Source organism: Pseudonaja textilis, chromosome 1 (genome assembly GCF_049901715.1).
Source record: "Pseudonaja textilis isolate UNSWEBS1 chromosome 1, rPseTex1.2, whole genome shotgun sequence".
In the NCBI taxonomy this organism is placed as follows: Eukaryota; Metazoa; Chordata; class Lepidosauria; order Squamata; family Elapidae; genus Pseudonaja; species Pseudonaja textilis.
The window spans coordinates 242,909,039-243,047,715 of record NC_141990.1 but is presented as its reverse complement, the minus strand read 5'-3'; the positions used below and the strand labels follow the sequence as shown (position 1 = coordinate 243,047,715).

At 37.1% G+C, this 138,677-nt stretch overlaps 2 protein-coding genes across 19 annotated transcripts; one reads left to right on the top strand and one right to left on the bottom strand.

The window, feature by feature from the left end:
• Window positions 1–17,923: 17,923 nt before the first annotated feature.
• On the top strand, window positions 17,924–44,074 carry DKK3 (dickkopf Wnt signaling pathway inhibitor 3). 3 transcript variants are annotated; one of them, XM_087921133.1, is made up of 8 exons: window positions 17,924–18,212; window positions 21,904–22,132; window positions 29,374–29,511; window positions 30,577–30,657; window positions 33,917–34,009; window positions 34,492–34,636; window positions 40,643–40,799; window positions 43,715–44,074. In XM_087921133.1, the coding sequence occupies exons 2-8, from the start codon at window positions 21,929–21,931 to the stop codon at window positions 43,935–43,937; spliced, it is 1,041 nt and encodes a 346-aa protein (XP_087777259.1). In that variant the 5' UTR covers window positions 17,924–18,212; window positions 21,904–21,928; the 3' UTR covers window positions 43,938–44,074. The 3 variants fall into 3 exon arrangements, with proteins under 3 accessions (XP_087777259.1, XP_087777258.1, XP_087777257.1); XM_087921132.1 differs by having other exon boundaries at window positions 18,081–18,690; XM_087921131.1 differs by lacking the exon at window positions 17,924–18,212 and adding an exon at window positions 18,573–19,110.
• A 1,528-nt stretch (window positions 44,075–45,602) lies between these two features.
• Window positions 45,603–101,159, bottom strand: USP47 (ubiquitin specific peptidase 47). Of its 16 annotated transcripts, none has more exons than XM_026705633.2 (30): window positions 100,556–100,864; window positions 91,572–91,631; window positions 86,545–86,748; window positions 85,445–85,558; window positions 84,629–84,764; window positions 82,476–82,572; window positions 81,319–81,464; window positions 80,412–80,491; window positions 78,165–78,314; window positions 67,961–68,056; window positions 67,713–67,865; window positions 67,005–67,172; window positions 65,144–65,275; window positions 64,137–64,213; window positions 62,805–62,860; window positions 61,920–62,032; window positions 61,188–61,292; window positions 60,376–60,583; window positions 60,068–60,183; window positions 59,857–59,976; window positions 59,440–59,598; window positions 58,818–59,313; window positions 57,123–57,298; window positions 55,809–55,889; window positions 52,718–52,833; window positions 52,096–52,214; window positions 50,264–50,394; window positions 49,728–49,775; window positions 48,916–49,046; window positions 45,603–47,077 (listed from the first exon to the last, which is right to left on the bottom strand). In XM_026705633.2, the coding sequence occupies exons 1-30, from the start codon at window positions 100,592–100,594 to the stop codon at window positions 46,903–46,905; spliced, it is 4,002 nt and encodes a 1,333-aa protein (XP_026561418.1). In that variant the 5' UTR covers window positions 100,595–100,864; the 3' UTR covers window positions 45,603–46,902. The 16 variants fall into 16 exon arrangements, with proteins under 16 accessions (XP_026561418.1, XP_087777251.1, XP_087777253.1 ...); XM_087921125.1 differs by having other exon boundaries at window positions 67,005–67,169; window positions 100,556–100,854; XM_087921127.1 differs by lacking the exon at window positions 91,572–91,631 and having other exon boundaries at window positions 100,556–101,148.
• Between the last annotated feature and the right edge of the window lie 37,518 nt (window positions 101,160–138,677).

Sequence of the window (138,677 nt, the reverse complement as noted above, 5' to 3'; positions counted from 1 at the left end):
TCTTCAGAAGAAATAAAGGCTGCCTCTTTCACCTTTTATCAGCAAAGGCTAATTGAAAACAAAGAAAATGTTGCATCTATTTTGTAGATGAAGATGCCTAAGAGGAATTGTACTTAGGAGTAAGGGTCATTCAACCCGTTGTGTTTACATCTGAATAAATACACGTAGGATTACATTTTTCTAACTAAATTAATTTCCCCTATTTATGTGTAAAACAATGTTATAAATCTCATCAATGCTACAGCAGAGGAATGCAAGATAAAACTATTCAATATTTATTTTAACACTGTTTCATATTATGCAAAATGCAAATTGTGTTGATACCTGTTGTGAATGGTAATGTAAATAATATAGCTTTACTGTATATGTGTGAAATACTGTAAATCCTGCATGATACCTGATCAGAATAAAAAAAATTAACTCAATGAACAGAATATTCTTAAAAACCTTTAAACAATACGTAATAGAAAGTTCACATCATATGCTAAGCAAGGACAAAATAATCCAGTGGTCCATATTTTTGAAAAAAACGGGTGCAAATTCTGTAAAACTGAATGTAGAATTTCATATTTGCTTTTACACGTCTTTGAAGAAGAGAAACTTTAAGTTTTCATTCTACTATTGGGCACCACCCACTGGATTTTTGCAGAATTGTTAGGTTAGAATTTTATCTTATAAACTTGAAATGTATTGGCAAAAAATCTTTTTGAGATTATCAGTATGCTGCTGGTCTTTGGTGTCAAAATATCAGTTATAAACAAACAGAACACTGAACAAGGTTGGAATACTTAATCAATCATTAGGCTGAATTCTATTGCTAAATTTGAATATCCCATGGCCTTTACTGGTATAGGATTTGTGAAGAATTCCAGAAACCATGCTTTGCAGACTTCACCAACTTTGTTTCCTTTGAATTTATGTGATGGTTCGTTCATTTTGTGTTTTTGCAGCCTTAATGAAAATGTTTTCCTTTTTGGGAGCCCCTTCTGAGTTGAAAATTGTAAGTAATCCCTTGCCATTTTAAAGTGTGTTACAAATGAAAAAGTATAGTGTAGATCAAGGGTCTTCAAACGTGACAGCTTTAAGACTTGTGGACTTCAACTCCCAGAATTCCTGAGCTAAAATGACTGGAGGAGGAATTCTGGGAGTTGAGATCCACAAGTCTTAAAGCTGTCACATTTGAAGACCCCTGGTGTAGACCCTAAAGCTAGGGTTGTCAGTGAAAAAAAGCTTAAAAGTAAAAAATCTAATGGAAGTGCTAGCCAATTAATAAAAATAAAAAGGGACACCACTGTCTCCCTCAGCCTCAGTTTTCAAAAAATGATAGATTTGTCTTTTGCTCAGAACAATTATCCACTCCTGTGCTAAGCCATAATTTTTCATGATCACTGATTAAACAAACATAATGGCCTGAGCCACATGATATGCTAAGCCAGGGCTATCAAATTCACGTTGTCACAGCATTGTCATGTGACATATCTGGACTTTTTCACCCTTTGCTCGCTGAGTGTGGGCATGGCCCGCACACGATGCATCCGGCCAGCGGTCTGGGAGTTTCACAGCCCTGTGCTAAGTGATACCCTATGATATATAAACCCTCATGTACTGCAGTCGCAATTTCACTCAGGCAAAGGATGTTATGTGAGCCTAATTGTGTGGTTTGTATAATTAACCATTTGTACTAGTTGTGTTAGAGCAGGGGTCTTCAAACTTGACAGCTTTAAGACTTGTGGACTTCAACTCCCAGAATTCCTCCTCCAGTCATGTTAGCTCAGGACATCTAGGAGTTGAAGTCCACAAGTCTTAAACTTGCCAAGTTTGAAGATCCTTGTGTTGGAGGATAGCACATTGAACTTGGAGACTGAACAACCATTTATCTAGCATGTTATAGTGTTTCCTCCTTAAGCTGGAGGTTGGACTAGAAGACCTCCAAGATCCCTTCCAACTCTGTTATTCTGTTAAGTTAACCTGAAAACCTGTGTTAATTCCACTCTTGCTTGAAAGAGTATTATTTCATCTTGCTTGAGTCATGTTGCTTGATCTCTAAATATGTTTCGGCTAGGTGGTTCATTTTTGAGGTGTAGATTTACTGAAAGATAAACATTTATCTGGATTGCTTTTACACCTGGGACTGCTACAGCTACTACATGATCAATGGAAAGAAATTGTATCCCGATGATCTTATTACAGCTATCGGCAGCATTTGTGTTATGATCCTTTGATCATGTGCTGTTGGTCACAACTTCAGGCGGAACAGCTGTTTGCACAACTGCTATGGAAAGATACTCTTTACTAACAGGCAGGATGGCCTTCTCAACATAGATCAGTGGTGGTGTGTTACCCCTTACAGATGACTCTTATTTGAGCCCAGGGATTCTCCTTTGTTCCTGTTTGGTGAATAACAACAAAGGAAAATGAGATGCCGGATCACATAAATAAAAACAACTCCTCCATTGCCTGAAACCTTCCCCATCATTAGATTTATGAGGCATCTGCCGCTTTGCTTAAAGTTAAGGAGTCATAATATTAATTCACTTGGTTAAGAATTTGCAAAATGTTCTATGCACAGAATGTTCCAGGCAGGGATCAGGCAGCATTGAGCAGGTTTAACCCAAGAGCAGTAGATGTGTTTGGTCGCTATATAGGGCCATTTATTTATTTTCAAATCAAATGTATATATTCCCCCCCTCCAACACCTCACCAGAGACAATTCTGGATGACAAACAACAGCAAATTAAAAATAACAGATAGAAGCAAAAATATAAAATCCAGGCTTTTAGAAATATTACAAATGAAAGAAATACAAACCACAGGTGAGGGAAGATAAAAATGGCCACCTCCTCAGTGAGGAGGAGGAGCAAGTCTCTGATTATTTGGGAGCCCCATGACTGGGAACATAGCTGGATCTTAAAGGGTTTTTGGAATGTCAAAGGGAATGAAGCTGATCTAATTTGGGGGGCAGGGGTATCAACGTGGGCCACAGGGTGGATACATCACTGGTCCTACCCCCTGTGCTGGCCCTGCCCCCACCCAGTTTAGTGAAGGGGGAAAGTCCTGATACATCACATGACAATGCCGTGACAACATGAGTTTGACACCCCTGACCTTAGGTGAGTATCACAGCACAGAAGGCATGTTTTCCAGAACCTACCAAATTAAGGTCCTTAAGAGATGGTACTTGCAACATGCTAACTCTGCTAGATTTGATGGGGTGGGCTGGTGTAACTAGGGAGAGGCCAGATAACCTCAGATAATCCAGTTCTATGCCATATTTTATACATGGATCTGGAGCATATCTATGTCAACAGGGATATTATAGGATAGGAAGAGTAGGAGAAACAAATGGTTGGTGGCATATGGTAACAGGAAGGCAGAATGGATGCATGAAAGAAATGGGGAAACAGAAGGAGGAAGAGAGGGGAATCTTGCTATTCTTGTTCCATTTTCCTCTGAAGGGTTCTTCAGATATACTTCCATCAAAACCAAGATCACCCTCAGAGATTCACCTTGAGTAGACCTGACTGAATCGTCCCATTGAATTTCTGAGATTCAGCGTGTTTGGTTTATATACAAACAAAGCCCATTTTTCATTCTGTGCATGTTCCTGCTTGATATCATAATGATTTTGCATGAAACAATATCCATTTATCATATACTTTCCTATCAGGAAAGACATGAAGCTACAACATTCTTGCTTTGTTATCAGAAAGAAGAAAATACCTTCCTATATTTTATGTTGTTGTTTTTTGGGGTGGTAGGTGATTCATGCACTCAATTGGAGGAAGCATGACTCTCCAAAGTGGAGAATTTAAAAAACAAAACACCCAAAGCAGAGTGGATAATCTAAAGTAGTGCAACTGTCCCTTATGCTTTGGAGGTAAAGTGAAGCGTCGTTTGTCCTGCTGAACTTGGATTCAGACAGATGGAAACTTTGCTTGTGCATCAGCACAATTTTTAGATATGTACTGACTTTACAGTAAACTGCCGCTGATGGTATCATTCAAAGATGTGTAAAGCGCCAGCCCTCACAGTTATTTCTGGTCTGGCAACAGTGTTTGTGGACATTGGAAGAAGAGACAGAGGAAGGCAGAGGCTGCATATCACAGATGCCACAGATTGACGATGAAATGTTTTGGCAGGACAAAGATTAAAAACTTGGCACCTGTCCGCTGCATATGAACCTCTCAGTTTCATACCCGCAGCTTAACATTCTAGAAGGCAATTAAACCGTTACTGATAAATTTCTCCCTCTTTCATATAACCTCAGATACAGAAGTCCATTAATGATACCTCTTTATGTAAAACTTGGTTTTTAGTCTTAGAAAATTTTAAAAAATGCCCCCCAAAGGGAAAAATCTGAAAAAAGTTCAGGAGAAACATTTCATTGTTTACAACTTTGCTTTACAGAGGAAAATTCAAGAGCAAAATCAAGAAAAACTGTAAAAAATATAATCTACTAAAAATTCATGAAATCAAATAGTATTTATAAATATATTTAAAACAGACAATTCGGTTTCTATATTTTTCACATGAATGTGAAAGACTCTGTATTAACTGATAACATTTGTACGGTAAAAATTAAATGAACACAATAAAGGAGAGAAATTGTTTTTTTTAAATCTAAAGAATCTTTCTGAGATTTATAATTAAAGATTTATGATAACTGGAATTATTAGGCAAAGCGAAGCTAAGTTCCAAGAAGTTTGCATTCTTTCTTAAAAGTCTCTCTATCTGTGGATAGAGAGACCTTTATACAAATGCTTAAAAATTGAGTAGATTTCTCTGTAGAAACAGGACATTAAATTTCTTCATAAGCATTTAATTGTAATTGCATAAATCACATAAGATGTTTAAGGTTTGCAAATTATTGAGCTATACCATAACCCAACAAGTTATAACCTGACATAAAATTATGTGTTATTTCATGCAGTAAGATGATTTAAGCCCATGATCCTGACTCTAACAAAAGAATACTTACATTGTTATGCTAGCAAGACCCATTTAGAGTGTCAAAATGTAGGAGCATATGTATGTCTTGTGCTGCAAACAGTAGTGATGTAATATGGCATGTGAACAGAACTCCATATGTTCAAATGCATAGCCTTTTCCTATATGAGCTTGTGACATTTTTCTCTGGACAGATATCTGAAAAGTTGCTTTCCAATTAAACTGTATAATCATTATAATGTATAATCATTACTGCTGCAATGAGACATATATTTATGCAGGTCTATGGCTGAAGTAAAAAAAATGATTTGATTTGCAATTCTGTGGATACAAACCCATTAGCTACTCCATTTTGACATTTTGCAAATGGCACAAAGAGTAGTAAGGAAAAGAGATTAGATGGATATAGGGGAAAATAACTAATTAGTTTACATCTCTCTGTATTTTTGTATCCTTGCAAATTATCCTTGTTTCTACTTATACATTGTTTCCTGTTCTTTAAATGTCTCGCTATAGTGAGTTGGGACTGCTGTAAATTCAGTTGGCTGTTTTTTGTAATTGCTAATCCCAAATGATATGATATAAGATTAGTTGCCATTAAAGCATTTTGATTATTCTGGCAATTTGAGGGATTGAGTTGAAGGATCTAGAAATAAGAAAGGGCAATAGATATTGCTAGAACTTCTCAGCTTGAAGACTAGCAAGCAACTAAAATTAGATAATTTCTTATGAGCAAATGCTTCGACAGTGTGACTTTTTATAACAATTTCTCACCTCATCCAACTTCAGTCTATTCACCATTCTGTCATACATTTGTTCTGTGATTCAGTTTTCATTCAGTCTCTCAATATGACCGAACCACCTTAGTGTGCTCAATCAATTATGCATTCAGTTCAATTCATTCATTTAATGTGAGTCATGTCTCTTGTTGTTTTCCTTCATATCAACTGAAGTTTTCAGTGCATTTGTTTGTTTTCTCCTGACATACCCAACTCTCATTTACAAATAATAAAGACAGAGGCACATTTATATATACAGCTCCTTTTAGTTTCATATAATTCAATCGCGTATGGGTAAAGTTGTGATTAAATGGCATCAAAGCCTTGCACATAGAATCCCCAAGATGGCACTGTAGTTTTTAATACTTTCTTGTGATTTTTTTCTCTTTTATGAATTGCTTTTATGAATTGAATACCAAGAAAAAAAATAACCATGCCAAAAGTTATAAAGAAAAGAGAAAGAAAAAAAAAATAAAGAAACCCAAAACAGATAACAGCCAGTTTACTCTAATGGTTAAAGGCACCATGCTAGAAACTGGGAGATTGTGAATTCTAATTTGCCATGAACATCTCAATGAATTATAGTCATATTTCATTATTATCACAGCAGCTCATTTACATTGATAATGATTCATTCATATATATCATACATACATTCATGCATTCTTCTACGAACCCCCATATTTTCTTATGCTGAAGAGTAAGTTTTGAACTGTGAGTAGGATATTGAGAATCTGCTTTCTTTGTTCATTATTATTTCAATAATGCATCCCTGAGGAAAAAAAGAAAAGCATGCATGTCTCATGAGAATATTAATTTCAGTATTTATTTGTCAATCGCTTACAAGATACAGGTATAAGAATAAATATAGTTTTGAATACATGAGATAGATACTTATAAGAAAAATAAAAAACAATAGGACAGGGACGGTAGGCACGATTGGTGCGCTTATGCATGCCCCCTATGCGCTTATGCACACCCCCTAATTTGCAGGACGCGTGTGTGTACTAATCTGCCACATGACTGTGGTAACAAGAAAGGTACAAGGTTTCCACTTGGAAACCACTTCTGACCTTTCTACTTGAAAAAAATAAAAATGAAAATTTGATTTTGGGTTTTGATGATTAAATAGGTTGTTGGTATATTTAATGGGTAGTACTTCACACAAATGAAAAGTTGAGATTATAATTTTGTTATGTAATTTACTTACTTATAAATTACTACTTTTTTCCTTCTTCTCCTCCTCTCTTATTTCTTTTTCCTTTTCCCCTTACCATCTTCCCCATTGTTTTTATTTTCATTTGTATTTTATATTAAGAATTTTAAAATAACAATAGCAATAGCACTTAGACTTATATACCACTTTACAGTGCTTTACAGCCCTTTCTATTCAAACTTACAGCATTGAAAAAATGGACTTATGACCATTTTTCACACTTATAACCATTGCAGCATCCCCATAGTCAGGTGATCAAAATTCAGATACTTGGCAACTGGTTCATACTTATGATGGTCCTGGAGTCCTGTGATCGCTTTTGTGCAAAGTCAATGGGGAAGCCAGATTCACTTAACAGTTGTGTTACTCACTTAACAAATTCAGTGATTCACTTAACAACTATGACAAGAAAGGTCATAAAATGGGGCAAAATTCACTTTACAAATATCTCACTTACCCACAGAAATGTTGGGCTCAAGTGTGATCATAAGTCAAGGACTAACTGGTATATAGTAACACTTTTTAAGAAGTACCCATATATCATTTATATACTCACCATCAACCTCCCAAATAGGTCAGACTGGAAACACGACAAGATGAATTAATTCTATTTTATTGTAAGGATACATTTAACAGAATCTTACACATCTGACAGTACAAACTTCCAATCTTTTCTTATTGCCATCTGATAAGTCAGGACTGATTCTTTTTAGGTTTCTTTCTCTGCCTGTTGTTTTTATTTTATCTGATCCTTCCTGCCCCTTGACTACCAGTGTTCCAAGGTCATTCTCACATTCCTTCACACTTACAGGTAAGCCAATCCACATATAATCAGACTCTTGGATTTTAAATCAAAATGCCATAAAAATGTGCCATCAAATAAGTCTATTATTAAAAATTAAAACATTAAATGGTTGGCTTCTGCCTACATTATCTGTCAATGAGAGTTGGGTATATCAGGGAAAAAGAGGAATAAAGGCAGTGGGAATGGATACTCCAGTCTGCATGGAGGAAAGCAACATGATTTTTGGTCTACATTAAATGGATAGTGAACGAATAAGAGTTGAATACAAAAGTGATTGACTAGTGATTAAAACAGTACATTGAGGTCTGGCCATATAGATGGAGAGAATGAATGAAGAATGAATTATAGAACAAATGTATGGCAAAACAATGAGAAGACTGAAAAATAATTCTGAAAAAAAAAACATATTGGAAAAATTCACACTCTCAAAGTATTGTTCATAAGAAATTATTTAATTTCAGTTGCTTCCCAATCTTAAGAACTGTCAAGCTCTAGCAACACAACACATGCATTTTTCATGGCGCAAAGTGCAGCCAAGCTTTAGCAGAGCGGAGAGGAGGGCTATGAACCCAGCAGAAACCTCTTCAAAATAATTGCTATCTATATCCTAAGAATAATGTACCATTGCAACTTCAGAGCGACAGTGGTTCCTATTGATCCTATTGATCTTCCTTTGATCCTATTGTTAATAGTGTATTAATTTGAAAGAATTAATACACTATTAACAATAGGATCAAGACTTGGTAATCATGTGGTCCAGACTTGGTAACCATATTCTCCAGAACCACAAGTTATGTATGCATATAAAATAGGTCAATATTGTAATGTAAAATATGTATTCATCCAACTGTTCTATTCATTTATTTATTTCTTCAAAGTATTAACTACATTTTATGAATAATTTATCCAGGATGGTTTATCCATGATTTTGAAATCATTACTCTTGTATTGTTATTTTAACAATTAAGCCAACTTTTGTAATTTATGGTACATTGGATCTTATAAACTGCAATTGGCTACTCCACTTGATCTTTGATACATTAATTTTCAGCTCCATATCCACACTTTATCATGCAATCTGACTTTCAGTTACAAATTTGTTTTTAAAATAGATTTCATGTCTTCAACAAAAAAAATACTCTGTACACATTTTGTCCTAAATGCATTAAACCACCAAGGGGATTTCATACTTCCTTGTAATACACCCCGATCACTTAACCATTTGCGAAGTATTGCATTTGTTCTCATATATGCTTTATTTATTTTATTTATCAAAATTATATAGCTACCCATCTCATTAATGTGATTCTGGGCAGTGTGCAATAAAAGCAGAATAAAACACAGTTTAAATCTATAAAATTATCATGATGGCTTTACTTCCATCATAAACTTCTTCTTGCACTTATCAATTAATTCTTCAAAAGCATGTATAACATTTTATAGTTCAATCCTATTCATTTTGATGGATCAAAAGGCATCTAATAAACTTTCTCACATTTATTATTGCTAAGTTCTCCTGAAGATCTAAGTTCTTCACAATCTCTGACTGGCATGAAGCCACATAATACTTTCCATCCTTTGCTCATTGTTACTTCGCATACTCAGAATTCTTCTAAATTCCCATGTTGTTTTTACAGTCACTATTTTCTGCATTGTAGAGGATCAATAATCTTATTCTTCCAATTGTCAAACTGAAATATAATCTTAACAAGCTGCCCAGGTCTTCCATAAACATTTCTAATTTAATGCTTGTCTAGTTATATCAGTTATTCTTACAGTCTTATTTTTCCCCCTCCAGTGAAATGCAATTATTGAATGGTTTTAATTCAGGTCACACAGAACTATAGAACGAGAGGTGTCCTCAGGCTACCCTACTACGAGGATCAAGTGGGAGATACATTTCCAATTATACATGAGATATCTACGTTCTTTTTGCACTTCATGAAAACTCTGAAGGATAAAAGTATGACCAGGAAGTTTTTAATATGGAATAACCAATGACAGAAAAACTATGTCATTCTCTTAATGTAATCCAGAAGGACAGTTCCTATTAGGGTATTCCGCCATTCTCGGTTATGATACTATCTATTAATAACATTTCTACCTCTCTATTTTTAACTTCAAAGATAAGAAATGAAGTGCCTGCCATCCCTCTGCTTTCACTGGCCTTACAGTGAGAAAGACATTAACAATGACAGTGTCATCAGTGAAATTTTTGGCTAATCCAGAGATCTGCATCAAGCATGATACTGCCTGATCATTAATTCCTGTTTACTTTGACTGTGGCAGTTTTTGGAAATGAAGTCAGAAGTTGTGCTGCGACTCTGTGGTCATTCTTCATTTATCTGGTGCCTCGGTCATTTTAATATATTTATCTGATGATTTATAAATACCCACTTGATATTCTGAGTCAGCAATGAGCTCTTTAAATGAGTACAAAGATTCAAACCCACAATAAAGGATTACAACATCCATGTAGAACAGAAAACCTAGATCCACACCCTCACATATTGGTCACAGTTCAACAGAAATGCAGAATCAGACGATAAGCATGCTGGTGCCTACCGTCCCTATCCTATTGTTTCTTTTTTATTCGTATCCATTTCATGTATTCGTAACCATGCTTATACCTGTTCTCTTAATACTTGCTTAATAAATAAAATAAATAAATAAAATGTTTTGGTTATTTCAGGTATTGACTGAAACAAAATTGGGCAGAACTCTGGGAGATTTGCAGGGCAAATAGGGAAAACTAGTATGTGCCGTTTCCCCACATCTCCAGGGACACGGTGGGCCAGAGACTTAATGATGCTGCATGTGCTGAGAAATTGCCAGCACTCTTGTGGTTTGAGTCCAGCTCCATGGGAACAGAGTGAGCTCCCATCTCTTGTCCTTAGCTCCAACCCACCTAGCAGTTTGAAAGCATTGTTTGCAAGTAGATAGATAAGTACCCCCATTTTGTTGGTAGGAAACTGCTGGCTCCATTCTGCATGGGGAGTTGGAACTGGTACTGGATCTACCTGGATGTGATCAGCGGAAGAGCATGGAAGGAAATCCCAGATGAGCTCCCTCTGAGATGGAGCTGCAGCCCAACCAGTGTGAAGCTAGTTTGCCCTCTTGTGGTGCACTGGTGCAACAAAGAGATTGGACTTCTACTGCATGCATAACATTGTAGCTTCCCTAGCCTTGAATGCCATATGCTAAATAAATAAATCCCTGCCTGTATGCCAACCCCATTTCCCAACACATTCTGTTCCTTCCCTTTTCTGCTCCATTCTGACATCTAAGCCCCAATACACATTTTCCCATAATTTGTTCCTCCTTGATCTACCTGCATCTTCTTCCCTCCCTTCCCTCAGTTGCCCAAGTCCAACTGCAGCATAACCCATCCTTTCCGAACCTTCCAAATGTCCTCTCCTTCTGCCAATTAACCAGCCCACATACCTCCCCCTTTATCAGTGGTTCCCAGCATGGCATGTCCCATCACCTCACCAGCCTCCTGAATGTCTCCTGCTTTCTCGTGTTCATCTTTCCACTGACACTATACTACACAGCAGCACAGCTGGCCTTCCCAATTTTCCCAGTGTTTTTTCCCCTGTTGTATCCACTCAGTTGCCACACTAATGCCTATGTGCACAATTGCCAAAGAATACCTTTAGTCCTGATTGTTCTTTATTCTTATCTTCTCCTAAAATGTTTCTGTCCAAAACCATACTGTAGTCCAGGTCTAAATAAAACAGCCCTGCCTTGTTTCCTATATAGACCAAAGCACTGAAACCATGCAACTTTCAGTTAGAGCATAGATTATTCTAACCTAGCTGTTTGTGCATGGGAATGTATTTTCATTCATTCATGCAATCAATTCATTCCCTTTATACAGATCCCAAAGCAACGATTCTAGGCAGTAATAGGATTAAAATAAAAAACCGAATACAATATAAAATACAATACTGTACTGTACTAAGTTTGAAGCTTGTTATCTTTTTTAAAAAAAACCTAAAAGACTTTAAAGTTTTTATGTTTGAATGTAAACATACTATTCATGCTCTTGAAAGCATTTTAGCTTTTGATACACCGGCAGAGGTACTTTATGCCAAAAATATTTTAAGGAGTACTTCTAGCACATATGTTACAACAATCAGCTTTTAGTTTACATGATATTTCAGCACATACCTGCTACTTACAGTAGAAAGAAAGAATCTACTTATTTCTGAACCATGCCACTTGCTATGGCTCAGAATAGGCTGCAATGCTATATGCAAGAAATAAGGATTTTGGGAAAACTGCATTTTCAGTGGGATTAGCATAAGAACCTGTGAGCATCAAAATATCACAGTGGGACTGTGGTCCTAGAGCTTACGATAAATCAAGAGAAAGGATAAAATACAGAGTTACATGGGTAGAAAATAGTACAGTATTTTCAGTATAATTTATAGATTTTTGTAGAAGTTCAGGTAAAAGTAGAACAAAAATGGGTCAACCAAACCTGTAAATACAATTCAACCAGTTCAATGAAAGCTAGTTAAAAAAAACCCACATTAATATAAGCTAATTACTAAATAGATTAAAAAAAGAGAAAAATGAAAGAGAAAATGAGTGTAATGTATAAAGTATAATAATATATAAAAACTCCATATTGCTAGAATGCAAAATTTTTAATAAGTTTTTTCTTTATTCGTGTCAGAAGTACCTTCCAAATATGAACAGTAATTGGAACATTGAATAATGAATGAATTGTTCATGAATACTGAACAAATAGATAAAAACAAAACACCACTTTTTGGTCTAGTAAGTTAATGCAAGATAATACAGACCAACTTTTAAGCAATGAATGAAATCTAGAGTATTATTCAATCTTTCTTTTCTATCAAATTTCCTTAAGAAGGTTCCTTTAGAATGTTTAGAATCAGTTTAATTTTTCTGAGTGCACACAGTAATTTTCTGCAATTCAGCCACAATATATCTAAGGTTCCTGACAGATAAAATCCATATCTGGAGATATAATTTAATCAATATTAAAAACTTCCTACTAAGAACATAGCTAGTCCTTGCTTAGCAACCACTTGTTCAGCAATTGTTCAGTTATGATAGCTAACCGGTCCTTACCATTGCAGTTGTCAGTGCCCCCCATGATCACAGTTCAGGTATTCAGCAACCAGCATGCAATTATAAGCCACATCATCTTGCAGTCATGGGATTGCGACCGTCACAGCTGGCTTCTGATGAGCAAAGTCATTGGGGAAGCCAGCAAGAAGTTGCAAGTCGGGATCATGTTTGCACTTAAAAATTCACAATGATTTGTTTAATGACTGAAGCCATTACTGATATAAATTGAGCAGGGTCACATGATTTTTCACTTTATAACTGCATTGCAGTTATAAAGCAACAGAGTACCAGTCCAAATTATGGTCAGTAAGTGAGGACTACCTGTAATTCACCAAAGATAGAGCCGAAATGGCGCAGTGGACAGAATGCAGTACTGCAGCTCTAACTCACTGCTCACTCCAGGAATTTGTTCTTGAGTGGCTCAAGGTTGACTCAACCTTCCATCCTTCCGAGGTCAATAAAATGAGAAGCCATATTGTTGGGGGCAATATGTTGTAAACCACTTAGAGATGGCTGAAAAGCACTGTGAAGCAGTATATAAGTCTAAATAGCAATAGCACTTAAGACTTATATACCACTTTATAGTTCTTTACAGCCCTCTCTAAGCAATTTACAGAGTCAGCATATTTGGGTCCTCATTTTACCCACCTCGGAAGGATGGAAGGCTGAGTCAACCTTGAGCCTGGTGAGATTTGAACTGCCAAATTGCAAGCAGCCAGCAGCCAGCAGAAGTATCCTGCAATACTGCACTCTAACCACTGTGCCAGCTTGGCTGCTATTGCTATAAATGCTATCGCTATAGCAATAAAGCCCAACTAATAAGGAATTAAGGAAATAGGGATGCATGCTTACATTGTGCTCATCCATCTGGTCCCCATCGCTATCCAGATTGAGAAACAATGATGGCACATTCCCTGCAGCATCGATTGGCATTCCCATTCAGTTTCCTCCTTTTCACCTGTGTCACTTATGCAACTGTGCATATCTGCATATATGCCCCACCTTACCTTATCATAAAAAATAAGTAGTACACTTCCAATACATTTCTAGCCTAGGTAAAGAATATATTTCCTTGAAGGAAGCAGCCAGCTTTAAGTTGAATTTTGAACACTCCCCACTTCCTGGTATCTGGGTTTCCCTTCTTGCCAGTTGCAAAGATTAAATGTGAAGTGTTCTTTCTTGAAAATATTTGTATATTAGATGTAGGTATGCTACAATAGAGATATGTCTTTGAAAATCATATTCTTTATTCTTACTTCTACATAAGCACTCTTAGCTGTCCAAGCACAGTCTGATCCAATATCAATATTATTATTATTGATATCCAATATCAAGGTGTTCTAGGTCCATGCTGGTATCAAAATTTGTACATGTGTCACCAGAGAATACATTTATTTCAATTTTTCTCTAATGCCAGTGATAAAATAAAACTGATTCTGATTTTTATGATGTACACTGCTCATACTGAGGCATCTCTTTATCTTATTCCATCTCTCCTTAGCACTGGACATTACAAGTGCTTATTAATTATCATTGCAGTACGTTGACATGTATTTCTAGACATTTCCAATTCTAATGGCTCCCTCTGGACATGCATGAGTTTTGTAACTTCACTGTGAATAAAAATATATATAACAGGAAGAAAAAGTAGAAAACATTCTGTGTGAAATCTGAACCAACTATCAATTTAACAAGCCTTTGTGATTAGCAGAGATTATAGAGCTAGTTTGACCATTGTTGCCAAGTCTTGAGGCCACAAGAAAATAATTATTTCTTTTTTCCAAGAGAACATTCAAATTAGTCATCCTTGGAGCAGCAAGCTAATGTGTTTTCTCCTTTAAAAACAGAAATTCAGTGTTTTGTCTATGATAGTTGGGTGTCCTTCTTCCACGGGCAGAACAGATGAGAGTGTGAAGCAGAGGTGGTATTCAGTAGGTTCTGACCAGTTCTGGAGAACCGGTAGCGGAAATTTTGAGAACCAGCAAACACCACCACCACCACCACAATTCTGAGAACCAGCAAACACCACCTCTCACTGGCCCTGCCCCCATCTCTTCTCTGCTTCCTGAGTCCCAGCTGATTGGCTGGGTCTTCTTCTGTTGCCCTGCACAGGAGAACGGAGCTGGAAAGCAGATTAGTGGGGTGGGGAGGGAATGGGATTTTGAGTAACATTCCCCTGCCATGCCCACCAAGCCACACCCACAAACAGGTAGTAAAAATTTTTGAATCCCACCACTGGTGGGAAGGTGGTTCTAGGTCCACGCAGGTATCAAAATTTGTACATGTGTCACCAGAGAATACATTTATTTCAATTTTTCTCTAATGCCAGTGATAAAATAAAACTGATTCTGATTTTTATGATGTACACTGCTGATACTGAGGCATCTCTTTATCTTATTCCATCTCTCCTTAGCACTGGACATTACAAGTGCTTATTAATGATTTGTCCCACAGAATGAGAAGAGGAGGTTTAGTGATTAAGGCGCCAGGTAAGAAATTGGGGGGCTGGGAATTTTAGTCCTGCCATAGGCATGAAAACAAGCCAGGTGATCTTGGACCAGTCATTCTCTCTTTCAGCCCAACCCACCTCACAGGGTTCTTGCTGTAGGGAAAATAGGAGGAGGAAGGAGTATTGGCATACTTGCCACCTTGAGTTGTTTGTAAATATAATAAAGGTGGGATATAAATAAACACAAATAATTAAAGATGAGAGAATAATCTGTAGATCAAAGTGCACTTGTACTATGCAAAATAACTTGTGCTCATCAAAATATATAACAGACATTCCTAACAGTAAAAATCAGTGTGAGTATTACAATTGGAATTTTCTCTATAAAAATTTGGATGCATAAAATGATTGCTTCTTTATTTTGAATGATTTCAAACTCAGCTATCATCAAATTTATTCCATATCTAAAAAAATCATCATGAAGAGTCACAATTTCCGATGTTCATACTCTAGCTGCCAGTTTTCCATGGTTTGGCAGCCAGATAATTGTTCTAAAAGAAGTTTAACATTTCTTTGCAGTACATAAGCAGCTCACAATTCTGAATTTAGACCAACCAGAGAGGAAAAAAGTGAACAAAAATCTTCTTCAGAAATTTCAGCTGATTTTGCAACTGGCTAGTGATGTAAAGCATGGGAATTAATTCTTTGGGGTCACTTGGAAGATACAGATACAGAAAGATTGGTGCAAAACTTTCATAGTCTTATACATTAATGCTCAGCATAAAGAAAATGAACACGATGAGTGTGAGCTCTTTAACTCAACAATCATATTTAATAGATAAAAAACAAAGACTTTGTGGGAAAACTCCCATGATTAGATTGTAATAGTGAAAAATGCATTTTTTTCAAAATACACAGAATCAATTCTTTAATTTCAGTTCCTGTTTCCAGTTTAATAAAGTCCTAAGTATTTGAAAGCAGAACAGAGCCCCATGTCTGTTATTCACTTGATGTGTTATACAAGAAGAGAGGTGCAAACTTTCCCTAACACAAAATCCATTAAGTAAGGTATGAGTTTGTATGTGTGTGTGTGTGTGTGTGTGTGTGCGTGCATGTGTGTGTGTGCCTACCTGTTATGGGCTGTGCAACACTATTGTAAATTGCTATTAGTCCCTATTCACCTCAACCTGATATCCTTTAAATGAGTTGGAGCAAAACTGTCATGCCCCTGGTGGAAACTGACTCTGAGGAAGAGGAGGAACAGCCAACAGGGAGTGGGAGTGTGGCTCCAGAGGTGGTGGAGGAGGCTGGGGAAGGGCAGAGGCTGGCTGAGCAGTCAGAAGGGGATCCAGTCCCATCCCCTATCCATCCTAGGTCACACAGGGAGGAGAGGATCAGGGAAAAGCGAGGTCTACTCAAGAGGAGATTACCATGATCCTCCTCATGGCTTGCAGGTGGGAGCTATGTATATAAGTATGCAACTGCACAGTTAGAATTTGCAGGAGTCAATTTAGTGTTCAACTTGAAAGAGGTTATCTTTGTTGGCATTCTTCCCATGGACTTTTTTCGGTTATTTTCCTGGAGTTTATCTTGGCTTGCTTCGGAACTCTCATCAATGCTGTTTGTTTTGGTTTTCTGTTTGCCTCATTACTTACTTTTGTGATTTTAAACTGTGCCAAATAAAACAGTGAAGTTAAGTTGAAGGCCTTACCGGACTTTAATATATGTTTTGGGTTTTGGGTTATATTGAGAGACTACGGGTCATCACAAAAGTTCTCTGCACCCTTTCTTTGCATATTTTAGCCTCCAGTGCCCTAATCCTCTTTGTTGCTCTTCTCTGCACTCTTTCTTTAATCTCAACATCTTTTTTACATCGTAGCAATAAAAACTGGATGCAGTATTCCAAGTATACTCTCATAAAGCAGTATTGCTCAAGTCTTAGGCCTCCAATGGTGGAATTCCTCTATACAGGCAGTCCTCAACATACAACAGTTCATTTAGTGACCATTTGAACTTACAGTGGCACTGAAAAAAGTGACTTATGACCATTTTTCACACTTAGGACCTTGGCAGCATCCTTATGGTCACGTGATTTACATTCAGATGCTTGACAATTGACTCACATTTATGATGGTTGCAATGTCCCAGGGTCAAGCAAAGTCAACGGGGAACCAAATTCACTTAACAACTGTGTTACTAGTTTTAACAACTGCAGTGATTGAAAAGTGACAAGAAATATCATAAAATGAGCCAAAACTCACTTAACACGTTCCTCACTTAACAACATAAATGTTGGGTTCAATTCTGATCATAAGTTGAGGACTACCTGTATTTGCTCAATTAGGCGAGTACTTAACAAGAAGTTTCCTGCCCTAACCCTCCTTTAGGAGTATTATTATTTTAAAAAAGTTAAAAATAACCAATGTCCTTAAATTATGTTTACACCGTCAGTCACATTAGCCTGTCACAAAGGGGAAAAAAAAGCTAATAAGTACATTCTGCCATAAGCTTCAGCAATGCCTCGCTCTGCAAAAGACACTCTTTAAGGGTAGAACCGATCAAATGTTTCTTTAAAAGTCCACATTCCTTTGAGAAAACAGGACGACGCCTGTTCCAGAGTCGGATCGCATTCCAGCTCCTCTTGGAGAAAGACTCTCAAAAGTAAATCCAAAAGTAAAACCAGTGTTTGTTTTCGGACGAAAAAACGAGTCCTCCCCCGCCCCTCCCCGTCTTCTAAAGCAACCCCAATTTTATACCACGGCAAGGGCACGTAGTTTTATCGCAGCGGAGGTGGAACAACCTCGCAAGTCCGTGCAGCCGGCCTACAACTCATCGCTTGAGTCGCGTCGCGGATATTTTGGGTTGCAGCCCCACAAAGACCAACCTTCCGCTCCCGGGCAGTTAATTAAAGTGAGGAAGCGGGGTGGGGGAGAAGAGGTTGCGGAGGGGAGATTGGGGGAAAGAGAGAAGTTTCGGAGGGAGGGGCTGTTTAATTAGCTCTTTCCTTCACCAGCGCCCCCTCCTAATCCCACCCACCCATTTCGTCCACTTTGCCCCCGGGCAGCCGGTAGCGCGAACGCACGCGGGAGCTGCTGGTGCTGCTTTTTTCCCCCCAGGTTTGACGTGAGCTTCCCCGCAGGCTCTTTCCTCGTCCCTCCCCACCCCCACCGTCCCCTCCCGAGGGCGGGTGACCCAGCCAGTCGGGGAAGAGAGGAGGAGGTGCGGAGGTGCCAACGCATCCCTCGCTCAGGCGCACCAGGGAGACCGACTGCAGACCGGCGAGGCAGGCCCAGGAGGAGCTTAGCGCGCCTTTTCCAGATCCAGGAACTGATCGGAGGGCAAAAACAAAAAAAAAACCCCAAAACGGTTTTCTTCTAGGCTTTCTCTGGTGGGTAGGAAGATGGAAAGATGCTATTTAATTTACTCGTTTGTTATGCGTCTAAGCTATCGACCCGCGCGCTCGACGAACGTGTCCCCCGCCCCCTCAGAGTCTGCAGCGATGCCTGAGAGGAGTTAGAAGAGCGGTGTGGAGAGCTTTTGGTCTCGACTCTCCTCAGGGCTGGGATTGGGGGAAGCTTCCTCGAGGCTCAGATGGAGCGTATCTGGATTATAGTCTGCTCCTGCCTCCTTCTCGCCTTCCTCGGGTACCGGCCGGCTCGGTTCTTCGCGCGGCTTCATGCTGCTCTCGGATAGCTCCGCGCTTTGGAAGAGCCGGGAGCCTTCCGGCCGAGGGCGCGCGCCGCAAGATGCCTCTTTGCAAGATATCTCTGGAGGTTCTCAAGTCATCCGGGTCGCTGGTGTCTCAAAGGTGCTTTTTTTTACCCCCAAGAGGCGGCTGGATTCGGGTACCCCCTGCCCCCTTTGGGGAAGATGATTCGCTTCTCATGCGAGAAACTTATTCAGTTCTGACTGGATGGTGGGGGTGGAAAGATTTCGACCAAATCCCTGTAAAGGAGTACAGATAGTCCCCGACTTTCCACCGCAATTGAGGCCAGAATATATGTTGCTAAGGGAGAAATTTGTTGAAGTGAGTTTTGCCCCATTTTACTAGTTTGGTGCAGTGGTTAGAGTGCTGTACTGCAGGCTGCTTCTGCTGATCGCTGGCTGACTGCAATTTGGCAGTTCAAAACTCACCAGGCTCAAGGTTGACTCAGCCTTCCATCCTTCTGAGGTGGATAAAATGAGGACCCGGATTTTTGGGGGGGGCTTATGCTGACTTAGAGAGGGCTGTAAAGCACTATAAAGTGATATATAAGTCTAAGTGCCATTGCTATTTTCTTGTCACATTTGTTAAGTGACTCAGTCACTGCAGTTGTTAAACTAGTAACCCGGTTGTTAAGTGAATTTGGTTTCCCCATTGACTTTGCTTGTCAGAAGGTCACAAAAGGGGATCACATGACCCCAGGACACTGCAACTGTCATAAATACGAACCAATTGTCAAGCATTTGTACGTAGATCAAGTGACCATGGGGGATGCTGCAAAGGTTGTTAAATATGAAAAATGGTCATAATGCACTTTTTTTCCAGTGCCGTTGTAATTTTGTACAGTCGCTAAATGAACTGTTGTAAGTCAAGGACTATCTGTACAAGTCCTTCCATTTCTCCCCCTCACCCAACCCCATCCAATCAGAACTGAAGAAGCTTTTTAGATGAGAAGAGAAATGTCCTCCTCAAAGGAAAAAACAAAGTCCAGTTGCCTTTTGAAAAAAGCACCTTTGAGACCTTTTTGTAAGAGTGGCTGGACCATTATTTTTCTGCCTGCTTGCAAGGTGTGTTGTAATGGTTAAAAAGGCCATTGTTATAGCCTCAGTGCAACTGGGGCAGAGAGCTGTTCCCTGAACTTTGAGCCTTTTCGCCTTACGCTTTCTAAGGCTGCTCTTTTTAAAAATGATTTTATTGATGTAGTAATGAAGCGCTGACCCTAGAATTTTAGTCCCATCTTAGGCATGAAAGCCAGGTGAAGATTCTGGTCAGGCCCTGAATTGCTTGTTGGTACTTGAATCCATTCATTATCATATATTTTGGATATTCCAAAACTTTAGTACTGAGATGGAAACCAGGACAAATCAAATCCTTCACTTGTGGGTCAGAATACGTTAGACTCAACTATGAATTAAATTTGCCATATATATGGAGAATGGTTGTATGGGGGAATTGTCCACAGGAAGACAATGGTTCTTGAGCTAGAAATGTGACTAACATGGATTCAAAGACAGATACATTTAGAAAATTTTGTAATTGCCCTGATTGGAAAGGTCACATTATTTTCTTTGTAGCCAATTCTACATATTGTTACTTTCATGGAAATAGAAAATGGAGAATATCCATGTATAAGAAAATCTACGGTGCATATAAGATAGGACAGTATCTCTGCCCTTTCTGTCTTCATTTAAAACTAAGATGCTAAACAAAATGTAAGTAGGCAGTAAAACTGTAGAGGAACATTTCTAAGCATTTATAATTAAAAAAGAACATTTGGTACATCTTAAATACTTAAATACAGTTCAGTTGTCCTTTATATTTGTGGATCAGACTCTGGAGCCTTATGCCATAGTAGCTACTCATTTCCTCAAAGAGTGAATTTGTTCTTATGTAGCCAAAAGGGCACCATTCACTCAAAGTTGGTTAGATTTTATCTCAAAAAGGTACTTCATATTGTAGAGATGATGTACTTCTCCTGTAGTTCACATCATTTCCACCCCCAAATCCCTCTGGCAATTCTACTGGCACGTGTGCAAATATATGCTGAAGCCTCTTCTAGTTAATGGAACTCAGAAGCTTGGAGAAATCAAACAAGATGCTTTGTTGTTAGAAGAAGGGTTGCATACAGATGGTCCTCATTAATTTTTCTTACTGGCCTGTCCACCTTGGTTCCTTTTGGACAGACTCTAGTACACTAGCAATTACAGTGGAGCCTGGCAACTCAGTTGTTAAGCAAAGCAGTTGCCAAATGAAAAACTTCAAATGTGTTTATGATCTTATTATTTAGCTTTCCTTTGTTTGCAGACCTGCAAGGCAAGGACTGCTCATAAAGTTTCATTTTCATCACTTCTGAAATTCTGGAGAATCATTAAACGAGCCAGTCACTAAACAAGGAGTACCTGCAGGTGTTGCTTCATGCAACAACTTTAAAACTCTACTACGGTATCCATACAAAGGGATGGTATAATAATATGGCTTGGTTTGCAGAAATCATCAAAAGGATTGGGGGAAGCAAGAACCTATAGAGCAACTATCCTCCAAAATAACTTAATGTTGAATGGCAAGCCCAGTGGTAGATATTATATCTATCCAGGTGTGAGAAAAGAGGGATGGGAAAGTGAAAAGAAATTTGAATGCTTTGTCGCAGCTGGGATTCTGAAAAGAAAATTTCAGTCCTCCAGCATTTTTGAAGGTTACTGTTAATGTAATGAGTAGAAGATCCAGCTTTTGGAAGAAAATAGTATTCTTAGAACTTGAATGAGTCATCTTCTTGGCTTTCAGTTTCGATCATCTAATATCAGTAATGAGGATTTGGAAGTTCGTTTAAGACATTTTCTCCCTGGGGAAAAAAAAAAAGATTGACATTGGTTTTTTTTTGTTTCTGGTATTTGCCTGTAGGAGAATCATTACAGCAGTTCTGAGGATGTTTCTGCTTGGCTTGCTCTTCTTGCCGGCTCTTCTGGGCATGGTCTTTTCAGCCCCTGCTTCAGACAGTAAGAAAAAGGAGCAACCGCAGGAGATACTGCTAAGCTTTCCAAAGGATGAAACTAGCCTGAATGAAATGCTCCAGGAAGTCGAGGAGTTGATGGAGGATACTCAGTACAAGCTGACCAATGCAGTCAAAGAGGTAAGACTTTTGTCTGGAGAGTTGGAATAAGAATTTAATGTTTAAAGCTGATAGAGAAATCTCACTACAGTATGCTTTATAAGCTCAGGGTTTTAGATTAACAACAACAAGATTAAAATATAACATACCTATGCTGCTGAAATGACTACCATTTTAATTGAATATTTGAAGAAAAGGTATGTATCTGTCTGCGAAATGAGAATAATGACGTGTAATAAAATGGTGGAGAATCTACCTGCTCAACCTAATAGGTTAATTTGGGTGACTTGTCCTAGGCAATTGGCAACAGAGAGTGTGAAACATTAAGGGTGTGAATATTTTATTTAAGTATCACCAGTATCAGCAACTATTTTTATGTTTGTCAAAAGACTTAAGTGTCAAAGGCAAAGAGGGTAGGAAAAATGAGGCAGAATAAAAAGAGTATCTGTAACTGTAAAATGCATGCCGAAGAATTGATTTATCCATCATATCTATGTAGAAATTTACTTGCAAATCCCTTACAAAGAAGACATTAATTTTTGTTCCTCATTCATACAGTAGGCCTGCAATCTTGTCTTATCTATGCTTTTATTTTATATGAAAGGAAAAAAATCACTTTCAGCTTATTTTTCATTTTTCTTCCCCTGGAATCATGCACATATTTTCAGACTGGTAACATTAAGGTGGAGTATAGGTTGATCTTATTTCTCATCCTGATTAACTGTTTTCATGATGTGAAAAACTGATGTTGAGTTTTCAAGCATTTTTACGTATTGAATAATGGACACATCTAATTTGGCACATGTTCCTGTTGCTGATCTTCTAATGTTAAATCAGTAACTGCGTGGAAGGAAAACCATCTGCTTCATTAAATAGTACTGGCAGGTTTGTTGCTTTACAGACTAATTATGTATACATATACATGGAATTTTGGAAATGTCTATGAGTTTCCCCCCCTTTTACCATATAAGAAATATTTATTGTCAAATATTTTGTATCTTATATATCTCCCACCAATATTCTGAATATTTCACAAATATTCTGAATGTGCCGTTTTGGAAAGAAATGATTTGTTGGTTTGTTTGTTTTTTGCCAACCTACAATTGACTATGGATGGACAGGACTGGAAGCCATACATCCTGGTTTACAAAGCACAGTGGTTTGTTCATATAATCTGCATCTAAATAAACTAAACTGACATAGCACAATGTGCACATCAAGCTAGTAAGTTTCCAACCCCATTTGATTTGATTTGGAGCTGTGTACATTTCATATTAGTCAAGTTTGGAAAAATAGGCTGCATACCAAACCCTCTTAGAAGAAGTAAATCCTGTTAAATAGACACTTTATACAACAGTGTATTTTCTAGTTGTTGCTTAATTGTCTATGTCTTTTTAAATGCTTGATTTTTCTTTTTTTACTTCTGAATCCTAGACCTCTTATTCATCAACACTGGGGTGGGCGGGGGGGCTTAGCTCATGGTGTCCTTAAGCTGCTCCTCCTCTCGGGTGCTCATGCCAGCTTCTCTTAGCCAGCTAAGAAAATTCTATCTGGAGTGAGATACTTGGGCAACAGCTTGCAAGGTATTCAGTCCAAACAGCAAGGTACCACATCCTCCTACTCTTCTATACCTTGGAATTAATTATTGGAGCTTTGCTACTAAGAAAATAACAGCTGAGGCATAAACTGAAGCAACAGCTTGAAACAGGCCCAGGGCTGGCTTCAGTGTGGCTTAGATATTACTGTTTTATTAAATTCATAGCAACCTACATTACCCACAAGATTCAATTAAACTTTTTATTTTTAGTAATTTTTGTATTAATTCAACAACTTGCCGACCAATTATTCTTATGCAACAATATTTTATGCAATTGTCCCAAATAATCAAGTCATTTCCTTGATGGCATAATACACGAATCTCAAAAAAATGTTACAACTACAGCAAAATAATTTCTCATGATAGAAGTCATTCCTTGATTTTCTGGATTTTCTTATTTATTTGAAACTTCTTTATACCACATTTCATTTAAAAACAAACCAACCCCCCCCCTTGATGTGGTTTTGAACAAACTCCAAACAATTCAAATACATTAAAAATAACTGCAAGCATATATTAAATTATTATATTAAACCTATAAAAAAAAGACAAAGAGAAAATAATAAAACCACTAGATCAAGTAAAAACTTCAATAAGGCAGTAAGGCTCTAATGAAGCAATCAAAACGTTAAAAAGTTATGATATGTATGTAGTTATTTACCAAGCACATCTAAATTATATTAAAGATACCAAAATATCTTTACAATCTCCAAGGCATGTCACAACTTTAGAGCACCTCTAATGTTTGGAAGTTGAAAGCTGAAAAATTTGACATGCCCTACTTGATGCTGGGAAAGAGATGAAGAGCTGGACCAGTAACAAGATGATTGAACTCAATTACAGGGACAATGAGTGCACCATTGAGAACTTGGAAGAACAGATTTGGGGTAGATCTTTGTGGAGAGGATCTCTCTATATGGCCTCTAGATGTCAAAAGTCATATACAATGACATATAAATTAAGGAAGTTAAAATTCAAACAGCAGTAAAACATTATTCAAAAGACCAAAAAACCTAAATGTTCCTTTGCTTGACACTGAAAAGACCATAAAGATAGTTCTAGGCTTAACCTGCTTGGGAATGGTATTCCTTAAAAGCAGTAGGGGTTTATAGGTTAAAACCAACACCTTGCCTTGGGATTGAAACCAGCCTGGGAAGCAGTGAAGATCACATAGAAATTGCCAGGAGCGTTTTTACTGGTTCCAGACAATATTGTAGCCTAAACAGAATAGCCATGGATATCATGTTATCAGTATTCCAATATCTAATTGGCTGCCATAAAGAAGACTGGTTTCAACCTATTCTGTAATGCAGTGGTATCAAACTCTATTTCATTGAGGGTCACATCAGAGTTGTGTTTGACCTTGGGGGGCTCGGTTGGGTGTGGCCAGGGTGACATCATGTGTCAGGGGATGCCTGTGGTGACCTGAGCACTTTGCCAGTGAAAACAGGCTTTTGAGCTCTGTTTTCGGCTGGGACAACCTCCTGCAACCCTCTGCCAGTGAAAACTGAGCTGGTAGAGGCACTGCAGGGCGGGTCCTTTACTATTTCCAGGCGGCCCCGTGGGCCAGATCTAATCACCCTGCAGGCTGGATCCAGCCCCGGGGCCAAGAGTTTGACACCCCAGCTCTAAAGCATCTGAAGGCAGAACAAGAAGCAATGGATGGATACTAATCAAGGGGAGCCACCAACCTAGAACTAAGGAGAAATTTCTTGAACGTCAGAACAATTAATCAGTGGAACAATGTGCCTCCGGAACACGGGTGGGATTAAACTGCTGTTACTACTGTTTCACTACGTGTGCGTGTACAGCATTTGCAAAAAAAAAAAAAAAAAAAATCAGCTGCGTTGCCCGGACAGCTGACAACGGGTGCGCAGCATTTGAAAAACCTCTTCTTTCTTGCTTTTTCAACCTCAACTATGCCACGCAAAGCAGCTGAGGTTGAAAAAGCAGGAAATAAAGGACAGCCAAGAACCTGGGCGAACTGGTTCAGGGACTGCTGCTCTTCAGAGCTACTGGTACTATAGAACGGGGCCGAACCAGTAGCATCCCACCCCTGCTCCTGAAGCTTTGGAACACTGGAGGTTTTTAAGAAGAGATTGGACAACCATTTGTCTGTAATGGTTTTGGGTTTCCTGCTTGAGCAAGGGGTTGGACTAGAAGACCTCCAAGGTCCCTTCCGATTCTGTTATTCTGTTATTTGTTTCTCTAGAAATCAGCTAGAGGTGATGTTGCTTAAATATCTGCCTTGGACATGTCAGCCCCTACTAACTTGTGTACAATTTATGATACTTGGGTAGGAAACTCATTCTTTTCTGTTCGGTTTTTGAATGTCATGATGTATGCTTCCGTCCTCTTCCCTGCTGCTTCCCTGGCTTGTTTGTTCATTCTTCATTGTGAATGATCTATCTGCCAATCAGCTTGACTGTTTATATCTGGGCTTCTAAAAAGAAGTATTTGTTCTGATGATCCTGAATCTCAAAGCAGATTTGTATCTGTTATCCATTTTCTTTTTCCCTGCCCTCGCCTTGGCCACACCCTGGGGAAAAATACTTTCATGATTTTGAAAAGCATCGTGTTTTAGGGAATGGAGACAAGACAAAACAAGATCCTGCTGTGTAAAATCAACTTTTTTTGAAGAAAAATTTGTTCATGGATTTATTATTCTCTCTCTCCTCAAATACTCATTTATTCTGACCAAAAAGGCTGCTAAGTCTGTCTTCAGTACTCCTAATATTCTTGGTGTAGCCCAGCTTTTGTTTACATAGTTGAAAGTGATTCAGCTGTTTCAAATCTGCTTTCCTGACAGGCTGAAAAAAATGTTCCTGTGTTTTCCTTTGTTCTGAGATCTAGTACTGTACTTTGTACTTTCACAGCTGAGTCTTCTGCTTAATTTTCTGTTTTCCAAGTATATGTTGTGCTTGACCTGCAGTTTGCCTCTGGGTCTAGAATCAAGGCTTGGGTTTGGTGGGCCGTGAGTGCTCTTGACTAAGAGCAGAGTTTCCTCGCATCTGTAAATGGAAACAGTAGCTTCATCTGGGATGAAGCAAAGACAGCTTCCTATCAGAAGACCTGTCTAGGCACGATGGTGCCAGCACTTTGTTTTAGAGATTAAGCATAGCCTGTTTATAAACATTCTTGTGTTTCTCTGGGACACAGCCAGTCTTGGTGTGATTCTGCTTCTGATTTCTGTCACCAGCACATTGTGCAACTCAGACAAATGTCACTGGAAACAATGTACTCCCTTTCCATTTGACGTGCTGAGAATTTTTAATTGCTGTAGAAAGCTAGAATTGCATTGATCTTCTCCCACCTTCCATTCTGCCTTAAGATAAGCAGCAACAGGGTAGACTTATAATAAAGAGTGTCTCTGTATTGATACAGGCATTCATTCTCACTAAAATATACATTGAAACATAATGGTTTGATTTAAAGTTCTGGAAATTATACTTCTAATTATTATGCTACTCCTGTTCACATGAACTGGGCTTATAGTTTTGTGTCAGTGCATAATCTCATGTTTTGATTCTTAGAGACCAGTGATGGTTAACCTTTTCGTTGTCACATGCCAAAAGCGTGCATTTTTGTGTGTGTGTGCATGTGTGTGTGCTTTTACCCATAATGCAATACATGTGCGCACTTCCACCCCCCTGCACATGCAGGCATGACCCCCTGTGCTCCCCCATCCCCTGCACATGAGCACGTGTCTCCCACATGCACCCTGCCCTCCCGCACATGTGTGGCAGATACCCAACAATCAGCTGGTTGGCGGGAGGCGCGCACGCATGCGCAGTGGAACTGTGCTGGGGTGATGGCTCGCATGCCAGCAGAAATGGCTCTGTGTGCCACTTCCGGCATGCGTGCCATAGGTTCGCCATCACGGTTATAGACCAAGCAATGTTCAAGTATTGAAGCTGAATTAATGGTGCAAGCAAGTCAAACTTTTTATTTTGCTCACAGTTTTCAGCCTTGTGCCTAATATTTTTGTTTGACTCTATTGTAAAATGAAAGAGAAAACTGACTGCCTAACAGCCTTAAAATGACTTGCCCGTTGCTTGTCATAAGAATGTGCTGTGGGATAAGCTCAACATTGAAAATTAACACTGCAATTAGGGAAAGATGGGACAGTTCTCTTACTAATAGTTTGACTGGTATTTGGCAGAATGATCTATGCTGCCAATAAGACCAACTTGCCTAGAGTGTGCCATTTGTATTCAGATTGATCCCTAATGTTATGACAATCTTGTTTCCCCTTCCTAAGAATTCTATTCCTCTGTGATTGGTTAAATGGTAAACCTTTAGCTGTGAGTACAATGAGAATTAAAAATTGTGATAATTTATTTATTTGCAAAATTTTAAAATGATTCCTGATAGATAGGTTAGTTCACAGTGAAAAAACAATTTCCCCCCAATCTCTTGAAAAGAGATATGAGCAAATAGGATATGCCAGTTCTCTTTATTGGAGATGGTCATGGACATACCTAGAAGCCAAGCCATGAAGGGCTTTATAGATGAGTGTTTGGTAATATATTAAAGATGGATAGTAAACTCCTTGGTTGACCAATCTGGCTGTGTTCCTGCCTCAGATAACTCAAAATAAGCAGCTTTTGAAGAATCATCAGATTTTCCCCAATGAAGAGCAGTTATTCCTTGATTGGCTTTACTGTTTATTTGCTAAAGACAAACATGATATGTACATTTGCTCTTTTGAGTTAGGACAGGTGCCAAGATTTAAGAGAAGGTGTGGACTATTTTGTCCAAGAGATCAAATAGCAAAATCATTGCTAGCTGTTCCTTTTCAAATATTGAATAAGATAACAACAATGACAAGAAAATAGGTGTGTTTGTAATCATTTGTCAAAGAAACATATTCTAGACTGTTCCCGTTTCTTAATTTTTTTTCTTTACTATCTTTCACAAATAAAGATTTTATTTAACTCCATGTCGAATGTTTTGCCTCCTGTGATGAGAAGTATAAATTGCAGTATTTTTAATTTTACCATGGTCATTATTGAAGTAATAATATAAATATGTTTTTCATATTTTGAAGTTTACACCAAATATCTACATGAAATAATGTTTTTGTTTATAATCCAGATACATCTTAATTTCTGGAATAAAGGCTGGAGAGCAACTTTTGATTGTATCTATTCATATTCATAAGGATAACATAGCTGCGTAATTTTACTAAATTGGTAATGTAGCCTCAGGAAATTGAAGTTTAATCAGGTAATTACCATGGGTGCAGCATAGACACTCAAGAGTAGTGGAGGAAGAATTGCAGTATCCAGAGAAAATAATTAGGAATAGAATCTTAAGAGAAAATTGTTTCTGGTTTGAAATTTGTTATTGCTGCCAACTTGTTCTTCCTTTCCAAAAATATCACCTTTCACCTTCAAAAGGATTTTCCATATCCTCTGCATAACAAACCTCTCTGTATTGGAAAATAAATATTCTGCAGTTTCAGACAAGGCAGACAGTACCACAAATAGTAAAGTTTTGAATGAACTTTGTGCATGTGTATATTGCTCTATAAATTTAACAACTTTGCATGGATAATGAAGTCAGTCACTTGTTCTATGCAAAGCTGAGTCTATCTGGAAATACATATTTACTGATGTAGATGTTTACATAGTATTTGTAACTGTAATCATAATCTTTCTAGATGGAAGCAGAGGAAGAAGGCTCTAAAAAGATAATGGGAATTGAATTTCAGAAGCTTCCTGCCAATTACCATAATGAATCCTACACAGATACAAAAGTTGGAAATAAAACTATACACAGACATCAAGAAATTGATAAGGTGAAATGTTTTCATTTTATGCATTTTTATATGTGCATATTTCCTTCAGTCTTCACTGATTTTCTTCAACTTAGTGTTCACCAGATGCATTAGTAGTATAATTTTCATAATTCACCCAATTGTAGCTTTTTAGAGATACATTTGGTTTAAGAAGTTGCAGTTTGGAGTCTTATTTTATCATATACTCTGAAGCACTTTTTGGCCTTCAAATCTAAACTATTGCATAACTGTAATAAAATTTTGTGGCTTGGCCCTCCAGTTTCTGTTGAGATCTCTAAAAACTATTTTAAAGCAATCGTGGGCAACATTTTTTCAACTGACTGCATGCTTCCTACTTGCTGTCATAGTTCCTAAGGCTGTAGGAGAAAGGTTTAATAATGATGCTGGTGGGGATATTGTGGGCATTTTGACAAATTCTAAGAGCAAAAGTTAAATGTTTTCTGTCAGAGGCTTAATGTACTGATTCCGGCTTTATTTTTTCTAAAAACAGCATAAAGTTGCACAGCTAAATCTTGGCCATTTTTCTCTCAGAATGTAGATTAGAGATTTTGCATAGATTCTGCAGGCTGTTCTAAAAAAGCCTCTTCAGTTGAATCAGGCCACCACCTATAAGGGTTGACCAGCATCAAGCAGCACATCTGGAGGGCATTATTAACTGATTTTCAACAATATTAAACAAGTAAAACAGTCTTGGATTGTCACAGATCCTTCTCTACTGTAAAATCATAGAATGGTTTCATTAGTTCTTTCTTTCTTTTCTTTTGCAAATAGTGCTTATGTTTTGTAACTTCATTAACATGTAGTTCCTTCAGATTTTTTTATATATAATATTGTGTTTAGGGAACCTGGATGAGGTTCTGCAAGATACTAAGATTAAATCTCATTCACCTGTCCCAAACCCAAATCCCACCAATTTCATATTATAATTCAAAATTGTTTGTTTCATAATTATAAAGTGATAGTTCCGTTCACAGATTTAAACAAAAAACAAAATAAAACCCAGCACTAGAACATTATTAAATGACAAAACCATTGCTTTACTGTGTGCCTGTTTTGCTCTCTTAGGTAACGGATAACAAAACTGGATCTACTAGCTATTCTGAGACTATTATTACATCAATACAAGAAGACAGAAAGAGAAATCATGTAAGTAATTCTTGTTTTGAAAAATAACATATCAATAAATGAATAAAAGTTGTCAAAACCTATATGGCGTGATTAAAACATAGGATTGTTCGACAGTTCATTATAATATGCATTATTCATATTTATGGTCTACTCTGGTGACTGTAATTTGTCATTGGTTGTCATGCATACATGCCAGGCATACTGTCATGTGTTTTAAAGTAATTATCACTAAATTCTCTAAATTATTGGGAAGTTTGGTGTTGCAGACTGAAGATACTTGGAGAGAAGATTGCAATGTAATTAATATTGATTTTAGCTTGCTTGTGGCTTTGATTTGGAAATTTCCTATTGTGTGGATAAGAAATCTTAATGCAAACATGAGTATTGCTTAAAGCAATGTGGAGTTATATTAATCTAATAACTTAATACAACACACAAATGTGATCAGAAATTAGATTTGTACCCCTTGCTTCAGATTACAAAATAACCAGTAAGCTTTTCTCTATGTTCCCTGATAAGCAGAGAAAATGTTGTAGAATAACCAAAAATGCAGCCCAGCAGTTGAACAAAAAAAAGATAAAGTCATAAAATATAGAAATATTCTTCATGTTCTATATTTCAGGGAATGTAACATTGCAAGGATCTAAAAAGTCAACTTCTTATTCTTAACCAGAAGCTAAAAAATTCAGGACAATTCTTTTTTTTAAAAAAAGCCTTCATTTTCATAGCTTTCCTTTTCTGAAAGGGATAGCACACAATTGGATGACAACCACTAACATAGTTGTGTCTCACTTATGGAACTGCTTTGAATTGAGCATAGTTTATAGGAGACCAGGTTTTTATTGGTTTCTAGATTGTGACTATCATGTTTGTTTTGTCCATCCATCCATCCTTCCAGGATCAAGCCACAGTAATTGCACTTGTAATTTGATCATTACTAGCAAGTATACTGCCACAGCAAGTGGCAACTTCTACCTGAGCTCAGATGATCTTAGGAACTAAGTAGAAATCAGCCCTGGTTAGCAGTTGAAGGGTGCCAAGAATTTTAGTGGGTTAGCCAATCTGGGAAATTCTAGAAATCTTTTAGAAGAAGGCTGTGGTTAATCTTTTCTGTGGATGCCACCTCGAGGAGGTAAGCTTGATATTTAGGATATTTACATTTGTTTCTATTAGTGAACACACTTGATTTTTATCCATGTATGTAGTTCTTAATACGTTTTGCAACAGTTTTGCGCCATGACCATTTTGTGCTCATTACATAATTCATAGATTTATTTCTCCATGGAGACTTGCTGAAACCCTACCTTTCTTTAAAAGATCTTGCAGCTAAAATACTTTTGATTCTTACATGAAACACAGCATATTTCCAAATATTCAAGACGGTGCAGAAAAAAAATCAATCAGAGAAGCGTTCAGATGGGTCAAGCAGAATGAGTGGAAAATTTAACAGCTAGCAGCAGGAGACTTTTGGTCAAGAAGGAGCTGTTGCAAAGAATTAAAACTGACGTGATTGCTTTTCTCCTGTCTGAAGAGAGATTGCTATTGAGACTGACAGCATGAATGTTGGCTGTAGAATTAAGTGCATCAGGAATATAAATCAGACTTTATGGGAGGAGGGAACTTGGAAGTAACTATTACTTTGTGGCTGGATGGCTAGGAAAGCCCCAGATATTCAAACATGCCTAAGTAAGGCTAATACAGGAGTAGAAGTTAAAAGGAGAGCCAAAAGTCTGCACAAGGGAGCCACTGTTCAGTAGGGTAAAGTCTTGTTCTATCCAGAACTGTTGGGGAGGTCAGTTCCGATACCACCACTTTGTCACAGGGATTGTCAAATGGAGACTTATTTGCACAGCCTGACTGAGTATGTTCATAGTAAGGATGCAGGAGGTGGGTGGAGGGCGTCCACCCTTTCATTTAATAAAATCCAAGAACACCTTAGGTCTGGCAAATCTATTATTTCCTTGGTTTGTCCTGAGGGTTCAGTCATTAGTTCAGTATGTGCAACAATAAATAGCTTTGAATTAATAACATCCACTTGTCTGAAAATGGTATTGGGTCTCCTGCTTGAGCAGGGGGTTGGACTAGAAGACCTCCAAGGTCCCTTCCAGCTCTATTCTATTCTAGAAATTGTTTCACTTGCTTGGCATAATTGGGAAGTTTAATCATTAAATGTGACATTGTATTCTTCAGTGCTAGAGAAAACTGGTTTGCCTTCAGTACAATAAGTTACTGTGAAATGTATTTGCTAAGTGCAGGTAATTCTTAACATATGACCACAGTGGAACCTGGAATTTTGGTCTAAATTGTTGCAATAATAAGTTAAGGCACCTTCTGATTGGACTTCATTCTAGGACCAGTTTTAAGATGGTCATAAAGCAAGACTTCACAGGTGTTACATAAATCATATCGTTGTTAAATCAATTTTCTGAATCGGCATGTTTTGCATTGCAAATCGTAGTTATGTAACGACACTCTAAATGTGAGTCAGTTGCTTGGTGCCCAAAATGCGTTAGCAGTCGTAACTTTAACGATGGGTTGTAAGTAGCTTTTTTAAAGGTCTATCTGTAACTTTGACCAGTTGTTGGGCTACCTGTATTTTGTACTTCAATGCATATCTGCATTGAAAAAGGTATCACAACCTGTTAGACCCCTTGGTATTGTTGGAATGTTTGATTTTATATGATTAAATAAATTAGTCCAGTACAGGGTTAGGCAATCAGTCAGGGGGAGCCATATACACAGACCAGTTTTTCTTGTTTTGATGTTAGTTGTGTGCTTCCTGTGTATTTGGTCTGTAGTCTGGGGCATATAATTTGAAAAAAAAACTCATAAAAATGATAATCTAAAGCACTTTTGCAACATTAGGACTAGTTGGACTGATGGAACTCTGTATGTAAACACTATATATACCACTCATGCCGGCAGAGGGGAGGCATGCTGGAGGTGGTTGACTGAACAGATCTCCCCCTTCCATTCCAGTTCTCCCCAAACCTTTGGCTGTAAGGTTTGATTTTAACATTTTATGTTTTAACTAAATTATAATTGTAAGCTGCCCAGAGTTGCCCTATTGTAAGATGGGCAGCCAATACATTTTCTAAATAAAATAAAATAAATTCATTTTGGGAAATTACGATTGTTTTATTACTGTTTTTATATAATATACAATATTGTGACATTGCTATCCTAGGTGCTTTGGGAGCAAAAATGGATCTTTGGTTGCCTGCAGTTTTATTGAATAACCACACTTTTACTGAAGACTTGTTATTCTTCTTCTCAGGAGTGCATTATAGACGAAGACTGTGAAATTGGAAAATACTGTGCATTCTCTGATTTGGCGTACAACTGTCACATTTGCAAACCTCAACACGGAGTGAGCATTTCATTTTTATCCACTTTCTTTTTCTATCTATAAGTTGATAAGTTAGGGTTAAATTGTTAAAAGATTGAATATTGAGCTATGTTTGTTGCATTATGCTTATACATAATGTCTCATCTCAAGGCTCCATGACTTGATGATTTTGTTCACAAAACAGTTTCTAGAGTTGGAAAAGCGTGGATGAAATGGCTTCTGAATACATGCACTTTATTACCCATTTCTGTAAAATGTAAAATATGTTTTTTTAAAAAAAACAGCTTCTAGATCAGCGGTTCTCAAATATTTTGGCTGCAATATTTTATTTTATATTATTAAAAAATGATTGGGGACCCCAAAGATTTATGTGGATTATGCTTAATGATACTTTTTCTATTAGAAATTAAAGCTGTAGATCTAAGTCTGTGATCAGATCATAATGCTTGCAATAAATTGTTCCTGTGGATGTGTTCTTATTTTTTTATTTTTTTATTTTTAAGCACTGTTCTCGGGATGTGGAGTGTTGCGGACAACAGCTCTGTGTATGGGGTGAGTGCATGCAAGCTGTCTCAAAAGGAGAAAATGGAACAATTTGTGAAAATCAACATGACTGCAATCCAGGTTTGTGCTGTGCATTTACAAAAGGTCAGTCACTTTTATATTTTTAAAAAATTGTTCCTCTTGTTTCTTCTGGATAATTAACAGAACAAGTTACAATATCTGCATATATGAGTTTGTATTTCTGTTAAGATATTAAATGTTGTTAATATTTAAATACTCTGTATAACAGAGAAATAGTCTAATGTAATATTCTTCACAAGTAAGCATCTTGTTTCAAATGAGCATGTTTTTATATCTTCTAACATTTCATTTCAATGAAGAATAGATTCCTTACAGAGAAACTGAGTGAATAAACAAAGAGAACTAGTGCATTTGCTTGGGGAGTGCAGCAGGGGAATTTAAGGGGGATTCCATAACAATCAAGACTTTGTGCTTAACCTGAGAAAAGGACAAGAACAAACAGCATACAGCTAGTAGAAAGATTCTTAAGAAGTGAAGATGAATGGACTGAAATTCCATTTTGACCCACATTGCTTATAGCATATTTTGCTGCCTGAAGAAAAACCTCCTGAAATATATTTGCATCAAATCGTGGTTGTTGCTTTCCTTGAAAATTGGATTGATGAGTGATTATATTTCACTGATAAAAATTTGAAGTGGATTTATCCGTTCAAAGAAAAGTTACACGGCAGAAATATATATTATGGAAGCATTTCTTCATTTTAAGAAAGCAGATAATCAAGTGCAATAAAGTGCAAGTGCAATAAATGAAAGTAACAGGCATAAGCAAGAGACATATGATATATTCTTCATTATTTGATGTCAGGAATGGTTTTCAGGCCCTCATAGATGAAATAGGCTCAATGTTCAGAGGAAGAAAAAGACAATAGAAAGAGAGGATCATAAATCTCCAAAGGATAGCTATGTCCTAAAAGAAGATAAAGACAAGAGTTGTGATAGCTGGTGATTTACTATTGTAAGAAATTGTATGGCAACTGGGACCATTGGCTTGTGAAATTGGTGTCTGCCAGATCAAGAATAAAGGCATAGATAGAATATTTTTGAGATCTTATCAAGTCTGGTAACAGTTATTTTTCCCTGCTGACAAATGTGAGGACAAGCGGTACTGCAAAGAAAAAGGTACAACTACATTAGTCTAGAGTTCTTGGAAGGAAATTAGGATATTGACAGCTGCTTACCATCCTTCCAGTCCATTGAAGATGTCCAGAAAGAAACCCCAGTAAGCAGATTGTGTCAACAGCTAGTCTTTGCTTATTGATCACAATCGGGCCTGGAATTTTGGTTGAAAGTTGTTGCAGTCCTTAAGTAAGATATCCACACACCACTTCATTTAACAATCCCAGCTCCCTTGGTTGTGGTTGTTAAGCAACCACACGAATCATTAAGGAGATGGAGTGAAAGAGCTGCCTGCCAAAAGAGGTCAGGTCTTTCTCTCCTGCACAGAAGGGAACCCCTTGCGTTGACAAGCTGAATGGGGATTGGATCTTTGGGATCCAGGTTTAGTTGGCCTAGAGCTGGTGTCCTCTCTCCATGCTCTGTGTGCAAAGAAGGACCCTTTTAGCCAGGCTATTTGACAGCCTTCCAGAGTGATTTCGTCCTGTGCAGGGTGGAATCTCTCTGCTAAGCAGCTCTTTCACTCTCAAAGAGGGCTGGCTGAAAAAGATCTGCCTGAAATCCAAGCAAAAAAAAAAAAAAATCAAACTTGAGTTTTCAGGGTAGACCTTCTTCAGCCAACTCCAGGAACCAGTCAGATAGCTGTGGCTTACAACTTTGCCTACCAGAAGAAACTGACAAGGAAGATTGCAAATGGCAATCACATGATTACAGGACTCCTGGCAATCTATTGTACCTATGAAAGGTTGCCAAGCACTCAGATTGCAATCATATGATAATGGTGTGTGTGTGTGTGTATGTATGAGTGCTGCAACAATTGTAACTTTGGGCATGGATCATAAGTCTATTCAGTGCTGGTGATAATTTTTAATGGTCACTGAATAGATGGTCATTTAGCAAAGAGCTGTATTGCACATTTGAATATCCATCCTTGCTAAGAAGTCTAAATGAATTAATTTGGCAATGATATAAATCTGTCTAACCAAGGTGAACACATGTTGCAGATATTTCAAAGGGGAAGGAAGGAAGGAAGGAAGGAAGGAAGGAAGGAAGGAAGGAAGAAGAAACTGATTATAGTCAAACATAATCTTGGCCCTAAAAAACAACAACAAGCAGATGGAAATTCCTAAGAAGGAAGAAAGCTTAGTGAAACTTTGAAAACAGGAAGAGGGTAGATCACAGAGCAAGTCACATAGGCCGGCATAGTGAAGCTGGTGTCAGTAAATGAAAACTCAGAGATTAGCAAAATATTGTAAAAATTTAAAAAAGGCTTTGTGAGAAGACAATACTCATTGATTCCACTTATACCTCACATCATTCACATACAACTTAGCTTTAAAACCATGGGAAAGAGAATTGAACTCTGCCTAGCATGAGAACTCAGGTTGTGTTCAAGGTTGAATCCCTCTGTGGGTCTGAAGAAATTTCAAACAATAAGCTGGTTGGCAATCAGCTGAGCCAATGAAAAGCAAAGGCTTTTATATTATGAGCCCTTGTGGCCTTGTCAGCAGCAGTTGAGTATGCCAAATGGGGAACAGCTGAGGCCACAGTAGACTCAGCTTACACAAGGCTCCAGTTGGGACCAATCAGAGTCACCCTTGCTGAGGGTGAGATGTCCAACAGCCTTCCAGTCCTGCTTAGCAAATGGGACCATCCACTGAAAAGTGATAAAGAAAAGGATATTGAAGGGAAATAAAGAGCTCTAAGAAGTCCCTTGCTGTAGACCCCAAAGATTGGAAGAACCCTAGAATGTGTAGCCTTAATAATAGTAAACAGTAGCCATCTATTGTACATGAAAAGGAAAAAGGCTAGAGAGAAGAAAAGAAATAAATACATAGATACTAGCATGGAGAAAGCCAACTTCTCTAAAAATCAAGTGCTTACTCCAGTGGTGGCAACTGTGTAAGTACCACCCTTCAGGAAGGAAAGAGAACTCTCTTAGTCTAAAAGTTCAGGGGCAAGAACATCCTGAAGTAGCAGGCTAGTTATCTCCATCCAAATATCCAGTGGAATTAGGCAAGCTACCTGCAAGAGGTTATTCTGGTTAAGTTTCTCATCCTTCATGAATAGCAGTAAAGTTTAGCTTCTCAGTAAGAAATGTAGCCTGGGAAAACAGCCAAGAGTGAAATGGCCCAGATAGAGATGGTGCAAGTTTGGAATATTTCCCAGAAAGTTCATTCAAAGTGGAAACGGAAAGTTAAAAGCCTTCTTCGTGTCTTTATAACAACAGAGGAGAAAGAAAGTTTAACTTAGAATTGGTCTTGTGTATTGTCTGAATTTTTGTACCATCCTGAATCTCTGATAGGCTCATCTATTGTCAGAATAAAAGAAAAAGGATTGATAGATTAGCTGCTCAGCAAGAAAGGCAAAATATTAACAAGTTAAAGGAGAGATAGATCTAGTCAATTCTTATTTTGGTTCAGTTTTCTTCAATAAAAATTTTGTGTTCCACCAAACAATATGAAGGGCAGGAGGAAAGCAGAAAGATTAATAGAAATATGGTTAGGGAGTGCTTCTTCTGAATGAAGTCCATTCTTAGAAACCACATGAATTGCATCCTTGGTTACTGAAGGACTGACTAAGTGAAAATTCATATATTATCTTTGAGAAGGCCTGAAGAACTGATGAAAGGCCAGATAACCAAAGCAGAATAGGTATGTCTATCATCAAAAAAGGGAAAAAGAATGATAAAACAAACTGCATATTGGTTAATCTGACATTGATGTCTGGGAAGAAGCTAGAGGAGGTATAGAAATGGATCTATAAGCACCTTGTCAACCAGGTGGTAATAACCAGAAGTCGTCATCATGGATTTGTCAATAACATATCCTGCCAGATTAATCTTGTCACAATTTTGATATTTATTTCTCAAATAACTATCAGAAAACTGTAGGCATTTCTGGTGTTCAGCAAAGCATTTCATAGAGTCAGCTGTGGTATGCAAATTAGCAAGCTATTTAAACATGTAGTGGATGATTAAAAGGACAGTTAAGCGGATAGATGCTAACCTGAAAATTGTATAGGTAGTCCTCAACTTATGGCCATAATGGAGCCTGTTCTTTTTGCTTGCAAATTGTGATGACCATTATGACTGGATGGGAAGTAGGCCTTGTCCTATAGAAGAGGGGTCCCCAATCCCTGGTCAGTGGACTGGTACTGGTCTGCAGCATGCCAGAAACAGGGCCATGCAAATAAATGATACCCCATCTGCGGGATGCAAGCAGCATGTGAAACCACGTTCTGGTCAGTGGAAAAACCTCTCTCCATGGAACTGGTCCCTGGTGTCCAAAAGGTTGGGGGCCACTTCTATAGAATGTAACCCTTCCATATGCTGATAGTTTCTGCTGACCAGCTTTAGGCTCCCTCGTATGGCTTAATGGTCAGGTTGGGAGCAGGCAGGATGGCTGGGGGGGGAATATAGGGGCTGCATCATCCCTGCAATTGAATCATAAGTGTGAATAAAGATTGGGGGCACTACAGTGGCCATAAATTTTGAAACCAGATGATAAGTATCTTTTGGGAAGTCTATTGTAATTTCAAACAGTCATTAAGCAACCAGTTGTATGTCGAGGACTATCTGTATTCACTAAGTACTTACCACTGGATCATTATCAAACTGGACAGACATAGCAAATAAGTGCCATATTTGTGGCACTTATTATAATATTATTATTATAAGTGCCTTGATGCTTTGGTATGTTTATTAAGATTTAGATGAAGAGGTAATAAAAATGCTTATCCGATTTACAGATAATACTGAATTTGATGGGATAGTGAATACTATAGATGAATAAATTCAAAATGTTCCTAATAGCTTGGAACAACAAGTTATGAGGAACTGAATGAAAATTAACAGATGTAAGTCCAAAGTTCTTCCCTAATAAAACTTTAAAAATGATTATACAGTGTAGGATGGAGGAGACCTATAAAAAAGATCTTGTATTAGTATTTAATTGCAGATCTGAGTATTAGTCAGCAGAGTAATGTAGCTGCAAATGTGACAAATGTAGCTGCAAATCCAATTTTAGGTTGCACCAATAGAATAACTCTTCAAGTAGATGAAAGGAAAGTTATGGTCTTATTTTTACTCATTCCAGTGTGGGGGATACAGAATCTCACACTTTAAGTCACAGGGAGGCATTTTCCAATTTATTGTTAGAAAAAACTTCCTAAGAGTGGGAATTTGATGAAGGAACACAGGCAGTGGTAGGTACTATTTCATTGGAATGTTCAAACAGAAGCTTAAAAGATTCCCGCACTGAGCAGGGATTGGATTTAATGGTTTAAATAGTAGCTTCCAATTCTCTGATTCAGTTAAATTTGTAACAGGAACATTATTGGTATATAAGGCTGCATGGCAGTTGTGAAGCTAAGTATGTGTATGTGTCAATGGCACATCAGGACAAGTTTTCCTTTGGGCTTCCTTGTTGTAACTACTATATTGTGTCTAGCTCAAGTAAATTCAACCCCTTTTTCTGAAATTATTAATAGTTGGATAAAACATCTCCCATTAATTTGCGGTTATAACTTGTTATGGTGTAATTTTAAAAGTGATATAATAAAGGAAAAAAGAAAATACCTTAACAGTATTCACACACATAGACACATAGACACATAATCTTCCTTCATTGCAAAATGGAGGAAATTAGAAGCATACTTCTCCCAGTGCTTCAGGAGCAAGTCTTTAAGGATCATTATTATAGCTAAGAAATCCTTAAATAATGGTTTTAAATAATGATCCTTTCATAATACTGTTTTTGATGTTTAGCATTTTGGATAGTATGTTATTAGGGGAGATAACAAATACTAGTATTTGTTTTGAGTCATCTTGTAAGCCAGTTTGGAGAGACAGCTTGAACCCTGAAGGGTGGCCCAAATTAAGTACCATGAATAATATAAATAATTCACCTTTCGCATATAATAAAAATAAACAGACTTTTCAAATTTTCTCAACAGATCTTCTGTTCCCCATATGCAGCCCCTTCCCTGGTGAGAGAGAACCTTGCCGTAATCCTTCAGATGGGCTTCTCAACCTAATTACTTGGGAGCTGCAACCAGATGGAGCTCTTGATCGGTGCCCATGTGCTCATGGGTTGATTTGTCAGAAGCAGAGGTACAATTTCAGATTAGATAGAATTAAACTCTCCTCAGAACTTCATTGGAAAATTAAGATCAGGCTAAATATTTCAGTTTCGAGGAACACACCTGTGCCTATTAAATTAGCATTACTGCAGAAGTGTGTTGGAAGCTTGCAATCATGGCAAAGCAGAAATCAGATTAACTTCTTACTATCTGCAAATGTAAATATAAAACAATTTGAATGCTATAGGAAATTAATCAAGGTAAATTACTCAAAAGACAAGGTAAACGTTCGTATGAAATAGTTATTTGAAATGTTTCCTTAAGGGTTTCAGTTCATAGCTCCTGACCAAAATCATTGCTTCCAACCACAAGAATTAAGGCTGCCTTAAATTTTGGAAAAATACAATGGACACACAAATGTGTAACTAGCAGTAATCAAGAGCAATTTTGTGTAGTTTGAGATAGAAGATAGAAGAAAGACATCTTGCCACTTTCTAAGGCTGCTGTGTATTTCAAACAAAGTTTCCATTACTGTTGATTTTCAGGAGCATCATAATCATAAATACAAAATCAGGAAGCATTGAAACTAAACACAAATACACTCTGGTTAAATACTAGTAGTTTCCAATGATGAGAGATGTAACCAGAGGAATAGGTTGCCTTATGTAGATTTTCAGAGGTTGGAGAGCCATCTGTACTAAATGCTTTAGCTGACTTACTTTTATGAGTCAGCAAAATGGGGAAAATAAAAGGAAAATACTCTTTTTTTATGTACTTGGCCCTAACCTGCTTAAATTGTTGTTATGTAACAGAGGTTCACACATTTGTCACATTTGTACGGTCTGCATAGTCCGATAGTGAAGGATGGTCAAAGTGGTTTAAGGGCTGCCACAATACAATGTGATCATTACTCAGGGTTCATTTTTTATTTTTGTGAACTAATCCATTTTTCTTGGTAAGGCTTTTCAGAATTGGTTTATCACTGTCACCTTCTTCCTAAAACTGAGCGTGACTGACTGGCCAAGGTCACCTAGCTGGCTCCAACATGAGGCTAGAACTCACTCTCCTAGTTTCTAGTTATATGCCTTTAACAACTACACCAACCCAGCTTGCTTTGCTTAGGAACTATAAAAATATTTCATTGAAAGGTAGTCGATACCTGGTTCATCGTAGTTCAGGAATGTAGAAGCATTTTGTAACATGGGGATTAGCACTATTAGCCTGTTCCTGTAGTTACGTTTGTACTGAATACCCTTGGGGAACTGAGGGGGAGATGTACTGCGTGATTTAGGCTGATAGATAGGCCTGGATTCATTTCATGATATGGCAGGCTGAAAGTAGTCCAGCAGGGAATTATTAATATTACTGAGTTACCAATCAGACTAAGGTTCATAGCCCTAAGTTTTCAAACTGAGTCAAAGGTAGTGATTGCTAAGAGATGTAATTTTATTCTACTGGTATAAAATTCCTGAATATGCCATCAATCCCAGATGGAAGATCACTATTGTCACTTGCATCACTGTCCACAAAGGTCATAAAGATCAATCACATCATGATGCTTGGAAGCATTAATAGTGATGGCTAACCTTTTCAACACCAAGTGCTCAAAGCACGTGTGCAAACCCCCAAAATACCCTGTGCGCGCACCCTAGCCTTCTTGCATGTACCCTGCACCCCACACGTGTCCGTGTTGCTTGGATGCGCCCCCCCCGCACATCTGCGGCAGAGACCCAAAGACCAGCTGGCTGATGGGAGGTGTGCACACATGTACAGACGAGCTGAGCTGGGGCGACAGCTTGCGTACCCGCAGAGAAGGCTCTGCATGCCACCTCTGGCATGTGTGCCATAGGTTTGTCATCACGGCATTAGTATGTGACTTCCGTGGCACTTTTAAATTAGTATAACTCCACTTGAAGGCCATAGCCATTGATTGTAAAGAGGATTCCTTCTCTTAACATGGTTAATTCACTGTATTATTAGACTTTCTATATTGCTCATTATGTTGTCTACATTTTATCAAGTTAAACTCCAAGGGTTATCTTCACATCTAATGTAGTGTGAATGAATTATTTACTGATGTAAAATAACTTCAAAACTTTCCTATGATTTAATTCCCGAGTCCATTTATTTGCTAGAGAACAAAACTTCCAAGAAACCAACATAATAGCCTGCATTACCTCATCCTGATGTCAACAGGTATCATGAAAATGCAGTTGAATCTCTGTTGATCCCAAGGAGCATGTAATGTGTAGGAACATGTAAAACAAGAATGTTTCAAGAGGTGTTACAGAGAGACTGGAGAATTCTCCCTCCTCTCCTTCCTGTGAAAAATGAGGCATTGCCTGTTATCCTGTGAGGTAAACACATCAGTCCCTGAGTTGCTGCCTTGAGATTTAATGAGGGCTATAATGAATGCTGTTTCCATTTCGGTAGCTCGTCATGCAACTCAGATTTTCAGTATTGGTTATTGTTTGCAGATATGGGGTGTCAAGGTAGGGATTGAGTGGGAGACTAAATGTAAGACTAAAAGTTGCCCAGTAAAAAAATAAAATAAAATGGAAATCCCCCAATTCGTCCTTTAGAGAGAAGCACATGGTCAGAATATTGTTAGACACCCCCCACCCCCTAGTTACAAGAACCAAAGCAGAGCTTTTAAGTGGTTGGAAAGAATTCCAAAAGCCAAGATCTCTGTGGTGTTTTCCTTTCTGTTAAATCACAGCATAAAACCAGTCCAATTGTTAAGCCATGTTCAGGTTACATTGACATGTACTCACTATTAAAGGTTTGTGTCTAAACTGTAAAAAGAACATTTAAGGGACATAAAACCAGTTTAAATGTTAGAATGTTTAAATGTAGGTACATTGAAACATGTAATTTTAATCATATACATATTTGTCCAACTAATACCAATATACAATGCTGAAACCTGGAATTTGTTTTTTCCAGTTATAGCAGCGACTCTCTTTGTGAATTATCACGGAACAAGACTCAAAGCGAGGACAAAAAACAACTACTAGCAGATGAATTATCACTTCTGGATTTTGTAACTGAAGATATTCCTGGTGAATATGAAGAGAGACTGATCAAAGTGCAGAAAGAACTGGAAGATGGAGTGACTGATTTAGAAAAATTAGCTATGGCTAGTGACCTTTTTGGAGAGGAAATATAAGTCCAACAAGTTAATTGACCACACGCACACTATTATCGCTGTTTCAAGAGTTCTTATACATACATGGTATACCTGCACCTCTTCTCTGCTGCATAGAAGTGCAGTTAAGTCCACTTAAATAGATTAATGAAAATAGATTCTTCTAAAGCTCAAGCTAAATACTGTATAATGGGTAGAGATCTCTACCTTTTAAGTACTGTTTTGAGCTGGTTAAGAGTTAGGATTGAATTAATTTAAGTCAGATGGTTTGAATTATGTATTTCCTGTATATATTGCTTCTTTAAAAGAGATTCCAGCTATTTTCTCCTTAAAAGCTCAATGATACTGAAGGATGCTATGTACCTTGTGACCAGAACCTATAGGAACTTGGTATATATGCATAGGATAACTGTTTTAGTTATATTGATTACACCGGATAGAAGTGGTAGCTTCACATCTTGGTTTGGAATGAACATTTCCTGAATGACAATATGGCTGAAATTGGATGGGTTGTACTGCAATAAAACTGAACACTCCTCATGGCAAGACATGTAAAATGTGTATCTACAGGTATTTATAAATAGCACTTAGACTTACATACCACTTCACAGTGCGATTTAGTCAGCATATTGCCCCCAACAATATGGGCCCCATTAAGGATGAGTCAACCTTGAGCCCGTGAGGATTGAACCCCAGGTGCTCTCTCTCTCTCTCTCTCAACACACACACATAAAAAGCTGATCATTTTGAGTGTTTTAGGATGTATACCTTTTCCACAGTACAGCTCCAATCAGCCATAGCTACGTAGTTTCTTCAAATCCTCACAGTTCCATTAACAGGAAAATGCAATTATAGAGTGGTGTTTTTTTGTTTTTTTGTTTTGGAGTACCTAAATATTGGAAAAGTAGAGCTTTTCTTGATTTTCTTTTAAATAACCATCTTACTATGCCATAGAAATATTATTTCCAACCCGTATATTTTTAGCAGCATTGTCTAATCCTTTAAGATATATTGGAGTCCTGGTCAAATTTTGTCTGAGTGACAGTTTCAAACATTGTAGGAATGAATACTGGCCTTATCTACAACATCTGTCTATATTCTCCAATCTTTGGTTGTTATCACAAAGGTCTCACTAGGAACTGTATTCATGTTTTCTCTGAATATGTATATACCTCAGTTCCAGATCCCTCATGAATTAGAAAAGAAATTAAACACAAACTAGTCAGATTTTGTGCAGCACTGGCACCTGTGCAGAATAAATAGCATAGCAATAGCACTTAGACTTATATACCACTTTATAGTTCTTTACAGCCCTCTAAATGGTTTACAGAGTCAGCATATTGCCCCCAACAATTTGGGTCCTCATTTTACCCACCTCGGAAGGCTGAGTTAACCTTGAGCCTGGTGGGATTTGAACTGCAATTAGGAGGCAGCTGGCTGCAGAAGTAGCTTGCAGTACTGCACTCTAACCACTGCGCCACAGAGGCTCTTTCATATATAAAGCTTCACATATTCAAATACCTGTGACATCTTTCCACAATTAGCTGCAAGTATTCATGGCAATTTAAGATCCACCAGCAAACAAACATTTGGAAGTCAATTCAAAAGGCTTTTCTTCTGTCTACATAAGAATTTCTTGCAAAACAATTCTGTATTTTGACTATTACAATAAAATTCAAAGTGTCATTAAAGTAACAATAGAATGAACAAATGTTTTATTTGCATGTTCATGGTTGTAAACAGCATCTGGCATGGAAAAATTTACCAAAAGCTTTGACTGATATAAATTAGATAGCATTTTCGAAAAGAAAAGAAAAAGAAACCCCTCTATGATATTGTTTGTAATTGCTCTTATGTAGCAAATTAAATCTCATATATGCTTTGCAATGAAATCATATTTTATGCATCAATCTGTACCACATTTTGAACTACTGCAAACTATATTGGGAGGTGTTAAATGAAGGGCATTCATTTAAAAAAGCTACATGTAAAAACTATGAATCAACTCTCAAGAAAAAATGTGATTTGCAATGATGCTAGAAAAAGCAAACTCAAAAGAATCCCAGTCCAAAAATGTACAAAAATAAGTAGCTAACCAAACAAAAAGCCCTGAAACTCATTAACAAGGAAACATTACAAATCTAAGTACCCAACATTGCCCTCAAAAACAAAAGGGATACAAATTTAAATAGCCAGCTATACTCTTAAATGTACACAGTGAATATCGTTATGTGGAAAGAAATACCATAGTAAGCAGTTGAAATGTATTTCTGGTAACTCAGGAGAGCAAAACAGTATTTACACACTGAACAGAATAGTGACATCGCCATTATTCATAACCTAACTAAAAATCAGTTACAACACTTCTGCAAAATAAACACCACCTGCTGGCAATGGTAAGTTTTTACTAAAAAATACTTTTTCTCCAGGTGTCTTTGCTTCATGGAAGATGAGTCCAACGAGACTTAAGTTAAACTGTAAGCTTTAAGGGATAAGTTTGCCAATTTCATTGTATTTCTAGTCCATTTCCACATCTTTGTTTTTATAAAAACCACTGTCACATTTACTTCAGAAATCATCTGTGAGGTAATGTGTGTATCAGTGAAAAAAAAAACAAAATCATTCATGGCCTTTGCACAGCTTTTATTAAGCTATGAATATCCTGTCTGTGGCTAGTTGACTAGCTACTGCTATGTGCACATTTATCTCCAATTTTTGCCAATTACCCTCCCCCACTATGCTTTTCTGGGTTTTTATTTGCACATCCCTTTTCTCTTTACAGTACATTTGACTATAGTGCACAACATGATTCCAAGTCAAACGGGGACTTGACTGGGCACTGAACTGGACTGCGCTGTCCTTTACCAATCAGTGCTGATGCCTCTTCTTTTTATACCTAATGTCCTGCCATAATGGCACTACACAGTAGTTGTGTACCTTTTTCATACTTAAGAAAAATTTCCCAGAGAAAATGCTGAAATAAATATCAGTCTTGAGTCAAATCTTTATTTGGCGCTCCATCAAGATATATTTTTAGTGCTTTTTCTTTACGAGGGGAGTAGGTCACACGATGTCCAGTTTTCTGAAGTCTACTGCTTTCTTTTTTCATGAGTTCATTTCTCTGGTCTTCAGTTAGTTCCACCATTTCTTCGGTTTTATCCCTTATATTAAAAAAAAAAAGGATTTAAATTCTACAACAAACACAAATTTACACATTTTTAACCAGATGGTGTACATTTTTTTGTCCTAACACATAAAACACCTTCTGGACAAGATAAAATCACCCACATTTCACTTAATTTTGGGACAGAGACAAGACCTTACAGCTCTTAATGACAATGCTGTACTGAACAGCCAGTTCAGAGAAAAGATGGAAAATTAGAAAAGATGTTTGCTATCCAAAGATCCAAAAGGAGTAAGTTAGCAAACCGGTAACTGGTCATTTTCTAAACTACATTATTCTTGGCAATAACATAAAGTGGTAGATTCCACAAATGCTATATAATTGCGTGTATTTGAAAAAAAGCAAACTTAAAATTATTTCAGTACAGCTGGCTTATAACCTGGAGGTCTTCTAGGTTTCACAGCTCCTGCTTGAACAGCATATGGAGGCCACGGCTAGTAGGACCTTTGTATAATTTTATCTAAAGTACTATTCCTGGATCAGGGAGCATTGTACACAATCACCAATGCCCCCATCACATTGTGGTTGGCCTGTTGCAGTTCATTATTCAGTAGGGCTCCTGCTGAATACTATTTGAAGGCTTCAGCTGCTACAACATATGGTACCTAGGATAATTAACGCCTATATTTGCCCATGTGATACCAGTACAACAGGAGCCAGCTTGGCTCTCAATCTGTTTCTGGGTAAATTAAAGATACTGGTTATCACCTTGAAAACCTCGAAGGGTCATGTTCTGACCAAGGCTTCCTGAGACGGTAATTAAGCACACGCTTAGTCCAAACAACTCAAACAGTCTCTCGAGATAAGCACTCACCTTTATCTCCTTTGAATTGCTGCCAACAACTAAAATGCCAAATTAACTATAAAAAGCTAAATGAAGTACAAAGTCCACACAGGGCTTCAAGGTTTAATCCAAACAGAACGAACGATGTTGCTTCATGCAAAGACTCCTGTCTCTTTGCACTTCCTTTATAATCTTATGGGAGGAGCAATCACCTCAAAGCCTCACTCCCGAGTTATCCCTTGTCTTAGCTGCTCTTGCCTTCTGGCAGCTCTGCGCACATGCACACTGGGAGCAGGCTCCCCTTGTTCCTCTGCCTTGCTGTTGTCAGATTCTGGAGGCTCCAGAGCCAGCATATAACTCCAGATGGCCCCGGCCCCATCTCTGTATTTGGACGCAAGACTCTCATCTGAGTCCTCCCCAGACTTGCCAATGTTCTTCCCCACTGTTAGATTCTGCTGCTGTCTCTGCAAGCTACTGGCAGACCACAAGTCAGACCCTGGATACCTTTGAGACCAACTGCACTGAGCTGAGTCTTCCTGTCCAGTAAAAGCTATGAGGCTTGTTAAGAATTCCTTCTCTGAGCATATAGCATTTACCAGGGACCCTTGCAGTCAAGCAGCACATACATATCTCTTGAATACTGATTAAATTTGTATTAAATATTATTTCTGTATTACCTTTGCTTAGCTTCAAATCCAGTAGTAGGCATAAACTCCGAATTATTTTAGACTATGCTAGCCTACAGCTATATGCATCTTGAAAACATTGAATAAAATGTTTTATTCTTAAAAATTTCACTCCTAAAGAGTAAAATGATTACACTGTTTCCCTAAGTAAGCAGTTGAAATGCAAAATTCTGACAATATCATAAAGAGATTCAAACTAATGCAGTCAGAAAATGAGCAATATATGATTCCTTCCTGAGTAATTTCTAATTTATTTAAAGCACTTTTCTACAACTACTGTTTTTTCATATTGGAATTTTTTGCAGTTTTTCAATATATAGGAGGTAATGACATAAATGGATATACCTATAAAATATTACTGCTCCATCGTCACAAATGTAGAGAGGCCATACATTCAGTGTGGAAACCTTCGGATTCCAGTCCAAATCTTGATGTATCTCTAGAATGGAGATCTCACATGGAAATGTCCCTCTACCCTGGAAAGGAGAAACAGAGTATCTTAGTAAAATCTGTATTTATACCTTTATATTTGATTTATACAGCTACCCATCTCACTAAAGGCAACTCTGGGTGGCATATAATAATCATACCTATGTATGTTATGGCCCAACACAAGTATACATACTCAAAATATAGGTGTGCTATGACCATAATCAGTATTGTTTTTCATTTATGTCTCTATTTCCAAATCAATCCTTTCTCAAATTCATGACTTGATCACATTTTTCAGTTTAGTGTAATAAATCCATTCCTCAATCTCCCTCAGTCCTCCCAGGAAAAGCCAATTTGTCACTTCTCCATTCAGTCAGGCTTCTGTACTGTGAAAGAATGCAGGCTTGAACTTCAAAGAGATGTAGGTGATTAGCTAGGACTTCATTACATTTTCCAATGCTATATGAAATAAAAAATTAAATCAAATGGCCTAGCCAATTGATGGGTATTTTACCCGCTCATATATTAAAGAAATAAGCATTGATAGGAGAGAATGTCTTTTCTTCTCCCCCTGCCCAATTTCACCAATATCTCCTTCAGAGAATTCAGGTATTATAGCAGAAAAGGGGGATACCCATTAGTATTTGATCAGCATTTTCTGAACAAAGCTCAGCTGAGAGGAAATCTGAATCACATTCAGCAGCTTGAAGAAATAAATAACTTACCTTTGCAAATTCAATATTTTCTGGGAGGATTCCACTTATTGCGCTAAGCTGTGAAAATATATATCAAAATGAGTTTATTTCCAAAAGATAAGATATATGAAGTTTCATATATTCTTGCTGACAGTTTCCCAATTTATGTGCTTAAAGAATAAGGAATAGATGCTTTAGCAGATTTTGAACTGAGTAGGGGCTTGGACTAGATGGCTTCCAAATCCTCACTCTGACTTACATTTCTATCAGAAATCTCTTAAAAGTAAGCAAAATTTTATTTAACTTACGTAAGATTATTAAAGAGTTCGATAATTTGAGATAACAGCTTTGCTATTTTTGCTTAAATTCTGGGGAAAGTTGGTTTTGCATATTGTATAACTCTTGCTACACTATGGCCCAGCATAATGTCTGAATTTGCCAGTAAACCCCAAAATATTCTTCTAATGATCACTGTGACTCTGTTTAGAAGATAGTAGAGTTTCCCAAAAGAAAGTAACCATGAATTCTGTAAGAGAGGGATATTTATATAAATGAGGTTAATTTACCTTTTCTTTTAATTCATCAACACTGCTGCTCTCTAAAACTACTTCTTGAAAAGGATCCAGTTTCATCTCTGATGGCCTCCATCTTCTTGACAGAACAGCAAGTTGTGACATAGATTTCATTTTTTCTGCTTCTAAAAGTCATATGGGATGTAAAGGGATTCAGTAAAATATTTCAGGAAGCGATGTTTAAATGTTTATTTACAGCATTTTCTTTAAGAGTGCAGATTGTCATGTTTATAGTGATTGTATAAATTAAATACATTGAAAAAAATAAAAATAAGTTTTTACAGACAAATCAACAAGCTTGGTTAGCACAGCCTTGCCCAAAATATTATGTTTTTTTAAAAATTTTGTTTCAAATTTGAACCCTTAATCCATTAAACCTCCATAAATTTTATTTATTAAATTTATTTGACAATAAATAACTGTGATGCTCATGATCTGGGTATTTCATTCTAAGCTGAGTGTATATTTTAAATTCAAAATAGCTAGTCTGACTGCTTCAAGCTTAGAAAAAAAACAATTGAAGTTCCAGAGTGTAAATGTAGCATTTTCTATCATATGTTTTAAAATATTCCAACTGAAGTTCTGGAGTATAAATGTAGCATTTTTTAAATCATATGTTTTAAACTATTCCACCACCAACTTCTTTGACTCAGTGTTTTTTTTTAAGAAAAGATAAATAGTTAAACTTCAAATGGAAGGTTGAAAAGTAAACAATGATTTAGTTTTAATTATTTAATAAAATTGCAAGCATAAGATCCATATCTGCTTCCATGACTGAAATAACTAGAGAGGATGAGAATAAGGAAAGATTCAGAACTAATTCGAATAAGAAAAAAATTCTGCTGCCTGTTTTTTTTTTGTGTGTGTATAAATTGGGCATTTGTACTGCTCCTGAGTTTTCAGGTTACCACTTAAAAAAACTGTTGCTATCTATACTAAATGGGGAGAAATCTCATCCCCAAAGTTTGAGATATTAAAGAGTTAAAGGAAAGCCAATCTGATCTGTCACGATGTAGCAGAAAGAGGTTATCCACTAAATAAGGGATCAAGATCCAACCATGAGTGAGAAAGTATGCTTTTAAACGAAGAAAAGGATAGCTTCAACTTGATCTAGTTTGCTTTTTCTCTCATGGGAGGGATGAAGCATCTTTTCTTGGGCAAGTTCCAAGACAAATAAGTAGTATCCCAATTTCCACCAATTTGGGACTGGAAATCAGAGGTGGTATTCATCAGGTTCTGACCAGTTCTGGAGAACCGGTAGTGGAAATTTTGAGTAGTTCAGAGAACCAACAAATACCACCTCTGACTGGAAAATTTACAGTATCCTTCCCCTGCCACACCCACCAAGTCACGATCACAGAACCAGTAGTAAAAAAATTTGAATTCCACCACTGTTGGAGATCCATTAAAAATATAACTATCTAAGAGAAAATGGACCTAAATGCAGATTAGAAAATCTGAATTGTTTTTTTATAGAAATGAATGTTTAAAGTGTAGAAGTTTTCTTCACATCTTGGATAATGCTATATTTTTTACTCGATTCATATCCCTAGTTTAACACATTCTACATGCAGCCAAATGTTTTCCTAAAGCCTCTCAACTTTACATTCTGAGCTACAATAAAATTTTAGAAACACACTCTGTTGCTTCACTAAATCTAACCCTAATATTTGTCAACAGGCTTTAGCTGGATTTATTTCTCACTACATGTATATGGAATTGCACTCTATTTTTTTTAAAGTTTACTTTTAAGATAACACAACTTTTATATAATTTAAAAACATTGTGAAGCTTAATCAAAATAATTGACTTCAAAGTATTGATACCATCAAGTATTTCTAGGAAAACCTCCCAGTTACTTGAAATATTAATATCTTCTTCATAGACATGATAATCCAGAAATACAGTTCCTGGGTTTTTCCAAGTCTTCTTTCTTAGGCGGTATCTATTGAAGAAGAAGAAAAAGTAGTTGAAAGTATTATTATAAGTTTATAAACTAATATATAACATATAGTCATAACCACATTTAATTTAGATATAGTGCTTTCCCGAAATAGGCACAGGACATGTTTTTATTAGAAGAACCTAAGAAGCCAGAGCTAAAAGCAGCAAATTAAAATTTTCAGTCAGGTTCCTTCATTTTATAAGGAAAAAAAAACCCAAAAGAATTTTTTTCTTAGAAAATCTATAAAGTATTGGTTTTATAAAGACTCCAGTGTGCTACATCTTAGAAAGTGTCAATAAATGCTGGTTCATTTCAGTTATGAACAAAACACAGTAATAACAATAAAATAAAACATGAGTATAATGATTTATTTGTAGCAAAAGACCAAAACAAAATAAATGTATGACTATTTTTTTAAGCATGATAAGGTCAACAGTTCTTATTTCAGAACCTTTTTCAATTGTCAAAATAAGAAGTTTGAGAGTCACTTTAATGATGTTTACCTGTCAACAGTCAAATTCAGCCCACATTGCTCCCTGAGCTGAGGAAGTAACTCTTCTTTTGATTGCCGCACAGTCATTCCCTTAGCAAAAACTGAATCTATAAGAAACTTGCAGGGCTGTGAAAACACATTTTAAATGGGTAACTTGTTAGAAAGCTTTCGCACTGTAAGTATCCCTACTTTCTTTTTGCACAAAATATATCAATAAAGATTTTTTGCCTGCCAGCAGCAGTGAATTTTGTGGTGTCCACGTGTACTTGAAAAGGAAAGGAGGATATACACTGCTCAAAAAAATAAAGGGAACACTTAAACAACACAATGTAACTCCAAGTCAATCACACTTCTGTGAAATCAAACTGTCCACTTAGGTAGCAACACTGATTGACGATCAATTTCACATGCTGTGGTGCAAATAGAATAGACAAGAGGTGGAAAGCAAAGGCAGTTAGCAAGACATCCCCAATAAAGGAGTGGTTCTGCAGGTGGTGACCACAGACCACTTCTCAGTCCCTATGCTTTCTGGCTGATGGTTTGGTCACTTTTGAATGCTGGCGGTGCTTTCACTCTAGTGGTAGCATGAGACTGAGTCTACAACCCACACAAGTGGCTCAGGTAGTGCAGCTCATCCAGGATGGCACATCAATGTGAGCTGTGGCAAGAAGGTTTGCTGTGTCTGTCAGCGTAGTGTCCAGAGCATGGAGGCACTACCAGGAGACAGGCCAGTACATCAGGAGACGTGGAGGAGGCCATAGGAGGGCAACAACCCAGCATCAGGATCGTTACCTCCGCCTTTGTGCAAGGAGGGACAGGAGGAGCACTGCCAGAGCCCTGCAAAATGACCTCCAGCAGGCCACAAATGTGCATGTGGCTGCTCAATCAGAAACAGACTCCATGAGGGTGGTATGAGGGCCCGACATCTACAGGTGGGGGGGTTGTGCTTACAACCCAACACCATACAGGACGTTTGGCATTTGCCAGAGAACACAAAGACTGGCAAATTCGCCACTGTGCTCTTCACATATGAAAGCAGGTTCACTGAGCACGTGACAGACGTGGATATGCTGTGGAGAATATTCTGCTGCCTGCAACATCCTCCAGCATGACTGGTTTGGCAGTGGGTCAGTAATGGTGTGCGGTGGCATTTATTTAGGGGGCCTCACAGTCCTCCATGTGCTCACCAGAGGTAGCCTGACTGCCATTAGGTACCGAGATGGGATTCTCAGACCCCTTGTGAGACTATATGCTGGTGTGGTTGGCCCTGGGTTCCTCCTAATGCAAGAAAATGCTAGACCTCATGTGGCTGGAATGTGTTAGCAGTTCCTGCAAGATGAAGGCATTGATGCTATGGACTGGCCCGCCCTTTCCCCAGACCTGAATCCAACTAAGCACATCTGGGACATCATGTCTCGCTCCATCCACCAATGCCACGTTGCACCAGACTGTCCAGGAGTTGGGGGATGCTTTAGTCCAGGTGTGGGAGGAGATCCCTCAGGAGACCATCTGCCTCCTCATCAGGAGCATGCCCAGGCGTTGTAGGGAGATCATACAGGCACATGGAGGCCACACACACTACTGAGCCTCATTTTGACTTGTTTTAAGGACATTACATCAAAGTTGGATCAGCCTGTAGTGTTTTTTCCACTTTAATTTTGAGTGCAACTCCAAATCCAGACCTCCATGGGTTGCTAAATTTGAATTCCATTGATAATTTTTGTGTGATTTTGTTGTCAGCACATTCAAGTATGTAATAAACAAAGTATTTAATAAGAATATTTCATTCAATCAGATCTAGGATGTCTTATTTTTGTGTTCCCTTTATTTTTTTGAGCAGTGTATATACAAAGAGTATTAGGACACAAAAAAGTAGTAAGTATGGATTACTTATTTGACTTATAAATCTGCTCATTACAGATCACCTAGGCAAAGACAGTACAAGTACAGCACACAATATAATAAAATATAATAAAAAAAACCATTCAAAACTGAAGCCATAATAGTGTGGATATTTTTCTAGTTATTGCGTTTTCAAAGGCCTTCTAGAAAAAAACTCAGAAATACAGACATGACATGAAATAGGCAAGAATATCTATTCAGAGTGCCCTGTTCTAGGTAAGGCCACAACTGGTGCACTAGCCAAAAGGTCCTTCTGGCCACAGACCCTGGTTTGATGGTTTAGAATTTAGTAATCAAAGAAGCTTCTAATTTTAATTATGGCTTGTCTAAGGAGGAGTAAAAGGGTTGCTACAAAGACAAAAATTATGCAAAATATTTTATGTGCCAATATTATGTATAACATGTTATTAATAGTGCATCTCAACCTTCCACTAAAGGCTCAGTACTCCTGTGCATCAGACATATATGTCCATGATCCTTTAACAATGAAAAGAAACTGGATATTATTATTTTGTGTAGCTAGAAAATATTAACAGGGAGACCTGGCACCTAAACCAGATACCGAAAAAATTTGATAGCCTGGATGCTTTATGATTCAAGTAACTGCAACTTCCTTTCTTTAAAATACATTTTATTCTGATAATTTAGCTAAAAATAATTATTTTACAAACATTTTATTCTAGCAACTACCTTTAGGTTTGAATTCATGCAAACATATGAATACAACCTTTTTTACTTAAAAATGCTTTCCAATTATTGCTTTAATGAACATTTCACTTCTATTCTCACCCACAGAATTCTTTAAATATCCCCGCAAGGAAGTGGGGAGAACTTAAAAGTCTTTAACTAGAATATCAGAATGTCCTCCTCACGAAATCAGATGAAAATGTCAGAAGTTATCTTTTGGCAATTCATACAACAGTTTTCTGCTTTTCTAAAGAGTCATGTCCTATCAAAACAATATGGATACATATTGGAAAAATTGTGAATTAGAGTGTAAGAGTATATTTCCCAGAGAATCTATTTTGTTAACTGCTTCTAAAACTTGCTAGTGATATAATGCCCATATTGGAGCTGTGTAGCTTTTGTTAAATCTTACTTCTCAACTATTGGCTACATTGGATGTAGGAGATTCACTTTTTAACAGTTATGTTATTCAAAATTTTTGAAGAGTTTTAAGAGTTTCACATCTTACTTACCTCTGGATCATTCACCAAAAGTTGGTAAACCTTGACCCTGTATTCCCCTTTCTTTAGTGCTCTTCCAAACCTGATAGTTATCTTTAAATTAAAAAAGAAAAAAGAAAAAGCTTGCAAGATATTACCTGTCTCTTATCCTTTACACAGAATGCTGGCAGTTAAACAACCATTAAATGTTTGTGTTATTGAACTTCAAAATTCAATAATCAAATTTGAGAAAACTGGATGCCTTATGGATAACCATCTCAGAAATTGTGAGCATAAGCATTTTACACTTGTTCGTATAAAAATATTGGATTACTCTTGAATGAAGACAAAAACTTTATGGGAAAAAGAATGAGATGCAGGCAGGCATTAACTAAATTCATGCAATATTGATTACTTTTAACCATCTTCCCACCATCCCTCTATAATTTCACAAATCTCTTAAAGTTCCTTCAGTGTAAGAGACCCAGTAGAAGGTGAATAACAGGGTGTGCATGTAGATATGGATGAGAAATCAGTGAGACTGTATTTTTGTTTGACTAAAAATGAAAAAAAAAAACACACACAACCATCTTCAGATTCAAATAGTTGAACAGCACGGCTATGGAATAAATTTCAAAAGAGGCAATTCAAAATGCAGGGATTATGAAAGTAGCATCTACTGGCCTCTCATTGATGTGGGATATGAGGTTTCTTTTATTATCCATTCAACTTTCCATGATCCAACTATAGTAACAAAGAACAATTTAAACTCTGCAATAAGTATTTTGTAACTGCAGTGCACTGGGAAGATTTAATAAATATACAAGTAGGTCTCACTTACCACTGGGACCTTTGCTAAGACTAACAGCAGTTCTGGCAGTCCGTTAGGTGAATCCTGCATGGTTTCAGTGTCCCATCATCACAACTGCTATTTGTAATCTACTGCTGGCTTCCCTACTGAATTTGCTTGTCAGAAACTGGCAGTGAAGATCACAAATGGTGATCATGGGACTGTGGGACAATGCAACTATTAGCCAGTTATCAACTGCCCAAACCACAATCACATGACCATGGGGAAGCTGTGAGGGCTGCAACTAAAAGGATTCATCATAAGTACTCTCGTTTAGTGCCATTGTGATTTTGAAAATCACTGAATGAGTGGATGTTAAATAAGAACTGCCTTGTATACAAAATGTTAGATATTGAGTTGTACTTGGTAAGATTTTTTAAAAAGATAAATACCATCTCACTATATTAAAACCACAAAAGATTTTCCTGAGAAATAATTGAGCCAATCATTACATTCTAAATTCTTTCCACTAGTGTACAATAGCGCATTTTGCTAACCTTGTTATCATCTGAGAAGGATGAAAGAGTTTCATTCAACCGGACACTCTCGAATTCCTGACTGCTGGCATAAATTCGAAAGACCTTAAACTGAGAAGATGGAACTCCAACAAATGGCTCCAAGAGTTGTTTGAAGGCAGAGAGTGTAATTCTTTTATCAACGTGAATCAACAACCCTAAATCAAGAAAAAATATTAATTTGAAAAACAAACTCAGCTCTTATACCTCATGTACACCAATACAATTTTATTAATAGAAACACATATTCCATTTTCTTCTTTAGTTTCAAGTTATAAGACTTCAAGTGATCAGAGCCAGGTATCACATCCATTCTGTATTCTATGTAAGGAAATTGTACAACAGGTGATTGGGGCACGTATAAGATTATGTATGTATGTATGTATGTATGTATGTATGTATGTATGTATGTTATATATGTATGTATATGTATGATGTGTGTGTGTGTGTGTGTGTATATATATATATATATATATATATATATATATATATGTGTGTGTGTGTGTGTGTGTGTGTATACACACACATGCACATACATACAGAGGTTTGTCTAATGAAAAAAATAGTATGTTTAAAACTATGCATTACAATTAAACTGCATCTTGAAATTGCCTTCTTTTTAACCTTCAGTTTATACTCAATGCAGTTATAAATTTTCAGAAAGCGTCATTTTTAGCAACTGCACATGGTGTCACAGATGCATAATGGTCTTGTTAACAATTTATAGGCAAAAATTAATCTTCTCCCAAAACAAATATATTGCCAAACTTAACTATTAACTATTCTTGCCTTAAAGTTTATTGATTTAGATACTGCATTTCATTTAGTTCCCCAAAGTAGTATGTCCAGAACTGTTTCCTCCATTTTTTTTACAGCTTCCTCTGCTTATTAAAAAAAAATGATTGGACTTATTCTCTGATTGTGAATCAGATGGACGCAGCAGCTTCCTTCTGGCAGTATTCCCCCAAATTTTTCTAATCAACAGAGGAAGCCATAAATTAAAGCCTCAACATCACAGCATTCTCTACTGAAAAATGATGCAGTTTCTTTTTCTTGGATTTAACTTGATTCTACTCCAATTCCTTAAATGCATGTGCATAGGTAGTCTTCAACTTATGGCCATTAGTTTAACAGTGGTTAAATGATGTACCAAACATATGTTACGATGGTGCTGAAAAAAGTGACTTTAATCTGTAACTTACATCCTGTCCTTGAAGTTATGACCTGAAATTCATCATCCTCGCAGTCACATGATCAAAACTTGGGTATTTGGCGACCAGCTCACATTTACAAAGGTTGCAGCACCCTGTGGTCATGTGATCATGATCTGTGACCTTCCCAGGCAGCTTCCAGCAAGTAAACTCAATGGGAGAAGCAGTATTTGTTTACTGACTGCATGATTCACTTAATAAACTGACTCACTTAACAACCACATTATTTAATTAATAACTGCATCACTTAGTACCTTAAATGCCAGTCCCAGTTGTGGTGATAAATCAAGGAGTATCTACATCTAAGCATCTAGAACCACCTTTCATTTTATGCAAACAAACAGCAAGCCTGCATGTATAAACCTATTTTGTGGGAATGTATACAACATGTATAGAAATAAATAAATAAACAAGCAATCTATGTTTCTAGAAAAACACCTTGCACATTACCGTATTTCATACATACATTTCTGCCCCTCTCCTGAACCTTCTTCTGCAATGTAAGGCTCTGCTTTGAAGTACATAAATTGAGCTTCTGCTCTGCTTTTCCCACTTTCATCATATTCACTGTCGGTTCCAGAGTCCTCTTCAGCCGTATCCCATGTTTCCTTTTTCCCTTCATTGGCTTTGGATCGCCTACTGCTTGTTATGCTGTGTGAATCAAGTCCATTCGCCAAGGATATAGCGGCATTATCAACATTGCATAATGTGTCACTGCTGTGGCTGGAACTAAGAATATCACTGTCCACTGAACTTGTGCTCCTGTCATTGTTCAAATCAGAATCTGACCGTTCCTCTGACTGGAAGTTATCTGTATCAGAAACCTGTATTTGGTTTTCAAGTTCCTGATTTTCTGTTGATGCTGATGAATCTGCCTCATTGGAAGGAGATTCGATATTTTCAAAGTCACTGGCCTCTGTGCTCCTGCTGCTATCACCATTATCTCCTTCCTGCTGCTGTTGCTGTAAGGACAAGGTTTTAAGTTTTTCAGTGCTCTCTTCTAGGATAGCTTCTACAGATTTTGTATTAGATAAAAATCCTTTCCCTGCTTCACAATTTGCATCTAAATTGCCTGAATCTCCACTCGCCTTTTGAAACATTGTCCTTCTGAACAGTAATCCAGGAGACTGTTCTGGTAATGAAACATACAGTCTGATTGTATTTGCATGGCGATCTAGGAGTTTCCATAACTGCGAATCTGTAAATGGCAGCTGTCTATCTTGAGAATCTGAACTTTCAATGAATACCTAAAATGAAAAAAAAAAAAAGTAAATCTACAAGGAAAAATCTTTAGCACATAAAACTACAGATAAATGTGACTTATCTGTAAATCAAAAAATTGATTGAACAAATAAATTATATTAACTCTATTGTCTCTCTGACATATAGTAAACTTATTACTGGAAATTATTTTGTAAAATTAATTATGTTTTTGCAGAAAATCTGAGATTAATACAATATTTATATTTATACTTTGAAAGAAAACTAAAGAAAATATATCTTACTTTATTGCTCCTGAAAAAGCCTTCAGCTTTAAGTGTTTTGTTAGCCACATTGAGAAGACGCAAATCATTATAGCAACGTTCCAAAACAACACGCATTGTTTCAGCAGGTAAATGTACAGCCTACAGTAACAGGAAAAGCAAGATAAAATGAGCACTTTTAATGCTCTAAAGAAAAACTCAGAAAAAAAAGAATAAAGTGTAAGATATTTACCTTTGAAATTAGATACTTGAATTCTGTAACTGTTTGGTTCAAATAAGCACGGACACTAATTGGAGGAGCCACTGTGTCCTGTTTTAGGTCAACGACATGAACCTTTACCATGACTTCTGCCAAAATAATAAATATAAGTCACGAACAAGATATCACAAATGGCAAAAAAGGTAAAAAGAACACTTGCCTCATAAATACTCAGTTTAAAGATAATATACGTACTATAACATACATGCTATAATGTATGATTATCAAAAATAATTTTGTTTTGCATTAATAAAATCACAATTTTATAAAGTATCATTTACCACCAGGTTTGTAACATTGGAAAGACTGATCAGGTTGTCTGGTTTCCAGAAGAAGATCAAACATGTAGGTCGATTTAACACCACCAAGCAAGATTCCCATTGCAGTGTCATCTTCTCCTTCATAAGATCGTTCCAAATAATCATGGAACTCATCATATTTAACAAGACGACAGCAATTCAAAGGAACTGCCTCTTCTAAATCCATTATCTATAACCCATACAAAAGTGAAAAATATTGTTATTGAAATGCTGTTGAAGTGTTCAGTCCAAATTACAGCAAAACATTCTAATTTCAACTGCAGACATGTCATGTTTATTAACAAATAAAAAATAAAATCTAATGCATGGCCTACATGGAACTACATGCATGGCCACTAATAAAAAAATAATACCCACATTACCTTTACTGTCCATTAATATGTGATCTGGCAAGATTCTTTGGCACAATTGCCACAAATGTAATAATTTTGTTATATTTGTATCATCCCTTCCCTCTAGTTCAAATACTAATCCAACACCTTCATTACAATGGGTGTGTTATGGCTTTCAATTAATAAAGAATATCAACAGCAGCTACAGTAAGATTAAATACTTAAAAACATTTATTTAATGATTTTTATAACTTGGTTTATAACTCAAATAACCAATATCTTTCTATTAATAACAAATAACCATTCTATTATTGTCCAATGCAAACAGAAAACCTACAATAAGCAGATAAATGACATCAAAGAACCCCATGTATAGAGTGGAGTTTCATGTAGCCCTTGAGAGCTTGATCAATTTAGCAATTATTCTATAAAATATTGTACCTTATAAGCTAGCTCCACAGCTTCCTTCAGAGTCTTATCTTTATGAACTTCCAGTTTATTTTCCATCATTATTTGTTTTACAGGATGCATACAGAATAATTTTATCTGTAATTGCCATTAACAGAAAAAATATCAAACTTATTTTTCAATGTACATAGTAGTTCTAATTTAATAAAAGAATTACAATGTTTTGTGCATGAACACTTTTATTAGAAAAGAGATATTCAACAATTAAAAGAAAAAAGATCTGGAAAACATAATCATCTTACATGCTTTTACATTTCAGACTCTTTCCAATACAACAAATTGTATCTCACAGTTAATACTACATCAATGAATAAACAATACACATGATTCTATTCAAAAGGTGACATGAAGAAATGAAACAAAGTATTACATTAGCAAAATTCCAAGAATATGTATTGTTACTTTACCTAGTATTTTCAAAATTTCAAAACTACATCAAAAAGTATATAAAAAAAATATTTTTAAATTTTAATCTGTATCAAGTGAAATATTATATGAAAGAATATTGGCTTACTGTGTTATGCCAAAGCAACATATAATCATAAACTGAACCATTGCTGAAAGTCAGAAACTTAATATTCTCCATCAAGCTTAGAATAAATCTTGTTTAATAAGCAGTTTTCTCCATCTATCAATATGTATAAAATCATCTGCTCACCTTGCTCTAGGCAGATGTTTTTTGAGGTAGAATGTGCCAAAACATACCTTGCAAGTATTACGTTCTATTTCACGCTGCCTCTTTTCTTGTTCTTCCAGTTCCTTTTCTTTTTCTACTAATTGTTTAATATGCTCTGGATATTCATTGACTTCTAAGAACTCTACCAACGCAATAATGAAATAAGAATGAGGTTTTTTTTTAAAAAAAATACTTGGTTTTGAAGTATTTTGTTATTTTGTAACTTAATCTTACTTTAAATTACGCATAAGGATCGCTACTGGGCCACGACCTGTTGGGAAATGATCTGTTAAAGAAGTCGGCAACCTTAATTTGTGAATGTGCAGCGTTTAGGTTGCATGAATGAAACCATTCCCCTTCGCCACAGCAGCAGCCTCCACCAGTCCACAGAACCAAAATTTTGGGGACCCCTGCCTTAAGGAATGTTGTCTACGAGTATTTGTAAAATTGATCCACTGCTAAAATGGACCCACTTATTCCCTTTTACTTACACACATACACACACACTTTATGAATAGTCTACATAATATGCATTTTCATGTACGTTAACTACTTACTTGTAAAAATATGCCCCTCGCATATCAAACAATAAAATTTTTAGTTCAGTGCATCAGATTTAGTAAACAAAATACTGCTTTACTCTTTCTTCAAAAACAGCTAATCTGAACCAATACCCTTCCAACAGTCATTTTACTAGCATTCCAAATCCATGTTCAAAAAACTATTTCCTGCAGCATGCCATCAAATTCAGAGAAAAAAAAACTATATATGTCTCCCATTAATTTGATTAACTTTTCTCTTCTCAAGAAAAGAAAAGCAATCTAGCTAGATTTTATAGAAATGAGGTGATTCAATCACATCAGAAATATCATTAAAACCATAATCAACCTGTAAATAATGGAATGCGTACTTACTTGCATTTCTAGTTATATCCTTTAGTCTATATATAAGCATATATGCATTTGTCGAGCTATTGGAGTGATATATAAAAAAAAAAAAAAACAGTATTTATATCTTGCATGCTAAAATACATACAAATCCAGAAGCATTTCTATAAACCTCAAAGAATAAGTCTTAAAGGTACAAGAGTCCTCTGCTTCAAATGAGTTACGTTGCATTTGTCAAGGCAGAAGATCTGGAGCCTCACTTTTCACAGTATGATAAAAGCACAGTTGCCATTTCAAAAGTGCCAAATAATCAAGGATAATGTTAGATAATGAAAACAGAAGCGCATTTATAGGTGCTACACCAGGCTACTTATAAATGCAGCTGGACTAGTTTTAGCTACAATATTTCTGCTCCTTAAGGCTAACTTCCTGAGGCAGAACCGATCACTCTTGGTTTGGTATAGCTGGAGCTCTTCCAACTGCCATTCTGGTCAGAGTTGCCAGGATGATACCTGCTTTTCTCAAAGCCTGTCAATCTGCTGTGGGTCTTCAAAAATGAAGGCACCCTCAACCCTGTGCTATGGATTGAATACTGCTTTCAACATGTGAGATACTTTCTATCCCTTGTTTTGAACAAATGTCAAGGTATTTATAGATTTTATGCTTCTAGTTTTAAAATAACTGTATATAGGGTTTTAAAGATTTATATATTTGCATTATGCTGAGGTAATTCCCCGTTAGGAGAATGAGTGCAAACAGGGAGACATATTTGAGAGTAGTGTTTGAATAATACATACAAACAGCACACAGATACACGGTACAATAAATGTAGGTTTTTACTTCCAGAAACATTAAGCAAAGTCTAAAATAGGCAATCCAAAGTCATTCACAGGTAAATCAGTCAGTTTTCAAACCAGGGATAATCCAGTAACAAAGTCCAGTGTCAAAAACAGTTCAATATCAGACTTACGTTAAATCCATGAATATCAGTCAATTAGGAAAAATGGAGGAACGCCAATACTTTCCAACAGAAGGAAACAGAGACTTACTCACATTCTCTTCTGAGACTAAGACTAAACAACTCAAGTTTCTGGCTCCATCTTATGGCCATTTGAGAAACCACACCCAATTGCAGTTTTTAGCATGCTCTTAAAGATACAGTATTAAAATGTTTATCCTGGTTTATATATTTCTAACCCAAATATCTGTTAGGTGACTTATATTCCTAACACATTGTAAATCAGCCAGAATCATTTATGAATGTGCAATATATATAGCCACTAATTATTCACTAAAAAATAATTGTATTAATTCATTAAAAGGGCAAAATTAATCAGCTACAGAAGTACAATTGGCTACCTTGCAAAAGCACTGGAGTAGTAGCCACGACTTCCAGAAGATCCACCATAAGTTTTCTTAATGTCTTCATGAGTTATCTAATTGGAAAATTAAGGTAATACAGATTAATTTAAGTGAATTGCATATTATATAATATTCCAGGAAACATAAGCAAGACCTACATGGAAATCATATTTCTTTGTGAACTAAGCAGAGTAAAAGAAAACAGAATATTGCAATGTTGAACAATGGGTAGCCTCCCACAAAAAGGCAAAATCTCATGAAATTCTTTATATGAATTTGACCTTTAAAGAGTATTAAGTTTTATTATTTAATTTAAAGTCATGCCCTCTGCATTACAGCAGCATTACCTTCTTCCATTTCCTGAGTGATAGAAGAGTAATATGGAGTCCTTTAGAAGTATGTATAGTTATTAAATAAAACAGTAATATACTATGTAGGTTAGGACAAAGTGGAAGCTTTATATAAAATAAGCAAGACATTATATGTGCAACCATTATAATATATACCAATCAGCAAAGTTTCCTCTCTGAAGAATATTCCATTTCCCCCTTCCTTTCCTTCAACAGTTAATTAACATGTTTTGTTCTCAATCTGCCTGCTTATTTTTTTCTCCCTTCCTTTAGCCATGCTAAATCAGAGAGATGAGCCTGGAAAACTATGCAGTGACTGTTACAAAAATATGTCTTTACCTCCCCCCCCCCCAAAAAAAAATAAAAAAATAAAGAAAACATTAGGAAGAAATACAAACTGACTTTAAGCTCCCTGGAGTATAAGAGAGAGGAAAAGGAAAATCGAGTTAGGTTTTCAAGAATCTGTTATTAGAGCCTATTTCAATAAAAGCTGATTTTCAGCCATTATCAAGAAATCTGTTTCCTGACCTGGCCTACGTTGGACATGTTGATGCAATTTTTAAAATCTGCTTGCAGCTTAGATTTAAATCTATATGCTGTTTTATTTCATTACAAGCATTCAAGATCCTTGTTGGGATCACTATAATTACTTACCTTGCTAACATGTTGATCATTGAAACTGTACCACTGATCATCACTAAAGGATTTTATGCATGCATAATAGTGACCGCCAGCTGCACTTCCCGAATGAACCATAACAGAAAATAATTCATATAGTAATGAATTCTGTACAATAGAGAAAATAGGAAATACAGATTGGTCAGAAAATATTTGTATCATTCAAATTAATATTTTTTTTAATTCTTACTAAGTATTTTTCATACTCTTCATATCTCATACCTTTTGTTTTGTACCTAAACCCGCAAATGTTAATACTAACATTTAAAAGGATATCTTGTTCCTTGTCCTATTTATATTAGAACATATTCACTGCATTCACATTTTGTGAAATAACTAGCTCCCAACAAGAAGCAAAACAAACAGAACAAATCTGAACATTTATAAGAATATGTAAGTAACAACTTTTATATAAATTAAATATTAAATTATCCCCACAAATCACTCTAATTCTAATATTTCCTGCTCATTTATTATTTATATTATTACTTCCAATAATATCTGTTCATTTTTATTTCTTGCCATCTCTTTCGTATGTTAAGCAGCATCTTGCTATGGTACTATCACCAATAGCAATTGGCCACAGAATGTATTTCAGCAAGTTGGATATGGCTATGAAAACCAACGTTCCATATTACGCTTGTTTTTTCCCTTGCTGGGAATTGTCAGCTGACACTATTTTCCTTTTCCTGCAATTAGGCAAAATAACTGCTGCTATATTAGAAAATTTCCCTACCGATGAGAATAGCTATTGACATTCATTATTTTAAAATCATGTAATTCATGTTCTCATTATGGTACTGGTAAATGTCTCTTGTAAGATATCTAGTTGTTTGTAGGACAGATAGACAGACAGACAATTACATAAAGATATCTCTACTACAGGTAGTTCTTGAGTCACAACCACAATTGAGCCCAAAATTTATATTGCTAAATGACACATTTCTTAAGTGAGTTTGCCCCATTTAATGACTTTTCTTGCCAGAGTTGTTAAGTGAATACTTGCATTTGATTAATAACGCGGTTGTGATGTGAATTTGGCTTCCCCATTGACTTTGTTTGTCAGGTCGCAAAAGATGATCACATGACTCTGGGACACTGCAACCGTCATAAATATGAACCAATTGCCAAGCATTTGAATTTTGATTATGTGACCATAGGGAAGTTGTAACAGTCATAAGTGTGAAAAATAGATAAGATAGAATACTTTATTGGCTAACTGTGATTGGACACACAAGGAATTTGTCTTGGTGTAAATACTCGCAATAAACATAAAAGAAAAAATACATTTGTCAAGAGTTGAAAATCATAAGGTACGACACTTAATGATAGTCATAGGGTAAAAATAAGCAATCAAATCATACTAGGAAACAGTCAATATAAATAATAAGTATACAAACGACAAAGTTACAGTCATACAGTCACAAGTGGGAGGGGAGGGGAGTGATGACAAGATTAACAGTAATAGTAGTGCAGACTCTGTAATAGTTGAACAGGGTTGAGGGAATTATTTGTTTAGCAGAGTGGTGGCTTTCAGGAAAAAACTGTGCTGTTGTAACTTTGAATGGTCACTAAATGAACTGTTGTAAGTCGAGAATTACTTGTATGTGGCCATGGGGTTGTTGTTTTAGCTTTAATAGCCTCCCCTCAGATTATTTTGCAATTAACTGGAAAAATCAGTTAAGGTTGCACTATCAATTTACTGACAAGTTTCGGTAAGGCAAACAATATTTTGTGTTACTTTGTACAATACACAGTAATAATCTTAACAATGTAACAATGCAATAATGTTACCTTTAAAAGGCATATTGAAATAGCATAAAATTATATAAGGTACCTTTTCACTGACAACTTTTGAAATTCTTTCAGCAGCACTATTGTTTTCAAGACATATTCCTTCATCAATGCCATCGTCATTAGAAAAGTCATTACTCATCTGATCACTGTGACAACTGCCTTCATTCTCTGCTCCACTATCAGTGCAGCTCTCTGTTTGAGGAGACTTCTTAAAACAAGTCATAAGTATTAGCTTATAAACAAGGATTTATACACAATAATTATCTAATTAAAGACAAAATTATCTCACAAAATAACTGAAATTGTAACGCAGAGTCAACACTGCATATCTGTACACAATATGATAATTAAATTCCTTTGTAAAAGTATGCTACAGACTTATTTAGTTCATCTATGAATGGATTCATATGTTCTCTCTTACTACACACTAATACTTAGAGATGAGCATATTTTACAAATACACAGCAAGAATACACACCACTTCAGGAAATATAAAGGCCTGCGTTTTCTCCTTATTGCTTGGTACCTTGCACTATTGCATGTGTGTCTGTCTGTATGCGTAGCAGTCACAAACAAGGTCTAGGTTTTACATTTAAGAAGTTTGAAAGGGGAAAGAAAAGGCAATACCACAACAGTTGATCCTATTCTATGAATAAATTCCAAATTAATCTGATATGAAATAACTTTGTAATTTAGAAACAATTAAGGTATTTCTTAAAACATAATCCAAGTAAATACTGATTATTACCTCATCTTCAATATCAATGAATGAGCCCATATCTAGCTCTTCAGGAAATGTCATACGGTCATTAAGTTTTATCCTATGCATAGTGGTATAATCAAAATCAAATCTTTTTAACTGCAAGGTCAGCAAATAAGGAAAATGCAAGAATCGCAAACCCTGCAAGATACAAAGGGAAACCAATTGTCAATGATTAATTGCATTTCATATATGTTAATACACCCACCTTATTATTTAGGTTAAAATGTGTTTACCTTTCTTGCATCACATTTCTTCTTGCATCGTTCACAGAAATATTGATTGGCACCATCAAGGATCTCAGGCTGAATAAAAGCATGTAAAGCTTCCTCCTAATCAGAAATGTTTAAAAGACCAGCTTTACACACTATGCAATATTCAATCACTTGACATCAAAGATTCTTGAATTTTATAACACAAGCCAGTGAAAAAAAGTATCTAACAAGTATCAAGTTATTTTATATTTTCCCTTCAGTAAGCAGCCAAATCGTGATCCATAAAATATTATTTATTAAATAATTGATGGTTCCGATGTTTAGATATTGTAATATAAATGATTGAAAGCAAAATATGTTATCTTGCACATCACATTAAATCGCAGTGGCATAGGCAGTAATCTATCCATCAGTTCCATATACTCAGCCACTTGATTTAAAGCTGGCTTATTTTAATGGGAACAAGTTCTTTATGATATTTAGTAATTTTTAATTACTAAAATTTTATCTGCTCTAGAAAATATTTACACATTAATCTGAAAACTTAACCTTTAAGTTCTGAATGCACTTCTCTGTACAAGTTTCATTAAGTACAACTTATTTCCCTATAAAATATGACTTGCTCTTACCAAAAGAACTTGACTCATTTCTTATGCTTTACTAAATTCAATTCAAGGTCTTAGTACTTTTCTATAAAACCCTACTTGGCCTGAAACTCAGCTACATGTAGAGGTCTGTTTAGCATGTCATTTTCTCCTAATGTCACCTTTAGAACATCCCTACTATCTGTGATGAGGCAGGGAAAGAAATATTCTATCAACTCCCCATTATACTATCTTCAGAAAATCAAAGGGCTAATACAGAACAAGTCAAGATTATGGTTTCAGGTTGATGTCACAGAACATTTTACATCCACAGACACAGAACTAGTGATAAAAATCCATGGCAGCAGCACTACACAACACACCCAACCTAAGCAAATACATTAAGTGTGAAATAGCCAGGATCATTGGACTTCATCAACCTCTGTTTCACCACCTATTTTCAATTTTATGGACAAGCATAGACAACAAATGAGAAAAACACCAATAGAATTACCACTCACAGGACCCATAATAGAAACTTCAGCATCTAGAAACTATAGTATTTCCAACAAAAATATCAATCCAGTATGTACTATACATTGCTTTTTCATAATAAAAAAGAATGAAGAGACACATGAAACCATCAACAGAATCTTAAAAGAAATAAAACTCACAAGGGAAGAAGAAAACAATAACTACTTTTCTTGGATATCCTTATCAGCAGAGGATATAACGTCAGATTAGAAACAGAAATCTATCAAAAAAATCATCCACACTATCAAAGTGCTCAAATACCAAAGTAACAACCCAACCTTCCACAAGAGGAGCTGTGGGACAAGCACAAATGCACTGTAGCAACCTAGAACACTAGAAAAGGAAAAAGAGTGCCTATGCAACATCTTTCAAGAAAATGGACACCCATGAAACTTTATCAAGTAGAACGTGACCACTCAAACCACAACAACACAGTCAATGCAAGCTATAAAAAGAATTAACATTGCCAAACATCAAAAACAACTCCGAAACAACCAACAGACTATTTATAGACTATTTACAACCACACTGCATCGTAACATGGGAGCCAACTAAAGCCCTCCAAAACATTTTAAGTAAATCAAAAGAGTGCCATTATGTTGGACAGACAGGTAGAAGACTAGCAGGGTACATCCAGGAACACTAGCAATCAGACATCATGATGAAATCACAACACATGGCCAATTTAAGCATAGTTGCAGTTGAGCATCCTAGACAAAGCTAAATCCAAAAACACTAGGGAATTCTGGGAAGCCTGGTATTCAGACAAATCAGCTATGAATAAGCACATAGAGATAAACAAGATAAACAAGTGATGCATACCATTCAAGGGAGGCAAAAGCTAAAAAGGAAACAAAAAGATAACACCTCCTTGTCAGCAATCAAACCCCAGATAAACAGGAATTAACACCAGGATTAATACCAAACAAGCAGTAAACAACAGTCTAATCAAGGAGAAAATAACACCCCGACCAACATTGAGAAGTCAAGGGTATATAGATAGATAGCAAACCTCACTCCTTTTTAGCACTGCTCAGGGAGTACCAAAGAATGTGTGTGTGTGTGTGTGTGTGTGTGTGTGTGTGTGTGTGTGTGTGTGTGAGAGAGAGAGAGAGAGAGAGAGAGAAAGAGAGAGAGAGAGAAAGAGAGAGAAAGAGAGAAAAAATGAATTTCCAGAAGCTTCTCTATAGAAAAGCTTACCTTTTTACACCAAAGTATTCCTTTTGGTATTAGGCCAATATTGCTTATCCTTATCAGGTTTATAAAATATATGTTTGGAAGATTCATGGCTTTTTAAAAGCATTTTTGTATTTTTTAAAATCATTTTATCAGTAAAAATGCCTGAAAAACGGATGCTTAAAGGATATTAAAATATTTGAAAAATCCTTTAAATATGTAATTTACTAGTTTGCAAAGCTTAAAAGTGACTGGAATATTTTGAATATTTTGCAAAAAGCACTTAACAAAATGTCCATCTAGATTTCAATTCAATAACCCATTTTTTCATAACAAATCTTTTTAATAATGAAAATAAATTCGAATAGCAATCAGTTATATCAAAGATACTAATGAATATGGTGAAGAAAATTTAGTGTTGGTCTAAATCAAACTCAGATATTCAAAACTATTAAGACACTTCACCAGATAAATGTGAAAGTTGAGAGGAAACCAGGTTCACAACCTACATAAGAACCTTTGCCCACAAAGGTTAAAACAGACACAACAATAGCCTGTTATCACTGTGTAAATTTCAAGGCAAATGTTATTTTAAAAAATAAAATAAAATCCTGTGACTCAATTTCTCTCATCAACAGTTGTTCTCTGGAGTCTAAATAAATAAAAGGGGGCTTAGCTGGGCAGAAGACTCACCAATTGCAAAATGACTGGTGCACAGCTTATAAGACTACTATCTAAAGCATGTTGTTTGATGGATCCCACTTTGGGAGGAGATCAAGGATAGGGAAAGGTCTTCAAAAAGCCTCCAATTCACCCCTTTTCCCTCCATTTCTGAGAGCTCAGAGAAGCACTAAGAACAAACAAAACAAAACATTTACAGCCCTCGCTTTATCACATGGGTAAGAATTCTGTCACTGCTGAAACAGAAGATATATTTTTAAAAAGCTCCTAACTCCAATGGTGGAGCAGAGGTGGGATGGTGGTCATGAGGCTGAAGAAAAAAGTAACATGCTGCTATAATTTGCTATGATTGCTCTTTAAAAAAAAAAAAAATCTAGGAAATGCATACTTTTATCTAAAAACCATGGAATGGGAAAAAAAAACTTTTTTGCAAAATAATTTTTTTATCAAAAGAGGTTGCTATTGAAAATTCTACATTCACGTTTTAGAGGAAATGTGCTAATTACAATTCTGAAGTTATGCATACCATAACATTTTCTATTTTTTTCTAGAAATATTGAGATAAACAAAACAAAACCTATATATTTTTAATTAAGTAAATGACGTGAATGACTGAAAAAATAGGCATGTGAAATTTATGTAAGCTCTGTGTGATGTGCAAGTCAACAAGGAACCATACTGTGCTATATTATATATAGAAAAAAAGAAGTGATGCTCCTAAAGATATTCTAAAACTAGATAAAAATCCATGAATGGTAATGCATTTTAATGGCTTTATTGCTTACCAAGGAGAAAATTAAACCAAGTATTTTAATCTTTTTACAGATCACATTTAAAAACATATTTACATAGTTCTGAATAATCTTTTCATTCTGGTATTTTTTTATTTCTAGAAGCTTTGTAATTTTATAATTACAAAATATATAGTTTAATTCTTTTAGTTTTATATTCTTAATAGTCCATGAAATTATCTCTATAAATATACAGTCAGGATCAAGTATTTATATACTCAAATCAAGCGCAACCAGTCAGATCCAACTTGCTGTATTGTTCTCACCTGCAGATCATATTAATTGAAATTAGTCCCATTGGAAAATCAGTGGAATTAGTGGCAGACGTATTGGTAGAGAAGATCCCCCCACAAAAAAAATTTAATGTGAAACAGTATTCAACTAACACCGATAATGATTTAATTACAAGAGCAAAATGCAACATTAACACAGTCTTTACTGTCTTATAATAAAATTTACACAAACTGTTGTAATGCAACAGATCATCTTAGAAATTGTTGTGATAGAAACAAGGAGTTTTTTTTTTAATTGTTATAGTATCTGTATTCTCTGAAAAGTCAGTGTGTGTCAGCCCTAGAGCATAGTAAGAAACAGACACCATGAAGACCTAAGCCTATCGCTCTTAGGATAGTTATACTATAGTTAGAGAACCTTACAAGTCTGAATGTGCTTCTCTTCCTCCCTCTTTTATCTCCACAGTCTTGGCCCAGACTTATGTCTTATTTATCTGATCAATGTCAATTATCTGATCATCCCTCTGCCCTCCTTTATACTCACGACAGCTATTGCTGCTTCAAAAAAAAAATTTTCTCTCCCCCCCTCCCCCCATTCCCTCATGCATGTAGATAAAATAGCTGAGATGACAGAAAAGTAAAGTGGCTTTGGAGGATTTTAAAACTTTCAGGACAGGTCTTTCTGAACATCCTTTTGAAATGTTTTTAAACAGCTATATCGTTAAAGTATAAAGCAAGCATTGTGAAGAAAGCAATCATCATGCGTTCAACAAGCTAAAGTTTAGAAATTTTGGCTTAACACTGTTATAAATCTTACCTTGTTAGATAAGATTTACTACTTCTGGCTATTTGTAATTTCATCTTAGTTCTACCATTTTTCTGATATTCAAAATGGCACTTTGAAAGTCTAGTAGGTCTCCTTTTCGATTAGATCTAAATATGCTTAACAATGTGTTCTTAGGGCAATTACAAATAGTTCTTGACTTAGAACCAGACTGTTCAAAATTATGATGGTGCTGCAAAAAGTGAGTTACAACTAATTCTTCCACTTACAACCTCCACAGCATCCTTGCAATCATGTGATCAAAATTCAGGTGCTTGGCAACTGACATATTTTTTTACGACAGTTGCAGTTTCCCAAAGTCACATGATCATCATTTGTGATCCTCAGAGAGGGTTTTCAACAAGCAAAGTCAATGGGGGAAGCCAGATTTACTTCACAATCACGTAGTTCTCTTAGAAACCACAGCAAAAAAAGTTGTAAAGTTGAGCACAATTGTTTTAACAACAGCATTGCTTAGTGAAAAATGTTCAGGTGCCAATTGTGGTCATAAGTCAAGGACTATAACATTTTAAATTATTTACACAAATATATTTCCAAAACTGGAAAGTTTTTTGTAACCTTTGTTCTAGATAATTTTTTAGGCAAGCGATTAGATTGTTTAGTATCTGTCAGATTAAATTTGTATACAAGGCTAACCTTATTGTATCATAGATCAATAACTCCTGTTGCTTATTCTGAAGCTGATTAATTCTTACCATTTGGGCTGATTATTTTATGTAACATGAAAACAAGAAGTACTAAAATGATGATATACCTTGGTTTGTACTTTGGTTTAACCTGAATATTATCAACATGATTAAAGGACTTGTGTGGACTTTTACTCTTCTAAATTATACTCTTCTATGAAGCTGACTTTTTATGGCTTCTACTGATCTAAAAAGAGCACTTTAAACTCCTATTGATTAGAATAATTAAATATTATTAAATATTAAATAAAGGGTCCTATCTTTTCTAAGATGACATTTAAATGCAAATGACAAATAAATGTATTTCAATCCTACATTTAAGATTAAATGTACATTTAAGATTAAAGCAACCTAGAGCAAGTTAACTTTATAAACATCTAGAAGATTATTTTTTCAAGTTCAAGGATAAAATATTCAAGTTAAATATGTAGGTAAGAATATTTAATGCAGCAGAGCTACTATTTTAAAATATAAAAGGTCTACTGTGTTTCTTCTGCAGCTAAGGTATTCAAGGCAAAACTAACGATGAGTTGCTGGATGACTGCTGGATATATTTTTACAAGGGTTCTAGCTCATTAAAGATGGCTTAGTGTATATTATTTTGCAATTCCTCATGTTTAATGCAATTTGCAGTCTGTCATGGGGAAAACATGAGGTTTGAGCTTGCATCTGTGTGGGGTTTAATTCCTACCCCCGATTCAACTTTGTTGAACCATTTTCAAACAACCTAGAACTAAAAGAAAAATCATGGTAATATAGGTTCTTTCTTGAGCTGTTTTCATTGGCATTTCATATACCAGAATATATTTTCGGACATCACATTTGGAATTTTGGGCAAAACTCCAAAATAATTCAAGTGTGGTTTCTAATGATCTCAGGGGGACCAAGGATGAGTTTTGTGGTTTATATCATTGTTTACATTTTTTTAACTACAAAGCAGCAATTCAAAGTCTGCAAAGAGCCTTGAGTCTAGGTTTTTTTTAATTATCTTGTCAGCAGTCTTAAAAACAAGTATCAAAATATTCCATTTTATGAGTACATGGGCCCTGGGGCATCATAGTTAAAAAAAACCTCAAGAACTATTTTGAAGAGTCAGCTGGAAATAACTAAATATATCTAAATGAAATTCATTATAAAAAATTTCCTTTAAACTACTACTAGAAATTGTGAATATTTGTGGTGACAATCAGAAACAATGACCAGATTGACTTTTGGGTAGGGGCAACAAAGATTAGTAACATTCTTTATATTTAAAAAAAAATAGAGAAGCACTTACCTCTAACTAGAATTCTTTCAAGGTAGTATCCTCCATAGATTCTCTAGTTTGGATTGTGATGTCTGTGGCAAGTCCCCTCAGAAACACACTAGCAAGATCAAAAGAGCTTTATATTCCCTTCCACAAGCCCTATTAGCGCATGTATTGATCCCATTATGATTATTCCATTCTGAGTCAAATTCTTATTTACCCTTTTTAATGGAGGATCAATGGAGGATACCACCTTCAGAGAATTCCATTTAGAAACAGGTGACTTTTCTCCAAAAGAAAGTATCCTCCATAGTTCCCAAATACTGAAAACTATAACTAAAATATTTTTCTAATTAGAGGATCAGATGAATAGATTATTAATACAGTAGGTAAGTCAGCACATAATACTGAGTCTCATGTTTGGATAATCGTAAGGAAAACAGACAATACTGTCCGAACTAAACAAGAACTGAACAGAAATAATACAGGTACTGCTCAACTCATAACCCCAATTGGGAGTGGCATTTCTGTCGCTAAGCAATGCTGTCATAAAGTGCGATGTCATGTGCTGCTTAGTAACAGAAATCCCACTATTCCTGGCTGCCATCATTAACTGAGAATTGTGGGTCATTAAGTGAGTACCCACCCCAATCGAAGTTATTTTGGTCTTGGTTCTTCCCAGTCCTGAGCCTTGGTTAAGTGCCTCCTCTTCAAATCCTGCCACCTGCCTATCTCTCCCATCTCTGTTCCTTTGTCTACCCTCTCCCTATCTTGTGGGGCAACAAGTAGAAAAGCCCAAGCTGATCTTAGCCATCTTCTTGCTCCTGATTCTGACAAGGTATGGCCAGCCTGGCTCTTCGTGATGCAACTGTTGACCACATGAGGCTATCTTCCCAGGTCTTATGAGAAAATAGCCATGCACAACCTTGTGCAGTCAGCAGCTGCCTTACAAAGGGCCAAGTCAGACATTATGGTCAGTAGAGGCAGCGAGAAGATGGTGAAGGCTGACCAGGGCAGCAGACTTTAAGCAACCAAAAGGTGGGGAGAAAATAGATGGCCCCATGACTGTAACTGCCAAGTGCCCAAATTTTGATCTCCTGCAGAGTGCTGCAGTGGCCATAACTTCAGGGACCTACTTGAAGGCCTTTCATTTATCATCACAAAAACTTCAAATGGTCATAAATCAAGGACTATCTGAAAGGTATTTGATATCAGGCGATTTCCCCTTAGTTAGAATATTGTGTGTGTGGGGGGGGGACGGGACGGGACTCTATGTTATTTATATACAAACTGCTTCTTTGTCAAGGTAGCAGCCCTTAATATTTTACCAATAGAAAGACAACACTGACACAGCATTTTATCCAACTAGCTCCCATTATTCAAGAGTATTTTCCATTTAAAAACAAGAAACTGATCAGAATATGAAGGCCCTACATATTCTATTTATAAGGAACATTTTATAGTGATATTATATACATAAAAATGTACTATCTGCTATTCTGCTAAGTTGCATAGCATATCAAACTTAATAAAGCATAAAGGTTTCTACAAACTGTTCATTTAAAATCAAAAAGATTATCATACTCCACTTGCTATCTAGCAACTGATTAGTTAGTAGATTATTTCAAGGTGACCCTGGCTTCTGGTGTTATCATGTCGGTGTCATTTTCTTGGCAACAGTACAAAAATGATTTCCTTTGTCTTCTTCAAGGATATTTTTTCAACTTCCTGTCTAGTTACAAGTTCGCTATCTCTTGGTGGTCTGGCATGGAATGTGCCTATGTGAATCTCCCAGGGTATATCTATTAGGGTAGAATAGTTTAGGTTTAGCCTGACAAGATTCTGTCTAAATGGCATGTGCAAATAAAGAACTGAACTATGGCTGGATTGTTTTACATCATTTTTTGGCTAGGCCTAACAATCTTTTTAAAACAGTAATTTTATTTTAAAATACCTTTAACTCTCTCTAAATATTAAAGATGAGCAAAAGTGAGTTAGCAGCAGAAGCCTAATTGGGCAAGAAAATACTAAATTTGCTTGGATTGAAATTATTGGGGGAAAATCTGGGCAACACAAACCTACTAGAACACATTATTAGGTATCTATATATCTATCTTGTATCTTAACTGAGATTATAAAATATACATTCTTGGTTTGTTTGTTTAAAAAAAAAGCAACTGGAAGACCAGACAACCAAAGAAATTCTGGGTTTATTTGTTCAATAGGCTACATCACTGAAATCAGTGTAATATTTTAAATAATAATTCACTTGTTTTTAAAGTTGTCTATAAAACCTTGTTTTGAAACTGGAACCATACACATGCTATTGGTAAAACAAAATCAAATAAATTTTAAGCTATACACTGTAAAAAGCATCAATTTAGGAATATCATTAAAAAAAAATACAATTCAGAAAAGCAGATAGCAAAGCATGCCAGCTCTCTTGGAGACAAAGCCAGCTAATAATTGCCAGCTAATAATAAAGTGATTGGGCCAATCACTCTTTCCCAGATCTAGGGAAAATGGAATGGCAAACTTCTGAAAATATTGACAGAAAACTGTATGAATGTGGCTAAGTTTTCGACAGGAATCAGGGTTGATTCAGAGAACCATGATATTTTTTAAAAAATCCATCCTTTGTTGCTTGCATAGTGCCATGATGGGAAGGGAGTTAGGAAAACTGATCAGCATATCTATTTTCAATTCAGAGTAATCCTTCCTGTCTCACATTAGTCAATGTAATCAACCCTTATAAACAGATGATCAATGCTTATCCTACTCTAAGCATCCTAAATAAAGCAAAACTGCTTATATGAGAGGCTGGAGGCTCAATTACTGATTTGGCAATATGGATCCAGTCAGAGATACAAGTACCGCAGAAGTTGGTATCAAACTGCATGCACAATAGTTTATTGGAACTTTAGGGAATATTCTGGAAGCATCTTAATACTGTCAGCTTAAAGTTCTCCTTCCCCAATCCTACCAAAAGCCTATCTGGAATTCCAAATAGGAATTCCTTTCCTATTTGGGAATTGTAATTAATTATTTATTTCATTAATTATTGGAATTATTTTGAAACTATTGGTAAATATTACAGCAATATGAATTCCTTTCCTATTTGCTGTAATATTTACCAAGTTTCAGAATTAATTCACCTAAAGCCCATATTATGTTTCAAAAGTATGTTTTTCTGTAAGAAAGGCAGAACATGTGTTGTTTTATTGCATCTGTAATGTTAAGATTTCACATGTTAACTTGACTGCTTTTTCTTTTCCCAAACATGCACTAGTAGGACTCATTGAAGGGTCTTCTAAAGCTTGCTAGCTGGTCTACTACCAAAGGCGGACAACCCAAGATGGAGTTTCCAGGATGATGCTTACCTTTAAAGAAGTGACAGTACTGTGGCATTATTATATAGAGACACAGTAGCATTCAGTTTAACATACACACCACACTAGCAAAGGCCTGATTGGCGCCATAAGGTCGAATAACCAATGGAATATCCAGGTAAGTATCAATTCTCCAGCTCTCATAGCCACATTCCAGGCATCTTACATAGTCCTTCAGCTTGCCCTGGTAGAGCTGATTTATGAGATCAGCCTGCATTTGAGGAAAAAATATTTCAATATTCCAAAAACAAATTTGTTTACCTTTATGAAGGATTATTTCCTGAAGAATTGGCTTACATATTCTAAACTGCAAAAGAATATTTTACAGTATATATTCTAAATTCTGCCTTTCATCCTTAAGCTAATTAATAGCATTCTTTAAAATAGATAGAAAGAAAGAAAGAAAGAAAGAAAGAAAGAAAGAAAGAAAGAAAGAAAGAAAGAAAGAATATATTTAAAATTCATTGCTATTGCTCTGGCTATTCCTTATGTCAGCCTGTTTTCAGTTACTTTTTAAAGTGAAAATAGAATTGAATCTAAATTCATGGCAGATATTTATCCAATTTGTCTTAGTCAGGTTTAATGACAATTCTGCTTATTTCTATTCCAATTAAAGTATACATGCCTAATTCTACTGAAAGCCCATATCAATTTCATATATATTTATAAATGCATATGGTTTTCACTTTTTAAGTCTTTTTTTACAGCCATATTTATATATAAAATGATTTTAATGTTCTTTTTCTTATGCAGATATATTTAATCAAATATATAGATTTCAAAATATTTTTTGGTACATTCTTGAACTGGACAAGAAACAGTGGACAATTAGTACAGTAATGAATATACTGTATACAAGAAAGGGAAAAGTAGGAGTCATGTGATAGATTCAATGCTGAATTGCCACAAGGAATCTAGACCCATCTCCAGTCACTTTTTTAAGTACTGTGGTAGCTTTGAATGATAACTAAACAAATGGTTGTATGTCAAGGACTACCCATATACAGATTTAAAGAATATAAAGGACTCACAAGTAACAGCTTTTTAAGAAACTTGTGGGTAATAGCCAAATATCCGTCTACTGACTGGTTCAGACACCCTTAGATAAAGAGCAAAGACGCCTTTGTGCAAGGGCTCCGTATTATAATTAAGATAAAGTAGAAAATATTGCAGGAGATATTGTGAGATCTCCCTTGGACAACAGCTACGGCACTATTTTGCATTTGTAGAAGTGTAAATACGTTAAATGGAAACCATCTATTTGAAACACAACATGATGGAATCAATGCTGAATAGCCTAGACCAGTGGATGGCTAACCTTTTTGTCATCATGTGCTGAAAGTGCACCCGTAATGTAATGCAAAGCAACCTCCCTGCCCCGTGAGCATACTTCTCCTGCATGTGCCCCGCCCCCCTGCGTATGCACGGCAGATACCCGAAAATCAGCTGGCTGGTGGCAGGTGCATGTGCATGCGCAGTAGAACTGAGCTGGGGCGACAGCTCGTGTGCGGGCAGATATGGCTCTGCGTGCCACTTCTGGCATGCGTGCCATAGGTTTGCCATCACAGGCCTAGACCACCAAAGCTTTCTGTGAGCAATGTCACAATTGAATTGAATTGCCCACTAGTGCTTAATTTGAGTAAAGTTATCAATTGTTTCCTCCAGCAGTAATGTTTGCTTTCACATTAAGAGTATTGAGACTGCTTGTCCTGAAAACTGATCGTAGTGGTAACAATCAATATATATATATAGGGATAGGGGTAGTTTCTGATTACTTTAGGCATGTATATACAGAAGTACTATGAGACTCACTGGAAGCAGCAAGTTGCAGCTTTTGGCAAAAACAAGTAAAAAGGAATAACTAAGTTCTTTTTATAATACACACACAAGATAGACTGAATTTTAAAGGTTGTGAGGGGAAAACAAGATAAGCTCAAAAGAATTAGGATGGCTCCTGAGCAAAGGGGATTTTACCAGGAGACTCCAACTTGAAGAAATAAAGTAAGATACAAATTCTAGAAGGATCATATAACTCTTACTTGATGGAAAGAGACTACAATCCACTTAAAGATGTCTCCCAGAGTATTATATTGCAAAATAATGAGATTTCATATAAAATGCATACAGAATGAATTCCTCAAATTTCAACGGTTCTGTATAAACAATGCACAATTTTTCCATTTCATCCCAATGTTTAAAACTAGCCTTTAAATCTAGGATAAGTATAATACTGTTTTATTAACTTTTCTAATTATTTATTATTTCTTGTTATCTCATTACCACAAGAACCACCCCCAAAATATTATACCTGTTCCGTTTGTTTCCATTTTTGTTCCAAAGCATCAAACATAACTCTACAGAGTTCCTGCACATCATGCTGCTGCCATGCTGTTATAAAACGAAAGTGATATTTAATTAAGACAGGCATACATCCCATCACAGCAATTCGTTAGCCCAGTTACAAAAGCGCATTACACTAAATATATTTTACTGCCAGTTTTAGAACTGAAAGTTCTCTACCTTTCTCATTTTGCCGTCCTTACAATTATTTCCAAACATTTTTTAAAAAAATACAGGGATTCATAACTGTAGTATAACATCTTTTTCATGATATACTGAACTTTAAGTAAACTAAATAATAGAACCAATAAATTAGGCCATCAGTTCTGCTTAGTGCAGGAAAACACATTAAACCATCTTCAAAGAAATGTCTTCCAACCTGCTTGGAGAAAATAAAAGTCCACCATTGTAATAGACAAATTGGTTTATTCTTAGACAATTCTTACTATCAAGTAATTTTTTTCTAATATTGAACTGTAAATTATCTTCCTATACTTTTATTGTTCTGTTATTGTGAACTGTGAATTTTGGTTAATGCTTTGTCATAAGAATAGGTTATCAAACTTTATTAAATTGGTAAATTCTCAACAGCTGTGTAAAGAAGTATAAATGCAGAAGCCAATTTTAGTCTACTGATATCCTTACTTTTTGAATGCCATTAATTAGAGATATTTGAGATATGACAGCATGTCATAACTGTGGCTTTTTTCTTTCTCCAGTTATACAGGAATGCTAAGGGATTGTTCAATATATGACCAAGTAAAAGTCATCCATATCCTGATCAAGTACATAACTGATATTCAGGACACAGACAATATCAGACAATATATGTCCTAATATAATTATAATTTAACCAAATATTTAATTATCATTACCCTCACTACTATCCCATCCAAAGCTTCGTGTAACATCTGTAGTTTCAATTGCTCTCTTTTTGCTGGTCTGCAATAAAACAAACAATCTTTGAAGTTGGTAAGGGATGCTTGTCACTGGATCTTCTTCAGAGTCTTCAAATTCCCATCTATTAAAAAACAAACAAACAAACATTAGTACCAACAGACAAAATAAATTATTTTAGAGCACCCTGTTGAAAATGAAATGTTCCTAACATTCATTTGTAGTAAAAAGCGATATCTGAAAGGAAAGTTGATATGGAAATATTTCTTCATGATACAATTTGGAAAAAAAAAGCTAAATATATGATCTTTACAGCCTGATATTAAAACTTTTTAGAAGAGATAATTCCCATGCTTGAATATTCAAGTATTCCATAATCAGAACATTTTCTAGTATAAATACTATGACATGTCATCATTCATCAAATCATATTGAACTCTTAAGAGATAATCTTGCAAAAGCTAATAATATCTACATTCCCAAAGGTGCTTTTTCAAAAAACAATTTTGGAAAAACAAAGTCAGTAGCCTTTTGAAAAAGTACCTTTAGGACAACCATGGCCTGGATGACAGAGAAACTCCATAGACATACCCCCATACTTATATTCCAAAATATAATTACACAACCATATAGTGGATAACAAGTAAGAACCTATCCCACTTTTAATTGTACTTAGAGGAAATATTTACAATAGGACTGTAGATAGTCCTTTAAAATCCTTTTATAACAACCAAGATTTTAGTTTTTATAATTATTTGTTATGAACCATTTTTACTATTTCTCTGATATGAATCCACATTTAAGCTTAAGGGGGGAAAAAGACTGCAGAGGAAGTCTCCTTATCAATCACTGCATCTATGCGACAACTAATGACATATCAAATACTTCTACAAGTATGTTCCAGGAAATCCTTGCCTTGAAAATTAATGATGATTATGTCATACTTTGCTTTAGAGAGTACTGATTAAGTTCAGAAGTATATCTATGAAGCTATTCTCAACAACAATAGTCAACATTAGAACACTGATTGATTGTAAACAATTATGTAAATAGGTGAAATAATTTGTTAATTGCAGCAGTTTCTCTTTTCATCACCCAAGAAAAGGCAATAACAAAACTAATGAAATATACTTACCTATATAATGCATTTCTAAATTCAGGAGTCATATAAAGTGTTTGTAGGAGACTGTTCAAATAGCAGGTCATTGCCTGATTTACTAGTCCCACATATCCTAAAAAATAGTATAACATTAGTAATAATGCTCATCTTAAAAAGAATAAGACTAAGATTTCAGAATTAATATTACATTATTGAACATATTTATTATAATTTTATTGCAGATTTTCAAAATCAAAATTTTTGCTAATAATATCTACTCAGAACAACAGTACTTTAAAGCTTTATTGGATAGTCAAAAATACATTTCTTCAGAATTCTGAAATATCATATTTTTCGGTATATAAGAAGCACTTTTCCCCGCCCCCAACAGTGGGTGGAAATGTCTGTGTGTCTTATACAGCAAATGTTGCCAAAGCCCACCCGACAGCCCCCACACTTCGGCCTCTGCCTCCCAGCAATTTGCCTCCCTGCAACAAACAGCAAACAGCTTGGTCAGCTTCAGCACGGCCAGATTTAGCACAAACAGCGGGTTGTCGGTTGGATCTGCCCCCCGACAATCAGCTGTTTCAGGCTTCAGGGATCGCCATCGCCTATTGCTGCCTCCACGCACCCCATTTTCAGCCCGTTCTGATCCCTGCTGCCTGGAACAGGCCAAAAATGGGGCACGTGGAGGTGGCAATAGGCGATCCCTGCAGCCTGAAACAGCTGATCGTCAGGAAGTAGATCCAACCAACGATCAGCTGCTTGTACAGCTGCTAAATCAGGCTGTACTGAAGCTGATCAGGCTGCAAGGAGGCAAATTGCTGGGAGGCAGAGACAGATTTTTTTTCTTGTTTTCCTCCCCAAAAGCTAGGTCCCTCTTATACTTCAGTGTGTTATAGTCCGAAAAATATGGTACATATCAGGAGTAAAAACATGGCTTAAACAGAACTTCTGAATCAACTACAATATTCGGTTAGCATAACATATTAAACACCTTGTAATTTAGCAGTGCGACGTATCACTTCAATGCTAATTAATTACGTATCTTTATTTGCCCTGCAAACAACAATTTAGAAAAAATACTACATACTAGCTAATTTCATTTCCTTCTAGTATGATTGCATTTTAGAGGATTAGTTATTAGAATCTAATTATTAGATTTCCACCACAGTAAAGGTGAACTGCATAGGGGAGTATGAAAATGGATTGCTTCTAAGTAAGAATGATTACTCTATTAGTTAAATATTGAAAAATAATTTTGTGCTCAATTGTTCTTATCAGAAATAAACATCTGTATTTCATTAAATGGAACAAAATGAAAGCTTTACCTATGACTAAGAGTGAGGCAGTGGTGGTATTCAGCAGGTTCTGACCAGTTCTGGAGAACCAGTAGCGGAAATTTTGAATAGTTCAGAAAACCAGCAAATACCACTTCTGACTAGAGATTTAACAGTATCCTTCCCCTGCCATGCCCACCAAGACACGCCCACAGAACCAGTAGTAAAAAAATTTGAATCCCACCACTGGAATGAGGGTTTTTTCCTGTTTAATAATAAAAAATTCCTAGTAGTTACAATAAGGATTAGATTTTTGAGGTAAAAGTCAGTGATCATAAAGCAAATCACAAGGTTGTTAAGCAAATCCAATCAGCAAATAATGCTGGAAACTGGCAAATTGCAAATCATGGTCATATGACTGTTGAGCACAGCAATTAGTTGTTGGTTGTTCAGCACCCAAATGCAATTAGGTAATTATGGGGTAGTGATGATGCAGTAGCGAGTAGATATTAACTTTTTAAAAGCCTATCATAGCTTTAAATGGTCATTAAATCAAAAATTACCTGTAACAATCTATAGGAGGAAAAAAATAAACCACATCTCTGCCTAGGATTTGTTCTGTCACTTGTCCTTATGCATCTGCATAAGGAGTACTGCTCCTTCAGGCTCCCCCGCTTATGGCAACTCAAAAACAAGCATAGGAATGCTTTACGAGTTGAAACTTGACAGCAACTATAGTACCAGTAGTTCTACAACCCTTATTCCTCATTCAAAATATTACACGAAGAGTGGGATTTACAACCTGTTCTCCTATACTTATATTGTTCTAAGACAATATTATAAGTTGTTTTAAGATAGTATTATAGTATTGCTATATCCAGTGGAAAAGGACAAAAGACATCTCCATACCTGTTTCTGATTTGCTCAAAATTGATGAATAAGAGTAATTCTGACTAACGTAATCACTGGAACAGCCAACTGAACCTTCTCTTGGTAGAGGACCTATAAATCTATCAGGATTGTGGTCATCTGATCCAGACTCCTCCTAAAACATTGGGTACATCTATTAATGTATCTTTCAAGTTTATAATTAACTAATGAAAAAAGCCTATTAAAGAAAGTCCATGTTCTCACAAGACATTTCACATTAGGAATCCCATCCTTGGCATTACAGGTAGTTTCAAACAAAGACACAAACAAAAAAAGGAAATGAGTGGGGAACTGAGCGTAGAGTTAATCTAAGTAAGGATTGCAAGAAGTGCCTACACTACTTTTCCTATCTATAGAACACATGAGATAAAACATTTTGGTATTTTTTAAATAGAATGATTAGGCTTAATATTTCAAGAGCCAAAATAGATACCATGAGAGTACCAACAGAATTGCACATTCTTGGACCAGCTCTTTAGGTTCTGCCTAAAATGCAGTACATAGCCAAAGTGTGCAAAACATTGCAGTTCTTGAATAACCCAACCCTGGGAACTTCTGTTTCAAGATCAGAACAAGCAGCTCCTATTTAATGAGTTAAATCTGAAATCATGTTATGCTGTTCCAACTGTATTAGAAATGTGTGCTCTGCAGTGCATGTTTGAAAATCAGACTGGTTTTGTTTCTTAGAAAAGATTTACTTAGTGACTATGAAAATCAAAGGTAAGCATTAGAACACTCAGAATAAAAAATCTTCATGTGATAAAATACAGAAGCAGCAAGTTAATATGTCGTTACCAATGCCACTTGAGGTTGTTCTCCATCTTTATCCGTCAAATGCAGAAAATTCTTTTTCCCAGGCTCAAAACCAGCATCAACAACAGATTTATCACTCAAATAATCCAGTGGTGTCTACAGTAAATCAAATAAAATTGTTTATTTAACAGAATTGTTATTATACATTTTCCAAATTCAGGCATAAGAAGAATAGCTGCATATTTCCTTTAACCCTATAGAATAATATAAATATACTAAAATATCACTGTCAATTAACACATTTTATGTTAAGCATAAATGAGACTGATAAAAAGAAAATTCATATTTCTCAAGATTCTGCCAAAATTTAATAACAACTTAAGCATTTATTACAATATATGCTTGCCTGCCATTTAATTTATAATGATTATTTAATAAATCTCCTAATGACCTAAGTGCTAACATACTGGAATTTAAATACTAAAAATAAATTTCACAGGTATTACCGTAAAAAGTAAAGGATATCTAAGACCTTTAATGAGAAGGTAAAGGAATAAAACTACAGGCCAGAGCATTTAACTCATCAATTTCTAATTATTTTATGCTTTAACTATGTACATTGATTTGATCTTATTAAAAACAGAAAGATAAAAATGAATTAATGAATAAATAAAGCTTTATTTTTCTAAAGTTCATAAAAGATGTTGCAGGCTTTATATTATAGATAGATTTAACTCAGGGTATGCAACAGCTGAATTTAAGAAGATAATTGGCAGAAACTCATTTTAAAAGACAGATGTTTTCAACAGAGTTTGACTATTTTTAATGTCTTGATTAAAAAAAAAAATCTAACGAACAGCACCGTTTGTTTCTTCAACCCAAACTACTACAGGATTATTAAACATTAGTTGTTAATGCATTAATGCATTAATGTTATTTTTTATATATTACTTTATGAAAAACTTTCCACATCACATCCAAGCAGAGAAAATAAAAGACTATCTTGAACCAGAAAAAAGGATTATTAAGGGAAAACAAGTGCTAATATGAGAAATACCACAATAATGAACAAAAATATTGTACATCAGCCGTTTAAAAGAATTCTATTAAAATGCCTAAAACTAGTAGGTATTTGTTTTTACCGTATTAGCAACATTGACTCCATTTCCCCAAATTAAATCAAATGTTCCATTAACATAGCCCACTTTGGAGGCTATATCTTCAAATAGCTTTTTTACTGGTGTGGAAGCTGGCAAATTCAATGTGATGCGCTCATTCACTGTCTTAGCATTGGTAGTATCTTGTATTATACAAAGCACTCGAAGTTCATCAGCAGCATTTTCAATCTGAAATGAAAGGAACAAAGAGATTACAAAAGTATGTTCTATTTTAGAAAGTCATGCAATTTCAGTTTCTAACACAGACGGAACACTAAAATTTAAGAAATTTAAACAAAATATATGAACATTTTTCAAAAACAGAAGAACATCAACAGATTCCCTTGAATACAGCTATTTGGTCCTCGTTGTCCTTGTTACAATTATATCATCCAAACCAGAGCTTCAATTAGAATATGTTAACCAATTTTATACTATAAATTCCTATAAAACCTTATTTTTTATTTGATTATATTCAAAGACAGGAAATGTTGACTGGAATAGTATGCAGCTGCTTAAATGCTTATTAAACGTAGACATTATTTCATAGAATCTGCATAGCTAACTATCAAAACATATCTAGATGCAAATGAAAATGTAAATGAATTCTTTTAAGCAGTTTTTTCCACACACAGAATTAGTATAGGGGAAGCATATAAAATATATATTAAGAAGACACAAGCCAGAAATCAATGCTGAACAAAGTACAGAGTCATGCCTGCTGGCACGAAGATCCAAGCATAAACTGAGTCCATGACTATGACATGTTCAAATTAGCACAGACATTCTATATTAAAACACCATGCTGGATTAGGCTTCTAATTCAAAGAAAGATATTGCATAAGTTCCAAAACCATAGTAGTTGTGACAGTGGAAAATATTTTGTAATTGCTATGCCCATGTTCTAAAAAACTGTTTTGTTGCTTTGTTAAACCAATTTAATTATTTAAATTAATTGCTTACAAAGCAATGAATTTTTTTAGATTTTTTTTGTTAATTTAGCAACCGCATTTATGACTTGTAACAGTTTAAAAAATACAACCATTCTGATCCATTTTTTAGCATAACCACATTCTGAAATAGTGTAAATGAACTTGAGATAGTCGTATTTAATTTATATGCCACTCATATTGTTGTCTAAGCAACTCTAAGCAATATCAAAACTTAGCAGTATCACAAATCTTTTAAAATAAACTAGGCCTGCAGTTTAAACCAATTGAAACACAGCTAGATTTGCTATCTAATTACATTCCATTAATATTTGCTATCTAATCACAGTCCAATAATATTTTTATTATTGCCTGATAATTCTATGACAATAGAATTTCTGGTTCTGCAGCCTATCTGAAACTGACAGTATTACAGACTGTGGATCAAAACTTTACAAGCCTTACTTTACTTCTTAATATTTTGTTAGTCCAAAAACTGCTTGAGGTGGCTTGGATAACCCAAGACTCATACGCCCTAGAGATAAAAATCAACAAATATTTTTCTCTCCTTACTTCTAAACTTTTAATTTTGTGAATATTTCTTGTAGCTATTATTAATTATTCCACAACAAAGAGAAAAGAAAAAAATGATAAAAGACAGATCTAATTTGTATCCCTTGTTAAATATATTTTATACGAATTCAAAGAAGTAATGTTATTGACGGTTAATAGATTAGGTCCATACGTTTTTAAAAATATGGCCAAATTTACAAAAATGATAAGAAATGACATCTAAATTAACCAATTTACCAATTAGTTGAATAAAAATTTAAAACCTTTAAAAGAGAAGTAAAAATTTGTTGCAAAATTTTATAGGGGTTAGGAATTACAATAATCTTTGTTTCCAATTCAGGAGGTTAAAAAAAAATCATCCATCACATGATTATATATTCTCTATATTAATAGTATTGTACTAACAATGTATTAGAGTTTATTTAAGAGGTCTCCATTCCATCTATCTCCCAATGAGTGGGGACAGGACATGCAGCCTGCCCTTTCTGCTATCTGTATTAGGCAGGCACATTCTATATGGATACATGTCTCAAAAATACTCAAGATTCAAATCATATATAGTTTTATAGATAATATCCAATATCTTGAGTTGTATCTGCCAACAAAATGGCAGCCATAAAGTTGGTACAATAATATAATCCGGTTGAAATGGGTCTCACCTTCAAGCAGGCAGATGCATTTTGTGCCACATGAAGTTTTAAAGATGTCTTCAAAGGCAGTTCATGTAGAAGGAATTGCAAAAATGCAACCAACAGGTAACAAGAGCCTAAATGAACATACCTAATTCATCTCATTCCAAGAGTAGTGCATCTCTTGGCCACAACTTCCACCTGCCACTGTAGCAGGAGCTACAGGACAAGAAGAAAGGGAGGAGAGGCCTTAGGTTGCAATGGAAATGATTTCCCTCTCATGCAGAAGCTGATTTGCAATAGGGGTGAACTGTGCTGGGATGAGAAAGTGTCTCCACCAACTGCCATTCCATCTCACTGGAATGAGGTTTTTCTACATCTAGTCCTTGAAGCCCCTAAACCACCCAGTCAACATTTTTTACCCAGGGAGATATAGGAGATAATCTACATTTTGATACCTTACATATGCCAGTGGATGGCTTCTTCCATAAGCTTCATACAGATAAGGGAGGGGGTGGAACTAGGAGCCTACCACAATGATTTCATCTCTCATTCCATCTTACCTTCTGCAAAACTGCTCAGTGACCAAGGTGTAGAACCCTGCAGAAAAGTACTTCTAACCCCTAACCAATGCTGATATCTCAAGAACCTACCAATTTCCCACCCATGCTCAAATACTAAATCTTGACTGAATATAAGTATTTTGCATCTATGTCATTCTGAAGAAAGATGATCACTTTCTTTTAATACCTTTTCTAAAAAGCAAAGATAAGGTAGAAGTTGTTCAAGATGACTGGATGGAGTGGGAGCCTCTTAAGAAAGGAGTATACAACTGCCTCTTTGAAAATGTTCCATTTGAGAGACATTCACCATCTCTTGAATCCATCTTCTTGCGTCTTCTCTGGTTGAGCTAATGCGGGCAAGTATCCAACTCACTCAATGTAGGGTATCCCACTGAGAACCCTATTTCATCAAAACACTGGTTGTTTTCAATAAAGCTGCTGGGCAGTAGCCTGCAGATGTAATAAGCATTGAGTCATAACAATGTTCTTCTGCCCTAACCACCATTTGTAGGCAAAAATCTGGATTTATTTCATATTCATTTGCATTTGTTCTTTTTCTCTGGTAGCATCATTCTAGGCATTTATTTTGTTGTTTCATATCTAGGAACTACTCATTTTATCAAGGAGTAAGCCAAGATCAATGAATGCAGAGACCATTTGGAGGCAATGTTATTCAGAGGTTGACCAGGTACATAATCAAACGGTTCACTAAATCACTGGGAAATTCCCCAAACCTTCTTGGAGATTCCAAAGAATTTATAAGGAGAACCACTTTAAAAGTGCCTTTTTTTCTTGCAGAGATGAATGGTGCTTACAATAAAAATGTTATTTGTTAATAACTGAAAACAGCATGAGAAACTAATTATTAAAAATCAGAACAGAAAACTAGACAGTGAGAAATCAAAAGGCAAGATTTTTAGATCCTACAGAACTAAGCAAGTGTACTTCTAAGTAAGTCAAATAATGTATCTTCACTGGGCTTAGAAACAAAAAAATTAACTAAGACTTAACATTCCTATGCTCTTTCAAAAAAAAAAAAAAAGTAACACACCATTTAGAAAAAAGCCATTTTTGCCTGAAATTCCATGTTGTTTTATAATGATCAAGTAAGAGGATTCAAGGTTCTCTCTGAGAGTCTAATAATGCTATTCATGTAATTAGAAGATTATCAAAATGTTTAGTTTGAAATCAAAGATACATACAGAGACTTGCTCACTTTGAAAAAAAAACGGTACTCTCTCCTAGGCCCCTTTCTATTTTGTTCTTTCTGCTTAGGAAAGGCCACATTGCAACTAGAATGAAACTGAATTACACAAAAGACAAGAGGGAATTAAAAATTAAAACATGTATTTATTAAAAATTGATCATAGGGTTACCTTTCAGAATGGGCAATTTCAGAATTATGTTCATTGTCATACTTTGTTTTTTTTCTAATTTGAAATACTATGCTATGACACATTAAAGCTATTACTCTTCAGTAACATCTCATTACTAGTAGTCTTTGTTTAGCGACTGTTCAGTTATGATAGTGATGAAATAGTAACTTTACAACCATTCCTCACATTTACAAACTCTACAAAGCAAAGTTAAACTGAGATCATAAGCACATATTCACTTTGCTTAATGAAAGAGTTGCTACTCCCAATTGTGATTGTTAAGTGAGAACTATCTTTAAAATATTTCAACCATAAAAAAATAGCACAGAAGTTGTTGAAAAAACTAATAAGTAAGAGAACCGCTCTTTTACTTTTAAATATATATACCATGTCTATTTTACTGGTAGAAAAGTCCCACATCCAATGGAAAGAGCAGAAGTATTTGTGTACCAAAATGTAAGTTTGAGCACTGTAACTTTTGGGAAAAGTTGAAATAAAATACACAAGGTACTTTCATCAATTATTTCATACTTCACATTCATCAGTTAACTGAAATACAACTTAATATAAAAAAATAAAGCAAGCTGTTTTAACTAGAATTCCAAAAATGGTATTAGAGTAGTACCTTTGCTAAATTAATTGAAATTTTAAAATTATCCAGAATACCTTAAGTTAGTATAGGTTTTGAAACTATAAATTTCAAAGTTGAAGTCATGCAAATTATCATTCATTAGAATTTTCAAAACCATGCTTTTGATTTTTGTAGTCATTAAAATTAAGGCTTAGAGTTTCATATAAGATACCAAATCATCTTGCACTCTTAGAAATATATTAAAAATTAGTACTCTAGTGCATTTACAAACCATTTTATTTACTTGTGCACAGCACTAATTTCATGCTATCAAAACTGAACTCTTTTAAACATTCACTTTAACTAACTACCTGTGAAAATTTCTTCTTCATTTCATCAAATATATTCTGTCTGCATCTCCAAAGCATCTCCTAAGATATATAAACACAAAATAGTATGATTATGCTATCAAATGTTAACTTAAAAATTCAGCTTTTAAAGAAGCTAACTTTTAGTCAATGAAAGTATTTGTTTTCTCACACAAATGAATATTTAATATATATAAAAGAAGAAAAATTGTTATATAATAGGGTGTTACTTAAATATTTTATGTGTCTCCCCAAAATGGGTCAGGAAAATCCCAAAATGTACTATCAAGCCTAGTATTTTATACATTTGAAAGAGTTTGGATAGCTTTCTGAACAATACAGAAGTAGTAATTTGTCACCACCATCATAACTGAATGATCACTAAACAAGTCAACTGCTTCAGCAGACCTTCTGGAATAACCTTCAGTTCCCTCTGGAATCCAACCAGCTCCACTAATTGTCTGGAGTGGACTAATACAATAACTCCAGCCTCCCTGTAGGGAGGGGTGGGCAACACTGAGAACTGCAAATTCAGAACTGTGATATGACTATGATAGGGGAGAAATCAGTATCTCCCTCAAATCCTCAACACCTTGCTACTATTCAGACATAAATAAAAGGTCACATGTATGACCACTATTATACATTGGCCATGGCTGACTTGCTACAGGCCATGGCTGTCACAGTGGCCATGACCTTCCAAGTCCACACCTATAGATGGCAAGGTGAAGTCCCTTAAGACCGTAAGTCTGAGGAACTCCACCACTAACCTGGAGTCAAGATCGTAAAGGAAGATTGCCACACAGCAAGGAAACCGGGAGAATAGCAATAATCCCAACTAAACCCTAGAGCCCAACCTAATAAATAGGGTCTCACACACAGTAATCTATTGGATAGTGTCCCTGGATGTCTCTCAAGTATTTTGGATGAGCACTGCCACTGCATCACCCCTATCCTGGGGTCTCAGCTGATTCCATATCCCAAACCTAACAGGGCATATCTCAGAAAAGGGAACCTCTCATTTTGGTCCTATCCTGATTTCAGTGATACACAGAAGGTCAGTGCCCTTGAAGCAAAAATAGCATTACTCAAGCCATGGTTTGATGACTGTGTTAATACCAAAAAAGCTCTTGCTAACATTATAGGTTTATTTATCCAATATTATGTTGAAAATTGCAGTGGACCTCCTCCAGAAGAAAAGATACTTACAAGCAACTTCTGGCATACAACAAAAAAGAAGCAATAAAAAATAATAGGACCCAACTCATTCGAGCAGTCAAATCCAATAGCTCATCCTCAATTTGGCATATTACATCAAGCTTCCAAAGAAATTGTCATTCTATGGTGGACTGTCACATCACCCCTGCGGGACCTGGAAGGTATATTTGCAAGAACTCTACATGGTATCTCTGCTGGAAGTAGACATCCTAGCCAAACTAAGAAAATTTGCCAATATAGGCACCAGTGACAATGACAGAGATCAAGAATCTTGTTGCTTAACTAAGACTAGAAAAGATCTTAGAAGATCTAATCAGTTCAGAATCCATTAAAAACAATTTAGAGTTCTACCCCCACCCTGGCTTCACTTTTTACCTGCATTGACATCTATGGCTGAATCCCCAAGGGTTGGGGACTTTTAATCATTTATCTATATATAAAAGGTAAAAGCATGATCCTGCTAATTATCTGAGGTTATCATTAAGTTTTCTGAGAGACAGTCTCTTGCTAGTCACATCTACCCAACCCATCAGAGCGGGGAGGCAGGGAATGTTGTGGGGCCCATCCCCGAGGGAGATACACCTGGTGGGACCCAGAAGGAGGGCCTTCTCTGTGGTGGCTCCCTCTCTCTGGAACATCATTCCCACAGAGATTAGAACAGCCCCCATTCTAATATTCTTCCAGAAGGCACTGAAGACCTGGTTCTGCCAGTGGGCCTGGGGTACCCAGAGTGGCATGGAGACCATTAAATAGCTTGTGTGATCTACTGTCGCCTGGGCAGAGGGCGGGAAGTGGGGGATGATTTTGTTATATTGTACTATATTAATTTATTTGATTCTTTTTATTAGTTTTTATTGTTTTAAATGTGGTTTTATATTCTGTAAGCCACCTTGAGTCGCCATGGGCAAATAGGCAGCAATATAAATTAAACAAATAAATAAATAATTATAAATGGACCCGCCTCCTCAACACAATCAACATAAGTCTATGCAACACACTTACAATGGAAATTCCAGGACTGGCTGGGAAAGGAAAACATAGTTACAGAAGAATAAGTCAGCTTTAGGGAAGGCCAATCCACCATTTATTACTGCCTAGTATTCCTACATCTGCTTGATATCCTCCTGCAATATGTCTCTTTATCTTGCCTTCACACAGTTTAAAGTAGCTTTTGATTTTGTATTCTGAACTAAACTATGGGAAAAACTGGGAAAACCTTCAATGTCAGATGCTTTTATATGTAATGCATATGCTACATAGTATATGTGTGTGTGTGTGTGTGTGTGTGTGTGTGTGTGTGTGTGTGTATGGCATTCAGCTTTGTTCGGGTATTTTCCCATGTCATTGTAGTTGTGCTTTTAAAGTTGTAGCAACGTTTCTGAGCCATACAGAAGCCTGATGATGGCAGATGAGATTCTGCCAAAACTTTGCTACAACTTTAAAAGCACAACTACAATGACGTGGGAAAATACCCGAACAAAGCTGAATGCCATACATGTAAGTACCCGCGAAAACTTAAGAAAACACACACACACACACACATATATATATGGATCTTTGGTTGTTCGGGTTTTCTCCCGCGTAAGATTCGAAGTATCTAGGCAACGTTTCGATGAAGTCTCATTCATCATCTTCAGGCTTCTGTCTTCGGCTCTGTGCTTCTCAGAGTGATTTTATATATATATATATATATATATATATATATATATATATATATATATATATATATATATATATATATAAATAAATAAATAAATAAATAAATAAATAAATAACATATACTATCTATTCTACCAGACGGAATATGTGCCTACTTCTTAAAAAAGCTATCCACTGCCATAGCCAAACCTCTAAGCATAATCTTCGAAAAATCTTTCAGGACCAGCTCCTTGCCAAAACTATGGTCACAAGCCACAGTCATCCCCATCTTCAAAAAGGGAGACCCTCAGCCTAGTTGAAAATTACAGACCAATCTCTTTATGCTGTGTCACCTGTAAAGTCATGGAATCAATTATTAACCAATCCATTATCCTCCACTTAGAGACAAACAACCTACTCTCTAATAAACAATTTGGTTTCAGAAAAAAACTATCCTGTAATCTTCAACTCTTACACTGCAAAAACATATGGACTACAAAACTCGATCAGGGCAAAGCAATAGACACAACCTACATAGACTTCTGTAAAGCCTTTGATTCAGTGGTACACGACAAATTACTCCTAAAACTAACATCTTATGGTATCTCTGGACACCTGCATAACTGGATAGAAGCATTCCTGTCAAACAGACAACAAATGGTCAAAATTGGGAACGTCCTATTAAATTCTCTATCTGTCAACAGTGGTGTCCCACAAGGCAGTGTTCTAGGACCAACTTTCTTCATACTCTACATAAGTGACCGCTGTGATCATATTAAAAGCAACTACGTTATGATCATTAAGCAAAGCTGCATATTGGTCCCACTCTTATTCCATTTTTATATTAACTTAAATGTTTATATTAATGGTGGTGTCTCAATGGTTAGAATCATTTTGTAGGCTAATTTTGCTGACTGCTAGAGTTTGATTCCCATTGGCTCAAGGTTGACTCAGCATTCCATCCTTCCAAGGTCAGTAAAATGAGGACCCAGATTTTGGGGGGGGTAGTATGCTGACTCTGTAAACTGCAGAGAGAGCTGTAAAGCACTGTGAAGCAGTAAATAAGTCTAAGTGCTATTGCTAATATTAACTTCATGGTAAGCTATCTCAACACAAACTTTCATTCCCCAAAACTGGAAGACACATCTCTGTTCTACTCTACGCAGATGATGCAGTAATACATTTAATCTGCCATCCTTAAAATTCCTTAAGACATATACCTGTGGCACTCATATTATTTCAAGCCAAGCCAACTACATAACTTCTTTATGGCATCTTCTTCAACTTTGCACTATTTGTTCAATCCAAATGTCTAAGACTGGTTCTTCAAGCCCAAAAAGGTAAATAATGCCTCTCATATACTAGAGATAGACCTCATAAAAGTGGAAGCTACTGTGTGGGTGTACTTTTATCTGATAACCCAGGTGTTCTACTCAGCATGGGATGATTGGGATGTGATTGAGTCAAAGCACTCATTAAACAACTCACAATAGCAATTAAATATAGACACGTTCCAACCTTTATTGCCAGTGAATCCAACAGATACTTTGCCTCCCCATGACATACTTAACTCAAAATATTTAACCACTGGAGGGCCTTTACCCTGACGTGATGTCATGCTCTCCCTTCAGCTGTCCTTCAAGGCCATGATATAGGAAGATTCCCTACCCAGAAAGATAATGTTCCTATGACTGGACACACAGAAACAACAAATAATGTGCTTCTCCAAGGTCTATTTTACAGACATTCTTACTACTCATCTCACCTTATCTTATGCATAAATGCATAAGGCACACAGGACAATTCTATTCCTCCCTCTGCTTTCATATATGAACCCCACTACAACATATGATTGATACTTGTTATATCAAGGTCTCTCTTTTTTTAATATATAGTGGTATTTCTTCTCAGAATTTGTTAAGCTTCAAAAAGAAATCAGTAATTTGCTTTCATTCACGTTGTGGAACAAGCATTCAAAGTTTAATACATGGGCTCTGAATGAATGCTTAGGAATTAATTACATATGAATGTATTAAATAAAAGCATTCTTGGTTGTTATAATGTTTTTTACCATGTTTCTTAAGCAGTCATTAAAGGGAAAAAGGTATCATGCTCCATGTTTTTCTTGTCATCATTACACAAATATGGAATAGTATTTTTCTTTCTTTTTTTCTATTTTCGGATATATAAATACTTTTAACAGTAGGTTGTATTCATAAACACACATACTTGAAAAATAAACTCTGCTGAATTTAAAAATGTTTTTATAATTTGGCAATGAATTCATAAATTCAGATGTTATTTCTCAATAAACAAACATGATATTAATTTCAAAGCAAGATTACCTCAAATTAAGAAAACCAGAAAGATAAAATTATGTTAACAGTATAAACTATTTCTTTACATTATTTATAGATAGATATAAGTAACTGATTTCTTCAAAATATATGATTTGGGAAAATTATTATTTCCTGTTTTCCCCAGAATCCTTTTCACAAAAAGAGAAAGCATTTTAAATCCTCATGGCTCATGCTGTTTAAATTGCTAGTCTAAATACTATCTTTTATAACTAGAAGTACAATGATAACAGCCAGACTGCCATTAATCATTCCAGCCTAGGCTAGTTATCTATAATTACTGCCAAACACTCCCTTTGCTTCTTGGACACCAAGTAATGCTGAACTATTAGTCTTTTCACTCTCATTCAATAAATATCTGTGATCTATGTATGTCTAGATAACCATTACATATTATTAGGGTTCAAAACTTTATAGGCAGAGCTGTCCATTACTTTTAAAAATAAAACTGCTGCCAAAATAATGTCCTTGCTATCATTTAGTACACCATTGCCCAAGTTGGACATTTTCCAGGTGGGTGGACTTCAATTCTCTGAAGTCCCCAGCTAGCATAGTCACTGCTGAAAATTCTAGAAACTGAAGTGTATACACCTGGAATGAATCAAATGTTGGAAAAGATTGATTTAATACCAATGCATTGAATTAAGGTTTAAAGTAGAAAAATGCTGAATAATGCTGGCTAGGATTTAAGAAATAAACAATACTGCAACATCAAGATAAACAAGATGTAGCAATATTATGGTGGATAGGGTGGAATAACAGGAACATACTATTTACAGAAACAGCAATTTATGTGCTTTTTATGAAGTTAAGTATTTACATTAATGCCATAAAACAGATGTACTATACTGCATATGTTAGTAAATTTAGAATTAGGATTCCAGTACAGCAATTAATTGTGATTATATGCTGTGTCACTACCCAAATATTAAAGTCCCCTCCCCATTTCTCTCTGGTATAAAATAATTAAACATGACACTATTTTTACAGTAAAATTTACTTATTAAGCTGCCACACATCCGTATCAAAACCCGACGTAAGCATTTTGCATATTTGACGCAATATGCTAACTTGCAAGGGTATTGAAAGTGTATACTTAACTTATATCTTCTTTTGAGTGGTAACATATTTAGTCTAATGTACCAGTGATATCTACAGATGATTAAAACTTTAAACTGCACAATTTTCTTTATTAACACATCTACCAATCTGAAATTTGCTTAGGAGAACAAGAACTTATGAATAACAAGATTTATTTATCAAATTTCTACTCCACACATCTCACCTAAGTGAATCTGGGCAGTTTACAAATAAAAAGATTAAATCAGGATAAATCAGCTTTCCTGAGAATTATATTTGTCTATACTGTCTATATGATAAAGTTGGAGAGGGAAAGTAAGCTGAGAGTCAGTTTGATGTAGTGGTTAAGCTGAGCTATAGGCCTCCCTTTGGTATAGAAACCTTCTGGGTAACTTTGGGTCAATCATTCTCTTTCAGTTCAACACACTTTACAGGGTTATGTGTAGAAAACAGGCAAGGAATTTAGGTCCGTTTGTCACTTTGAGATGATCTAATATATTATATATCAAAAAGATAAAAATCTAATAATAAATGTTATTCAAAAATCTAATAATAAATGTACATCAATAAATGTAATTCAAACGTTATTCAAGTCATGTCCAACTCTTCATGGATCATAGCATGTGATAGCATAGCATACAACCTCCCTTGTCCTCCACTGTCTTCCAGAGTTTACCCAAATTCATGTTGTCTCTCTCAATGACACTATCTAACCATCTCATTATAATAATATTACATATCAAATACAAGAGCATAACGTGGTAAATTTAATTGTGGTTGAAAAGAATAAAGTGTGGATAATACCAGATGATGTAGAATAGCAGAGAGGGAATTGGAGAAGATCACAAAGTATCAAGATCTGAAAATCAAATTTGCAAGATTATGGCATAAATTGGCAGTGATGGTAATTACAGTGGTTATCAGCAACTTAGTGCCATATCAAAAAATCTTGGATAGCACTTAGAAAATCTGTACACTGAAAAAATTTCCATAATTCAATTACCAAAGGTCACATGGCTTGGAACTGCATATATATTAGGTCAGTACATTATGACATTTTAAGTTCCTGGAAAGAATTCAATGTGAATTTAAAGCCAACACTGGTTAAAGAATTGGCAGCTGTGATTTCACATGGTTGCGTACAATAATAATAAATATCACTTGTCTTCTCAAATGAACTTTCAAATCATAAGGGACAAGTATGAGAACCACTAACCCTAAGCATATATTCTATAGGCCACAGAAGAAATCACGGTATCTTTTACAGTGCCTAGTGATTCTATGGCAAACAAGTTGAATAGATAAGATTCCTTCAAAAGATAAAATTTGACAGTTACAGTTCTACCTGGAACGCTGCTGTCGCCGTTGTCCGCTGCTTCTACTACTACAGTTCTGTTGTTATGGTCTATCAAGTCTGAATCCCAGTGACTGCAGGAATAAGTCCATGCAGTTTTTTTCTGGCAACATTATCAGAAATGGCTTGTCAGTATCTTCTTCCTAGGGCTCTAAGATTATCTAGTTGGCTTCCGTGCCTAAAGCAGGACGAAAACTCAAGGCTTCCCTGGTCTCTGAACTTCTAAGCCACCACCTTAACCACTACTACACCAATCTGACTCCAATCCTATTACTATACTACATCATCCAATTGTCAATAAAACTATCCATGATATAAAATCAATAACCTTAGCAGATAATAAACACTCACAAAATAAGTGCTATTTATAAGTCAATTAAAATAGCTTAAAGCTCATTTCAAGGACCCTGCCAAAGCGTAGGAATGCTAGCAAGAAAGCTCATTTTAATAGACGTGGTAGCAATCGCAAGATTATAACCCTACATTTAAAAAATATATATAAAAAATCCTATCGGCTCTAATTCACAAAACTCAGTTTTGAAAACTAACCGAAAAGAAGTTCCTCTTTCCAGCAGTCCTACAACTTTTATCCACGCCTGCAAACCACCTGCGTGCAAAGAGAGCAGGCTTTACTTATTTTTATATTTCCCCCCCGGAGTTCTTTGTAAACATCACGGACCTTCCTTCTCAAGGATGCTTTCGATCTCTTTGGGGGCCGAAGCCAAAGCCTGCAAAAAGATTCTGCGTCTAATAACTGCTCTCTCCCTATCAAAGCTGCGCCTTGAGGAGAAAAAAAATGGGGGAGACTTCCAAAGGTCTTCCTTGCCCCTCGCCCCAACTTAGCCTGAATGACAACCCTTCAAATCTCTGCTTACCCCCAGGCTTCCCGCGACTGACAACTCTTCTCCCATCACCCGCCACCCTGATCCTAAAACCCTCCGGCCCGCCGCCGCCGCCGCCGCCGCCGCTTGCCGAGACCTTCTTAAATCGTCCTTTCCCGGCGCCTTTGCCGCAGGGCCTTCCAAGCGGTTAGGCCGTTCTCTAAAGACGTCGCTCGCTGGGAACTACCCGCTTCTCTCTCCGCCCGACCTGCCGGGCTTTGCACCAAGACCGCCTCAACCACGGCCAGCTCGCTTGCAGCGAGGGATTCGCCTCCGCCTGGCGCTCCCTTTCTCCTAACCCGCACCCACCCACCAAGGAGGCCTTCGCCGTCCGCCTCTTCGCGCTCCCGCCGGCTTCTCCAGCACAGGCAGGCAGAGGCGTCGCTTGGCCTCTCCTCTTTCGCCGCCCGCAGGCGCTTTGGCCCTGTCCGAAGAAGCGTGCGCGAAAGGAGCGCTCACCTCTTTAGGGACCAGCTGGTTGTCTTCGCTGGGCACCATGGCCAGTGGCGCAGCCAGCTTGGGGCCGGCGGGGGGCGGGGGAGGACTCGTGCGGGGAGTCGTCGTCAGCAAGAAGAGCCTCCGGAGGAGGAGGAGGAGGAGGAAGAGGTGGTGGAGGGAGAAGGCGGCGAGGAGTGTAGCGGGAGAGACATCCTCATGTTCCTCCCTCCGCTTTTCTCTTCTAACCGTCCTTTCCCTCTATCGCCCGTCCCCTACCTTTCCACTCAGCCGAGGCGCCCTCCCCCCCTCACGCCGTCTGCGCCAATCAATGGCAAAATGGCCGACGACAAGTTTCTCGCGAGAAGTCCGCCGGAGTCGTTTCTCACGGCTGCTCCGGTTCTGCCTCTCAAGACCGACCCCCACCCCCCACCTCCTCCCTGTCCCTCAGCAGCTTCGCTGAAGCGTTCCGGCCTCTTCGGAGTACGGCTAGTTCCGCTGCCGTGTGGGTGGCGGGAGGCGTTCGCTCTGGAAAAACAAAACAACACGGGCGAGTCGGCCTCGTTTGTTGATTAAATAAACGCGATGACATCTATCCCTTGAAAAAGCGCACAGTCTTTTTTGAGGTGGGGGGGAGGGGGTGAAGTTTCCTCCCTGTCCCTTTGACGCGCACGTTAGGATACCTACCGAAACTTCCATGTTGCACTGCACCCCAAGGAAAGCGCTGTGCCTGCTTTCAATGTGTTGCTCGGGATTAGTTTGCACTAACAATTAGAGGGTTAAATTATATGTACACACACACATTTTTGAAGTGCAAGTAATCCGCTTTATTAAGCATTATCTGTTTAAATGGTATTACATGTTAACTTTTCGTACAGTAAAGGCTGGTCCTTTTAAAAACGTAATTGAGATAATGTTGTGGTTTTGCAAGCTCTAGCAGACCTATGTTTGTTTAATCACACGAATTGTAATTTCACCTTTAGTTCTGACCTGCCAAAAAGGTAAGGGAATCTGCTCCCAGGCATACTGCTGGTACTTGCCCTCATTATTATTACCTTTATTGTCAGAGTACAAGATGTGTACAATGAGATTGGCTGAGCCTCCCTTCATGCACCCCCCCATACAACTCAGTTTGGACAGAAGTCCCTAACCCAGTCCAAATCTTATTACACAATATGACCTTGTTGCACAACATATCGGCCCGCAAGTCTATCATACTATGTTGACATGAAGAGATTTTCCGTTCAGAAGTCTGACAGCCCATGGGTAGCTGTTCTGTTTCCCCTTCCCTTTCCCACAAAAGGTAAGGGATTATACATACACACAAACACAGACAGGCAAGATGGCTTGAACTTCACAGAGCAAATCCTCTGTAACTGATAACATTCTTGGCATCCCACTACATCCTGCCTGCCAAGTCCAAACTGGCAGCAATTGTAAATCAAAGTCTTACTCACACAGAGGGAAATGGGTCTTTTATTTCACAAAGCACAAGACAGTCCACAAAACAATTGTTCTTCCAACATAGTCACGAATAAAGTCTAAAGTAAGGTTAAACTTTGTAACGTACAAAGTTTAAGGAGAAAGCACACCCACTTTTATCCCCTGTGGGTGACTCAGCTCCTCTCTGACCCTCCCACGCCTCCTACGTTGCTGCTCGTGTTTCTCCCTATGATGCTGCTTGGGGTCGAGCCAAGACTCCTCCTCTTCACTCCCTGTGAGGGGCTGCTCTGACATGCCTTCCTTCTGATTCATCTCAGGCTGTTCCTCTCGGTTGTCTGATGAAACCTGAGGCATTACCAGAGAGGAAGGCATTGGCAGGGAGGAAGGTCCTAGGGAGGAAGACATTGCCAGGGAGGAAGGTCCTGGGGAGGAAGGCATTGCCAGTTCCTCCCCCTCATCTTCCAGATCCTCTTCCTCTGAAGAGGATAGGCTCGGGTGTGACTATTTTACCTTGGTTCTGTCTTGTATTTTTGTGACTATTTTACCTTGGTTCTGTCTTGTATTTTTCCACAAGAAGAAATCTTGCTGGAAAGCACGTATTCAGCTCAGCAGGAAAGCACTGACAAGAAGGAAGTTAAATAAAAGAATAACCCGAGACAATAATGTGTATTCAAATAAGATATGCCTGTCTATAGCAGCTATAGAGGATGTGGCTCATGTCACGTAAACTGGTCTAAAAAGATTAACATTGCATCTCTTTACCTTTCTGTAAATTTCCTCTCTGACCCCCTCCCTTGAATTAGCACAATAAAAGAGGACAGCAAAAAGCCTGGGGGAGGGAAGAAGGAAAAGGGGAAGAAGGAGGAGAAAGGAGAAGAAATGAGCAGGAGAAGGAGAGAAGCCTGGATTTTTCCATCTGTTCCAGGGCAGCTAGGGAATCCCATCTCCCCCAGGCTCAAAGTGCTGCCTCATTTTGAAGATTTCTTGTGTTTTGTGTGTTTTATTTCTTGTGCTTGCTTGGCAATCACTCTTTTGTGAGTCTTGCCTGGCCTCACCCTTGCGAGGGTCCCACTGTCTCACCCTTGCGAGGGCTACTTTAAATCTCACCCTGGAGAGGGTTATTTTCTGAGAGGAATTCAGCAATCAACCAGAAAGGCGAAACAACAGACCGGTCGCTCAACGCGACAGCTGGGGGCTCGTCCGGGATCTCTAATCATCTGGGATCCCTTCGCCTTTCAGGTTCCAAGGTGTGACTTTTGTCTAGAAGTGCATCTTCTTCACCTCATTCTTATTCGCCTGGAATAGGCTACGTCGACAAAAAAGGTAAGAATGGGCTCCTCGATTTCTCAAGTTTCGTCAGGGCATAGGGACGAACTTTATAATGTAGTGAAGAAAGCTAATTCCTTTCAAAAAACCAATGGTACCACTGTGTACCCTATTTCTAAGAAATCTTTAAATAAATTTATAATTTATATTGAGGCTCACTGTCCAGCCTATCCATCTGCTGGAACTCTTAACCATTCTGACTGGGAAAAATTAGGAAAATATTTACATAAAGTTCCCAGAGCTCCCATGGATATACTTATTTCTTGGAAAGCAATAATGGCTGCTATTACAATTATATATCCTCCTTCTAGTCTTCCTGAAAATTCCTTTTCTCCTGTTTCTTCTGACTCCCACTCTTCTAATTCAAAAACTTCTAAGCCTCTTGCAGCTCGTTTGGAATCAAACTCTTCCTTACCACCTCCTTATTCAGATATTTCTTCCCCCCCTCATCCCCCTCCTCCTCCTCTTCCTTCTCTTTCTGATTCTCCTATTAAGAATCCTATGGGAGGAATCATAACCAATCTTTTGTCATCACCTCTATCTTTAGAAAAAGAAGAACCTTCTGCTTATCCTATGACTATCATCCCTGGGGGAGGAGGCAATGTTCATAGTAACATTGAGTTTAAAGTTTTGAAAAATATAAAAGATGCAGTTACAACTTATGGATTGCATTCTCCTTTTACTAGGGGAATACTTGATTCTTTGGTTACAGCTAATACAGTTATGTTATTGTATGATTGGAAAATGCTTTTTTCTATGCTTATGACTCCAGCACAATATGTTGTGTGGCAATCTGAATACTAATTGAGGGGTCTTCAGCTAGCCCCGCCACAAAGGCTGAACTAACTGCCACAACTTTTCCTGTGGTATTGTTAGAGGATCTTGTGTATGATGATCCTGGTGCTGTTTTTACTCTTCTGCAACGCTTTTCAAACCTCTTCCTCCTTCCACACCTGTCTTGCTTATTCCCAATTCTTCTCTTACAATAGAGGGTGTGATTGCAGCTCCTTACTTATATGATTCTTCTGCTCTTAATAATCTTGCATTGGCTGCAATAGGAGATCGTTGCCTTATAATAGATTTAAAGGACTGTTTCTTTTCTATACCTCTGGCACAAAAGGATAGAATCATCTTTGCATTTACAGTGCCAGAACTCAATAACTCTAAACCCACATCTAGGTATCAATGGAAAGTTCTTCCACAAGGTATGCTTAATTCACCAACTATGTGTCAATATTTTGTCAATGAGGCTCTGCATCCTTATAGATCTCAATTTCCTAATTTTCTTGTATATCATTACATGGATGATATCTTAATTGCAGCTGATGGGCCAAAGGGGACGGTACAAAAAACTTTTCCAATCCTCTTGACCACATTAGCAAAAGCAGGGTTACATATAGCACCTGAAAAAATCCAGTCTCACTACCCAATGCAATATTTAGGTCACAAGGTTTTAGCTTCCTCAGCATCTCCACATATTCCTTCACTCACACTTCCACAGCCAACCACATTGGTTCAATTACAACAGTACTTGGGAATTATTAACTGGGCTAGACCATATCTTGCTCTAACCACACAGATGCTATCACCGCTTTTTCAAGCACTAGTAGGATTAAAAAATCCTGCAGATAAGGTCTATCTCTCAGCTCAGCATCTAGAAGCTTTAAAGCAAGTAAACACAGCCCTAGCAACTCAATGGGTAAACCGTGCACTTGCAGACACACCACCTTCTCTTGCTATTATTTCCACTCATCAACTACTGACTGCAATAATTGTTCAAGTATCTAATGCAAAAAATCTTCATTTCTTGGAATGGTTACACCTACCACATACTCCAAAAACCTCTATTTTTACTAAAGCAGCACAAATGGCTTTTCTTATACAAAAAGGGCGCAAGAGAACCAAAGCCCTGATGGGAATGGATATTTTTACATTGTATATTCCTTTTAAGATTAGTCAATGGGAACCTCTTTTTCAGATTTCCACAACACTGCAGGATGCATTGGAAGAATGGTGTGGCCAAGTGTCATGCCACCTTCCATCTGATTCAAGACTGCAGGTGTTGAAGACAGTTCCTTTTGTTTTACAATCACCTTTTGTCCAACAGCCATTGAAGGAAGGTTTAACTGTCTTTACTGATGGTTCAAAAAATATTGGAGCATGTGCATGGTGTGAAAATGCTCAATGGAACAAACGTTTAACTGCCCCACAGAACTCAGCACAACAAGCTGAGTTAGCTGCTTTTCTTTGGCCTTGTCTCTTTTCCACAGGAATCTTTAAATGTAATATCTGATAGCATGTATGTTACTCAGATGGTTGCTCATATTTTCGATGCATATATTTCTCCTGTTACCCCTCCTTCTCTCATGACACTTTTTTACAGCTTCAGACACTGCTGAAAAAGCGAGGGAAACCTTTATTTGTAGCTCATATCAGAAGTCATCAGCAACTGCCTGGATTCCTGGCAGAAGGCAATCATATGGCAGATGAGGCTTGTAAAATTATGGCCTCCTCTCCTCTTCCACAACAGCTTTCAGCTGGGGAGAGTCATGACTATTTCCATCAAAATAAGAAGGCCTTGGTACAACAATTTGGGATTACGTATCAAGAAGCCACAGCAATAATTCAACAATGTCCAACATGTAGCTTGCAGGCCAAAGGTATCCCTGAAGGTGTTAATCCTAGGGGTACTCAAGCCTGTGATACATGGCAAATGGATGTAACTCATTATCCTCCCTTTGCTCCCTGGAAATACATTCATGTATCAGTTGATACATATTCAGGGTTTATTATGGCAACATTACAAAGAGGAGAGGCTACTAAAAATGTTATTAATCACTGTATTCGGGTCATTCGTAACGTTGGGATGTCCAAAAATTCTCAAAACAGATAATGGTCCTGCTTATGTCAGTTCTCCCTTTGCTGAGTTTTGCCATAAGTGAGCCATCACACATAAATTTGGCATACCTTTCAATAGCCAAGGTCAGGCTATTGTGGAAGGGCAAACCAAACTCTGAAAAATGCCCTTGATCGGCAAATAGGGAAAAAAGGCTTAGGCCCCCCGAACCTCCCGGCGTTACAAAACATCTTGAACATTACTCTCTATTCTCTTAACTTTCTTAATCTTACTGGCTCTCCTTCTTCCACAGCGGCTTCTCGCCACTTCACCAAGCCAGTAGTTCCCTCTTCCCGTCCTCTTGTTTATTTCAGACAGCTTCCAGATCCTGCATGGAAAGGTCCTGCACAGCTCATCACCTGGGGAAAAGGTTACGCTGCTGTCCAACTTCCTGATCGAGTGCTTTGGGTTCCTGCTCGCTGTGTCAGACCTTACCATGGCAAACCTGACTCTAACTCTAATTTTTCTTCTGATATCAATATTTCCTGTCTTTTCTCAATTCAGGGCATCTCCTGATGCTATTTTTACGTTTCTTGCTGACACTGTTACCTTTATTTTTAAAGATAATCTCCTTTCTACATGTAATTATGTTTTCCAACACAATGGTAGCTTTCTTTCGCCTACTTCTGACATTACTGTTCACTATTACTATTCTCCTTGTTTAATAATTTTAACTATACATGTTACTCTATCTACTATAGGATCTTATTCTTGCTTAGGATTTTTTCACAATCACACATACTTCAATCACACTGTTCTATTACTTTCCACTCCTTCAGTGGCATCTCCTCCACTATCCTCTGCTTTTCCTACATTGCCATCTCAAGCTAATTCTGAGACAACTTTTCCTGGAGACAAACTGCAATGGCATCTTCGTTGCTGCTTTCCACCCTGTGATGTCACCAAATGCATATTGCATCATTCATCTTCCTGGGTTCCTGTTCACTACAAAACACCTGTCGTGCGAAGACGCCACCTCATCCCTGATGACACTCATCGTAAGACTACAGCTCCCATTCGAGCTCGCCATCTTGGGTATCCTGTCTTCATCGCTGACAACTCCATCTCTAAGCGGTCTGCATCTCGTGCTGTTCCAAGATTTGGCTATCATCGCATTCCTCGAAGCATACAACCTTCTACAAATGAACATCAACCTCAAAAATATACCTGGACTATCCTTGATTTTCAAGGAAATATTTTAAACACCACCACTAATTATACTAGATGGCCATGGTTTCCTCAGCTTTTCATGGATTTTGCTGAAATGGGGACAGGAGTAGAAAAATTTGCAGATAAAGAACTACAAGCTGATATATGGGACAAGCAAGGCTCCTGTTCTCCAGCACCTGCTCACAACTTTAGACTATATTTTTGTCCTGCTCACAGTACTGGTGCTTCTCGTGCTGCCTGCGGTGGGGTAGTTGACAGATATTGTAAAAATTGGAGTTGTGTATCCACAGGTCATATCTGGTGGGAAGCACCTACCAAAAATGACTATATTCATATTACCTGTGCTCAAGAACATCTTCCCTGCTCTTCAATGCCTTGTTGTGGACAGAGACTAAATCCACTCAGAATCACATTTACTGCAAAAGGAAAGACACTTACAAAAAAACAATGGATGGTTGGGTTTACTTGGGGAGGACGTCAGTGGGATGGTCAAGGAGATGAAGGGAATATTTTTACAATTCGTCTTTCTATATCTATGTCTAATTATGATATTTCAAGGACAGTCATGGTATCAAAGCATGTTTAATTTTTCTCCCTGGTTAACAACACTCTTATCAGCCTTAATAGGTCCTCTTGTGTTATTGCTTCTTGCATGTACTATTGGTCCATGTGTAATAGGACGTTTACTAAAATTATTGAAGGATCGTTTGAAAACACTTGACAATGAAATTAACAATACTCAAAAAATAGTTAGCTTTCTTACATCCAGCATTGAATCAAAAGATCTGGTCAAAAAACCGCTGTTGGAATGGTACTCTGACCAAGAGTCAGAGGAGGAAATAGACATTAATAACTTCTTTTCTCCCAAAGAAAATTTCTTAACTCGGTCCAGCCACGACTCGGGGGATGAGGACTTATCCTCGTATGAGCTGGTTCTGCAAGGCATCAACAAACCGAAGGGCTTGTTGCCACCTTGTGAGACTACTCTGGAGGAGAAAGAACTCTATCTAGAGTCATGAGCACAAAAAAAAATAAAAGAAAGGAGGAATTGTGACTATTTTACCTTGGTTCTGTCTTGTATTTTTCCACAAGAAGAAATCTTGCTGGAAAGCACGTATTCAGCTCAGCAGGAAAGCACTGACAAGAAGGAAGTTAAATAAAAGAATAACCCGAGACAATAATGTGTATTCAAATAAGATATGCCTGTCTATAGCAGCTATAGAGGATGTGGCTCATGTCACGTAAACTGGTCTAAAAAGATTAACATTGCATCTCTTTACCTTTCTGTAAATTTCCTCTCTGACCCCCTCCCTTGAATTAGCACAATAAAAGAGGACAGCAAAAAGCCTGGGGGAGGGAAGAAGGAAAAGGGGAAGAAGGAGGAGAAAGGAGAAGAAATGAGCAGGAGAAGGAGAGAAGCCTGGATTTTTCCATCTGTTCCAGGGCAGCTAGGGAATCCCATCTCCCCCAGGCTCAAAGTGCTGCCTCATTTTGAAGATTTCTTGTGTTTTGTGTGTTTTATTTCTTGTGCTTGCTTGGCAATCACTCTTTTGTGAGTCTTGCCTGGCCTCACCCTTGCGAGGGTCCCACTGTCTCACCCTTGCGAGGGCTACTTTAAATCTCACCCTGGAGAGGGTTATTTTCTGAGAGGAATTCAGCAATCAACCAGAAAGGCGAAACAACAGACCGGTCGCTCAACGCGACACTCGGGAGTTGGGGCCACAACAGGTAGCCCTCTTTCTTTCTTTCTTTTATAAACTGGGTTGTCCCAAAGGTGCTTTTTCAAGAGGCAATTGGACTGTCTTGTTTTTCTCTGAAGACGTTTCACTTCTCATCCAAGAAGCTGCTTCAGCTCTGACTGGATGGTGGGGTCAGAGCTGAAGAAGCTTCTTGGATGAGAAGTGAAATGTCTTCAAAGAAAAACAAGAAAAAGCACCTTTGGGACAACCATGACTTGGATGACTGAGAATGTCCATAGACATATAAACTGCGCTTCTATAACAAGCTAATTCATAATAATTTTGTCCAGTCTTAACTGTATAATCTCAACCATTATGACTTGAGAGGCATTGTTTATAGTTTCAAATATTGTGGAAACCCAACTAATACAGATTTTTATTGTATACCATGGTTAAGCATACAGTGCTTTTATTTCTTGCTCTATTGTGGCAAATAGTTGGAAATAAATCACAAAACTACTGTATGTAGAGCAAAGGGATCCAAATACATTTTAATCATTTTGTATACATTAAGATGTGCATGTTTGTGAGGGTTAGATACACTTATATGAAGGGATGTAATGATTGGATGCATATATTTTATATTTGCCAGAAAGACAGCTGTTTTTCTGTATGTATTGTGTATATACTCTATAAACTGTACATTTTTATAGGAATGCCCATAAATTATGGTTTCTATCCCAAAGGATGAGCAGAAGGACTTTCTGGTTGCAATAGCATTTAGAGTAAACTACATATGTATCAGAATGAAGAGTACTCATAATAAACAAGACTAAGGTTGAAATTTTGGTATGTTACTTAAAATGAAGAGAATAGAGAAGAGTTTCAAAAAGGATTTTCCAACACTAAGGAATTATCATGAGAAATAGAGGTATCGGTCAAATTAGGAGAACCTGAAATTATCATCCGCAAATGCTTGAAACTTATATTCTTCTTTCTTAACCTTTAATCCTTTTATGTCTGGGTTCTGTCTAATTCACATTAATAATGCTTCTAGTGATAATATGAAGAGCAGGGGTGAGAGTGGGCAGCGCTGTCTGATTTCGTTTTCTATTTTTATTGGGCGGGTATATTCCCCATTTATTATAATATTCGCCTGTTGTGTATCATAAATGATTGTTATAATATTTTCAAATTTGGTGCCTAAATTCATATTATAAATTTTTTGGATTAAAAATTGCCAATTTAAATTATCGAAGGCCTTCTCTGCATCTAAAAACATAAGTGCAATTTGTTTTTTGGGGTGGGCTTCATAAAATTCTAAAACATCTAATACTATTCTTAAGTTATTCCTGATTTGTCTGGTCGGGAGAAATCCATTTTGGTCTTCATGTATATGTTCATTTAACATTCTTTTTAATCTACTTGCTATAATAGAAGTAAATATTTTGTAATCAGTATTTAACAATGAAATCAGCCTATAATTTTGTATATATTGGGGATCCGAATCCTCCTTCGGGATCAGCGAAATCAATGCCCCCCCCCTCCATGAATCCGGCATCCTGGCTGCCAATAAGACGTCATTAAAAACTTCCACCATAAGAGGTCCTATTTGTTCTGCTATTGCCTTGTACAGCCCGCCTGGGATCCCATCTGGTCCCGGGGATTTGTTGTTTTTCTGGTTCTCTATTGCTGATTTCAATTCGAACCAAGTAATGTCTTTGTTTAATAATTCTTCCATTTCTTCCCCAATTGCTTTATCCCTCATTTCATCTAAATAGTTTCTTATCCTATCTTCGTTAACTTCTTCCTTTTTATATAACTCTTCAAAATACTTATGGGCAATTTCTTTTTTCTGTTCTATCGCCTGTTGTATATCCCCCCTTTCCATCTATTAGCTGGTATATCAATCTTTTCTCTTTCCTTTTTTTAAAGTCTGAATGATAGCCATCTCCCTGGCTTATTGGCATGCTCAAAATAAGTGTCTAGTTGTATTCAAATTTATAATCATTCTCTCTTGTTCAATTCAATTCAATTTATGTTTAGTTATTGTTATCAGATTTTGCAATTTTGAATCCTTTGGGATATTCTGTAATTGAGTTTCTAATTCCTTAATTTTTTGTTGTAATTTGTTTTGCTGGGTGTATTTTTCCTTATTCCTCTTGGCGTTATAAGAGATTGTTATACCTCTTATTACTGCCTTCATTTTATCCCAAATGTTTTGTTTTGTAGTTGCTCCATTATCATTTTCTTTTAAAAAATAGTTTAGTTCCTCCTTGAGTTTGTTGGTATATTCTTTTTCTCTTATTAACTGAGTATTTAATGTCCATCTTTTCTTGGGTTTTTCTCTACCCTTCCATATTATCTGAATTGGATTGTGATCTGCCCATTCATTGGGTAGAATTTCAATCCCTTTTATCTCATTTGCTATTTCCCCATTCATCCATGCCATATCAATTCATGTCCATATTTGATAAGGATTTGAATAGAATGTAAATTGTTTTTCTTCAGGATGTAATCTTCTCCATATGTCAATCAAATTTAACTCCTTCATCATTTCCATGCATATTTTGGGAAGCTCTCTTTCCCCCCCTTTGTTCCTTCCCATTACTGTGGTCTTTTTGATAATCAGCAATAGAATTAAAGTCCCCTATAAGACAAATATTTCTTTTTTCCAATCCTACTATTTTTCCATAAAGATGCTTAAAAAACTCTTTTTGATCTCTATTTGGGGCGTAGATTACCACTAAGAGAATTGGGATGGCATTAATCCAGATCTGCAAAATCAGAGTTCTTCCCTCAGAATCCGACCATATTAAATCTGCTTTCAAATCCTCTTTAAGATATACTGCAATCCTTTTCTTTTTCCCCGCATCTGCTGGTGCGGTGAATAGCTTCCCTAATTTCGGACATTCAAAGTATTTTTCATCTGATTTCTTTATATGAGTTTCTTGTAGACATACTATATCAGCATTTTGTTTGATTAGTTTGGCTATTATCCTTTTTCTTTTTATTGTCGAGTTTAAACCATTTATATTAATTGATAGTAGTTTCTTTTCTTCTTCCATTTAATTAATTCTGTTTTGCTCTTTGTCTTGTAATGGCTCCAGTCTCTCCTTGTGCCTGAAGATGTGTCCTACTTTCTTCTCTCTCCTGATGTAGATGAGTATTTCCTTGATTTCTTAAAGTTCCATCTCTGTTCTTATGATAGCCTTGATCTTCCTGGGAGTTTGTTTCCAGTTCCTCCTTACTGCTCTGGTCTTCCGGACCTACCAATCGCTCATAAAATTCCTGGACCTTTTCCATGGAGTCTATTTTAATTTTCCTTTCGTTCCAAAAAACTAACATCCCCTCTGGGATTAGCCATTTAAATATGATTTTTTTCTGATTTAGGTAAGCTGCTAAGAACTTGTAGTCTCATCTTTGTTCTCTTATTCTTCTTGATATTTGTTTGAGAATCAAGACTTCTTTACCTTTATACATGATTGTTTCATCTCTTGACATCCTATATATGATATCCCGGACACTCCTTCTCGCAAATTGTATATGGACTTCTCTTGGGCATTTGTGGCACCTCGCATAATTAGTACTAATCCTGTAAACTTCATCAAACTCCCTTAAGGTATCATCTTTATCCTTTTCCAATAGTCCAGCCAGTCTTCCCGCCATTAGTTGTTCCAGGTCTTCTTCTTTGGATTCCACTACATTTTGGAATCTCAAGTATGTAGCAGCCTTGTTCATCTCTAGGTAGACCAGTGAGTCTTCCATTTCTTTACTCACATTGTGAGTGTTGGTGTGGAATTTCAATTGGAAGCTTGTGGGAATTAAATTTTGATCTCGGCAGTTGCATAGGAATGCAAGGTCACATAAAATGGAGGTGGGGGCTTAGTTGTGCTCAGGTTAGTCTTAGTTGTGGGGGATTTGAGTTGGTGAGCTGTGATCTTGCTGTTTGGCTTCGACAACACAGCAGCCACCAAACGCATCCTAAAAAGAACAGAACTGGCCCTAATTAGAAATGAACTTCACACAAAAAGGTTTCTCCTAGACCAAATCAACAAAGATCTCCTCACACTCCACCTCAGACTCAGCAACAAGATTCACCCCCTACTTTGGGACAAATCCAAACAACTCGCTGTCTGGAGAGCCGAAACACAGACCACCCTCAAGACAGACACACACACCAACAAACTCAGGAAACTACAACAACGCCAGAAACCAACTCCTCCCCTCCCACAGCCACACATGAAACAGACAGTGCACAACATCTCAGACAAGATCCTCACTGAAGCTGAAACCAAGGTCCTTTCAAAAGGATTCAACTTTGCTGTCGCTCCCAAACACATCCCCACAGAAACCATCATATGCGGAGTTGAAACCAGCCTGACCAAAACCAACCCTGACGATGCTAACAAAATCAGACTCGAAATCACCAACATCCTCTGCACTAGCAAACCACCCAAAAGCAACTTATCCAAAGAAGAACAAACTGCACTACTTAACCTGAAAGAAGACACCAGCATAATAATCCTACCAGCAGACAAGGGCAACGCGACAGTGGTTATGAACACATCTGACTACCAAACCAAGTTAACCAACCTACTCCAAGATCCCACATACAAACCCTAAAGACAGACCCCACCACCTACCTAGAAAAAACTACCAAATCCAAAATAAAAGCCTCCCCCATCAGTGAAGAAATCCAGCAAAGAATCATACCCAGAGAGAAATCATCCAGATGCCCCAAGCTTTATGGTCTCCCCAAGATACACAAAGAAGGAACCCCACTCAGACCAATAGTCAGCTCCATAGGCTCACCTCTACAAAACCTGGCCAAATTTCTCGCCAAACAACTACAACCCTATGCAGAATCCATCAACTCACACGTAAGAAACTCATTCCAGTTCATCGAGATCATAAAGAAACAAAACTTACAACCTAGCGACCTACTAGTAAGCTTTGATGTCATATCCCTCTTCACCCAAGTGCCAATAAAAGAAGCCTTGACAGCCATCCAAAACAAATACAACCCCCCCAAGCACATCCTAGATCTGACCAACCACTGCCTATCCAATACATACTTCACCTACAATGGACAAAAATACAAACAAATAGAAGGAGCACCCATGGGATCACGCCTCTCACCTGTCATCGCAAACCTCTACATGGAACACTTTGAAACACAAGCTCTAGAAAAATACGACCACAAACCCAAACTCTGGCTCAGATACGTAGATGACACCTTCATAATCTGGCCACATGGGAAAGAAAAACTGAACAACTTCCTCACACACCTCAACAGCCTACACCCCAAAATACAATTCACCATGGAAACAGAAGCCAACAATCAACTTCCCTTCCTAGATGTCTTGGTATACAAAAGATCCAATGGCTCCCTAGGACACACCATCTACCAGAAGAAAACACATACAAACCGCTATCTACATGCACTCTCACACCACCACCCAGCACAGATCAATTCCGTAGCCAAGACACTCATCTCCAGAACAAAATGCTTAGCCGATGAACAACACCAAAAACCGAACTACACACTCTCACCAACGTACTTACAGCCAATGGATTCCAAAGAAAGAAGATTACCCACCTAATCCAAAAAGAAACCCCAACCAAAATCCAAGACAGAGAACAAGAAAACGGCAAAGCCCTCCTCCCATATATAAAAGGCACTACAGACAAAATCAGCAAGATCCTCCAAAAACACAACATCAAAACAGCATTCTGCACAAACAGAAAAATATCCACCATCCTAAGAAACCCCAAAGACAAAATCGAATTAGAAAACCAAGGAGTATACGAAATCCCCTGCACTGCCTGCCCTACCACATACATTGGACAAACTAACAGAAGAATAAGTGCACGCATTGAAGAACATAAGAACTCAATCAAAAAGAAGAAATGACCTCTTCCTGGTCCAACACCTCAAAGCCACAGGACATGAAATTGATTTTAAAAATACCAGAACTATCGCCAAAACCGAACACTTCAACAGCAGAATAATCAGAGAAGCCATAGAGATAGAAAACGCCCACACAGCATGAACAAACGAGATGACACCTCCCGCCTTCCAGCCATTTGGAAACCCGCCCTCATGAACAGACAGTACCTAACATGAAGAAGGACACCAGACCCACACCCATGAGAGCCACACAAGATGCCACCACCACACTTCCATGTAGAAAACAGACTCACACCCACTCAGAAGATGAGACACGACCATGGACCAGAAGCTGCACTGCAGCTGCATCACTACCCACTTCAAACCCCTCCGAGCCATACATGAAGCAAACCGACACCCACTATGAAGATGCAGCACGACCACGAACTCGAAGCCAAACAGCAAGATCACAGCTCACCAACTCAAATCCCCAGCAACTAAGACTAACCTGAGCACAACCAAGCCCCCACCTGAACAGAACACGCCTCCAACCAATCAGAACACGGCCAACCCCCAACCAATCAGAACACAGCCAAACCCCCTACCAATGAGAACACCCCCACCCAATCAGAACACAGCCAAGCCCCCACCCAATCAAGTCCCACCCCACTAGCAGTTAAAAGGAAGAAGCAGCTGCAATCTCACATGACTCTGAGAAGCACAGAGCCGGAGACAGAAGCCTGAAGATGATGAATGAGACTTCATCGAAACGTTGCCTAGATACTTGAATCTTACGCGGGAGAAAACCGAACAACCAAAGATCCACATACAAATACCCATGAGAACCTCAGAAAACACACACACACACACACAATATATATATATATATATATATATATATATATATATATATATATATATATATATATATATTACCCAAATCCAACTATATTTACATATTATAAATAAATATATGTATTATCTAACCTTATTTTAAATATTCTTAAACACAAACAGTATTACATTCATCCCCAAGTGGATTAATTATGATTGCACAATGAATTATAATATTAATATATAAAATCCTTAGTTATTAATTAAATAATATTTAATGTTCTTACTATTTTCCCTATATACCTAATCAAAGTATAACTATCGCTATTATTAATAAATCAATTAAATCAGTTAATTCAATTATTTAACAATCAATTACAACAATCAATTTTCCTTTCCCCAGTGTACATATTATAAAGAGAGATTGAAGAAGGAGAGATCGTTCATCATAGCACCGGATGGTGGGGGAATAAAATAAAAATGAGCAAATGTATACAGGAAAAAGGGAGTAAAGAAGGAGAAAAAGGAATTTTAAAGTACGTTTTTAGCTTTCCGTCTTTAAGTTTAAGAGCTTACACTCCAAACGCACTGGAAGTGGGGAGGTAAGAAATGCTGAGTAGTGACTGTAATTACACAGTATCTCCACACGTTCGGAAGCTTCCACTTTTACTTTTTGTCTTAGTGTTCCTAAGTTCAATTTTCCTGATTTTCTTCAGATGGAACCACCTCCTCAGTTAGATCAGTATACTCCCTGAAGGGCAGTTAAGTGGTTTATATCAGTTATATTGTTACGATAACTTTAGGGTTTCTAACTATCGCCTGTGGCGCCACATTGTCTCTGTTCCGTCAGCTCCGATCTTCTTCAGGTCTCCGATTTAATAAAGTCTTTCAGCATAAAAATTGAATGAAATTGTCCAAATCCTCCACACCTTCCAGTTACCTTCCAGCCGCTAGATTCCCTTCTATTATTATTGGTGTGGTATATCTTCCAACCTTGTAAACTTCCCTTTTTATTCGTTATTGTCCTCTATCTTTCTTCTGTCTGCCAAGCCCCTTCACTTTCACTTGCCTCTCATCCGCTTTTTGGCCGCTTCCTTTTAGGGCTCCGGACAGATACTTGTAACAGCCTTATAAAAGTCTATAGCATTCCAATCATCCTCTCTGCCACTAATTTTCTCTGCCACACTCTTCACCAATGATCCCACAAACGGTCACTCACTCGCTTCTTTACATCGGTGGCAGTCCGGACTTCAGAGCCGCCATTGATAGGCGACTGTTTCTTGCTTGTTGGGCTCTGGAGGGCTCCTCTTCACTGCAGGAGGGTTGCCTTCCCCACACTGCAACCCGAGTCTCCCCCATGCTGGCACGAATCTTTCCGGGACTTGTGCACCCTCAAAGGATCGCATCAACTGCAAAAAGAGATTAACTGAAACCACGGACGGGCTTCTGCACCTCTGTTCATTCTTGCCTTACCACTGGAAGTCTATACCTGTTCAGCAGAACCTGAAATTAAATCAATAGATTTTAAGCTGATCCTATGGCTCCAAAAAGCAATTTAGGATTTGGCAATTGTAAGCAATGCAAAAAAGCAGACAATGATTGTGTTTGAATATTTTAAGTTAAAAAGGAGTAAGGACACAATAAAACTTTACAAAACAATTTATGATACCAAGAAAACTAACAATGTGGTTCTGCAATGTCGCTGAAAATAGGGAAATTCAGGTCAAACAGAAGTACTTTAAAACAACAAAATCATTCATGCTGGATTAGACATTCCATTTGGTTTAATTTAGAGCGAGTATGTGTGCATCTTGAAAGAAAATAATCGTTTGTTTCTACATAAAAATACGACTTATATTCTTTAAATAATTTATTCTGCTTCTCAACTGAAAACAGTACTACACTAGTGCTTATCTACAAGAGAGGCATATTTTTGAAGGAAATTATATCTTCTCTTGGAGGATTTGAATTTACCAGGCAATCTTGTCATGGAAGTCAATCAATAATTGATTCTGTATAATGCATCCAACAAGGTATAAATTTCTTTCTTTGTAAGTGAATGATGCATAGCAAAGTGTGAAGTTTCTTAGTACCTTTCATGAACAATAAAGGTCCTTGTTTTCCAAGTCTAATAAGAGAAAGCTCAACTAATTGGAGAAGGGTGAACATAATCCCTCAGACAACAGTACATACAACGAATGGAGAAGATTAAGTTGTTTTTGATCCATAGAGTGGAATATTTTCCTCGAGGCAGAGTTGTTGGAGCCAAATTCTTTTGTAGTCCTTTAGTCAGAATAAAAATCTAGAGTCCTGCAAACAAAAGAGTTAGTGATGAGTAGCAAAGCTGACGCAAGTGTTTTGAGGTTATCCAGACCTGTGTAATTCCTATAATTCAAGTTTAGAAAGCTCAGTCTCACACTATCCCTCATATTCACAAACACATGCATATATGTCCCCTTGGAAATGTTCTGGCCATGGCCGTGGAGTGAGTCTTTGCAAGACCAACGGAGCTGTTACAGCAGAATGGGAATGAGTTATAAAACTAATTCTGATCTATATGTTCAACTCTTTCCCCAATGCTTCAACTCATTAAATTTGTTTGTGACCCTCCCCCCCAAGTAGGCCATGACCAACAGTTTAAAAAGCCCCACACCTCCTAAATTTTGTGCCAAGGTAATTCCCTTCCCCAAAAGGCAATTATAAGACTTGTGTCTGTTCATTAGGCCATATCCCCTGGCATGACAGATTGACGTTTGACCACCTTCTTCCCGCCCCCACCCCCATATTTAGATGCTGAGATGTGAGAAGGGCAGCATAAGAAGCCTCAATGGCGCAGTGGTTAGAGCGCAGTAATATAGGCATTTCTGCTGACAGTTAGTTGCCTGCAATTTGTCAGTTCGAATCTCACCAGGCTCAAAATTGACTCAGCCTTCCATCCTTCCGAGGTGGGTAAAACGAGGACTCAAATTGTTGGGGAAAATATGCTGACTCTGTAAACCACTTAGAGTGAGCTGCAAAAGCACTATAAAGTGGTATATGTATAAGTGCTATTGCTATCTCCAATGACTATATAGGACATCCCACTCAATACTATCGTACTGTTACAGCAGAACTTCTTTGAATATAATTTGCTCAAAACTTCTAGACTGCCGAAAAAAGATGCCCATACATGGAGCAAATTTCTCAGTGATGATGAAAATAGTACAGTGAAGGGTTATTATATTAATTTAATATGCCTCTATTTGAAAAAGCTCAATGACTTTAAAAAAAGATGTTGAGACTCTATAACAGGAATGTCAAACTGGTGGCCCACAGGCCAGATGCGTTACATGCAGGCCATGCCCACCCCAGCTCGGCGAAGGAAAAAACCATCACAATACATCACATGATGGCAACATGACGTGCCAAGTTTGACATCCATGATCCATAAAGAGTGCAGAGAAGGGCCACAAATTATTAGGGAACCAGAGGCTTAACCATATAAAGAACAGTTGCTGTAATTGAGTATGTCTCCTTTAATGAAAAGAAGGACTAGGGGTGACATGATAGCAATGTTCCAATATCTCAGGGGCTATCACAAAGAAGAGAGTCAAGCTATTTTCCAAAGCACTTGAGAGAAGGACAAGAAGCAATGGTTGGAAACAAATCAAGGAGAGAAGCAATCTAGAACTAAGGAAAGATTTCATGACAGAACAATTATTCAGTGGAACAACTTGCCACCAGAAGTTGTGAATGCTCCAACACTAGAAGCTTTTAAGAAGAAATTCTGGGATATATTAGACCCTATTTTGCTTCATAGTATGATTAATTCAAACAATGGAACAAGTTTCAAATGATCAAATACTTTCTCATTTAAAACATTGAACTACATTCTGGAATTTTAAAGGGGATATTGACAATGTTCAACACTTAACAACATTTAATATTTAAGATACTCTGTGCAACATCTTGAAAGAAAACCAGATCCAGAAGATTCCCAAAATCTGTAAGAATGCTGAAAATTAGCAAGATTTAGATGTTTTGTCCCAATGCATTCTGAGTGTCAGGATTCCAGCAGTTATTCCAATTAACTGAGATTTGTCAACTTCCTGAGATCTGGACATTTTTTTAAAAAAATTAATGTTTTATTTTAAGATTAAATAAATGACAAGCCTATACACATCCCTCTGGCACTTCCCAGGACTCACTCCCCATTTTTTGAAAAGCACTTTTAATTAAAAATAATAATCATGGAAGTTGTAATGATGCAAAGTAAATTGCCAGCCTCTAGCATCATTTTATCTACAAAAATGTGTCTAGGTATCCACAGACTTCAAAACACAGTCTCATAATTTGCTACTAAGAACTTTTAGCTTTGGGAAATGAAGTTGATTGTAAGAAGCCTTCCTGAAAAAAGAGCTAAAGTAGTAATCTCTTTTGTTTGCCTGTTGTTAAATGTATGCTTTGTCATTGACCTGACTCAGTAAAGCCCAGTGACAGGAGCTATTTTGTAAGAATACCTACAGTAAGTTTTAAAAATTCCAAATATGCTCAGCAGCTGAAAAATGTTGTTATATCAGCCTAAGGTTTGACAGACTGATTTCCACATGTTAAAATTCATAAAATGTTATCTTAGATTGGGGATGAAGAGAGTAAAATAGCAAAACATATAATGTGAGAATTTGTTAAATCGTATCATTCTCATGAGGACAATCAGAAGGTTACAACAAGCTCTGTTTATGCACACTTGGAAGCATTTTCTGCTGAACAGGAGAAAATTGGCTGGTTTTCCAGAAGCCAGAGAGCAAGAATGGTTATGCTGTGACAGATTGTCATAACTGAAATGTTGGCATAGGTGTCAATTGAATAAAACCTAAATTATCCAAAGCCATAAAACTCATTGACTGGATTCACATATCCTACAAGTCACACTTTGATTAATAAAAAATAGCAGTTGCATTCATACAGCAGGTGAGCAACATGGTCAAGTCAAAACTAAATATACTAAATATACTGTCATGTGCATGTTCAGTATGGCCAATTGTAGACTCTTCTGCAGGATCACAATGCCTCTTTTGTATGTGTGTGATGTCACAAAACACAGAAAAAATAGCTGGGCTTCTTCTAAGAGAATGATCCTACATTCATCATTCTGCCTCACCTAGTTCCTTTGCCTTTTGGATGCTGCTGCTGCTGATTACTATGTGTCAGTGAGTTCCTCACAATCCATCCAAGAAGTGTTTAAATACTCTTCACAGAATAAGCTGGATTGTAGTACTCCACCCCACAGCCAGCATGCAGAGGTGGTATTCAGCCAGTTCCTACCAGTTATGGAGATCCAGTAGGGAAAATTTTGAGTAGTTCTGAGAACCAGCAAATACCACCTCTGACTGGCCCTGCCCCCATCTATTCTCTGCCTCCTGAGTCCCAACTGATTGGCTGGGTCTTCATTGGTTGCCCTGCACAGGAGAACAGAGCTGGAAAGGAGGTTAGTGGGGTGGGAGGGAATGGAGATTTTACAGTATCCTTCCCTTGGAGTGGGGTGGGAATGGAGGTTTTACAGTATCTTTCCCCTGCCACACCCATCAAGCTACATTCACAAAGCCACATCACGCCCACCAAGCCATACCCACAGAACTGGTAGTAAATTTTTTTGAATCCCACCACTGCCACCATGCCTTGGTCAAACTGTTATTATTGAAGGGGTACACTGACAAACACATCTGAAAGGTGGCTAATTAGGGCTGTGTGCCTTGAAGGAATTCCCAGATTTACATATATAGAACACCTTCCAGGGTTATAAATGCCTACTGCAGGCGCGAGACATCACATGCAGACACAACAAGAGTTGTATGGACAGTTATCAAACTTAGCAGCTGCAGCAGCAACACTTTGTTCCTGAAAATCTGAGTTTCAGATGAACATCATGAATTGTCCCAGCAAGTTGGGAGCTCTGTGCTAAGTATTAAGAGTATTGTTCTTATTGGAAGGGGACACTTGTCTGCCAAAGTGGCTGCCCTAATAAACATGTTTGTTTTTTTCAGAGGTTTGGAGGACTTCATTAGAATTCTTTTGAAACAAGCAACAAAACACAAAGCCAATGCTATACCTTAAGACTAAAAAGAAAATATTTACATAAAACATGCATAGTTTTGCTTAAAGAAAGTAACAAAATAGCTTTAAACTAAAACAAGTCGATCATACTTATTACCCTACCCAGGAAGAAACTTTTGGCCTGTATTTCTTCTCTGTTTGAGTTTCATTGTTTTCAGGCTGGTTCTTTATTTTACTAACCTGTGAGTTTTAGGGTTGCTTTCTGAGTGAATCCATATGTATCACAATATTTTTATAATACCATTAGAAAATGGCATTTTCCCTTTTATGATCATGTTATATACGGGCATTTAATCCAGGCTGCAAAAATCTACATGACTTCCATCTAAAAGTAATCCAAGTAGAACCTGATTGCTTACTATGGTCTTCATTTATTTAATATTTATTTGTGATATTTATATTCTACCCAAAGAACAAGGACTGGGCAGAGTACAACCAAGTTATTAAAATGCAATATAGAAATATTTTAAAAATAGCCAATGAAAATCTCACAGATGCCCAATAGATTATATTGGATAGAGGCCATCTGTATGTTGAGGGTGAGAATGTTTCATAAAGTGGGTACCACCGAGGAGGCCTGATATTTGAGGTCCACTGCCCTAGTACCCTTTGAGGAAGGGCAGGGCTCTCAATGGCTGATGGATTCAAGTCAAGTCAGATAAGATGCTGCTTAATATGTCCTGCAGGACTTTAGGCTAATAAATCACTTTAGGCTGATTTGGAGTCAGAAATTTACTATCAAGATTGCAGTTACTTCAGGCTCAGTATGATTCTAACCTCATAGAGTTTTCCCAAAGTCTGGTTACTGTGGCAAAAGTCAGTTGTAACTTCTAGGTCAGTTCGAAAGATTGGCTATGTAAAGACACTGGAGTGGTTAAACCCTAATATAAACTTTCATGGGTAGTGTATTATTGATCTTTTCTAGAATAGAATAGAATAGAATAGAATAGAATAGAATAGAATAGAATAGAATAGAATAGAATAGAATAGAATAGAATTCTTTATTGGCCAAGTGTGATTGGACACACAAGGAATTTGTTGCAAATGCTCTCAGTGTACATAAAAGAAAAGATACATTTATCAAGAGTCAAGAATTATAAGGTACAACATAATAGTCATAGGGTACAGTAAGCAATCAAATCATATTAGGAAACAGTCAATATAAATCATAAGTATACAAGCGACAAAGTTACAGTCGTACAGTCACAAGTGGGAGCGGATGGATGATAAGTAGTGATGAGAAGATTAATAGTAATAGTGCAGACTTTGTAAATAGTTGGACAGTATTGAGGGAATTATTTGTGTAGCAGAGTGATGGCGTTCAGGGAAAAACTGTCCTTGTGTCTAGTTGTGCAGTGCTCTATAGTGTTGTTTTGAGGGTAGGAGTTGAAACAGTTTAGGTCCAGGATGTTAGGAATCTTTTCTTTAAGGTGATGAAACATAAAATTGGAATAGTTTCAGTTAATAGTATATTGAGTGTTTCCTTTTGTCAGCTTGGGCCTGGTTTTTGAGCTTTTTGGATATGATGTTACTTTTGGGGAAAACAATCAGTATGCTTTTGGAATCCTGAACAACCAATTCAAATATCATATCCAAACATTTTTAACTTTCTTCAATATTAGTGAATCAAATGGTAATTATAATCTTAATTCTCAGTTTTTTTTAAAAAAAAACATGTTCAATTTATGTACAATCATGTGCTCAGATTTGCTAACATAAAATGCAAAAGGTGAATTTCTTTCAATGATGGTCAGGGACATAACCATAACTGGTAAGTGCAGTCTATATGTCTGGGCATTATGTGCATTTTTTTTGCAAATATTGATGGTATTAAATAACTACTAATATTATTTTTTTTGTAAGATTATTTGGTATGAGCCTAAGGAGGCTGATGCTAGACTTCTGTGCCTGTATGGCAGTTATCTTAATATTTGGAAATGCCTACAAAAAATTAAAGAACTTAGGCAGAAGTTAAAAGCAGCAAAAGCTCAGAAGCTGTTGCTTTGAAAAGAAAATATGCTTCAGTGTGGAACAACCATAAATGACCCATTTCTTAGTAGATTTCTTCAGATAAGTGAAAATCATACAGAGAAATCAAACTACTTGGACCATGCAAATAAAGAGATTTGCAAGAAACCTATCTCCTCAATCATGGATTTTTTTTTTAATTAAAAAGTAGTCACAGAACCGGTAGAAACATCGGTTGAATCCCACCCCTGGGCAGAGGTGATCAGAAAAGATTAAAGGAGAGGGCAGCTTTATGGTTTTTGGCACCTTTTCTAAGAGCAAGCCTTGAGTCCACAATCTGTGACTTTGATTGTAGCTTCATAAAAGGCTTCAAACAAGTCACGCTGTCATGCAAAAACATTTCATATGGAGCTAGTGCTACTGAAGTAAACAGCTGTGCTAGCAATACAGAACAGAACCCCTTTTGTCCATGGAACTTAAACTTTGAGATGCCAAATTCCATGTAGGAGAGCAAAAGTATGACAGGCCTTCTTCTGTGGCTTCAGATCTTGAAGCAACAGATAGTAATTTTAACATTCAAGAACTGTTCATAACTGGAAAGCTGCTCTTCTCAGCAGCTACTTGCCTATTCAGCTAACCAGCAATAATGAAGAGAGCTTCCACAGCAGCAGCATTGACACGTCACTGAGTTCATGAGTGTCTGCAGAAAGAGAAATGTTTGAGATGTGCTTACAGCTAAGTCCATGGGTTTTTTTTTTTTTTTTTTGAGATAAGAGTGAAGAATCTTTTCCAGGTAAGAGTGAAGAACCTTTTCCAGCTACATGAGAATGTGCAATTCAGAGAGAAAATTTCTTCAGCTCTTCAGAAGTGTCTTCCTCTTGAAGGAAAATTTCAGATTGTTGCAAGCAACCTCTGGATCTTAGTTCAGATAGGATATTGCACGTGCAGAATTTATGCCCTGTTTTTTGGGAGAAGCTGGTGATAATCCTCATTTATCCTCCAGAAGATTAGAGCTTCCGACTGTGTTACTCAGTGAGGAATGGCAGCCTGCTACTGTGGTATTTGATGAGGAAGGAGATTTCCTGACTTCTTACTCTCAAAAGTTTGAAACTCATGATCTCTCCCTATTTTATATGTAAGTAGAGTTCTGGCCTAAGCATAATGGTATTGTCTCTACCAATGTCATGTGTAGTACAGTTTTAAGGGCAAATGAGTTCAGCTTTTAGTCTTATTCTCTCACTTATTCACTCTGAAATACATAAAGGAGAAGGAAAATCATGTGAATGTTATCAGCTGTCCAATTCCCCCAGTTTTCTCTCCTCTTAGCATATTCAAATGTTATTTCTTAAATAGAACACTACAGGCAAATGCTGTTTTGGTTAACTGCTCATTTAACTTTTTATCTTTGCCTTCAGGGTTTCATATATTATTCAATATATATGAACAAGTTAGTTGTCAATAAATATGAAGGCTTTTCCAACTCATGTACCTTATTAATTATATTTTGTTTAAAAAGATGTAATTATTTTCTTCATTCTAAATACGAGCTCTTTGAAGACACCACAAGCACAGTGCCAGATTATTTGTGGGATTGTGCCCCTTCATGGATATATGCCTTCCTCAAAAGATCAGATATGATACACAATCCAGGTCCCCTGTCATCTGATGTTGTCATCTGATGGGACCTCAGAAGCTTTCCTTCTCTGAAGCTACCCCAATTCTTTGGAATAGTCCTACCTGACATTTATGGGGCTACCCTTTTTGTCTTCTGGAAGACCATGAAAACCTAGCTCTTTCTTAAATGTTCCCTACAATTAGGGAAAAAGATATGTTAGAAAAGATGAATGAGTGAATAGATAGAAACAAGAAGATACATCACAAAAATGTCCTGTTCAAAGAATGAATATGACTGGTGATTGTTTAAAGAGCATTGCTTCAGAAAAGGTCTGCAATTTTTTGGGGGGGCGGGGAGTGAGTAGAAGGAATCTAAATCTAAAGTATGATTACTTTACTGTGTATGATGAGAAATTTATAGAGAATAGAGAAAAAGCAGGGATGATGGGTTTCTGAATATAATATAAATAGCATTCATAGTGTGGTAACATATTTTATTAATCATTTTCTGTAAGTCCTTTGTACAGCCATTTCGCATAGAGATAGGGTATGCAGGCATTCCTGGTGGGAGTAGGAGTACTTTTACGCAGGAGTGTCTCATCCTGTTATCTGCGGGCTTAGAAGGAACAGGGAAATAGGTGATAATTAAAGGTACACAGCAAGGACTTTCGTCAGCGGGACTTTCTGTGCCTGTATGTTATTATCTTGTTGAGGTCATTTGTTTTCTGAATCTTCAATAAATACTGCTGCCTGAGTTCGCTCAGAGCTGGCATTTGCTCAGACGTTTCCCTGCGTCTCATTTCAAGTGCCAGACCACCACAAGTGGTGACCCCGACGTGATAGCTTGGAAAGGCTATACGTTTCCCGCATCCTATACTCATCGTCGCGGACGTCGACTGGGCCCTCATCTTCTTCGCTGGATGGAGATAGATTCTTTTCGTGAATATGGGGGGAGATATCTTGAAGGCTCAGAAAGAGCACATCAGGGAATTGAGAGGGATCATTGGGAATAGTTTTAGGTTTGGAGTTCATAGTAGAGGACATGCAGTAAGTAAGAAAGAAATTGAGGACTTATTACAGTATGTTTGGAAACATATTCAGTCATATCCAGAGGGAGGTAGTATTAAAGTAGAGTCCTGGAAAAAGATAGGGAAATTTTTGCACGAAGAACCTCGTGCCCCTTCTTCAATTTTGTTAACTTGGAGGGTGATTATAGATGCGTTAGCTACTTATGAACAACCGCTCCTAGCACCCCCCGAAGAAGGTTTGCTGCCTTACCATGCGGTACGTTTGTTGCCGCCGACGGCACCTCCGGATAAATCCGGGGGACTGTCAGGCGCTGGAAATACTTTATCAGAGGATAAGAGTTTACCTTTAAGAGTTCAAGTAGATGCAGTTACTGCAGCTATTCAAGAAGCAAAAAATAGAGGGGAGTTATCAGGAGATGATTTAGTGGAGTTTGGAGTAGAGGTTCAACTTAATCCAGTAGAAATTATCGTGGGCGCTGCGTTGAATCCGCAGCGGGAGTGGAAGCCTCTAGCTCTCAGGATTTTAAAGGAAGTTAAGCAAGCAGCAAAAGAGTATGGTGTTAGATCGCCATATACTCAGGCGTTGTTAGAAGCAGTTGGTTATGGAAATAAAATGATTCCGGCTGACTGGAAAGCTCTGTTGAATATGATTTTAACTCCAGCTCAATATTTGGTGTTAGATCAGAAATGGAGACAGCTGGCAGTCCAGAGGGGAACAGCAAATGTTATCCCAGATCAGCTTTACGGAGCTGGTAACTATACAACAGTGGAACAACAGAGAGATGGTATGCCTGAGGAGGGATTCGTTCTTCTCCCACAAATAATTTTTCAAGCCATGGGGGCTCTCCCTGACGGCGAAGCTGACGAGAAAACTTTCACTAACATCAAACAAGGGAACAATGAACCCTATGAAAATTTTGTTAGCAGATTGAAATTGGCTATTGAAAGACAAATTGAAAATCAATTCGCCCAGAAAGAATTGCTTTTGAAGTTAGCAATAGAACAAGCTAACACAGATTGCAAAAAGATTTTAAATCCACTTATAGCAAGTGGAGAGCGAGAAATCGCAGATTTGATTAATGCTTGTAGGAAGGTTGGGAGTCAGTCTTTTAACATGGAGACTTTAGCTTTGGCTTTGCAAGCAGGAAGTGCTCAAAAGGGAAAGTGTTTCAATTGTGGGAAGCCTGGACATTTTAAAGCGCAATGTCGGGCTCCTGGAGGGGGTCAAAGTCAGCAAAATAAGAGACCAATGGGACAGGGTGTGACCTAAATCAGCCTATATCAGATGCTCCTACAGTTTTTACCGATGGAGGGAAAGTTTTTGGTGCTTGTGTTTGGAAAGATAAATCTGGAATTTGGCATACAAAAGTGACATCAGAGCAGAAGTCTGCCCAGCAGGCAGAACTTGCTGCTGTAGTTTTGGCCTTTCAAAATTTTCAAAATCAGGCTTTTAATCTAATAGTGGATTCTTTGTATGTATATACTTTGTTACCCTTTGTAGCAGGTTCCTATTTGTCTCCTGGAATATCACCTAATATTTTAAGATTGCTTTTGTTGTTGCAAGGATGTTTGGAGCAGCGTGTGCATGCATGTTTTGTTGCCCACATTCGTAGTCATAGTAATTTGCCTGGAATTTTATCACAAGGTAATGCCAAAGCTGACAGTGCTGTAACTTCAGTTCTCACTGTCCAGCCATGGGACAGCCATAGTTATTTTCATCAAAACGCTAAAGCGTTGGCACACCAATTCAAGCTTACTGCTGCAGAAGCTGCTGCCATAATTCAACAATGTCCAACTTGTTCAAGGCAGGGCACAGCTATCCCTATGGGAGTCAACCCCAGGGGGTTGAAACCTTCAATGATTTGGCAAATGGATGTTACTCAATATCCACCATTTGCACCCTGGAAGTATATACATGTGACTGTGGATACTTACTCAGGATTTCTAATGGCTACCCCTCAAAGAGGGGAGGCGGTTAAACATGTCATTAACCATTGCATTAAGACATTTTCAGTTGCTGGTACGCCACAAACTTTAAAAACAGACAATGGTGCGGCTTATCGAAGCACAGTCTTTGATCAGTTTTGCAAACAGTGGTCCGTGGAACATAAATTTGGGATTCCATACAATTCCACAGGACAGGCTATTGTAGAGCGTCATAATGGCACGCTCAAGAACATGTTAGCTAAATTAAATAAAAAAGGAGGGAAGCTCCTGGGGCTTCCGGCAATTCAAAATCAATTAAATCTAGCTTTATATACTTTAAATTTTTTAAATTTGTCTGGTAACCCCCCTGCGAGTGCGGCCAGCAGGCATTTTTCTTCTCCTTCTACAGATGCGGTGAGACCTCGGGTGTTGGTGCGGTTCCTTCCGGATCCGGCATGGGTTCCTGCTGAGCTGATTACGTGGGGACATGGTTATGCAGCAGTCGAACATCTTGGTCAAATTCGTTGGGTTCCTGGTCGGTGCGTTCGACCTGATCATTCGCAGGCACCAGTGAAGGAGGTTTCGGAGGAGCAGGATGGCGTTCCTGTGGTTCCTGATTCTCAGGATGGCGTTTCTGTGGTTCCTGATTCTCTTGATGCCAGCAGTCCAGGCGCGGCGTTGTGAAGGCTGGGAAAAGATGACTGCTTATCTGAGGTTACCAACTTGTATGCAGCAAGTTCCTCTGGGGAATCGGACTAAATTGATCTGCAAACAGCGGCATCCTTTGATTTTTCCAGCATATTGGTCCTGGCATAAAGATCAAGACATTCTTTACTCGGGACCTGACAAGGATATTATATCTTCAGCTTGTGCAACAACTTTGATCCTGTTTCATGTTTCTGTTTCAGACTATGGACAATATCGGTGTCAATTGGAGTTGCCTAAGTTACCTTATACAGCCTCTCTTTCCATTCGTCTTTTGCCTCCACGGACTCTAATACGGAGGCGAAGAGCTGTTATTATCTCAGAAACTAGAGACCTTGGAGATAATTTATGGAAAGAAAATTCCTATATCAAGGACATTCGGATTGCGGCTAAGGGTTTAAATGTTACTAATTGTTGGCTTTGTATGCATGTACCTGGGTCTGGGAAAGGTGGAGTTTTGTTACATGGTGTTCCTTTGAATGAGCGAACCAGTACTAAATTAAGTACTTATAATGATTTTAATCATTGGATTGACTGGGGCCCAGACCCCGAAAAGTGGGATCAAACATTATTCACAACAAAGGTAACTTTCACTACCAAAGCCTCGGTTTGTTATTACCGTCCCCCTGTAGGGACTCAATCTATTTTGTTGGGAAATACTACGCTCTGCCAGAAGGTGATTCCTTTGGAAGGAGGATGTATGAAATGTGTAAAAAGCAATACTAGTCAGAACAGTTGCATAAATCGGATATCTTCTACGTTATCTCGGGCTTTGAAAGGTCCCTATGACTGTTGTATAAATCAAACAGTCACTAAGAGGCCTGACATTGGTAACGGGGCATATGTTCTCTGTACTTGGATGTGGCTAATGTGGAGTTGGGAAAGTGAGGCCTCCGACAATATCTATCATAAGCATTTAAAATACTTCCCCCTTCCGGATGGGTTATGGTTGTTATGTGGGGACGCTGCCTATCAACAGTGGCCAAAGAATTGGTCTGGAGTATGTACTATAGGTTTTGTAATTCCTGTCATCTATAAATTGGAGGGTTTACCGATTGGGATGCGTATTCGAAATCGCCGAGAAGTTGATTCTGGCCTGACTATAGGTGGTAATTTGTGGACTCAGATTTCTAGGGCAGCAATCCCACCTTTGGGAATAGCTATGAACTATAGAGATATTCATATTTTAAATAATTTTACTGTTGCTATGTTTAATAATACTATTAGAAGCATTAAGATGTTGAATGAAGAAGTGTCTGAAATTCGCCAAGTTACTTTACAAAATCGTTATGCTTTAGACATAATGTTGGCTGCCAAAGGAGGAGTTTGTGCCTTAATTCATTCACATTGTTGTGTTTTTATACATAATTATGAGCCCAACAACTGTTCATGATATGGAAGACCGCATAGCTGAACACGAAGCAGGAAAAGATGGCTTCAATAAGTCACTTTGGGCTTTGCTATGGGATTGGCTTCCTGACAGCTCATGGTTACGTTTATTGCTTCAATCAGTTGTAATAATTGTTGCTATACTTATTATGTTATGTTGTTTTATTCAATGTATTCCTAATCTATTACAAATGTGTACCTCAGCTTTTCGGCATATGAGACCAGGTCGCGAGGGAACTGTGTACTATGCCACTAAAACACCCCCTATCTTTGAATAAATAAAAAAGGAGGGAATGTGGTAACATATTTTATTAATCATTTTCTGTAAGTCCTTTGTACAGCCATTTCGCATAGAGATAGGGTATGCAGGCATTCCTGGTGGGAGTAGGAGTACTTTTACGCAGGAGTGTCTCATCCTGTTATCTGCGGGCTTAGAAGGAACAGGGAAATAGGTGATAATTAAAGGTACACAGCAAGGACTTTCATCAGCGGGACTTTCTGTGCCTGTATGTTATTATCTTGTTGAGGTCATTTGTTTTCTGAATCTTCAATAAATACTGCTGCCTGAGTTCGCTCAGAGCTGGCATTTGCTCAGACGTTTCCCTGCGTCTCATTTCAAGTGCCAGACCACCACACATAGTATCAAGAGTGGATCATGGGAAAATGGTCATAGAAGGAAAGAAATGGGGGGGGGAACCTAAAGTGAAAGTAGTCCTGTAATCCTAATCCTAACCCCTCTCTGATTTTCACTGCCAATGGGATTTTCCCATGCGTTTTACTGTGGTCCACAAACAAGTCCAAAGAAAGAGGTGTCTCTTTCCTTAAAGGACGTCTTAGAATCTATCCCTGACATCGGTTTTCAGTCCTGAGTTTAATTAGGCCTAACCCTAATCCAACCCTTATTTGTCCCTACTTTATTTTTTATTCTCAATGGGATTTTCCCATGTATTTTACTGTGGTCCATAAATAAGTCCAAACGAAAAGCTGTCACTTCCACTTTCCTTAGAAAATCACTACGAATCTATCCTTCACATCAGTATTTAGCTCTGAGTCCAAGCAGACCTAACCCTAACCCTAAGCCTAATCCTAACCCCACTTTAATTTTCACTGGGAATGGGATTTTCCCATGGATTTTACTTGTAGTGCACCAACAATTCCGAAGAAAAAAGTGTCACTTCTCCTTTCTTTAGAGGATTTCTTAGAATCAGTTTTCATCCCTGACTTTAAAGAGACCTATTCCTAGCCCTAATTCAGTCTGTACTTTAATTTGCATTGGCAATGGGATTTTCTCTTGTAGTTTATTCTGGTCCACAAACAAGTCTGAATGAAATGCTGTCACCTCACCTTTACTAAGAAAACCTCTAAGAATCTATCCTTGATATCAACGTTCAGCCCCAAGTCCAAGAGACTTAACCCTAACCCTAATTCAGAGGTGGTATTCAGCAGGTTCTGACCAGTTCTGGAGAACCGGTAGCGGAAATTTTGAGTAGTTCGGAGAACTGGCAAATACCACATTGACTGGAGATTTTACAGTATCCTTCCCCTGCCACTCCCACCAAGCCAAGCCCACAGAACCAGTAGTAAAAAAAAATGGAATCCCACCACTGCCCTAATTGTAACCCTAACTCTAATCCTACTTTAATTTTCATTGGCAATGGGATTTTCCCATTTTATTTTTGTTCACAAACAAGTCCAAATGAAAAACCCTTTTCGTAGAAGATCTCTTAGAATCGATCCCTGACATTAAGCATTTAAATTATGTAGCAACTTTGGAGGGGTTCTGAAGGCCACAACAAACACTTCCAGTGGGCTCCAAATATCTTAATTGTGAGATCCACAGTGGAGTAACTTTAGGTGGCTATCAAGTCCTTTTATTCACAGGAAGCATTGATCAACCAGTGCACAAAAAACAAAAGTTGATACAATCAATATATGCAACAAACCACACTAATAGGTACTGTATCTTCTGATTAACAATTTTAAATAATAATAATAATAATAATAATAATAATAATAATAATAATAATATGACACAAAAGCAATCCCTTGCATTTGGAAATGGGCATGATTCCTCTGTAGATCAACTCTATAAACTGCCTTTGAACAAATGCAAAATTAGAAAGTGCGACCAGCTTTCAATGATCTGCAGAATGCAGATCTTATATGGCCTGTAGGGATGCTCAGATAGATTTGCTGTTAGCTGAGTATATTATATTATTGCATCCTGCCTGTGTAATTTCCTTATGTTCAGACAAATAGGGTTCTATTACTGTGTTAAAGAAAAAGAATGTAAATTATCCAAACTATCTTTGAGTTACTGTATTTTCCCAAAAGGAAAAACAACTACATCAAATAATTAAAAGCTTTACTAAATACTTTAAATGGTTTGAATGTTTTTTACTCAGAAATTCCTAATAGCTACCCTTTACTGTACTTCAGTATTTCTTAACTTTGACAACTTTAAAATATATGGACTTCAACTCCCATAATTCCCTAGTCATCAGTTGTGGGAGTTGGAGTCCACATATCTTAAAGCTGCTAAGGTTGACAAATGTTGGTATGGTTTGTTGTGGTTATAATCTCTGTAAAGATTATGCTATTTGTCTTATTTCTGATTTTCAATTTGTTTTTCTAAATATTTTATTTATTTATATCCTGCCTTTTTTATAACTAATTCAAGGCAGTAACAATAAACCTGTGAAGTGGTTTGGGCAGAGAGTGACTAGTTCAAAGTCACCCAACTGGTTTTAATGCCTAAGGCAGGAGTCGAACTTGCAGACTCCTGCTTTCTAGCCTGATGCCTTAACCCAGTGCTGGTGAACCTTTTCGGCACCGAGTGCCTAAATGGGAGCATGCGCGTGTGTACAGGGGAGCACCGGAAACCAGAAGAGTAGCTCCCCTGCGCACCTGTGCACTCTGGGAAGATGAGCTTCTGGCCACCTGGTCTTCTGGTTTCTGGTGCACATGTGTGCACAAAGACCAGCTGGCTGACATGCATGTGCACGCCAGAAACCAGACACTCAGTTTCCCAGCACGCACCTGCACACCAGAGAGCTGCTCTTCTGGTTTCCTGCGCTTCCCTGTGCAAAAACCAGCTGGCTGGCATGCGTGCGTGCATGTGTCAGAACCCAGAAGAGCAACAGGCAATGCCTGGTATGCCCGGAGAAATGGCTCTGAGTGCCACTTCTGGCACGTGTGCCATAGGTACATGGCCTTAACCACTAGACTAAATTAGCAATTTATTTTCATATTTCTTATTAGCTGGTAATTTTCAGGGGAACACAGGGGTGGGTTTCTACCGGTTCTGTCCACCTCTGTAGAACTGGTACCTCTGAAGAGCAGCAGACATAGAACCGGTTCTATGTCTGCTGATGTTTTTGCCCACCTGCCCACCCGGGCTCTTACCTGACCTTTATTTCCTGATTTTTCAACTTCAGCTGCTGTGTGAGGCACAGCTGCAGTTTAAAAAGCAGGAAAAAAGGGCTTTTTGAAAGGCTGCTTCTCTGCACTCAGCGTGCTGATGACGATTTACAGGCGCCCTCTGGCAGCGGTGCAGGGAAACACATCGTAAATCACCGAACCTCATAAATGACCGAACTGGTAGTTAACCCTGTTGGATCCCACCCCGAGGGAACACCAATTTGATCATTAATTATGTCTTGTGAAGATAATGTAGATGATAATGTAGATTTTAAAATAGTTTTTATTAAGATACACAAGTAGATGTATTCTTCATCAAACTCAAGTCTATGAAAAACTTTTTAGATGGTTTACTACCTCATGAAAACAGAAAGTCTTTAGATCAGCTTGTACAGGTTCACTAAAAGATTTATTTGGACTTTATTGATTTTTCTTTCATTTTTATTCCATTGTAAGTTTATTTGCATTTTCATTCATTTTAATAACTATACCGCATAGCAATTTTCATCTTTTTTTAAATTAATTCATACAGCCTATTTTCTATCTTATTTAAATTTTGAGTATCCTTTGTTTTGTTCCTTTAATATCCTTAGGTTTTTCTTTTATTTTTCATTGCTTGGTCATACTCTGCAGATAAAGGTAATTTTATTTGTTTTTGCATTTTTCAACAGGCTTATGCCTATGCAATCAAGTTATCAATATTTATTTAATGCATTTCTTAGCAGCCTTCTACAGTAGCTTTCTAGTATATGATTACCATATATGATTATCATTATTATGACTTCTTGGTTTCTGTTAAAATGAAAGTTAAAATTTCATCTCACGAAATTTTGGAGAGCGCAGGTTCATAATTCCTGCTGTTTTTCTTTCCAAGTAATCAAGGAATTTGGGCTTCTGTATTTTTTCATGAGTAAAATTCTTTGAAGTAAATGACTTTTATTTCTCACTAGGTTTGTGTAGGTTTGTATTTTTGTTAACACTGATTTCTCCTGTATTCTAGGAATGAATCACAACACAGCAAGACCTAATTTTTATTTAATTTTATGCATGCATGTATACAAACAAAACACTCTCTTGGGAATGAAAAGTGTACTCATTTATTCTTTTATGCAAACATGCAACTATACCTTGATTTTCTTGCAGTATTTAATAGTGGTTTATTATTGTTCAAATATCTAACATACTACTGCTATTTCTCTGCACGCATTCACTAAAATATATCTTGTGCCTTCACTGTGAAATTCCCTGGCTTTTGGGGGGAGTGGGAGGTATAAATTGAATAAATAAATGAACAAACCCAGATTGGCTTCCAGTACATACATTTACATCACGTTTTTGCACTTGCTTCTCATTTGATTGATAAAAAAAGATTGTTATTACAACCTGCCCAATTACTGAAGGTCTGTAGATAAACTAAACAGTTACTTAGAAAAGGAAAATAGTAAATAAAATAGCTACATAAATAGGAAAGCATCCACCGTGCAATGAAAGCGCCCTGGCTCTAGGCTCAGAAAACAACGTGAGCCGAGGTGGCTTCGTTTCCTCAGCCCTAGCTGCTTTCAGTCTACTCGGGAGGAGGAGGGGGAGGAGGAGGTGGTGGCAGCAGCTCGCGTTGTTTTCTGAGATCGCCAGGGCGCTTTCATTGCATGGCGGAGCTTCTTGTTTCAGGAAACACCGGGTGTCATTGCTGCCCCCTGAGGGGAGGGCAATTCTGGGCTGCGCGATTGGGGGACTTTGTGGCTTTGGGTGGGTGGGTGGGAGCGAGGACGGACGGAGTCCGCGAAGCGGGGCTTGCCTGACCTTGCTGGCTGCCTCTGCTTCCTTAGGGGCGGGGAAGGGGGCTCATCTGGACCAAGGGTGAGTCTCCCCCTCAGTTTCCCCTGAAGGATCTTCTGTCGCTTTTGCCTTCTCCCTATGTCTTCCCTCTGTTAAAATCCCCCCACACACACACACTTATTTTCAGGCGGATAGATTTCATGTCTGAGCATTCTCACATGACGGTGGGTCTTTCCCTCCCCCTAAAAACAGTTAAATAAAGAAAAAACAATATATCCTCATGCAAGAACTTTTCTGCTTCTGATTACCCCCATGCTTACAAGTTGCAAAGGAAACACGGAAGCGACTGCCCAGCTCCGGAGCTCCACACCATATTTTTTTTTTCAGAGGGAATCTGACTTGAGTATAAGCTGAGGGGTTTTTTTTCAGCACAAAAAATGTGCTGAAAAACTCGGCTTATACTCGAGTATATACAGTAATTTTAAAAACCATTAAAGTATGTATTTCATAGTTCTGGTCTATAGGTACGATTCAGGACAGCTAAAAAGAATTATCACAATTGTAAAAGATATTAAAATTCCCAAAGAGTTCCTGTAAATTTGTATGGGCTCAGTGAAGGCTACCCAAACTTAAAGGACGTTTCATGTAGCAATGATAGCAAGAGGTGGAGACTGTTGGCAGGTAAGTGGTGAGAAAAACCTGGTGACTCTAAAGCTCTCATGTGAGAAATGAGCAGGCTGTGTTTTCTCATAGCATATCCCTCTGGGATGAAATATTGTCACTATTCTCTTTATTGTATTTTATGGCACTAAATAGTGGATTTAGCAAACTAATGGGAAAGGTATCCTTTAGGCTCAAATATTCATTATATTTGAATGGGATTTCATACATGGTTGGATAGGTGACCTTATACGTTCGATATATAAATACCTAAATTTAATGGTAAATGGGTAGGTTATGCATCACATGTTTTATGTCTTATGTGCACTTTGCGGATGCATAAAATTGGAATGGGATTTTATGCCGGCTCCAAATGGGAAACATCATTTCATCTGAAGACTGCTAAATCAAGGTCTGCTAAATTGGGGGCGTCTACTGCAAAATCTGTTGAGTTCTTATGTTCAAGGTAACCACCTCTTAATGAAACAATGTCTGCCTAACTTCTTTTTCTGTATTGCAAGCTGATCTGCCCTTTTCATAGTTCAGTACATTTTCCCATCATCCAAACAATTAGGATATTGACTTGAGAGCATCTGACCATCCAACCAGCCATTTCTTAGTTCATCTATATTTCTGGACTTCAGTACAGCCATCTATTATAATGTTTTATTCATTAATATAACCCAGAGTTGGATAGCATACACGTTTAATACATCATCATTCTGTGGTTTGCTGCTACTTCATATTTTGAGTTTACTGTGATTCGGTGTTACCAATTATTATTGCCATTCATTGATCAAGAAGATTGCTTCTATACATGTTGCAACAGTGATACTGCTTCCTTTTTAAAAAAAAAAAACAAATTTTATTCAGTTTTTCACATTAAAAACAAAAATCTCTTTTTAGTGGACAACATATTTCCGGGTCATCACCTTTACATACAAATATGACAGCAATTATACATTCATACATTCATACATGCATACTTAATTCTATTATTACCTTTTCCATTCCAAATTTTCAGTAAGGAGAGAAACAAACACATTAATTCTAGCCTCTTTCATTAATCTCAATTGAAACATCTTTTTGTTTCATTTCAATTATTTCAAATATAATCCTTTAATATTTATTTTAAAAATAAAGATAAACAATATGTGTTTGCCTAATAATAATAGTAACAACAACAACAACAATAATAATGATAATAATAATAGTTACCAATGTCTCTCCTTGATTTTAATAGTCTATATTAACCTATTAATTTAGTTGGTTCTTTAGTCTGTCATATTCCCTTTCCATTACACATTCTTTTTATAAATTCTGGATTAATACAAATTTTAACACTAAAGATAAAAAAACAAGTATAGGTTTCCCCCTTTTTACTGCTTTGAGTGTGACACCTCAATGATTAAAATATACCTTTATTCCCTCATCTTGATTCCCAATAAACCATTATTTTTAAGAAGTTACAATAATAATCATTACATCTTTTCATTTGGATTCTGTAGCATATTTTCCCACCTTAATTTTTAATAGAAGTTATCAGTATCTATATTACCCAATTTTCTAAATATTTTTAATTGCAGAAATATTCTTATTACCCCCTGTCACCCTGCAGAATCCCCTTTTTAATTCACCAACCATTATCTCTGAAAAAACAATTTCTTTTCAACATTTTTTACTATTTCTGTATTTCTTTATTTCATGCACCTGTTTCTTACTGCTTCTCCTCCCCCTCTTTTCCCTATATCTTTTCTCATTCCAGTTTATATCCCTCTCTTTCTTAATATCTTCCTTTCCCCTTTTCTGCTGGGTCTTCCTGCCTTTCCTGACTTCACAGGTATTCCCCCTTTTGATTGCCTTCTTAAATCTCAGCTTTTTAACCTTCCTTCTTTCCCCGCTTCTTTGTAGTGTTCTTTGTGTTAATTGTCTATTTAAAATGTCTTCTCCTTGACTCGACTCCTCCTCCTCTGAAGCTCTTTCTTCTTGTTCTTCAACCGCCATTTCCATTTTTTCTAACACAGAGCAAAGTGATTCGCCTCTTTCCTGTAGTAATTCTCTCATATTTTTAAGTTCCATTTTAATTCCTGAAGAGATATCATCATTACACGCTCCTATATTTTATGATCGTTAAAGTCCACACACACAAAAAAACACTTTTACTTTCCTTCTTCTTTCAATTTTCTAAAGTTCTCAGTTATTCCAGCTGAGGGTCTATACCAAAAACATCAGTCAATCCCACAGTCAGTCTTTCCTTGCTTTTTTCTTTATTCTGGTTCTGCTTTCACTTTCTAAGATTCTTACTTTGTTTCAATATTTCTTTTAT

Bases quoted from the DNA above. Each gene is read 5' to 3' on its own strand.
- DKK3 (XM_087921131.1), top strand. From the start codon at position 19,049: ATGCCTCTTTGCAAGATATCTCTGGAGGTTCTCAAGTCATCCGGGTCG. The intron at 34,637-40,642 runs GTCAGTCACTTT...TTTTCTCAACAG, and splicing joins GTGCTGTGCATTTACAAAAG to ATCTTCTGTTCCCCATATGC. The intron at 40,800-43,714 runs GTACAATTTCAG...TGTTTTTTCCAG, and splicing joins TTGATTTGTCAGAAGCAGAG to TTATAGCAGCGACTCTCTTT.
- USP47 (XM_026705605.2), bottom strand. From the start codon at position 100,594: ATGGTGCCCAGCGAAGACAACCAGCTGGTCCCTAAAGAG. The intron at 82,573-84,628 runs GTATGGAGATGT...ACTATTTTTTAG, and splicing joins TTTGAGCAAATCAGAAACAG to GATATGTGGGACTAGTAAAT. The intron at 55,890-57,122 runs GTTAGCAAAATG...TTTAATTTAAAG, and splicing joins CCTTCTCAGATGATAACAAG to ATAACTATCAGGTTTGGAAG.